The sequence below is a fragment of the Thermobia domestica genome, chromosome 4 (genome assembly GCF_964235325.1).
Source record: "Thermobia domestica chromosome 4, izTheDome1.hap1.1, whole genome shotgun sequence".
Lineage (NCBI taxonomy): Eukaryota > Metazoa > Arthropoda > Insecta > Zygentoma > Lepismatidae > Thermobia > Thermobia domestica.
Genome location: NC_137457.1, coordinates 226,032,463 through 226,176,641, shown reverse-complemented (window position 1 = coordinate 226,176,641; position 144,179 = coordinate 226,032,463). Strand labels below are relative to the sequence as shown.

General features: G+C 36.2%; 2 protein-coding genes across 2 annotated transcripts; one reads left to right on the top strand and one right to left on the bottom strand.

Moving 5' to 3' along the window:
* The first annotated feature begins 36,271 nt into the window (after positions 1–36,271).
* On the top strand, positions 36,272–103,760 carry LOC145683882 (17-beta-hydroxysteroid dehydrogenase 13-like). The gene is made up of 7 exons (XM_081755520.1): positions 36,272–36,774; positions 58,831–58,986; positions 71,318–71,647; positions 80,562–80,691; positions 83,873–83,990; positions 89,912–90,037; positions 103,435–103,760. The coding sequence occupies exons 2-7, from the start codon at positions 58,843–58,845 to the stop codon at positions 103,499–103,501; spliced, it is 915 nt and encodes a 304-aa protein (XP_081611646.1). The 5' UTR covers positions 36,272–36,774; positions 58,831–58,842; the 3' UTR covers positions 103,502–103,760.
* A 26,752-nt stretch (positions 103,761–130,512) lies between these two features.
* On the bottom strand, positions 130,513–130,953 carry LOC145683044 (uncharacterized). The gene has a single exon (XM_081754402.1). It carries the CDS (start codon positions 130,951–130,953, stop codon positions 130,513–130,515), a length of 441 nt encoding a protein of 146 aa, XP_081610528.1.
* Positions 130,954–144,179: the final 13,226 nt, after the last annotated feature.

Sequence of the window (144,179 nt, the reverse complement as noted above, 5' to 3'; positions counted from 1 at the left end):
TCTTTGCTACAAAACTCTCTGACATTTTCTATAGTTTGACCTAAATTTTGGTTAGTCTCGTTCAGTTCAGTTCTTAACTGTGACACCTCACGTTTCAAATCACGTTTAACAGCTGATAAATCCTCCTGTACCGAGGAAAGGGATTCTTTAATCGTAACAATATCTGCTTTTAAGTCATTCGTATTAGCGTCCATTTTATCATTTAACCTATTTATGTCAGATTTTAAATCATGGTTACCAGCGTCCATTTTACCGCTCATAACTGACATCTCAGTTCTCAAGTCCTTAATGATCCCAATTAAAGTTTTAAGTAATGGTCCCCCACCAATTTCGATTTCGGGTACACCTTTCCTTTTCGGATTTCGCACCACAGGTGGTTCAGTTTCTGTATCTAACGCACTATCGAGCTTGCAGTCGAAACAGACCCATTTGTTGTTAGTGGTGCGTAACACTTCCTGTTCCTCATCAGGAATGTTCAAACAACGGATGTGGAACCATTGATCACAAGTTTCACAGCGTATAGACACACTGTCACTAGAATCGTACTTATTGTCACAACATTTAAAATGTTCGGTAGAACCATCTACACTAAGACTTTCGTCACTCATTTTGCATTAATCGAGTCACGCGTCTAATAGCTCATTGTCATCAATCCACTCATTACTTCACATACTTATCTCAGTTTGGCACACAAAACAATAATTATAAAAATATTAATACATATCCTAACACAAATTATCAACTAAACAAATATCCTTAAAGCTGAGGTCGCCAATTTATAACGGTCCGATTTTACGGTATCAAAAAAAATCAAGGTTATATTAGATTTAATGTTCAGGTTGCATTAACTTTAGCAAAAGAAAAGAAAGACACAACGATAAAGCTATTATTTATCATCAGAAGTTTCCAGATTCTTGTTTTGTGGCCAACCAAGAATAAGAGTCAACATTGTCCAGATTAATTAGTATATATATATAAAGAACATAAACAATTAGAACCGTCTAAGTTCAAGTTTATGAATTGCATTTGAAATCATAAAGTCAAGTTCTCAAGACTAATTTATTTGTGCCATTAGTTAACAATTACATAATAACAGATTTAAAAGAAATTTGTGTCATTAAACATTTGCCTCTATCATGATATCTCAAAGACACTCTATCAACATCTTATATGGAAATATGTTATCATAGTGGTTTAACATATTCATATTATCAACATGTTTCTCAACATTGATACATATAGGAAACTCTTAATACTAAAACAAAATCGGCGATCCATCCTCTCTACTTCTATATTTCTAAATAAACATCTTAATCAAGCGTTCATTCTTTATAGTATCCCTGTCGTATATCAAATGAAATACAAACATAGGCCATATCATTACTACTACAACGTCATTCTTTTAACTTAAAGTGAATAAGTAGCATTTTCATACTTCACATTAGCCTATTCATCATTTTTATAATACATATAACGTGGAAAAACACTGCTATTAATGAAGAATGAAATATTTACAAATGTGTAGTGAGTGAAAGAAAAAAAAAATTAATCTACTCGACAGGTTCAAATATTGAAACGCCTTTCCAACTATTATCATTTTAACTTATTATTGTTTCTGTTCATAATCAGTTAAGCTTGAAGAGGGATGGATACGCGTAAGGAATCATATTCTAGTTGGGTGAAGCAAGTTGAGACATATTCCAAAGTTATTGGTTTCGATGAGGCAAAATATATATGTTTAATGAACAGGCACATAACTATAATCATGGCACGTTCAAAGTAAACATCAACGTTACACGAAGTGATAGTTTTAGAAATAATGATATTAAATCCGAAAATATGTCCAAATAAAATTTCACCGGATCAGCACAGGCCGATATCAACATCAAAGAAGCTAATTTAAAATATATGTTGCGAAACAACGAGTATATTACTAGATACTATGAAAAGGGCACATCACTAAATAATAAAACACGTTCAAAGCACAATTTTCCCGATTTCACACGTATTGCGCATGTAGAAATGTATTACTAATCAGTATAAAAAAAAAAAAACACACGATGAAATATGGAAAGCGCACATACAAAATATATTACGAAATGATATCAAAAGAACACACGATATGGAAGAACACGTTCAAAGTACAATTATCACCGGCAATACACTCACGATATACTTTTCCCTAACCTACACAAATGTATTTTTTTTAAAAAACAAAACAGTAGTATATAAATGAAGGCACTCCAAAGAAATTTCATCATCATTAACATTTATCAATGGCATACGTTACAGAGCATTTAATATTCTAACATAAACCGTCAAGTTATCACGAGTGCGTTCAAAGTGAAGTTCACCCCGAAAAAAAAAAAATAAAATATATCACATGGCAAAACGAAAGGCACATATTAGATTTGAAATCACAGGCAAAATTACATTCTCTAACCTAACCAAAATATTATGGGACACATCTTTCAGATTTAACCTACCTACAGACACATATTAAATTCGAAAGCACGGACAAAATTTAATTTCCTAACCTAGCCGACATAAATAACCTACAGCAAATATTTCACGAAACAAAACACTATTATGGGACATAATGTATCAATGTATTTAGACTAAGCCTACCTAACCTAAACATTCAAAAAAAGAAAATCTCAAAGCACATTACTATGGAGGAGTGCGTGCAAAGTAAAGTTTATCATGTCAACACACAAAATTTTCAGGTTCACGTATCAAGTACATAAGATTTAATACTTCGATCATACATGCTTATGGCATGCAATTATAAGTACATGAGTGGACTATGACAATGAGCTTGAAAGACGCGTAACGTTTTCTATTTAACTACGCATGGTGATCTTGAAGCACTTCATAACTGAACAAGAAAACAAAGAAAAGATGTTACCAGTTAGGAAAGTTCCACAGATTATGTGAGTCCAATCCTTCCCACTTCTTACACTCCAAAATTGATTCCACTGGATCACCAGTTCGGTACCCTACAAACGCAGGAGACCGTCCGTGTGGCCCATTGTCTTCAACTTCGAAAAATTACATCCCCCTTGCCATTACTATACTTCACCAGTAATGGCGGAGATGGTATTTGGCGGCCTTGGGCCTAACGGTGTTCAAATTAATTTTGAAGTCAGGCTCCTCGGTTAATTTCTTCACTTTCTAATTGTCTCGGTTCACCAAAAGATTAAAATTTAGATAAGGTTAACTTCCCGAATATATACTTTAGCTATCAAATTTCCAAATTTAAAGGAGCCTAACTCAGACCGCCTTCTATGTTCTTTACTTCATGGTGGTCAACTACGTCATCTTAGTCGCGTCACCAGACCTTAATAATCGCGGTTTTAATATTACATGATCAATTACGAACTAAAACAAATTTATATATCTCCTGTTACTATACAAAACTCTATTCAAATAAGCAGCCGTTCTATCTATTAAATGACATTTCATAGTTATCAGAAATAACCACATAACATAAATTTTCAAACTCACCTAGCCACGTCTTGAAAACATTTCCCGTTGCTGTGACGACCGCTGCTCTCACTGTTCAAGCAGGTCGCCATTTGCAAAGTAAATGCCCGCATAGCGATTCAAACGCCCTCTTGTAGTGATAGCCAGAATGAGTAACAAATAAACATCAGAATGAGTAACAAATGAACATCAGGGCGCATAACAAATGAAACACGGGTAGTATCACGTGAATAATTGACAGACATACGTATATGAGGTAAGGTAAAATATAAAATAAATTTGTACTATATTAAACTATGAATGGACAGTAACGCGAAACAGTTGTGGAAAGAAACAGTTCGAAGTTTTAGTGGTAAATTATTGTTGTGTTAGCGTATCTCATATAAAACTGATCACTTTTCGTGTCATTTATTTCATCTGCAACAAACCAATTAACGTCAAAACGAATCTTTGGAAACACTAGGGTGCAGTATTACAATACACGAACCAACTTTAACGCTGCCTCAAACAACCGGTAAACATTGCAATACGGGTAAACATTACAATCCGGGAGCCAATTCAAATAGAATGTAAACAACCGTTAATCGGTCTGTTACACCTTAGCTAGGTTCTCTGCTGGATCGCTCTTTTTCATTGGTATTGACTGTTTTGGTTCTTGTTAGTCATAACTTACGTTAAGGTGCCTGGAAGTCTTGATTCTTTTCTTGTGTTTATGAATCAATTATCACGTGTTATTAGTTGGTTTATTTAGTTGTGTTGGCCATGGAAAGCAGGTAAACATTCTCTACGTCAGCGCGTCATACTTTATAGTTAAATATTCTTTGAGATTCTTTTGAATATCATTTCTGGTTTGATGTAGTAATGTGGTTCCTAAAAAAAAAAGCAAGGCTGCTAAATCGCTGTTGAGACGGAACAGGAGTGCAAGGGTTACGGGTTCCCCATCTTCATGAATTGGTGTTCATATATATATATATATATATATATATAACAGTATTGTGTAGTGCTAATATAGTGAACTTTATTTCTTTCTTTTATTGTGTTGAACTATTAGTGTCACAATGAACAAGAATAAAAAGAAAACGCGACAATGTGGCCATGCCTGCACATTGTTAGAGTGTACCTCCTGTAACACTTGGTACTGTAGACATTGCACCGAGTTAACAGAAAAGGAATTTAGTGAGAGAAGTAAACCTGAAGTCCTCTGGGATTGTAATAAATGTGTAGCACAACCCAGTAGGTCAATAAATGATTCCACTGAGAATGGAGATTCAAATGTTATAGTCGTAGTTACTAGGAATCAGGATGATACCATTAGTGAAAAAGGTAGTGATACCTCCAACTTTGCTGAATTGATGTCTCAGCTTTCCAGTCAAATAGACTCAATAAAGGTGGCCGTAACTGAAGAAGTCTCAGTGATGAAAGCCACCGTGACTGAAGAAGTCTCGCAGGTAAAAACAGTGGTCATTGGTGAAATGTCTGAGGTGGTAAATAAAGAGGTTTCCCAAGTAAAGGCAGCTATAAATAAAGAAGTGTCTAGTTTAAAAGAAACTGTTGATCGTCATCTCAAGGAACAGGATGACAGAATTACTTCTCTAAGTAATCGTTTGGAGAATAATACTGTAGAACTTACCCATCAAATTGAAGTTGTTAATGAAAATCTAGCCTCTCAAGAAGAAGCATTACTAAATGTCTTGAAGGACAACAGTGTTAGTAAGCTTCAATTAGATAGTTTGGCTAATCAGATGCAGGAAATTCAGCGTAATACTAATTCATGTCTTAATATGAGGGAAGACCTTGAGGTGTTGAAACAGAAATTGGATAGTTTATTTGAACAAGGTGAAGATGAAGAAGAAGAAAGTGGTGAACAGACTGGTTCAGTTATAAATGTGGAACCTAGGCATTTTGAAGATGTGGACCGTTTTTTGGGAATTTCTCATACTAGAAGTAACTCCTATGACACCATTCCGAAGGTCCCGGTGGTTGTTTCCACTCCATTAATGGGAACCACTTCATTTGTTACTACATCTTGTTTTCCATCCTCTTGTTTAGATGTCGTTACTGATACGTACAGGATTAATAGTGGTAATAATACTCACACTTCATTCTCTCATGCTCCAAGCCACGCTTGTTGTACTCATTCATGCTTTTCGGAGAATAGAGGTCAGTTAGACAGTGGGGATAGGAACTTCTCTGAAGTTAGCAGTCGCATTTCTATAAATCCTGTAGTCTCCTCGTGCACAGTAGGTGTGAATAAGGTTCCTGGTGTGTCATTTGCTAATGCGAATAATGTTAATCCTGGTTGTTGTGGAATGCTGAGAGAGAACATGCCCAGTTCCTCTCTAGGGGCTGATAATTGTCCCATACTGGCTGTTTCCGATTCGTCCAATAAATGTCAAAAGTCATTAAAATTATCCGATCTTAGTCACTTTCCCGAATTTACAGGAAATGTGTTAGAAATTTCGCCTTTAGATTTCCTTCAGCAATTAGAGCAAAACTTTAAGTTAGCCAATTTGTCCCCTGAGTACCAGATTTTGGTTGCAGTTAGGTCTATGAAAGAGTCAGCTGCTTGCTGGATTTCTCAGGTTAAAGATCAAATCTTTTCATACGATGATTTTAAACGTTTGTTTCTTGCACAGTACCTTAATCCTAAGGTGTGTAGGGCCCAGTTGCGATATCTGCTGTCTACAAAGTACAATCCTAATGTTCACGGTAAGGCTTCAGAGTTTGTGTGGAAGCTGTCCAAAGGTATTAGAAAGCTTAAAGGGAATATTCCTCAAGAAGAGTTGGTAGACTACCTTATTGATACCTTACCTCAGGAATATCAGTTTACTCTGAGTCAAGTGGATATTCCCTCTGTGTCAGAACTAGCTGCACGGTTAATGAGACTTGAAATTCCCGACAAGTCCAAGTTATTGAATTGTCCATTGATTTCACTAGAATCTGTAGGTACCAAGCGTAAGGTTGGATTAGACTCAGATAATTATCCTAGCAAAAATAAGAAACGTAATGTTCATTTTGACGTAAACTTGGCTACAGTTGTAGACAAGGAACCGGTTGATGATCAGGTTAGTTCAGTTCAAGTTAATGATAAGCGAGGCAAGGCGCAAACCAAGGGCAAATGGGTTCAAACTAGTTACCCTAGTGTTAAAGATTATATTGATAATAAGCAACCTAATGCCAATTACAATACTAATAAGAAAAAGTTTTGGTTTAACAAACGAAGCAATAATAGTAATTTTAGGCCAAATACCAATAATTTTGCTAATAATAATAACAATCGCCCTAGGGGTAGGCCAAATAATGGTAATGTAAGACGAGCAAATGTAAGAAATCAGAATCAGAACAATGTTCACTCTGACCATACTGATAGCTCTGTGGCTCAATGTTTAGTTAATTCATGTGATCAATTTGAATCCAGAGTAGCACCTTGTGCTTGCGCTCATTGTCCTAACCTTAGAAGCAGCTATACTGAGGTTGGTGCAACCACTTCCACCTCTTCCGAGCCTTATGCTCAATGCAGCACTGCGTTAAACCAGTGAGGCAGACTCCCGAATGGTCGCCTGGAGTCCGCCAAACTGAAACTCAGCGGCCAGAAGGTAATTTTTCCAATAGATGTAATGGCACTTGGTATACCCAAAAGCCCATGAATGTGTTTTTCATATTGAAAGAGAGTGAATCTTTAGATAATGATGATGTTGGTTCTTTTATCAAATCCCCATTCTTATCAGGTAAAATAGCCGGTATCTTTCTTTCATGTATAATAGATAGTGGTTGTGAAGCTAATTTATTAAACTTTGGTGTTTGGAAAAGAATTGTAGAAACGTTGCCTAATGCTAAGTTATCTCCGGCTAGAAATGTAACATTGCAATCTTTTGTAGGTGATGAAAAGTATAATGTCAAAGGACAGAAAATACTGTATTTAGAATTCTCAGATCATGTTTTAGAAATTCCTTTCTTTATTGTAGAAGGAATGAAGTCCGACGTCTTGTTAGGTACTCCTTTCCTAACCAAATATAATTGTGTAGTTGATTTTTCAAAGCAAATCTTAACGTTGGATGATTTGGATGGTAAACCTGTTAAATTAAATTTAAATTCTCTCTGGGTTAGTTCGGTAGAATCTGAACCTCTGATACAGGAAGTTAGTAAAGAGGAAGACTACTTAGTGTCTGAAAGTGAAATTCGAAATACAATTTTCCAAAGAACAGATTTAACATCTGAAGTTAAGAGTAAATTAGTGGAACTACTTCTTCGCTATAGATCATTGTTTTCTGAACGCCCTAGGCCTGCTAAGGTTAAGCCTTTAAAGATAGAATTAACAGACAACGAACCTGTTGTATGTAAACCGTACCCCATACCATATGCTATGCGGGAACCTTTCACAAAGCTCATTCAAAAATGGCTTGAGTGGGGAGTGATCGAAGAAAGGTTATCTCCTTATCTCAATCCAATTCATTGTGTTTATAAAGCTGACAAACAATCAGTAAGACCCACCTTAGATTTAAGACATCTAAATACTAAACTGGTGTCTTTTAATGTTAAGGTAGAGCCAATTCAAGACATATTAGCACGTCTCAAAGGTTCAGTAGTTTTCTCTTCTTTTGATTGCCGAGACGGTTATTACTGTTTGCCTTTAGAGGAAGATTCATATGAAAAAACAGCATTTTTATTCGAAGGTAGGCAATATTGTTTCAAATATTTAGTCATGGGACTTAAATCTGCCACTAGTCTATTTCAATTTGTAATGAATAGCATTTTCGATTTAAGCACTAAGCATTTTGTTTCTTGTTATCTAGATGACTTACTTTGTTTTTCCGATTCTATCAGTAAGCATTTCGAGCATTTGGAATTCGTGTTGTATACCTTGAATAACTTAAACTTTTCCTTAAATTTTCAGAAATGTAAGTTCATGTTTTCCGAATTGTTGTTCTTAGGTCACATTATATCAGGTAAAGAAGTTAAAGTTAATCCTAAACTTAATGAAACCATACAGAGATTTCCAATTCCCAAGAATCGTAAGCAATTGAGACAATTTTTAGGTCTAGCAAATTGGAGAAGGAAATTTATTCACAATTACGCAGACCTCACCGAAAGTTTGGTAACTTTATTGCGTAAGGGCGTAAAGTTTCACTTTGGTCCTGAACAGATGCATTCATTTGAACTGTTAAAGAAAGCGTTGGTTTCTCCGCCAGCTTTAGTGCTCCCAGACATGAATAAGGCATTTCATTTGTTCTCAGATTCCTCCATAATTGCCATTGGAGGCTATATAGGGCAGTATGAAGGAGATGATTTTCAGGTTATCTCGTATGCCAGCAGGCGCATTAAACCTACGGAAAGATCTCTGTCCATCTTTCAAACTGAACTATTAGCAGTAGTGTTTTTATGCGAGTGTTTTGCTGATTACATTCTAGGAAAAGAGGTAATTGTTCACACAGATAACAAAGCTATTACTCATCTGAAAACTATTAGAAGTTTGGATGTTAGAACCACCAGACTATTATTAAAGTTGCAAGATTTTAACCTTAAGTTTGAACATCTCTCCTCAGCAGAGAACCGTATTGCAGACATTATTTCACGCAATTCTCCTGACGAGGAGAATACGATTAATTCTACTTTCATGGAAAACGCTGTATTTCGAAATTTAAGTCAATCTTCTTTTGTTAAGCTGTTACTGGAAGAACAAACCTCTGATGAGTTTGTAGCTAGATGTTCTGCTAAACTGGAAAAGGGTAATCCTAACTTTTGTAAACATTTAGATTTAGTGTATATTAAGCAAGATGATACTTGGAAATTAATAATTCCTAAGAGTCTAGTAAATATTGTTATAGATGAAATTCACAAGGAAGCTCATTTCGGCTCACGCAAATGTTATCTACATTGTAAAAAGTTATTTCACTGGCCGAACATGAAACGAGATATAGCTAGGTTCATTAATGATTGTGAAACTTGTGCTAGAACTAAAAGTAAATCTCAAATCTTTGTACATCAAATTTGTCATGTGGATGCTGACAGCCCACATGCCAAGCTGAGTGTGGACCTCGTTGGCAGGTTACCAAAAAGTAATGGTTATTATTATATATTATCTATCCTTGATGTTTACAGTAAATTTCTTGTATTATACCCTGTTAGGAATGCTAGCACCAAGGAAATCACTTCTATAATCTCTAGGAGATACCTTTATCATTTTCCAATCCCTCAGGAAATTATAACTGACAGAGGCGCCCAGTTCCTCTCGTCCCTCTGGCGACGTTTTTGTCGCAGGAATGGTATACATCACTTACTTTTGAGTCCGTACAACCCCAAAGCTAATCCGGTGGAACGTTATCATTCAGAGATATCTAGGTTACTAAGGGTATTTATAAGTCATGATCACACTCAATGGAGTCAACACTTATCTGAGGTGCAAACGCTGTTGAACAACTCTGTGTCACTTACCACAGGGTACGCACCTTCAAAACTTTTTCTAAATCATTCAGCTTTGGAAAATTTTAAAAAGGAGCTAAATTGGCCTCCTGAATTTGGTAATGTAGACCATGCCTTTCGGCATCAACATGTGTTATTGAATACTAAGAAAAGTCATAAGAAGAATGAAACCAAGGTAAAACGAACAGGCACTGAGAGTAAAATCGGTGACCTCGTATTTGTTAAAAATCGTAAACATAGCTCATTGTTAGATAAAACCATCAGTAAGTTTTTTGTTAAATATCTTGGGCCTTTTTTGGTAATTGGTGTGGAAAGCAATACCGTAGATTTAGTAAATTTAAATAATGAATGGGTTGGTACTCAAAACTTAGATAATATAAAATTATTTAACTGTTCTTTACAGAAAAGACAGGAATTGCTGGTAAACACTTACCTGTAAAAAAAACTTTGACAGCAAAGTTTCTTTTTTTTATTCAACTAGGGCGAGGATGTAGTGCCCTTAGTAATTGTGTTATTTTATAATGGTAATATTTTTAAGTAGTATTGTTAATTCTCTTTTGTAAGATCTGGCAACATTGATACTTCCGCTTCTGTGGAGGGAAGACGAGCGGGGGACTTCCGCGGTACTACGGAGAAAGAGATTGTGTACCGCATGACTTCTCGATATCTGTAAAAATGAAGCCTAAAATTATAGTTAATCTAGGTCTCTCGTAGCCATCCTCCTTTTATTAGTAATCAACAGTTTTGACAGAGCAACATTGAGTGTAAGTGAAGCTTTACGCTTACTTTTTTCATCATAATTTTGGTGTGCAATTTCCAAGAGGAATTTATAAAGAAGAGCAAGTGGTCTCTCACGTGTTTAGTTACAGCTACAAGTTTTTGTCTGTTAGTGTGTGCCTCTCCATTAATTATATTTCAAGTTTCTGTGTTCGTCCTAGTGACATTCTCCATTTAATACGATAATGGCAATTTTCGTGAAGTTTTTCTTAGCTGTGATAATGTATGAAATCATAATGAAGCAATAAAAACTTCTGTGGGAACCCGCCCCATGCACGCTCTGTCCGGTATCATATCAGTGAAGGAAGCAATGTATTCAACCTCTAGCACAGAATCATCAAGAGTCCAGATCTTTAGAAGTATTGTAACGAATCAGCAATGTACCTTCCCAGGAAGTAACTTGGTTTTCACGTACAAACGACTTAAATGCTGATTCCCATTCATATATTTGTTACAGCACTACTTCCTTGAACTTAAACATGTACTTCAACAAAATGTGGCTTCTTTACATTCTAGTGTACTTGTTACTGTACCAAGTATTGGATTCTATAGCTACTTATGGCATTTTAGTAGCAAGTAGCATGTTTATTCCAAACTAATATCCTTTCATATGTGTTGTTGTGAACCAGTGCAGTTTCTTAAGTGAGCAGTATTAGTCTATTAACAAGCAGCTTGTAGAGTGGTGCAGGATTTATGCCAAACACATATTCAGTTGGAATAATTTAGAGGCATGTTAGTGGCCCTTAGCCCAGGTGAATGAGCAGCATGAAGAATCCACCCGTTATTTTCGCCGCCGCTCGCTCAGTGTTTAGTAGAGCGACAATGCAGCTCTGGGACACGTTATTTTATACCACAATACATTTCTCTGGAGTTTTTCATACTTTTTTTCCATTATTAAGGAGTCACCTTGGAGCCCCCTTTGGTTTAGCTCCGCCCAGCCTTGGCTCAGAATCAACTGGTAGTGAGATGAGATGCTGTTGTGTTAGTGTTTCTTATATGAAGATGGGCAGTTTAAAGGTGTTTTCCTGATAAAGGTTGCCTTCGTAGCAACAACATTCGTCATTTTTGATGAGTATGTTGTTTTTAGTTATGTTCAATTATTTTTGAGCATGTTTGTGCGTATTAAAGCTCATCTTTGATATAGCCTGTTAATTTATCAGGCCCAGTTAAGCTCTTCGAAAGCTTACTTTTTCTAAGCCCTCTTTAGTGTTTATAATGTTCAGTGCTCTCTGAGTTGAGTGAAAGTGGCATATTAGCCAGTGTTTTCTCATGATAATAGTGAACCCTCCAGCTATCTCTCCAAGCTCATTTCAATGGTGTTCTTTGAAGAACTGTGTTTACAAGTGTGGTGCACTACTTAATTATCTTGTTTTTATTTTGCTTCATAGCTGCAGTAAGCTGTACCCTCTACTATTTGTCAGTGCTACTTCACGAATAGCTGTTTTGTGTTCTCACTGGTGCTAGGTGTCCCTTATAATCTCCATATAATGTTGGCCACTCGCATTTTAGTGCAGTTGTGTTGTTTACACAAAAGTGTCTTTATCTTATCTTATCTTATTGAGCATCAATCCTGAATACATGCATCATTCATTAGTAAGTATGCTTTGAGCATATTCTCAGGTAAGAATCACAATGTTGAATAAACAAGCTTAACGATACATGTGTTGATGGCAGCTCCTCTCACCGGGGTGGAGCATAATGTTGCCAGTTCAATCAAGAAAAGGACACAGAATGCCCATATGTGGAATGTAAAACTCATAGTAACAGGTAATCAGTCTCAATGGGTTATTAGATGAATGTGTATAATTTTATTGCATACCTTTTCTTAGTGGTAACAATTTTAATACTGAGTTTTGCACTTATGTATGGATAGTGCACATGTAGGCGCGCACCCGATGGTGGGTATACGCTGGCTAGTACATTATAGCTATATTATTATCCTTTAAGTCTAGTTGCATTGTACAACAATTAACAATTATGATACGATATTATCTTTTGCATAATAAATTTAAACTATTTCTTTCATCATCCTCAGAAGTGACAATTCTTCTGGAATTTGGTAAGAATCTACCTTGCATATTATTATGAAGTGTGTTAATGTTTCAATCATTATACAAGGGAGGTGAAGATGGTTGTCCCTCCTCAATTGTTTATAGCTGCAAGAATTTTGATGTAATTATGAATCAGTAACTGAATATTTTCACGCATGATTTTTTTATTGTTTTTATAAATATACGAATATATGTTCTTGTGCATTATAGTATATGTACCTGTTATAAAGTACTTGTTTTATATCAAGCTTCCATGGCCCTAATACCAACTTTTGATCAAATAATAAATAATCTTTTCCATTTTAAGTGTTGTTGTTCAAGTGCAAGTCCCCAGTAGCTAGATAAGTCTAATTTAAGGTTAGCTATTTCTAAATTATGGTATACGAAGGAGCAAGAAGAGGAAGGGGGGTTTGTTCATGCCTTCTCGTAGAGCTGGTGTGGGCAAGCCTCGTGTTGTCGGACGTTGTCTGTGCGCCCTATACTTCATTGCCATTTCATCTTTCACAGACTGGCGACCCCTTGATACTCAGTTTTCTGGATTTTCTTTAGTCTGCGTTCTAAGTACGTTAGACGCCTTCCGCTCTGTAGCACTCAGAAGTTCCGGGCCATCCTCTGGGGCGCTACAAAGTATAAACCAAATAAAGGTTGGCTATGGAAAGAGTAGTATCGGCATTCATTGATTAACTCTAGTTGATTTGAAGTAATACTTTGCTCCTTTTAGATACAAAAAGTAATATTACTATTCTAACACGGATCCATAATATAATCACTAGTAAAAGTATAGGTAGCAGTAGGAGCAGGACCGTGCTGGCCCACCGGGACGTGTCCCGGTGCGCTCTCCGAAATATCACTCTATAAATAATGCCACAAGTTTTTAGTAATAAATTCTTACAGTTTTATTGGTAAAGAATCCGTGAAAGGTGCAGTGTGCCCTTTACATTAGGCGTCCTTCCGAGGCCACATCAAAGATGAACGATTTTATTTACTCTTCTGTATAGCACAGTTCTGTACAATATATACACACAGTTACTATTGGCGAAGAACCCGTGAAAGGTGCAGTGCGCCCTTCACATAAGGCGCCCTATGAAACATCACATTATAGAAAAGTAGTTTTAGTTATCCTGTATAACAGCTTTGTTTAATAAATCCAAATACTAACTGGTAGTACAGAACCTGTGAAGAATACAAGGCGCCCATTACATAGGATCCCCTGCGAAATATCACATTATTTTTTTATTTTATTCTTCTGTATTTCAGTTTTGTATTATAAATTCATACAGTTGCTATTGGCAGAGAACAGGTAAAGAGTATAATCACTTACAAAATGTGAGCGTGTGTCCTCCCACACTCCCATTCCATTTTAAATTCCCTAGGCAGTCTCATCTGAAGTGGAATAAGGCTCCATGTACTATACGTTGACGTAGACCTTATTATTATGGTTGTTTTTTTAATGTGTTGGCAAAGCTGTGCAGTGGTAACTTGCATTGCCTGTTCAAGGCACCAAGGAAGGTAAAGCGGCAGTAACTCTATAAAGAAATAGTTTAACTAACTCCAGCATCATCGATGCTTATCCTTATTACTTTTAGCACTTTGATTATGTAACTTTGATAGCGAATAAAATTGAAATTCGACAATGTGTATATTGTTTATGAAAAGAGTGCCTTTAACAATAAACGTAGTTATTAATATACGTAAGGATACAGACACTATATGATGAACGCGCGAAGATGAGCATTGTGTGCCGCCATGGTTGATTGAATGGACCAAGGAGTGCATTGCGTGTTACAAAAATCGTTTATTTAACGAATCATCGTTTGAAATGTTATTGAATTAATTATGCACAAGTGGAGAAAGGTAAATGCATTTATTTCAACGTGAAATTTTAATGGAGTTATCGAACATATTTTAGAGGAACGTTAATTACTCAAAGTCGCTTGAAACCACGTCGTAAAATTTAGGAATGTAGAGGTTTTCATCAAGAAAAAAATTTAAGTTTCGTAATCCAGCTTCTCATCAATTATGGTAAGACTGAATGAGTTACTTGCAAGTGCAATTCCATCTGCAGTACCATTAATTTATTTAATATTAAGTGGATTGTCACAAATTTCATCATGAGCCGAGGTGAGTCACGATAACCAGGACGAAGCCAGAAAACTATCAGACATGAAAGAAGGCGAGACCACAAGGAATTAATTTCAATCTCCCCCTTTCCTTCATTTTAATCCCCTGTTAGTGTTGTGTAGTGAAGTGATAATAAGTAAATCAACGTGTGCCAAGTGGTCATGTGTTAGCAAGCCTGAGTAGGCAAAATTCTATTATTTCTATCTAAATTTACTCCTCGTTATTTTTTATTTTTTATTGAAATCTCAAATGGGCTAAAAGATATTAAAAACGTACAAAGAGATTTATTAACAAAAATTATTGAAAAAGGGTGTACGTAAGTAATTTCATTTGTGAATTATTTTTAATCAAATAAATTTTATTTCATGTTTTTGCTTTGTTTTCTGTTGTTGTTTCAGCATGAATCGCTACCGCATGAACAACTACCGAAATTGTCCGTATTGTATTCAGGTACTTGTATTCACTCTAAAAATGTTAACGGGCTTACCGAAGACGGTGGGTACGCGCAAGTGCAACCTCAGTCTGAGTTCGTGTTGGTTCGTGATCCCATTGGAGGTTTGCATGTCTTTTACTCTAGCCATTGCTAATAGCGGAGTGAAATGCTTGTTCCCTCTAACCACTAAGTCTACCATAAATAAAAACTTTTACTGCCCGAACAAGAGAATCGAACCCAGGCGGGTTACAAAAAATATTATAAAGTTATATAGCTATAAAACGAAACAATGTCGTACATCAAGAATAGTTCGGATAGTCAAACGTACGGTGCATTTATGTAATACTATACTGACACTAGTCTCTCACGATTTTTAGGCATCGAAGCTTTCAAGTCTTAATATGCATCCATATATGCGAGCTCAATTTGCATCTGAGCAAGTTATAGCAGGTAAGTTATCGGTGTTGCAATCTCAAGCGTTCAATCCAAAAAGTGACGGTACTGTTACCGATTTTGTTTACAAAAGATTCATCAAGATACGTGGTTTGTCATCTGGTATACAGGATACTTTTATTGTGAATACGATTAAAAAGCTGATACCCATTTCTTACCGACGACAGTTAGCATTGTTCCCAAATTTAGATTTTAATTCAAGTTTAACTGCCATACAAAATCTTGAAGCATTGTATTATGACAGTAGAAATATCAATGATAGGAACAATTTCCATGGTAGAACTGTACGTGTTAATCAGGTAGAGGAAGTGCAGGGCAATTATGAGAAGTCCAACAAAAGGGAAAATGATGGTAATGAAAATCGTGAAAATTCATCTAAAGGGAAATTCAAAGGAACGAAAAGGAAGGGAAATCCGACCAAGAAAAGGTTTCATTTGAACAAAGGTAAGAATAGTCATGCTGGAAATAATGATCGTAATGAGAACTAAGGTAATAATCGTAATAACTATGAAGACGATCGTGATTATGGAACTTCGAATCAAAACGAAAGAGTTAATTTTGTAAACGGTAATTATGATGAAGGTATGAACCGAGCACAGTCAATGCCTACATATAGTCAACCTGCACCACAATTTCCATATTATAGCCCAAGAGTTATGTTTCCACAAAATAAAGACCAGAATTTAAACTAATGTTACTCTCCAGCGCGAGTGCGGTTGGCAGAGTTGGTAATGTAAATGGTAATTTAGGTACTGAAAGTCAAAATGCACTCAAAAATGATTCGCAATGCGAGCTTGTTGTGATTGGAAAGAATGTAGTGAATGTTGTAAGCTGGGACATTGATCCATCTGAGAGTAGCGATGAAGAACAAAAGTTTAATAGTCAATGTAGGTCAGCTTAGATAAAGGTACAGATTTTAAATATACCGGTAGTAGCCTTGTGTGACTCTGGAGCATCAGTTAGCCTTTTGTCTTTAGAGACATGGAAACGGGTAGCGTCAATCATATCCCACCCTCACTTCCACCAGCTCCACATATTTTGTTGGTGGATTTTTCAGGTAAGAAAAAGAAACATGTGCAAGGTGAAACAATATTGTGTATCGATATAGGGAAAGTTTGTTTTGACGTACGTGTGCTAGTTGTCTCTGACTTGAATACTGAATGCTTATTGGGTAGAAATTTCCTTACTCAATCCAAGACAAAGATAGATTTTGGTGATAATTCTATTACGGTTGAAAAAGAAGGGGAAATCGTTAGCGTACCTATGCTAGGTGGTCAAGTTGACAGTGCCAAAGTTACAAAAATTTTAACTAAAGGTGACGTACAGCAAAAAGTAAACTTTGTGTCTCAAGCTAGAAATGAAACTAATATGAATGTTATTTGCGATAGTAATGATGGATCGTAAATTTTATTTGAGATTGGAAAAGTGAACGTAGAATGTCCCATAGTAAACAATCTGGTAAGTGAAAGATGTAAATTAGAAAAAAATGGTTAATCATGTTATTCTTTCTGACCAAGCTTAAGATAAAATTCGAAATTCTTGCAGTAATAAAAAAGAAATGAAAGTGCTAAATTTAGAAATCGCCAATGAGGATATATTTTTGTTTGATTACTATTCACAACAAATTTCAGATTGATTGTGAAATCGAAAAATCGCATTGTAAATCGTTAGATAGAGTTGCAGTCTGTAATACACTTGATAGTAAAACAGAAAGTGAATTTGTTTCAATTTCAGAAATGCGGGAAAAGGTTAATGAAGCACAATTGTCTGATTTTGAAAAAGAAAAATTGTTTAAATTGTTGTTGAACCCTAGGAAAATTTTAAAAAATATTTGTTGTAATAAATTTGAGTATGCTATTGAAGTAGATACTGATCAACCGTTAGTTAAAGGGCAATATACATTACCATATAAATTCAAAGAACATATCGATTCACCACTTGATGAGTGGATACAATGCGGTGTAATAGAACCTTGTGTATCACTCTATTCACACCCAATTTTTTTGTGCCAAAGAAAAATACTAGTAAGATGCGTGTAGTAGTAGATTTGACGGTTCTAAATGCCCATGTAAAAATAAAACAAATAAAGGTGAACAAGATAGATGACTTGTTAAAATTTCAGGGTGCAAAGTATGTATCAAATATTGATTTAGTAGGAAGTTACACGCAGGTTCCAATTTCTGAAAATTGTAGAGATTACACAGCATTTTCATGGAACGGAAAAATATATAGATTTACATCCATCCCTTTTGGATACGCAAATGGAGGCGTAGGATTAATGGCTTGTCTTTTGGTTGTGTTAGGTCATGCATTGTTTGATAAATTAGTCACGTATATTGATGATATTTCAGTACCAACTTTTTCTTTTGATGACCAGTTAGAAATTTTGAATTTGTTGTTTACGAAATTAGAAGAAGCGAATATGACTGTAAATTTAAAGGAATCTTCATTTTGTAATACGAGTTTTCAATTTCTTGATTTCGTAGTCACACCTGAATGCGTGAAAAAGGATCCATCATACGTAGAAAAAATTCGAACATTGCCTCTTCCCAAAAATGTAAAGGAACTTAAGCGAGTGTTAGGTTTGTTTGAGTGGTGTTCTAAATTTGTATATAATTTCGCTCATCTAGCCAATCCGTTGTTTGAACTTTTGAAAAAGAATAAAAGGTGGATTTGGAATGACGAGTGTGAAGAAAGTTTCGTTAAGTTGAAAGAATCTTTAACTGAAGAGGTGTTGTTAAATCATCCGTTGTTAGATCACGGTTTTTGTTTAGTGGCAGATAGTTCGCTGGTAGCAGTTGGAAGCATATTATTTCAAGAAGTCAATGGTGAAAAACATATACTTGGTTTGTTTGGTCAGTAAAACTGAATAGTGCACAGCGAAATTTCACTATCACGGAATTAGAGGCGTATGCAGTTGTTACAGCAATACGTAAATGGGGACATTTATTCTATGACCACCGCGTGAAAGTTTACACAGCCCATAACTCATTAGTGTTTTTAAATAAAATTCGCCATTGGAATTCCCGCTTGGCTCGGTGGAGTCTTGAACTACAGGGATTTAGTTTAGAAACAAAGCACATTTCGGGGAGTGAGAATGTTGCCAGTGATGCATTGTCAAGAATAGTTTTGGCCCCTCCTAGTGAAATTTTGGACATAAACATTTTAGAAGTCCTCCCTTCATTCTTCAGAAATCTCACACCAGGAGAGTTAACCGAAAAACAAAACGAGCATCATGAGTACAGTAAGATTATTAAATTTTTGGAGAAACCGAACGATCCTTACAGCTATATGCAAAATAGAAATGTAGAGAAATTCTACAAATTGGAAAACAGAATTTTGTTGTATAAGAACTTTCATTTCCATAATAGTTGGAGAATTTGCATTCCACCATCTTTAGTAAATCTGGTAATTGAAGAAATGCATAACAATCGTTTACATTTCGGATGTGAAAAAACAGTAAGCTTTATCAGTGAAATTTGTTATTGGAAATCTATGCGGCGAGACGTGATGAACTATATTACTGACTGCCTCGAGTGTAAACGAACTAAAGTTGATTCTACCTCCAGCTAGATCTTTAGAAACCATACAGGTGAAAGGCCCTAGGAGACTGATTTCAATTGATATCATTGGACCTCTCGTGCCATCTCCTTCAAAATGTAAGTTTATACTGTCAGTCTTGGACGTTTTTACTCGCTACCTTGTTCTTTATCCAATTCGGAACGCTACTACGAAGTGTCTAGTTAAATGTTTGGAATAATTGTACTTTGTGCATTTAGGGATACCTTCGGGTATATTGGCGGACAATGGCAGTTGTTTATTTCTAAGAGCTTCAAGCAAAAAATGGAAGAAGAATATGGTGTTAAAATATTTTATTCAACACCGTACCACCCAGCTTTGAACGCCGTCGAGAGAATCCATCGGGAGACGAACAGGTTATTCAGATTATTTTGTAAAGATAATCATGGTTCCTGGGAGAAATTCATACCGCAAGTTGTTGTGCTATTGAATTATTCTATATCAAGTAGTCTTGGGGCGAGTCCAGCTAGTTTACATTTAAACATTCAGGCTGAAAAACCTATCTTCGAACATTTTGGTATTTTTACGAATGATACAAGTGAAAACGATAATGAAAGTTGGGACAATAAATTGGTAATGGCAGATAAGAAAAGAAAAGAAGTGATTCGAAAGCGAAATGAGAGGTACAACTCACAGCAGGAGAGTAAACACAAAATGCAGGTGAATGATTTGGTTTTCCTGAAACAGATAAACTTAAGTTTCGCAACAGATAAGAAAATCTCAAAATTCTTTAATGTGTTTAAGGGATCCTATCTTTGCGTCAATAAACCATCAAATTCAGAAAAGGTGTTCGAATTGTTAGATCCTTTAACTGGTAAATCAATTGGCTCGCATTCTGTAGATCGATGTAAGGCGTGGAAACCTATGAAATAAACTCGAAAAATTTGGTTAAATTTAGTTGTAAAACACAGTTCTGAAAAGTATCACAATGTAGTCTCAAGTGAATTTAAAAATTCAGAATTGGAAAGTAGTGTTAAAACTGTTTTTTGCAATGCACTAACAACAGTACCGGTATGTTTGTCTCAAAGTGTTCAGTCAAGAAGTAATAACGAACGGATACACAAAATTTTAGAGAAATTGTTGAATGTTGAAAATATTTAAATTTTCTATACTGTAAAAACCTATGCTCATCTGATGTATTGGAATTTGCGTTGGTAAATTTACAAAATCCTTATGTGTTATTAAATGAGCGAGTCCAAGGAATCTAAAAAAAGTTATTTGTTATGATGTAAGCAGGCATCTGTGATCAGCGATGCAACTTCCAGATGGCCGTTAATATTTTCTTTTCCAAGGTAATGGAAAACCCAGCAAAGATGTATGCCAAGTGATGGAGACGAGGTTCCCCCCTATATATTTTGGGTAATATAATATTTCTTTAAAGCTCAGAGTAAGCAATTTTGGTAAGTCCCATTCTGTATTATTTTAGATTTTAACCTTGTATTCTATCTTACGGCCTCGTCTCGGGACGGGAAACAAATGATTTATTGTGGGTAGGTATCTTGGAAATTTAGCAAGGCAGACCCTGTCGAGTGGTCAGAGAGAATCACAACTAATTTATTACATTGAAAAAATTTATCTGTGAATCTTGAATGCGCCGATAAATCTTTATTAAATCTCGATAAACGTGTTATTCAATGCTATGCTGAAAATAAAGTTTCTAATATATAATGTGTTTTGAAAAATTATTTACTAACAAGAAAATTTATTTCATATTCTCATGTTGCCGTGCTATTGCATTATATTTGATGTTAACTAATAAGTTGATATAATGTCGTTTAAGTGCTGTATTTTAAATGTTTGAATAACGAAAGTAATACATTATTAAAAGTTATTTTGAAAATTAGTTATAAGTAAGTATATATACATATAAAAATAGTTATTTTTGCATTTTATATTTCATTCTCTTTAAAGTATTGAAAATTCAATATATTCTGTGTAATATAATAAGAATGTTTAGTGTAAGATGTAACAAATACGACTCAGACACTTACAAAAAAAAGGTTGAAATTTTATGATTCATATGTAATGGTGTACGAACTATATAGGTCATTTGATATGAATAATCATAATATGAAAATTATATATATATATATATATGTTATATAAAATGAAAACATAATATATAATCAATATGTTATACAATTTGTATAAAAACAGTGTGTTACGAACAAAGATATAATCTTGTCTTTAAAAAAAGCAAAGCCCATTTAAAATGAATAGCTCATAAAAATAAATAGCCCATCTACGTTTGTGTAAAGTGTTAGTGAACCATAATATATCAAATATTAATAGTGTAAGAAAGAAGAGGAGTAATAACCGGAAAAATAAATTTTAAGAAGAGGAAAAGTTCAAGATACCAGGATTCTGATAATTTTCAAAGATCATCGTCCCTCCCGCGCACCATATGTGAGCGTGTGTCCTCCCACTCTCCCATTCCATTTAAAATTCCCTAGGCAGTCTCATCTGAAGTGAAATAAGGCTCCATGTACTATACGTTGACGTAGACCTTATTATTATGGTTGTTTTTAATGTGTTGGCAACGCTGTGCAGTGGTGACTTGCATTGCCTGTTCAAGGCACCAAGGAAGGTAAAGCGGCAGTAACTCTATAAAGAAATAGTTCAACTAACTCCAGCATCATCGATGCTTATCCTTATTACTTTTAGCACTTTGATTATGTAACTTTGATAGCGAATAAAATTGAAATTCCAAACACCGTGTGCGTGGGTTTTCTCGGGGTTCTCCCGTTTCCTCCCACTTTCTTCATTCCACCATTTCATTCATTACTCATCATCACCGTCTCCTTTAGCCTAACCGGCATAACCGTGGGACGTAAAACTCAAAGATTTCATTTCATTTCATTTCAAAATTGAAATTCGACAATGTGTATATTGTCTATGAAAAGAGTGCCTTTAACAATAAACGTAGTTATTAATATACGTAAGGATACAGACGCTATATGATGAACGCGCGAAGATGAGCATTGTGTGCCGCCATGGTTGATTGAATGGACCAAGGAGTGCATTGCGTGTTACAAAAATCGTTTATTTAACGAATCATCGTTTGAAATGTTATTGAATTAATTATGCACAAGTGAAGAAAGGTAAATGTACTTATTTCAACGTGGAGTTATCGAACATCGATGCCATGGTTGATTGAATGGACCAAGGAGTGCATTGCGTGTTACAAAAATCGTTTATTTAACGAATCATCGTTTGAAATGTTATTGAATTAATTATGCACAAGTGGAGAAAGGTAAATGCATTTATTTCAACGTGAAATTTTAATGGAGTTATCGAACATATTTTAGAGGAACGTTAATTACTCAAAGTCGCTTGAAACCACGTCGTAAAATTTAGGAATGTAGAGGTTTTCATCAAGAAAAAAAATTAAGTTTCGTAATCCAGCTTCTCATCAATTATGGTAAAACTGTATGAGTTACTTGCAAGAACAATTCCATCTGCAGTACCATTAATTTATTTAATATTAAGTGGATTGTCACAAATTTCATCATGAGCCGAGGTGAGTCACTATAACCAGGACGAAGCCAGAAAACTATCAGACATGAAAAAAGGCGAGACCACTAGGACTTAATTTCAATCTCCCCCTTTCCTTCATTTTAATTCCCTGTTGGTGTTGTGTAGTAAAGTGATAATAAGTAAATCAACGTGTGCCAAGTGGTCATGTGTTAGCAAGCCTGAGTAGGCAAAATTCTATTATTTCTATCTAAATTTACTCCTCGTTATTTTTTTATTTTTTATTGAAATCTCAAATGGGCTAAAAGATATTAAAAACGTACAAAGAGATTTATTAACAAAAAGTTATTGAAAAAGGGTGTACGTAAGTAATTTCATATGTGAATTATTTTTAATCAAATAAATTCTATTTCATGTATTTGTTTTGTTTTCTGTTGTTGTTTCAGCATGAATCGCTACCACATGAACAACTACCGAGATTGTGGGTATTGTATTCAGCTACTTGTATTCACTCTGTAAATGTTAACGAGCTTACCGAAGACGGTGAGTACGCGCAAGTGCAACCTCAGTCTGAGTTCGTGTGTGTTCGTGATCCAATTGGAGGTTTGCATCTCTTTTATTCTAGCCATTGCTAATAGCGTAGTGAAATGCTTGTTCCCTCTAACCACTAAGTCTACCATAAATAAAAATTTTACTGCCCGAACAAGAGAATCGAACCCAGGCGGGTTACAAAAAATATTATAAAGTTATATAGCTATAAAACGAAACAATGTGATACATCAAGAATAGTTCGGATAGTCAAACGTACGATGCATTTATGTAATACTATACTGACACTAGTCTCTAATTTACGGTTTTTAATGCATCAAAGCTTTCAAGACTTAATATGCATCCGTATATGCGATCATATTGATTGTTCCTGTGTGTTTTAAAGCAGTGTTCGGATAATCAGTACCTGTTGTATTTCTGAAATATATCTGTATTAATTTCCGTAAAATGTGGTCTTCCTGTCACCACGGCACGGCGCGTCCTCAGGTTGTGGATCGAGGAGAAGGCCTCTGGGATATAGAGGTTGGCTATGAATATACTGAGTAAGAAGTCGCGGACAGACAAGGGGTGATAATCCAGCTTGAGAATTTGGTGTGAGGCTAACAACCTCATCCTGTAAAAAAAAAAAAAAAAAAAAAAAAAGGGGGGGGGGGATTGTTCAAATAAGTTCGCAGAATCCTCGGATCAGAACTGATAATTTGCCACGAATTCCGCAAAGTAAAATCGACATAAGATTTGGAACATGAAATGTAAGAAGTATCTATAGGTCAGGCGCGTTAAAATTTGTAAAACAATGAGTTTAGAAATAGAGGTTGGACCTAGTGGGATATCAGGAAGTTATATGAGAAGGAAATGGAGGAGTCAAGTCGGGAAATTTTACGTTCTCTTACGGGGAACAAATTAAAAATTACCAACTAGAAACAGGGCTTTCCGTTCACAAACGAATACGTAATATCAGCAATTACATAGGTTGAATTGGTTAATGATATATTTTCTTTTACTTCTCTTAAGGGTCGGTGGTGTAATATTATTTTAAATGCACATACCCCAACAGAAAATAAGGATGGCGATTTAAAAAATACAGTTTTTACGAAAGAATAGAACGGGTATTTGATCATCTCCTGCAATACCATATGAAAATTCTGTTAGGCTGTTTCAATGCGAAGGTAGGACCAGAGGGTATTTTCAAACCGATTATAGGGAATAAATGTTTGCATAAGGAAGGTTGTGACAATGGCGTTAGACTCGTGAACTGTGCAATATCCAGAAACCTTATCGTGAATATTACAAAATTCCAACATCGCGACATTCATAAATATACTTGTAGACTTCATCAGATGGAAAAACACATATTCAAACTGATCATGTTTTAGTAGACAGAAAAGAACAGTCTAGCACAACTGATGTTCGGTCGTTCAGAGAAGTTGATTGTGATAGTAAGAGAGAGACTATCGTTGAATAAGGGAAATATTCAATATCTGAAAACGAAGCGGCTTAATTTTTTTTTAAATGGAGGAAAGTCAGGTGAGAGGGAAGCCAGATTGCAGTGTCGAATAGATTCTCTGTTTTAGAAGGTTCGGAGTGCACTAGTGTTCACGATACTTGGTTTAAATTAGAGAAAACATTAAAATTTCAGCAAAAGAAATATTGGAGCACGCAGAAATACGTAGCACGCATTCATGGTTCAACCAGGAATGTACTAAAGTAGCAGAGAAGAGGAAACAGAAGAAACTGCGTCTGGCAGTGACTTCTAAAACTTCTAAAGCTTTTAGAACAAAGAAACGCGACTTTTAAAAGTTAAAATTAATTAACTTGAAGATAATAGTGAAAACAAAAACTTTCGGGACATGTATAAATGCATCAACGAACTTAAGAAAGGCTATCAACTTCGTGCTTGTATATTAAAGAAACCTAAAGGAACAGTTCTCACTGATACAAATAGCATCTTAAATAGATGGAAAGATTTCTTTGACGATTTACTTAACACACAGTCAATAACTAATGTTCATGGAGAAAGTAAAATGCACACAGCATAACCGTATATTCCAGGCTCTAACCAGACAGACAAAGAAATCGCTATTTAAAAAATTAGAGACACACATCTCCTGGTGTGCACGAAATTTTGGCTGAGTTAATTTTAGCTGGAGGGAAAAAATATAGAGCAAGATACGCTAACTTATTCTCCTTATCTGGAAGAAGGAGGAATTATCACAAGAGTGAAGAATCATTGTCCCAGTTCAGAAGAAAAGCAACAAAACTGATTGCAATAATTATTGAGACATTTCTATTCTGTCAACATCCAATAAATCCTCTTAAACATTCTATGAGCAAGATTGCCTCCATACACAGATGAAATTATTGGAGATTATCAGAGCGGATTTAGGTAAAATCGATCAACTGTGGTACAGATATTTACCATTTGACTAATACTTGAAAAGATATAGGAATGCAATATCCTGGCATATCAAATATTGACTTTACATTCGGATAGGAGGGAAATATTGTACATGCTTACAGAATTTGGAATACCGAAAAAGGTAAATTAATTAGTATATGTTTAAATGAATCCCAAAGTAAGGTTCGAGTAGAGAAATTCTTGTTCACAAGCTTTCATGTTGAGAATGACCTGAAACAAGGAGATGCGTTGTTGTCATTATTATTTAACTTTGTTCTGGAGAACACGATAAGGAAAATCAAAGACAGCAATCAGGTCCTTGAGCTGAATTGCATTTGCCAGGTTATGGCGTAATGATAGAATAATAGAAAGGAATGCAGAAATCTTAATTAACGTTTGCATGGATATAGGCTTAAAAGTAAATACAGAGAAAACTGAATAAATGGAAGTTTGTCGGGATTGTAATACTGCATTTTATTTATGAGTTAAAATACCAAATAATATTTTCTTTCGACAAAGTGGATACTTTCAAATATCTAGGATCACTATTAACAGACCAAAACCATAATCACTAAAAAATTTGATGTCAACTGAAAGCAGGGATTTCGTGCTATTATTCAGTTAAAAATCTTTTGTTGTCGCTAATTCTGTTGAGGAATTTGTAGCTCAAAATATAAAACGATAATCATGCCTGTTGTGCTGTATGGTTGCGAAACATGATAACTGACTGAGGGAAAATCGCAGACTGAAAGTATTTGAAAACAAAATTCTTAAACCAATATTCGAACTCCAAAATGAACGGGAATGGTGAAAGGCGGAAACTTCATAAGGAGGAACTGCATAATTTTATACCGTTTACCAAACATTGTTAGGGTCATCAAGTCTAGGAGGCTCAAATGGTCATTTTATGTGGCCAGAATAGAATAAATTAGAAACTCTTTCGAAGTTGTAACTAGAAATCCAAATAGGAAAATGACCGTTAGGAAGACCGAGGCGCAGATGGGAGGACAATATTAAAATGGTTGTCGTAGAGATTGAAATATAAAATAGAAACTGGGTTCAGTTTTCTAAGGACAGAAATCAATGGACAGCTTTTATAAACGCGGGTATGAGCCTCCAGCGTCTATAGGCGTGCTATATTAAGTTGTTGATACATTTAGCTTCTTTTTATTTGACAGAAATGTTATTACAGGAACTAAAAAGTTTTTCTGTAGTAAAGAGGATTTCGATTCGAGGTTAGCTATTTACGTTAATACTAGAACAACTTTGGTGGTGATTTTGATATAAAATGGCATCCATACTTTCTTTCAAAGTCAGTCTCTCTCTCTCTCTCTCTCTCTCTATATATATATATATATATATATATATATATATATATATATATATATATATATATATATATATATATATATATATATATATATATATTCCCGTTTGTATAGGCGCCCTTTTAGTAGACTTGTGCACCGCCCTCATTAGTATCCCAGCACGGTCCTGAGTGGGAGTAGAAACGGGTTAGAAGCCCCGCAGGGGTTCGTTGGGTTCTGTTCTCGATAAAAAATAGGCAAACTAAAGACTTCCCTAAATTTCTTCGGCCCTTGTACAATCTATGGAGTGGTATAGTAAAACTGCAGCCATTATTTAATATTAATCTCGAAGGGATCAGTGACTGCGCTAGGCTAGTAATATTAGGGGCAATAGGGGAGAGAAGAAAAATTTTGGGGGGCCAGGCAACCACACTTGTTTTGCTTTGAATATTATTATAGTCGGCTGCATATACTATTAATAATATTATTCACCTGTTGTAATAGAAAAATAGGGGGCGAAGGGTAGGCGGTAAAAAAAGATTGGAATGGCGGTTACCCCTCCTCGCCCTCTTGTAGCGCCGCCACTGGAAGAGATAGCGGAAAACAACCTACATGGTCAAGACGCATTTCGGTAGAATGAAGAATGATTAGATGTATACAATTTGCAGACGATACGATACTTGTTGCAGAATCAGAAACAAAATTAGGAAAATTGAGGAAGGGCTGTGAAGAATATTTGATAAACATAAATATTAGAAAGATGAAGGCTATGGTGATGGGAACGAAGTAGTCGGTGTCAAACATAGCAGTAAGAAAGGAGAAAATAGAACAGAGAGTAGTTTTCGATACTTTTGTAGAATTATTAGTGATGATATGAAGTGCGAACATGAAATGAAACCAAGAATAGGATTGGCGAAAGAAGCGTTTCGGGGGAAGAAAATTCTATTTTGTGGGACCTTGAATAAAGAGTTGCGGCAAAGAGTCATAAAATGTGGACTATTGTACTGTATGGGGCAGAAACATGGACATTACGCTAAAGTGGTGAAAAACAATTTTAAGCTTTAGAAAAGTAGGTGTGGAGATAAATGGATAAGAGTTAGGTGGGTCGAGCGGAAAACGAATGAGAGGATGTTAGAAATGGTAGGGGAGAAGAGAACAGTTTTAGATACTATTAAACAGAGAAATAAAAACTGTTTGGGACATTTGCTAAGAAGCAACTGTATCATGATTGACGTAATAGATAGTATGTGGCAGGAAAGAGAAGGAGTGAAAAAAGGAAGATATAATTGATGGAAGATATCAAAACAGAAAAATCGAACAAGAGCAAGACGTTAGCTGAAGGCTGTGGAACAAGGATGCTTCCCAGTTGCTGCTATTCTCTATAATTTTTGGTTTGCAATATTTTTAACTTCAGTACCATAAACTCATGCTTGCATAAGCTTCAAGTGGAGCCCAATGCCCTTTCGACCTAATTCGCATCTTCACATCATTATGCTTACCAACTATGCCAAGTATTAGTAACAACCTTATTTCAATTTTTCTTACTACAAACATTCCAGCAGTAATAATATTTTTCAAATGTTATAAGAAGTAATGGTTTGTTCGTCGTCTACTTGTGCTAGATGGACCATAAGATGCCACCTCGTTTCCCTCTATCGATATGGATTTGCACCGGCTTGTGACATGGTTATTTACCAGGCGTGTCTGTATTTGCCTCCTTGGATGTTAATTGATATTTCTCTATCGATATGGACTTGTACCGGCTTGTGATATGATTATTTAGCAGGCGTGTCTGCATTTTGCTTCTTTGGATGCTAAGTGATATTTTTACATCAATATGGACTCGTACCGGATTGCGATATGGTTATTTACCAGGCGTGTCTGCATTTACTTCCTTGTAAGTTAAGTGTATTGCAGGGGTGTAGCCAAGGGGGAGGCCCATCGGGGCCACTCCCCCCAAATGGTTTCCAGGCCCCCCAAATGATCAGCTTTTAAAACATCATAGTAAAATTATCTCGCTTCATTCATTTAAAAGTAACAAAGTTTAGTGACAATTAATAATTTATGGTAAAATAGTATGGAAAAATATTGTTTTTCCATACCGATCGAAAAATAGTATAGTATCTCTTCCTTATGCCGATCGAAAAATAGGATACTTTTTTGTGACAACAGATTACACAATTTACTGCGATTTATATTTGACAGTTTGAAGACAAACGTTTTAACAAGGTACTACAAATACAGCCATAAAACAAAGGTACTAAACTGATTTGTAAATACAGTATATTTTATATGCTTTAACAAGTGTTTTAAAAGACATAGAGGATGGAAAATTTGGTGAGAAACAATGCTTTTATTCAATTTGGATTTCATTCGCTCTCTTTTATTTCTACTCAGAGTAATAAAATAATTATGTTTTGTTTTAGTCACGAATAATAAATAAATATTTTTGTGAGGAAACCATAAAGAAATTAAGTGAACTTTCAAAGAAAATCAATCTTGTGTAGATAGGTTCTGTATACAAGGTCTTAAATTAAAATACAAAGGTAACCAAGAAAAGTTTTTTTGCTTTTTCACCCACCACCTTCAAACATCGATATGTCACCTAACCTGGAAGATCGAAAATAGTCCCCATAAACATCGACGACCTTCTGAAAACGTTCTGGAAGGCCATGCAATCCATCGCGGTAGAACTTGGTGGGCCGTGAAACGAAGAAAGTATGAGGTGCATTTTGGACTTTTACTAGGGATTTGAACTGGCGTCCTCTAAGGTGATTGTCCAAAGAATGAAACAGGTGATAATCGGACGGTGCAATACCCGGGGAATATAATGGTTGCAATATTGTTTCCCATCCAAGGCGGAAAATGGTGTCCTGAGTCATCCTACCCACGTGGGACTTAGCGTTGTCCCGTAAACGAGGACCCATTTGCAATTCAGAAGTGATGGCTCCAGAGTTTTGAGTTTTTGTTGAGCACAGCTCAACTGCTGACAGAACACAGTTGCATTGATACTCTGGTAGCAGTTCCCGATGCACGATGCACCAAACACACAGAAGGACCTTCTTCTGGTACAGTTCTGGTTTCTGCTGTTTTGAAATCGGTTCATGGGATGCTAACCAATGATGACGGCGCCGTGGAGCTTCGTATAGGACACACTTTTTATCACATGTCAACGCCCTGTCCAGAAATGGATCCGAAACAGTAAATAAACACAGGCGACTGCCGAGCTGCCTTCTGGCCCGGAGTCAAAATATGAGAGACCCATCGACCTAACTTGTAGTGCTTCAAAAGTTGATGGATGTGCTGCCGAATGATTTCACCACATACTGAATTGTAGTCCCAGTTCCTCTTTGTACATGTGTTGGTCTTCTGGCACGTGGTGCTTTCGGGTGTTCGTCATCGTTATTGAACTTGTTAAACCGTTGCTGCAATGTCCGCGTCTTCACGACACCCTCACCAAAGGCCTGGCATATCTTCTGTCCCGCTACAGCAGCGCTTGACCTCCATTTGAACTCATTCAGCATACATGCTCTTATGACGCTCTGTGTATGTCTCATGTTCCCTCTGCCTTTACACAAGTTCACGATGTATCTGAATTGCCACAACCAGGTAGTATGTTGGATATACCCACACCAACAACTGACGTTCGCCTTATCTCCACTAGCATTCAAATCACAGTGTGAGGTCCAATTGAACACAGACCTCCACGAAAAGGGACAGAACTCTCTTGGTTACCTTTATAGTTATGCACAAAATATAGCATTTGGTCCCGGGCAGTAGTTCTTGATTAAACATAATAAAAACTATCTTGAATATAATTTATGTATAATAATAATAATAATAATAATAATAATAATAATAATAATAATAATAATAATAATAATAATAATAAGCTAAAATAGTGTTTTTAGTCTTCCAGAAGTAAACCAAAATTTTCCTTTCTTTCAGGCCTCAAAAACACTAGCAGCAACACATTTTTTTTTTTGGCTTTGTACATTGTAGCTGCCCCCCCCCTGAAAAACGACGGGCCCCCTACACAAACCTGCTGGCTACACCCCTGGTGTATTGGCTTACCTTTGGACTAAGCCTATCATGATATGTGAATTTTCTTCTTTTTGGGAGCAGTTAATAATTACCGGTAACCGAGTAAGGAACTATACGTTTGGTTGTTCAGCCTTCGTACTGAGCTATTTTTGTTAGTTATGGAACTCATGATTGCTTAACTTTCATAATAAGCTATTTATCGCTTATGAAGTATCCTTCCTGCCAATTCAAAGCCATTTGTTATTTATGGGACTTTCCTTATGTGTTGCTTAGCCGTCGCACTAAGCTGTTTATTCAAGAAACTATTTTAATGGTTGGCTTAACCTTTGTATTAAGCCACTTCCTGAGGTTTTTACCCCAATTAAAGCTGTTTAATCAGGGAAGTAAGTACATTTTAGTTGTTAATGTACTGATTTTTGTCGCCATGCATCTCTTTCTGACGACATTCAGTCATTTGAGATATCTACGATTTATGTCTAGAATGCTTTACTTTCATATCAAGCTATTTCTATGTCTATAGGCTGTTGCCTCTGTCACAAGCAATTCAGCTTCCTTTGAGTTACGTCACTGAAAGCTACGTCAAGTATTATTCGTCTCCGTCCTCTTTTGCTGTAGAAGATTACCATGAAGTGTCCACGATTTACGTTGATAGAGCCTGAAATTGGTATTAAGCTTTTATACATCTACATGTTGATACCTTCGTCCCAAGTTGTTCGACTACGTTGGAGTTATGTTATGGATTGCTACGTTGTGTATTATGGGTTCATGTCTTCTTTCATGAAAGAATGTTCTACAGTGTCCACAATTTACTTCAAGTGTGCCTGACTGTCATATCAAGCCTTTTATATCCACAGGCCTGCGCCTGCATCCTAAGTAATTCTACATTATCTGTGTCTCGTCCTGGTCTGCAATATTGAGTGTCATATACAACTTCAAGTTAAGTATCCTTTCCTCCGGAACGTTAGTGAAAGTATAGTTTGTTATTACTTGAAGAGGGAATATTTCTCCTTCCACTAAGTACACTACAATGGTGAATATTGTAACGAAACTGTCAAGGGAAATTATATATATTAATTGATAGTCTTAGAAAAAATCCTGTGCACAGGTAAGAGCGCTCTTATCCCATTATTGTTTTATCATCTTTCTTAGTAGCGTATACATTTTTAATTGTTTATGCTGACAGTGCTTATTTGCATTTATTTCGTTAGTTTTTATGTTTTTACTTATTCATATGTAAGTGTGCCATGTTAATGCCAGTTGTTTCAATCGTAAAGAAGTATATAATTAGAGTAACTTATAAGTGTAGCAAGATATGATACTACTATTACTACTTTTGATATAACCTCTTGTCTTGTCTCAGTGAGTAATCATGCTGTACTAAGGAATTTTGTGTAGCACTCATTTTGGATAATCCGGCTATATTTGTGTTATTTATTTCTGTAAAAGTGGAAAAAGGTTAGAAGCAAAATTATCACTGCATTTAAAAACTTCAACTTTTTTATTTACACTTGCTTTATCTTACTTTGCTCAGTTATATTTCCGTTTGTGTTAAGTATTTGAGTTATCTAAAGAATACTACATTTCCTCATTAAGTAATAAAAAGTCAAACAAATATCCTATATTCAATTTTTATTGATATTTCTTTGTCTTAGGTTACCTTAGGTGAAGTTAATAGATAAACCTGTGTGGTACTTAAAGTTATTTCGGGAAAAGGGTTCCCTCTTACTTATTCGTATGATTAAGTGAGAGGTAACTTCGCTTAAGTCTAGTGTTATCCGTTCGCTTCCGTAAAGGTCGTGTTTAAAATTTTTATCTTTACAGTTTAATTTCTCATCCGAGTCCTCCTGTGCTCGTCAAAAATAGCTGGATGGTGACCCTAGTTTATTTCAGTGTTTCCACACTGAAGGATGCTAGTGTCTTAGATCCTTTGGGCAGTTCGGGACGCTACAACCTGCCAATAATGGCAGCTTTCCTATGATTACGATTATGTTTGAATCAGGGTCGTCGTTTAGAGGGGGGGCAGGGAGGAACATTTTCCCCCTGAGTTTGAGATGTATATAGATATTATCAATAGAATAGTAGTAAATCAGTGAAAAACGCGAAATTTACTTATATCAAGGCAGGGGCGGATCCAGGACCGACTTCTGGGGGGGGGGGGCGGTGGGTTGTCATACTGATAATTTCAAGGGCTTCAAACTTTGGGATGGGTTTTATTTATATATATAAAATTAGAAAGTTTCCTTTTTTCGGGGGGGGCGATCGCCCCCCCCCCTGGATCCGCCCCTGTATCAAGGGGTCTTGCCCGCAAGCAAAATCCGAAATGACGCTCCTGGTTTGAATATAATGCAAATCTTGCGATTTAGATAGAAATATTTGAAATACTGAGTTTGCCATATAACGTCAATAACGCAAAGTAGGAGCTTGCAATTATCTTGCCCATTGCCACTATCGCAAATAAAAATCTCTGTTGTAGTTAACGATAAGAAGCATAGCAGTTGCAAGATTTATCGCCACCTTACAGAAGGTGATTGTTGCGAAATCAGGCATATTCCTTAGCGGTTTATTGTGGCACAAAGTAAAATTAGCGAGTTAGTTTGTGACAGTTGGAATAGCAAAATAATGTGTTTTTTTTTTTTTTTTTTTTTTTTTTTGCTTTGTGGCGCTGGGATAGGTTCAGCATAGTCCATCAATTTAAAATAAGACATTTTCTTTCACTTCTGTTTCTTCAAATGATTTCCTAAGACCATCTGTAATGTTATTACCCTTGTATATGTCCAAATAATTGTTTACAGATTAATGATATGCGTGCAAACTGATGTACTTCCCTTTACGTGTATAAATACGCGTCCTGACGTAAGTCATAAATACGAGAGTGTATCCGGGAAATAGGGACGAATATTAAAGTGCTATAAAACAAATACAAAATAAACACATTGAGTAACTTCTCCCATTTTTTGATACATAAACATTAGGTAATTTTCTTACATTTATGTATGAAAAATTGTATCTGGCATATAACCACCCAAGGCTGCACGGCAATGAGCAATTTGTTCATTGACGTGTTCATAAACATCTGGTGTGTTGCCGTTAATAACACTCTTAATTTTACCCTTTAGCTGTTGTATTGTCTGTGGTTTGTTCACGTACACTTAACATGTCACGAATCCCCACAGGCCATTCCTGATTTCCTCACAGAGATATTTTTTTTAGGAAACGTTTCATTCAGCAGACCAATTGTTTCACGGAATGTGTGACAGGTCACACCATCTTGCTGAAACCAAAATTCGTCATTTTCAATTTTCATTTCATGCAAAACTGGGAAAAACCAATCTGAAAGCGTGTGTCTGTAACGGTCGCCGTTCATAGTGACGCCAGCTCCCTCATCGTCTTCAAAAAAGTACGGGTTAATTACTCCTCCTGCCCATCCAGTTTGCTTAACAATTAACACTGACCCCGTGTTCTCAAATTTCAGGACCAACTTCCAAACTGACGATTCAATAGGAGTAACATTGCGTCCAAGTGTCACATACAAATCTCGAACGGTTGCCGTGGGACTTTCCTTATTTTTGTAATAACTTTTTGTCACTTGGATGGGTTGCTTTGTTGTCAAACGCTCCATGCCGAAAAAACACCAATCAGCAATGCTCATCACACAGGCTACTAATCGGAAGGATAGAGGATAACAAATACGGTAAAGCCATGGCTGCCAACCGTCATATAACAAAATGGTGCGAAATTCAAAATTCGTCCTTATTTCCCAGGCACCATCTACTATGGAAAAAACACAAGGGAAGTTGTGCTCGCAAGCCACTTACAGTGAAAATACTCTCGAACCAAGTCAGGGCAGAAGTGTAACAGTGGGACCGGGTGGCTAGTGATGAGGTGCGTCCACATAGGAAGCTAGTCAGCGACTGGAAGTATGTGGACAAACGAATATAGTCCAGAAAAACACTTGATGTCGCACAGGTTAGAGTCGTTATAATGGTTTCACACAGTTTGAAACTAGTAACTATAGGCGTGTAAAAATAAAATACAGGTTTCCTACATCATACACAAATACTACGCCAAAGGAGATTAATATGTTTCACATGGTGGGCACGGTAGCTTAGTGCTAAAATGTCAACCTCTTGTGCGTGGAGTCCCTAGTTCGATTCCCGGCCAAGTAAGTTTGTAGTGGACAATATCATGTCCGTGGGCTTTCTCGGGGTACTCCAATTTCCTTCCACATTATCATCCCACCAATTCTTCAATCATCATTCATTTGCCTTAACCATAGATCTACTTATGGGCATAATAGTGGAACGTTAAACTTAAAGTTTTCATTCTATTTCATTTGAGTATGTTACACAGTCGTCTTTGATATGTGCTCAGTCAATTTAGCCTTTGGAATGATTCGACACAATTAACATTATGCCTGTGGAAACATGAAGTACTGGATTTCTATATGGTTTCCAGAATTGTTCCGGCAATGAAAAATAATAGCCTAGACAATCTTTTTCCATATACATTCACTCATTTCAAGCGTAGAATTAGCATTTTTATGATAGATTATCCTGCCTCTGTATCGTGTAGTACGGAGAAATTTCTTAAGACTGGTACGGTATAATACCCAAGCCCCTTACACTTCTGTATTTTACAATATTCTCGGTACTGATAAATCTTTCTGTAAGCATTTGGTTAATCTTTGTCTTACAGCAATGTCTATAGCCATGAATGAACAAGAGGGGGTTCGACAGTTGCCACTACAGTGATTGCCTCGTGTGTTTTGGTGCTCTCTGAGGAAGAGAGTGGAGTGGGCTTTCATATACACCTGCACTACATTTCCACTTTCTTTTATATTTAGACGTACATACATCCCTTTTTTTCTTCTACTTTCATTTTATATTTTACATCTTTTTTCATTTTACATTTCCCACTTTTCTCTAACTTTTTGCCCTGTCCAACTTGGGTTTCAGCCCTCTTTCACTGTTTGAAATTCTTTCCCGGTTTTGACATTTTCCTGGTTTTGACCTTTTTCCTGGTTGTGTCCTTTCTTCCCATTTGTGTCTTGTATTTAATTCAATTTTGTTACTGAATCACTAATCCTCCTTGTAAGACAAATTGCATTTGTAGCACACATGACTCTGTAGCATGTGCATCTACCTATTTATCCTTATGACAAGAAGAAGAGGAAGAAGAATTTTCACGAGTTAGGGTTTGAAAACCAGATGTGGTGAGGAATATCAGAAATATATCATGATTGTGTTCGCAGAAAATGAATTTATTGTAATGTTTAGAATACATCATTTTGTGAAAAAATTCTCATAGTTAAGATCAATGGTTTGGAGTATTCAAGGCAGTCCCATATGAAGAGATAAGTTCGTAATGAAGTACACTTTTTGAAAAAGTTATGTATCTTGTAAACAATGATTACAGAACATTGCTGCTGATTATTTGAATTGGCTAAGAGAAGCCTGACTGTGGCTACTGAGCATTATATATTTATAAAAGATCGTTTTAAGAAGTTCTAGCAAAAAGGCCAGTGACGACCACTACTTGAATTATTCATTCTAAAAAACTTTTCGTTGGTGTATGAACCGATGTTTACATAGGCGTTACGTAATATAGAGTCGGGGCAGCATGACCAAAAAAACTCTAACGTTGACTCTTTGAGGTTCACGTTTGAATGTAATTTACTTGTCTCAGGTACGAAACCTTATTAGTACCAATTTCTAGTTAATTATGTTGGATTAAAGTAACTGTATTGTAGAATTACCCGCTGTTGATGGGGATTCATGCATTTGTGTATGGTTGAGTGAAAGGACTATGATATAAGCCTTTAGTAAGGATCAAATCTACTCTATGTAATTGTGATCAGGAAGCTAGTATCGTCAGTCATTTCATCATCTCGTGTCTTCTTTACAGGCAGTGAATTCTATGATATCTTTTTCAGGTTATATTAAGCAGAAGAGATCCAGAAGCGTGTATATATATATATATATAAAGTTTACAGGAGAAATGGATAATGCTAATACTGGATTAAGTTCCAAAGTTGGTTGTCCGTTTCTAGCAACATTTTGAAAATTTACCCGAAAAAATGAATAATTTGCTTGTTTGTGTGCTTAATAATGTATAAGGAGAGCGAAAGTTGTGTTCATTTTCTTATATAAACGGTTCTAAATATGGAACTATTTGGCAAGCGGAGGAAACTACTTGGCGCAATATTACTTCATGGTAGGATTGTGGGAATGTAATGATCATTTGTTTGTAAACATGGCTGGTGATAATGATCTATTAAAAGTAAGTAAAAGTCATGGCTTAATAAATCTAAAAATAAATTTGTAGGAAATACGGTAAGCAAATAACTGAAAGAAACTTGGAGAATTTTATACTTTTCAATGTAACGGTAACATAATCATCATAGCGGCAGGGTTCTACAACACAGTTCCCCCTTTCCATTTAGCTCTAATAAAGACAGGAAACAACGTGCCCTGCGGGGCTCTATCCTGCCTTCACTTGCTACCGCTCGCTGGGCAATACTATGTGAATTAAGTTTTAAACTTTGGTACAGAAAGTAACCAGTAATTATACCTTTTGCCATAAATTTGGCTGACGACCAACTTTGGAATAAATGCCCAAACACTTAGATCTAATATAGCGTAACCAAATCTAACCTAAGCTAATCTGAACTAATCTAAAGTAACCCAATATTAGTTGAAATAAGCGAAATTCTATCATTTTTGGGAAGTTATGCCGAATCTCTACACTAACAGAAACTAACCTAATCTGAAGAGAAATTATCGAAATTGTAACGTTTTTAACCCTGCAATACGCGCGCGGATTTTTGTGACGTGGATAGTCGCGCGGGCTACCACTGTAGCCCATTTGTTTTTATTTTATTATGTTGCCTAGCTTTGTTAATATTTCTGTCTTTCTTGTAGAGAATTATTTTTATAACCTCTTTTTAGGATTTTATACACAACTTGAGAAATATGTTCATTTTGAAAGCTATGTATATACAAAGAAGACGAACACCATTTATTGTTTCAAAAGTGATACAGGAATAGGACTCTAAAAGTTATTTGTATTTATCAATAAATGGACCAATCTGGTGCATTTTAAACTTCCCTTCACCTTAAATATATGTGTAAGAATTCTTTAAAAATTAAGTATAATTTTTCAAAAATTTTACAAATATTACAAATAAACGTATTATCCATAAAACATATACATTTTCAGCATAACGAGTTTCTGGTATCAAAGTTTGATTACGATTTTGGATAATTTTACATATGCTATTTACACTCATATATTTTTTCTTATGTTTCCGTATTCATGTCCTTCTAAGCATGGTCTGCACACAAGTGGTGAGTGGTCAATGCGCACTTTCCTTCAAGCATTGACCATTCATCAAAAGCATCAAAATGTCAATAAGGGCAAGTACAATCTCGTTTGTAAATTTTGCATCACGGTTAAGTACAAATCTCAATCTAACACTGTCAATGTAAATATTGGTAAAATCAACCTTAAGTCTCAAAATGTTTGCATCTAAAAGGACTTCTAGATATCAAGCTCCGATAACGCAGACCTACCCCCACCTTTAGGTCCTGGAAATCGAAACACAATATTATGAGCACGAGCGCAAATATTACGAGTAGGAGTGACTTTTTAACACTTGAGATTGTCTTTTACTATATAATAATTTACTTCAGAACTGTCTTTACTACTATTATCAACAGTTATCAGTGACTCCTGCCGCCCAGATTTCTCAGTCACATCTACTGAATTTTAACTATTTCTGTGTCCGAAAAATGCATTTTTGCGGTCTCAAAATGTTAACTATCGCCATCTAGAAAACATTCCTCATCAGAATTGGCATTTTGCCAACTCATTGACCATCTGATCAACCCTCAAACTATAATGGAAAAACTTTGACGCTTTGGAACACCCGTGAAATCAATAGTCGCGCGGGTTACAGTTGTAGCCCATGAAGCTTTCAAGCAGAATAACAATGAGATCTTTTCTATTTTACGCTTGACCACACACTAAACACGTAGAATGATAGTTGATAGAAAGGTACACAGACACCCTTTGAGTTATCATCTCGAATTACTTTGCTGCAAGGAAAATAAAAACACTGGGCTACAATAGTAGCCCGCGCGCGTATTGGAGGGTTAATGAAAAAGTTGGGGACCTCTTCTGCTAAACATTGGTCTTTTTATCTCTTACGTTTCTCCCATCTTACTACCTATATTTACAGTGTTTGCTATACTTTGCATCTTATAACAGCGCTAAATATTTATTGAGGCACAAATAGATGGTTTCCTTAAAAATTATGGAATCCTATTCCTAATGACCGATTCCATTTCAAATCGTCCAGGCAAACCACAATTGGTCCCCATCATAGTCTCAGATTTCATTTATTTTTTATATATGGGATCTACATGCAATATTATTGTGCTTCATGCGATGTTTACAATCATTAATAAATACCAAATATCAAATAAAAACCACGTAGTGTCATTTGGAAACAAATAAAAGTTCTACCAAGTTGGCAACACTGCCAACCGAATTGCAACGCACGTAAAAATCATATTGATACAAATCAACTTTCTGAACTTTATCAAAGCTTTAACACAGTTTCTGATTTAACGCGAAATATATATTTTATTTTCTATTTGGTCTAGGAATTAATTCGTGCGGGTGGACAAGAGATGGCGCAACGAACGGAGCGTCCCACAGTTCCGTGTATCCACACATGTGTTGCAAACCCCTGTCATCGCGTATCGTTCGTAGTATAGGGCAGTGGATTAAAGCGTCAACAACACCAGTTTGTAGTTAAGTGAACATGGCGCAATTTGTGCCTGATAAAGTGTTTTTGCGGGGTGTCCTGCTGCATTACTTTAACATGCAGAAAAGTGCGACAGAAAGTCATCGTATTTTGGTGGAAGTGTATGGTGACCATGCTCTAGCTGAGCGAACGTGTCAGAAGTGGTTTGCACGGTTTAGAAGTGGTGATTTCGGCTTGGCAGACCAAGAGCGAGCTGGACAGCCAAAAAAATTTCAAGACGAAGAATTGACAGCATTGCTCGAGCAGGATTCGTGTCAAACGCAGGAACAACTTGCAGCAGCATTAGGCGTTGATCAAACAACAGTCTCCAAACGCTTGAAAGCCATGGGAATGATTCAAAAGATGTTACATTGGGTTCCACATGAATTGAAAGACGAAAAACCATTTGCGAATTGCTGCTTCAACGACAGAGCAGAAAGGGGTTTCTGCATCGAATTATTACGGTGCAAAGGTTATGCTGTGCATATGGTGGGATATGAAAGGTGTGGTGAACTATGAGCTGCTGCAACCGGGTGAAACTATGAATGGAGAACGTTATCGACGACAATTAATGCGTTTGAAGCAAGCTCTGGCCAGAACACGACCAGAATGGGAGAACAGACATGATAAACTTATTGTTCAACATGATAACGTTCGCCCACATGTCGCAAAACCGGTCAAAACCTATTTAGAAAATGTCGGATGGGAAGTTTTACCCCACCCGCCGTATTCACCAGACGTTGCTCCTTCGGACTACTACTTGTTCGATTGCATGAACAACGATTTGATTGGACAGCGGTTTACTTCAGAAGATATCGAAACATGGGTCTCTCTGGATCGCTTCCAAGGATGAGGACTTCTTTCGCCACGGAATCCGTACATTGCCTGACAGATGGGCGAAAGTGGTGGCTAGCGATGGACAATATTTTTCTTAAGGTATTTATGTATTTTGTGTTTGTACTACAGCTTCAATGTGTGCGTACCAACCGCACGAATTAATTCCTAGACCAAATATTATCCCGGTCCGATTTTGGGTCCGAGTTGGAAACCCTGTAACTCGAAAACGAAGCGGAATTCGACTCATGTTTATAGGAACTTTTCTACTGGATTTGATGTCAGGGTTCATCTCTCAAAATTTTCATACTCCCTTTCAATTTGCCTTGTGTATAGGATGTAAATGCCCAAAGGAAATATTTACATTTCAAGTACAAAAATCCAAGTTTCAATAATTAATTGCGAATGTTAGAACTGCAGCCGCATGAACGGTTAACAGATATTAAATACTTAGGTACTTCTCCAATACATGAAAAAAATTCAGATTTTTAAAAGGTGGGGTTTTTGAGAAAATGGCGTCCAAACATGGCATCTTAATGAAATTTTCAGCTTTTCATCATGCTATAACGTGGGATGTAATAATCAGAAACGTAAGTCCTTTACATTTTCAAGAGACCTTATGGAGTAGATTTCGATGCTAGAAGCAGATGGTTGATATTGCTCGTGAGGACAGAAAAAAAAAAGGATGGAATTAGCAAAAATTTCACCAAAGTTGGCAACATTGCGAGTGAATTGCGCGATTCCTATTGGACCAATAGGCGAATTTTGGCCCTCCACCGAAACATACAACTTTATACTCTTCCTGCTATTGCGATTATGTTACTAAGTACACTCGTTTCTCTACAACAAAACTTTTAATTTGACATGTTTTTCAGTTTCCCGAGCAATCCGAGAGGAGGGCAGCCATTTTGGAAGTCTGTATATCGAAGAAAAATTTTTTTCAGCAAAAATAAAAAATATGGGTCTAATAATTTTGTATGTACTTTCTTATTTTAAAAAATAAACTATATCTGAGACAGTCGTGTGGACCACCTTGGACGATCTGAAATGGAATCACTCTAATGCCATCGCCTTTAAAATTTTCTGACTGCCTGTACACATTGTCCCTAGGTCGGCTTACGCGCATTTTGACTATGCAGAATACCAGTAGCAGAAAGAGAGAATAGGTTCTAATCTTAGATTATATTCGATCATCACATTTAGAGCCTTATCGGTTCACGCTTCTCAGGTGGAGAGCGAATTCAGGTAACGTAGCTACTTACCTAAAAGCGGGAACGCTTGTGCATAGTGAAAAAAAAAAAAAAAATCACAAATTGCAGATATTTCATAATTTGTTGTAAGATGTTTTCTCTAGTAATGTCCAGGGTGGAAAAAAAATCGTTTTTGTTGATTTTTTTTATTTAAATCGATTTTTTTCATGTAAATCAAATCTTTCTTCTTGCGTAATACAAGTCACGAATTGAAGATAAAACGTTAGGAATTGAAATTAAATGTTAATTATGCCATTTAAGTTAAAGTATTGGGCTTGAATTTTGAATTGATTGCCAGTCGTTAACTTATTTCAATCCTAAATAGAGATGCAAGGGTTCGAGAGACTCGGTTTTTTCTGCTTCGCTTTTTTGCTTGGGAAATTTTGGCCTTTTTCGGAATTTGTTTTAAATTGATAAAGCAGGTTTTGTTTCGCTTCTCTACAATACAAGAACTCATTTAAGTAGTAGCGGATGCAGATAATACAGAACCTCGAAAATAAACATGAATTTCAAACAGTTTTAATTCTTAACACATTTTTATTACGAATCCCATAAAATTAATCCATGTATATATAATAAGTTAAGGTTTAACTTTCATATGCATTATAAGCAATATTTTTTATTGCGAATTAAAAATACAAAAACAAGGAAAAACTGTTACATTACATACAGAATTTATTGTACTCTGTGTGTGAGTTCAAACAAATAACACATCGGGAACATAATAATATATTTACTGAACAAACGCACAAAACAACTTTAAGTTTCGACGCCGTAGCCTTCTCAAAAATAACATGTTCTTCTCTTTGTTCATTACGTATATCAAGTGGCTCAAGTGGTACAATTTTGGCTTCGCATTCGGGAGGTAATGGATTCGATTCCCGCTGCCGACCATCCTGACGGGTTTTCCAATGTTTCCCTCAGTCCTACCAGGTAAATGCCGGGATGGTACCTAATAAAACAGGCCCTGGCCGATACCTTCCCAAATCCTTGCCATATTGTTGTTAGATATCCAGTATAAAATGGCCTCTGAGCTGCATCATGTTATTGTTAAATAAATAAATATCATTCCCTCGCCAATCTGTTATAGTCGATAAGTTTATTATGTCCGACTTCCGAGACTTCCACAAACATCGTCCTAGAGGAGGGACGTACGCAGGAATTTCGGGAGGGGTCTAAAGCGTTTCAGGGGGGGGGGTCCAAATACAATATGAGGCTAAATTATAAAAAATTCTAAATTTGCCCCTAAAAGTAGACTACATTTACAAAAAAGTCTGGATTTCGGGGGGTCCGGACCCTCAGGACCTACCCCCTGCGTACGCCTCCTATACTAGAGTAACAATGAAAAATAATCATTATTTTATTACAATTCAACGTATTACTTTAAAAGACTGAAAAAAATACAATATTTGTATGGGACGCTCAAAAATCACCTAATTTGTTAATGCACCTCTTGCTTCCGCCTTTGCTACCCCTACAGGAACTTCTTTGAAATGGAACAGAAATGTTGAAAATGTATTTTCTATTCGTTTATTACATACATAATAATCTGTTGCGACCTATCAGATGCTTCGGTCCTGCAAAATCGGAAAAGTCCCAAATTCTGTAATGCACTGACTGTTCCTTAAGCTGGTTTAGAGTCAGGAAAGTACTGAAATTTCTGTTCATGGATCATATGCGTAATACTATTCACCTGAGCGTTTGGTTTCCAAGGCTCTAGAATATATAACCACCATCACGGTTTACCCAGTCTTGAAGGTTTCTGAATTTTTAACAAGAATTCAACATGTCATTACGGAACTTTCCCGTTAAAATTTTTTTTAAAAAAAAGAAAGAAATAAAAGAAAAGAAAAAAAAACGAAATACGTTTGGGAAATCCGAGATTCAGTCCCGCATTCGACCATTCCGACAAATGTTCTTAATTCCATCTGTGAATGTAGAGATAATGTGATTCCTGGCTGATTTAATTTCTTATGTTTTAAATTGTTATTACTAATTACCAGCAATGACGGATTTGCGAAAGGGGTTAATTAGGGTGGGGGTTTCTTTCGGACTGAAATCTGTTCTCCGAAATTACGGAATTTCTAAAACAAACGAAATTTTAGTTATGTCTTTACTCATAAACTTCAAGCTCCCTCAAATGAAAATCAGGCATTTTTAGAAAAAAACTAACCATTAATAAGGAAAAAAACTCTTTTCTAAATCCTTACTGATTATTTGTATAAAATGGTACTCAAGGTTGCATCCAGAAGATTATTGCTACATCTTACATAGCTACAGTATAACAGAAGTGTGGAAGTATGCTCTGACGGATATATTGAAAAACATAAGTTTAACTATGTGCTAGAACAGCGTTTCCCAACCGGTGTGCCGCGGCACACTGGTGTGCCGTGAATGGGCTGCTGGTGTGCCGCGAGGAATCGAAACAAAATTATTAATTTTATAGCAATAAAATTGCAAAACGTAGGGAAGAAAGTATATTTGTATTTCACATTACTATGAACCTCTCTACTATGAATCTACAATTTTGTTTCATACCGGGTTACTGTTCTGTACATTTCTAATGTTGAAAAAAGTATTTGTTATAATTGTTATGACCATTATTGCTTCTTTATTGTTGCAGACTATTTCGTAACTTGGAAATTTAAAATATCATTCAATCCTTTTGACAAATTACCTACATTTGTGTTTTAAAAGTAAAAGAGATTTGTTTGTTTGTTCGTTATTTAGTGATCTTCCTTCTTAGTAAAAGGTTGGATACAGTTTTTAAAAAGAAAGCGTATTTTTAGAAACCAGAGGCCAATATTTCATTGCAGTTATTTTCTATTTTTAAATTAGAATAAAAAAAAAAGCATAATGATTTACCAAGGGGGAAAAACAGTAAAAGAGATTTCTTCTCTGTGAGGAGATCAATAATCACAAAAAAATACGAATGTGTTTTATATTTACAAATAATAATATCTATAAGTGTGCCGCGAGAATCCAAGTAACACCCGTAGTGTGCCGCAAGTTGAAAAAGGTTGGGAAACGCTGTGCTAGAAACTAGAGTACTAAGCTCTAAGAAATGTAACACGAACAACTAAAAATGAAATAATGTAAAGAAGAAAAATGTCGATAACTCAGAAGTTAAAATAGTTATATAGCCTCTAAAATTGCTCTCAAATACTACGTACTTAATGTTTAATTCATAAAACATGTGCTCCATCCATCATGATGGTGAATTCTAGAGGAAAATATGGCTTTTAGGTCATGAAATCTTGTTTAACTGTAGAGTATACTATAAGAAAACAAACTATTTAGATAAAAGAATCATGAAAACGAAAAAAGCCAAAATTTCCGTTTTTTCCCTAAAAAGCAGGATTTTTATGTAACAAGAAAAAAAAATTCAAAAAAGCCGGCTATTTTGCATCTCTAATCCCAAACAATGTTTCTTAAGCACTAAGGAAAAAGTACGGCAACGTTTATCAACATGATACTTTTTTCCACAAACGTTACTCATATTTGGCAGAGGCATACCTAAAAATAAATAAATTAATTAATTTAAAAAATGGAACTAGCTTGCGGCACGAAATACATATAAAATAAGCAAGTTTCGCCTAAGGTTATAAAATCTAAAAAAGATTTAAGTTTCGGAGAGGGAATCGGACCCCTTTATAAATACGCCCCTATTATCTGGGAACAATCAAGCAGACGCGCACACAAAAGAATTTTCGTCTTAAATGTCCATGGTGATTTCCTCATTGGAATAGTTAACGATTTAAAAACCCTATGTTACGAAGGTAAGAAAGCAGAATTCCTCCGTTACCCGTTCAAAACGGGATTTTCCTTAATCATCCTCTGCATGAAACACTCTTTTTCATACTGTCTTATTGTATTATGATTACCTTCCATAATTGAAATCACACAACAGAGGCTGGATTTTACTCATTTTCACTTTAAATTAATTTATTTCGGAATTTGATTTAAATCAACGATTTTTATTTAAAAAATCAAGTGATTTAAATCAGTCCACCCTGCTAATATCTAAAGAAATACGTAAAGAATTGAATCTTCCAAAGAGCTGACCCTTTTTGTTTAATTTATACGGCCAGTATTACACTATATTGCACAAAGTGTTCAAGGCATTTGCTTGTGTTATAGCGCAATGAGCACGCGCTCGAAGGCTAATTACTTTCGTATGTACACATTGTTCTATGCGTAGAGTCTATCCATAATGAGTTGAAAACTTAGTTAAAAGGGAGTTAAGCTCCTTATTTTTCAAATTTTTTGGGTTTGAAATGTAGATTTCGATGAGCTGTGTCCATTGGTATCACTTTTGATTTCTGGAATGGACCACTTCAAGGTCAAATTAGGTCTCAAAGTTTGGACAATGCTGACTAGTGCCCGACTGAGGCGAAATGGGTGTCATTCGATTCTTCGTATTCACACGTACATGAATAATTGATATGTCTGTTTCCCAAAAATTAACGAAAATCCGTAATTTTAAACAATTCGGATCAGTGACCGACTGGAACGAAATCGGTGTCATTCGATTCGTATTCACACACACATGAATAATTGATATGACATTTTCCCGAAAATTCAATTCGGGAAAATGTCATATCAATTATTCATGTGTGTGTGAATACGAATCGAATGACACCTATTTTGTCTCAGTCAGTCACTGGTCCGCATTGCCCAAATGGTTCCACTTTCTATTTTTCTTTTTTATCCCTAATTTGACCTTGAAACGATCGGTTCCAGAAATCGAAAGTGATGCCATTGGACACAACTCATCGAAATCTACATTAAAAAAAAAAAAAATTGAAAAATACGGGGGCCACGGTAACTCCGTTTTAACCGAAAACTTTCACCGATAAAATATACGGGTCTAGCACACTTCAAACTGGACTATGAAGTTGATCCCCTTGTGTGAACATGATTTTATAAAGTGGAAAGTCATTTGGGGAGATTAAGTATGTTGGATCAGGGTGTCTACTGATCTGGAAAACCTTGAAAGCCTGGAATTTACTTTCGGACCTGAAAAACCTGGAAATAGCCTGGAATTGGACGAGGAACCTGGAAGTTTTAAGATTATTTTTAAAATATTGTTTTTGGGATTGGTATGGAATAAGTATATTTTTGTACGTAAAATGCAAGAAAGTTATACAGCATAAGTTAAAAGCCAATAATTACTTATTCAGTGGAGACGTAGTTGAGAAAGACAGACAGACGTGAGCAGAGTGCAGGCGGTGAATGTTTTTGGAAAGTATGTTAAGGGTACAAGAAGACACTGAATAAGATTTTATTTGTTTGGCATGGTCGTTGTGAATAACAGTGACTACAAAAAGAGCTAAATTAGTCCCCGATGATGAGAGTAAGGTAATTGAAAAAATTAAATTTCGTGATCTATTATTAAGTTTGTGACTTACACTGTGGGGATACTGGCATACAAGCCAGAAGCTTTCTCTATAGTTGCTGCTTATTTGCATAATATGAATCAAGCTTATTTGCTGCTTTATGAAGACATTGATTTACATGTTTCAGTAGTAAGAGTAGTAGACAGGTCTGGAACAACATTCCGCTTATACTCCTGTGCCGAAGCTTTTTAACAGGAGTCCAAGCCCGCGGATGTCGCAGTGAATACCATTCCCGGTGGCCGAAAAGTGTATCACCGGAAAAAAGTAAAATTGCCCACATCTTAACGGAACTACTTTTTGTATTTAGGTTAACATTTTACTAGTCTTGCAATAAATCCTGTTATACACTAACAATTAACATTTTATTTTTCAGCCATTAAAATAGGGAAAAGTAAAACTAAATTTCAGGACTTGTGGAAAGGCCAGTAGAAATGGGTTATTAGGTCCAACGATCCATTTAAAGCAGGTTGTAAACTCTGCAGAACTGATTTTGACATTTCAAATATGGGAGCTGGATCATTGAAATCTCATGAAAAAGCAAAGAAACATCAAATAGCTGTTAAAGCTCTTAATACACAATGTACGATCGTAAAGTTCTCAAGCAATGCTAACAAGGAGCCTTCCTGTACAAAAAATTCTACAGCGTCTTCCAGGTCAGTGACGGGCACATCATCTACTCCAGTTGTTCAGGAGAAAAATGAAAGCCCAGCAAAAACTAGTGGTGTAATAAAGAGTTATCTTATCAAAGATCAAGTGAAGAAAGCAGAAATAATCTGGACATTGCACAAAGTTACAAGTCATGCATCGGCCAGAAGCCAAGCGAGTGCAACGGATTTGTTTCCTTTAATGTTTCCTGAGTGTGAAGTCGCTAAAAATATGCAGTTACACAAAGACAAAATAGGTTATGTCATCACTTTTGGATTGGGTCCATATTTCCAACAGACGTTACTTCGTGAACTACAAAATTGTGAATTTTTTGCAGTATCGTTCGACGAAAGCCTAAACACTATCTCACAGAAAAATCAAATGGACTTAGTATTTGGTCTAGGAATTAATTCGTGCGGTTTTTAATAAAAATTGAAGCTTTATTTCAAAAACAAAGTAAATGAATACGTTAACAAAAATATTGTCCATCGCTAGCCACTACTTTCTCCCATCTTTCAGGCAATTTACGGATTCCGTGTCGAAAGAATTCCTCATCTTTTGACGCAATCTAATCAAAGATCCATTTTTCGATATTTTCTGAAGAAGTGAACCGCTGTCCAATCAAATCGTTATTCATGCAATCGATCAAGTAGTAGTCAGACGGAGCAGTGTCTGGTGAATATCGCGGGTGGAGTAACAATTTCCATCCGACATTTTCCAAATAGGTTTTGACCGGTTTTGCGACATGTGGTCGAGCGTTATCATCTTGATAAGTTTATTATGCCTGTTATTCCATTCTGGTCGTTTTCAGGCCAGAGCTTGCTTCAAACGCATTAATTGTTGTCGATAGCGGTGTCCATTAATAGTTTCACCAAGTTTCAGAAGTTCATAGTACACCACACGTTTCAAATCCCACCATATATACAGCATAACCTTTGCACAATGAATATCTCGTTTCGGTTGTGAAGGACCTGGTTCACCTTGCTTCACCCAGGCCTTTTTTCGTTTAGGATTCTCGTAATGAATCCACTTCTCATCACCAGTTACAATTCGATGCAAAAATCCCTTCCTTTTCTGTCTTTGAAGCAGCAATTCGCAAACGGTTTTTCTTCTTTCAACGTCTCTGTCTTTCAATTCATGTGAAACCCAATAAGACATCTTTTGAATCATTCCTATGGCTTTGAGACGTTTGGAAACTGTTGTTAGCTCAACTCCAAATGCTTCTGCAAGTTCGTCCTGCGTTTGACACGAATCCTGATCAAGCAATGCTCTCAATTCTTCATCTTCAAATTCTTTTGGCTGTCCAAATTGCTTTTGGTCTTCCAAGCTGAAATCACCACCTTTAAACCGTGCAAACCACTTCTGACACGTTCGCTCAGCTAGAGCATGGTCACCAAACACTTCCACTAAAATATGATGACTTGCGGTAGCACTTTTCTTCATGTTAAAGCAATGAAGAATAACTCCCCGCAAAAACACTTTATCAGGCACAAAATGCGCCATTTTCAGTTGAAGAAAAAATGATGTTGTTTCCGCTTCAAGCAACTGACATATACTAAACAAGATGCTCAATGACAGTAGTTTTCAACGCATGTTTGGATCAACGAAACTATGGGACAATAAGCTAGTTACGCCATCTTTTGTAAAACCGCACGAATTAATTCCTAGACCAAATAGTTCGTTTCTGGCACAGTTTTAACACCTTATTTAACATCAGTATTCCTCGGGCATGCTACTGCCCAGGATTTGTTAAGTGCATTTATAAATACTTTCAAGGACAAGGGTCTCGATTTTTGTAAGTTACTTCAGGTTTCTCTTGATGGCTCCAACGTTAATTTGAAATTTCTGAGTGATTTGAAGGCTTATCTGAGTGAAGAAAGTGGTGAAGGTCCACAGCTTTTGGAGACGAACGTGCTCTTTACATATTGTTAATGGGGCTTTTAAGACTGTGCATACCAAAGCTGGTTGGAATGTGACAGAGTTTTTGAGAGCGGTGTACTATTCAAGGACTTCCCTTCAAGAAGAGCAGATTGCATCGCAGCATCTGGAACAGCAGTTTTCCCTCTTAAATTTTGTTCTATTAGGTGGGTGGAGAATTCTAAAGTTATCAACCGTGCCATAACTATGATTCCTGCCTTAAAAGTTTATGTTGATGCAGTGAAAACAAAACCTCCTGAAACATCAAATTTCTCTAAAGTAATAGCCCACATCTCTGATGTACTGTTGCCTGCTAGATTAGGTTTCCTTCAGTCCGTATCTGTAGAACTAGAAGAATTCATCACTAAGTACCAGACAGACAGTCCATTACTACCGTTTCTATGGAATGGCCAAAACACGTTGATTCGCAGTTTGTTAAGCCGCTTCGTGAAAGATGATGTCTTAAAAGTAGCTAAAACTTCAAAAAAAACTGACCTCAATAGATGTTTTTGATAAGACATCTTAAAACCACTTAATCTATAAATAGTTGGTGTTTGATTTTCTGCGGTTACATCGCTTAAAGGGGTGAAGGATGTTGATATTTTGAACTTTAAGAGAATGCAGAAGATTCTTGCAAGAACTGTGTAAAAAACTTATGCTAAAATGTCCTTTAAAATACAGTGTAACAAGAGCCACAAGTTGCTTGTCTCCAGAAACTATGACCAACGAAACCCTTCGTGAATCACGTATCACACTCGCCCTGGAGACATTTGTCGAGAAAAAGCAAATAACACCTGCAAATGCTGATACGGTGAAACGGGAATATTTAAAATTTTGTTCAGACCAAGACACAGCACGAAACCTGTCAAATTTCAGTTACAAAAATGACAGATTAGACGTTTTTCTCCATGATCTGTTAAATAAAGAAGGTGTCTCCAATGCGTTTAAAATATTCATGCATAAGATATGTGTACTTTTCCATAGCAACGCAGCAGTGGAAAGAAGTTTCTCCATTAACAAAGAGTGAATTGATGAAAATCTCCAAGAGGAGTGCTTGATTGTCCTGATAAGTGTATTAGATGCTGTGCGTGTTGCTGGTGACATACGTAATATGAATATCACAAAGAGTATGATCCAGTACGAGGGCCACTACGAAAGTTTTGAGATGTGAAATAACTTACATACTTACATGCATACAATTTAACACTTATATTTTCTCAAAGTATCCACCATTACACTGTACACACTTTTGCATCCTCGAAAACCATTTTTGGAAGCAGTGTTGCCAGTCTTTTTCTTCAAGTGTTGAAAGTTCACTCTCGTGAGCCACTACAGCTTCTTCAGGGCTGCAAAATCTCTTCCCACGCATGCGATCTTTGATCCTGGGGAACAAAAAAAGTCACACGGGGCCAGGTCAGGGCTATACGGCGGATGAGTCATAAGTTTGACCTCCGTAGATTCTATAAACTGAATTGTGATGTTGGCCGTGTGTGTGGACGCATTGTCATGATGAAGCAGGATCCCACGCAATCCAGTTCGTGGACGCCGTTCCCGAAGCTTCTGGAACACTTTTCTTAGGCAAACAGTGGTGCACCACTGAGCAGTAACAGTCCTTTGTTCTTCAAGTGGAACAGTTGCAACCATCTTCTTCCCCACACTTCGCGGTCGCTTCACTTTCGTGGGTGGATTTTCGTCTGGAAAGATCCAAACTGTAGACTGGCGTTTATTTTCAGGGTCAAATTGATAGATCCAAGTCTCATCACCAGTAACAATGTCAGAGACGCGTCGAGAATTGCCTCCATCAAATCTTGCAAGCATTTCTTCACACCATTCCGCACGCATGCGCTTCTGTTGTTCAGTCAAAGTGTGAGGCACCCAGCGAGATGAAACCTTTCTAAGCCGAAGATGATCATGAAGAATTTTTTGTTAATCCTGGCGATCCCATGTTCACTGTAGATTCAATGTCCTTGAAAGTTGTTCGAGGATTTTCTCGAATCATTTGTTTCACAGCGGCAATGTTTTCATCTGACACAGCTATTGCCGTACGTCCAGCTCTCTCTTCACATTTAAGCGATGTCCGGCCTCATCTGAATTCACCAAACCATCGAAAAATTGTAGCACGCTAAGGAGCAAGGTCCCCAAATGCCCTCTGCAAACGGTCAAGGCTTTGTGTCTCGTTCAAACCACTTTTGAAATCGTAAAGGATCATTGGCCGAAAATGTTCCCTTTCGAGCTCCATTCTAGACAGCCGAATACTGCTCACATCAACAAACAAGTAAAGGCGATACGGGCACGCCGATAAGCGAGGCGAGTTGAAACTTCTTCGCTCTGGATACCACTACCGAACGCAATTGTTGGAATTCAAATACTGTCCACAACAATGCGTATCTCAAAACTTTCGTAGTGACCCTCGTATGTGAGGAATGCATCAAACAGAATAAATGAATATCTGAAAGGCCGCGGTGAAAAAGAAGACAGAGCAGCTTGAGAAAATAAAGATATTAAGAAGAAAATAAAAGAGTTGGAATTAAAGAAGAAAATAATACAAACTGACTCCGAAGCAGAAGTAGATGCGTTGGAAGAACACGCGAAAAAGTTAAAAGGGATGTTGAACTCTAGAAGTTAAAAGTCAGAAACTGTTCACTGTGAAAGTTGTTTTCTATATTTGTTCATATAATGTGCGTGGTTCCATAACATTTTCAATTTTTTAAAATTTCATGTTACAATACATTTTTAAATAAAATATAACTGATGGCCAGTCCCCATCCAAGAAGAATGTGCAGTAACGTGTAACAATATGAACTACTTTGCGTTAAGAATGTGTATTATATATGATCATTTTCTTTTTACTTCTAAACTAATACTAATTTGACAAAAATGGTGGGAAAATAGCTTACTCACCGCTAAGTCCTACTAGTACTTAGCATAAAATACCACGAGAGTACTTTAAAGGGGAGTGCTTGTAGTAAAATACTCTTGTGGTATTTTATCCCATAACTTAGCGGTGAGTAAGCTATTTTCCCGCCATTTTTGTCATTGTTCATCAACACTCACGTGCTACTACTATAATATTAGTTTATTTGAAGTAATGTTTTTGACGGAAATTTACTATTATACAGAGTGAATCTTAACTAAACCGATATACTTCGGGAGGTGATTCCCGAGCCCGAAACAAGAAAAAATTCCTCCACGAAACTTTTCTCCACGGTACATAGTTTTGGACCTACAAGGTGCCGAAAGTGTGGAAAAATGAACCTCCGAGGTCTATATTTCAAAACCTATCCAACGTAGAGACTGCAGCTTAATATCTCTTTAAGGAAGTCTTATCTGTTCTGAACATATGATTTCCTTTGTGAGATTTTAAGGAGCATTCTCTACTTTGGGTAATTTTGAAAATATAGGCGTCGGAAGTTCATTTTTCCACACTTTGGGCACCTTTTAGCTCGGAAACTATGCGCCCTGGAAAAGAGTTAAAGAGATTTTTTTTTTTCTTATTTGGGTGCCGAGAATCATTTCCCGAAGTTTGTCGGTTTAATTAAGGTTCACCCCTGTATAGTATTCCTACATTAGGATATTTAAAGCTACTGCACATTTTTCTAAGCCGGCCTTCTGGTAGGGGATATTGTAATAAGACATTTTCTTGTGTAAAATGTTTTGAGAACCTAGATTTCAGTCAGTTTTTTTTCTTTTCGTCTTGTCACTTAAAGAGACTATCACCTGCCGTATGCATTCTCTAATTATTACCAGTTTTTGTTAAGAACTACATAAAATTGCATTAACTTATACGTGTTACAATAAATGTCACTCTACTGAATAGACCTGTTAAAAAAGGAAAAATGAACCTTGGAAACCTTAAAACCTGGAATTTGAAAATAAACATTTAGTAGACACCCTGTTGATGCGATAAGATAATGGCAATAAATATTGTGTTTTCTAGGTAAAATATTCCAGTACACTAAAAACTCGTTGATATTTGCACAGAAACGTTCAGTTATGTAATCTTATATTTGTTATTTTGAGACAGATCAAGGCACGCAGTATTAAAACGCAATCTAAACGAAGTTCTAGACCACTACTAATATGGAAAAGACAGTGACTGACTTATTGTGTAAAATATTAGCATGATAGGTAGAAATATCCCATTTAGTATGCCTATAATTACAGTAGTACGGTAGAAATAGCACAATTACGATGTCATTGTTGTCTAATCCACGTACTGTTATATACAATATGAACTGTCTTATATCTGATACATTATGTATTTCCCAAAGAAGTTTTGTGACATATTTACTGTAAATAGCGCTCTCTTCAGTACTTCCCATCCCCTACGTTCTTGCTGCCTTCGCCTGCCTTCTCAGTTGCCTGCCTTCGCTTGCAATGAATTCCCTAGCTTTTAAGGACTAAGAAGTAAAGTCACGTTGCTTGTAAATAGGGCCCGCAGTATAGTCATCGATGTCCTAGCCCCCAGTGCTACTTCCCTTCGGGTGGGTTAAGAAATATCCCTTCGCGATATGGGCGATCGGTCGGTCAAAAATCAGTTCAGATTCTGGTTTGTAGGAAGATTCTAGCCTTAACTTAGGTGATACACATACCTCTTTCTATTTAAAAATATTGCGTGGTTTACGATATGAGGAATTCAAGATGGCTGCCTTGATGAACACACAATCATTTAACTTAGTTTGTACATCAATAGCGACTTGTAACTAGAGATGCAAGGGCTCGGAAAAAAACCGGCTTTTTTTAAAAAAAAAAAAACTCGGTTTTTTCTGCTTCGCTTTTTTGCTTGGGAAATTTTGGGCTTTTTTCAAAATACTGCTTTAAATTGATAAAACAGACTTTGTATCGCTTCTCTATAACACAAAAAATCATTTAATTAGTGGTTGATGCTGATAATAATATAAAACATCGAAAATAAACTATGAATTTTGAAAAGATATTTCAAACAATTTTTCTTCAACATATTTACATTATGAATTCCACAGGATTAACCAATGTATATAATAAGAATTTTTTAACCTCCTATATACAAAAGTAAGCAGAGTTGGCAAGAACCGTGGTTGTTTTTGAAAATGCCAAAAATCCGTTTTTTGGGGGATGTTTAAACCAGGCTATTTTGGTTTAAACCAGGCTTTTTTGATTTAGATTTTTTGCTTTATGTATTTATATTACATATTCACAGAAATAAGTTTGTTTCGCCTTGGTGTTATTATGCAACAGCGGGGTTATGCCGGAAGAACTCCCATAAGCTTAAAGAAGTCCGGTCAGTAAATTTCTTAAATTGAGAATCTCCCGCCCTAGCCATTCGGAAAATCCCGTTATTACTTGAAATGTAAGACAATAACGGGAAAATCCTGTTATTGCTTTGCATGTAAAATTTAAAGGTCAACGTACCATAATCAGTACGCAGAAACTGAGGTATTAAATTACAAATTTAGTACGTAGATATCATTGAAAGTCCAATCCAAGCTAATGTTGGAAGCTACGTAGGCAATCGATAAATTTTGCCAATTTCTATCAATATATTTAAGCAATCTTGGCTTCTTTATAAAACAACACGCATTTAGGCATGCAGAAATATACAATTTGGTTTGTTTCGTATATTTAGGCTTAACATCCTTACGAAATACCGAGGTTATCAAGGAGAAGACTTTCGCTTAAACTGACATCCGAACCGCTACTTGGGTTACGCATGAAAGAAGGTTTGTGGTTCGACCGAGAATTGAACATGGGCCACATTGATTAAAAAGTGAAAGGGAAATAAAACTATTGCAGGTGGTTTGATATCTGGAAACGTCACCATGAAGTTCACATGATTCGCATTTTTCATTCTTTTTATTTTTGTGGTTTAAACCAGTTATTAAAAAAAAAGTTGATGTAAACCAGCCAACCCTAAAAGTAAACACTTATTTTAAAAGAATACACAAATAACTAGCAAACTAGTATGTAGTATTTTTACTTCAAAATATTCCATACCCTCTTTTTGAAACAAAATAAAATTAAAATAAAACATAAGAGAAATACTTAGATTGATATGATACACTTAAAGGCTGCACATCTAGAGCTTTTGGTTCTGTATATTCTTGAAATTCTGCAGTTAAGTTTTATAGAACCACCATTACAGTTTACCCAATCCTCAAGTTTTCTGAATTTCTAACAAGAGGGATTCAACATATCATTACGGACCCCCCCCCCCCAAAAAAAAGGACTACGGAATATATTTAAGTTAAGCTAAATACAACTGCATAACAAACATGACTGAGTGATTAGCTTTTGCGCTTCTGTCGGGAAGTCCGGGATTCAACCAGCATTCGACCATTCTGACAAAGCTTTTCTTCATTCCATCTGTGAATGTAGAAATAGTGCGTATACTGTGAGTTGGCCGACATCCTTTCTTATTGTTTTTAAATCGTTATTATTACTAGTTACCAGCAGTGACGGTTTTGCGAAGGTTAGAGGGGCGGTCTTTCGGACTGAAGCCCGTTCCCCAAAGTTACGGAATGTCTGCAACAAACGAAATATCTATTATTTATGCCTTTACTCATAAACTTTAAGCTCCCGTCAAATAAAAATTACGAATGTTTAAAAAAACTAAACATTATTAAGAAAAACCCTTCCCAAAATACTTTTCTAAATCCGCCACTGATTCTCAGTATAAAATGATTTTTAAAGTTGTATCCGGAAGATGATTGCTAAACATATAAACGAAACGAAATATTAGATATGCCTGTACTCATAAACTTCAAGCACCTCCCAAATAAAATTAGGACTTTTTAGGAAACGAAACAATCAGAAAAACCCCTCCTAAAGTACTTTTCTAAATCCGCTACTGATTATTTGTATAAAGTGGTATTCAAGGTTGTGTCCGGAAAATTATTGCTAAATCACTTCACAGCTACAGTATAACAGAAATGTGGAAGTACGGTTTGACGGATATATTGAAAAACTTACGCTTTGACCGATAAATAGAAAAATGAGCAAGTTTAACTTTTGCGCTAGAAGCTAGAGTACTAAAAGCTCTTAGAAATGAAACACGGATGACAAACTAGAGAAGAAAAAAGATGTCGATAACTCAAAAGTTAAAATAAAGTTAAATAGCCTCTAAACTTACCATCAAATACTACATTCTTCATGTTAGCTTTAATTCGAGAAACATGTGCTCCATCCATCTTGATGGTGAATTTCAGAGCGAAATATCACATTCAGGTCATGGAATTCTTATCTAACTATAGAATATACTATAAGAAGGCTATTTAGATAGAAAAATCATGAAGTTGAAAAAAGCCAAAATTTCCAAAATTCTCGTTTTTTTCCCAAAAAAGCCGGCTTTTTATGTGAAAAAAACCATCGATTCAAAAAATCCGGTTTTTTTGCATCTCTACTTGTAACATTTACTTTTCCTCCGTCCACGCGTCTCTTTGGTATTATCCTGTCATGATACTTTCTTCTATTAAATACATATATATCAGACATAACATACTCTATCTCATAAATGGATGGCTATGGGTAAAAAATGAGTTCACGTTTTCATTTGTGAGAATATTCAATCCTAAATTAAAAGTGTAAAATCATACCCCTTTCCGTATTAAAGTGTGGTTTGCAATATAACGGAATTCGAGATGTCTTCAAGGTGACCACACTCCCAATCAATGCAGATTTTGCAATAATATCAATTGCAACATATGTATCTTCTCCATCTACGCGTGTTGTTATTACTGGCCTGTCCTAATACTTTTGACTAACCCTATATATACAACAAACCCTATATATGCTCTTACAACAAAATTAAATAGGCGCTTTCCACAGAGTATTTTTGTACTTTGATCCAGGGGTAGAAATGAAATGTCAGAACTAGGGGGACGGGTGTAGATATAGTCTGATCGGGCTATGACACTAAAGTACAAGCCTAGAGAGACGGGAGCGGAAGCAAATTTTCATGGAAAACCGACTTAAGTGATAGCAGTTGTTGTAGAACAAACAACAAGCAAACAAAATCAGGATCACCATTCGTTTCCTATTTGTTAGTAATAACCACCGATATTCTTCCTTCTTTTAAACAAACACTTCAACTTATTAAGGAGTCTCCATCCTCTCGTGCTCCCTTGATTTCCACTCCTGCTTTGATTTCAGGGTTTTTGGACGTGTGGCCATTTCTGCCTGGGCCCTTTTGACGCGGGGCTATTCTGGCTTGGGCCTTTTTGTCAGGGCCCTTCTGACATAGAATCATCCCCAAAACAATAACTCATACTCCCCTGCTCTCACCTACTCTAAGTTTTTATTCTTAAGCAAAAAGCATAGCACAACTAATATATAACAATATATAATAATTAGGACTGTACATTAAATCGTCAGAAAATTGCAGACCTGTCATAGCCTCGCTCTTGAAAAGAGATGCTGAAACTTTAACATGCAAACAGATTCAGGTGATAGGGTAATCGTAAGTTAAATACATACTCATATATCAGGGTGTCTATGGGTCACGAAATCAGAAGACGGTCATGAAAGTCACGAAATTTAGCGTTTGGGTCACGATTAAAAAAAAAAAAAAATTTTAAACTGCAAATGTAAGTACAGATTGGAAAATTTTGTTCTATAAAACGTCGAAATTCACCACCCAAAATGTCTATGGTCGGCTTTAGACGCTACCAAATCACAAGCAAACTACGTTTCTATCGCATGGATGAAAATTCGGCCTAATTCGCACCCGAATTCGCCATTGAAAATGTTAGGAAATTTTATGATTTGGTAAAGAAAAGGTCACGAAAAAGTTACAAAATTTCATTTTGGAATTTTAGTAGACACCCTTTATATTGTTACCCAAAGTATTTTAACATGAACTCATTTGCTTTCATAGGTGCTTAGAAATTAGTATATCCATTCTTATTTGCAGGTAAAGATCAAGATGCTCATGAAGTTATATTCATTAACCGTACTGTGGTGGGATCTAACAGTTCTAGTTTTTAGCTGCATTGTAGCTGTTCTGGAATCCATATACAGGTTTATAGTTCCTCCAAAGGAAAAGTCTGTTTCAGGAGAAGTAGTATTGGTAAGCAAATACATATTTTAGAAACCTTTAAATAAATTTCTAATTATCTCATTTATTTTAAGTCAACCCTCTGCAAATCAAAAACTAAAATAGGGGAAGAAATAGTTTAATGAAGCCCCTACAGTGCACAAGGAATAACATTTCTTCGTAGATGCTAATAAAGTCTGATAAATTAATATGCTTTTTATGTAAAGAAATTTATTTTTCATGCTGTGAATACGAGAGAGAATCGAAAAGTCTCCTGATTTATTGCCAGATTACAAACCATAAACGAAAAATAAGACACACATAATATCCTACGCACTTTCATCTATTTTTCCACATAATCACAACATTTGTTGAGGCATTTGTTCCACCATACCACAAGTTTCCCGATGTCAGCTGCGTAGAAGGCAGCCGGGTGATCACGCAACCAACGACGAAGAAAGTTCTGCGCTTCAGTGTCATTCGTGAACCTCTGTCCTGCAAAGAACTTCTTCAGTGGCCCAAAAAGGTGGTAATCACTGGGGTCAAGGTCTGAACTGTAAGAGATATTCCACAATCTTCCATCCAAGAGTGAAACTTGGCGATTGTTTTATTTGCTACGTGCGGTTTTGCGTTGTCATGGATGAAAACTACATCAACATCCCGAATACCCTGTTCGTAGATGAAGAGAGTGCGACAGGAGTGTTCTACGTTGATGGTTTCACCTCTTGGCAGGAAATCCAGGAGGAGTGTTCCTCAACTGTCCCAAAACATTGTGAGCATCAGTTTACCAGTCGATTGTGTTCGGAATTTCTTCGTTACTGGCAAGTCGGGATGTTGTCATCCTATGCTTTGCTGATTTGATTCGGGAGTGTAATGCAGTATCCACGTTCTGTCGCCAGTAACAATGAGGTCCAGGAGACTGTCGTCCTCTTCGACCGAACGCTGCAAATGGTTCAGAGACCATTTGCTTGCTCTTGTTGACATCATTAAAAAGCTTTGGAACCCACCGACATGGCACCTTGCGATATGCTTACGAATTAGGGACAGTGTCATAAACACTACCATACGAAATGTCAAGTCCCTGCCAATATCCAGATGAACACGTCGATCCACTTTCAACATGTCAATACGCGTAATGTTCGGTGTCTGCCAGGAACGAAGTCGGCCCGATCGCTCATTGTCCTGGCCATTTTCTCATCCATTTTCAAACTCCTTGCACCATCATTACATACTTCACACTGCTAAACACTTGTCCCCATATACCGGCTCCATTTCCTTTGGATGTCAATGGGTGTGTGTCCCTTGCACCAGAGAAAACGAATAACATTTCGCTCCACATATGGTGTCGACATTGAGCACTCCGGTCATTTTTGGCAACTGATGACAGCACCATGCGGTGGAATAAATCTGAAGTTATACTCGTGCCGTTGGAAGAAAAACTTATTGCATCACTAGTATATCTCGATCTTGTATTAAAATGTATTACATGCCCGAAAAAAAAAAAAAAAAAAAAAAAAAAAAAAGAATAGGCGCAAAGAGTGTTCGATTTTCCCTCGTATTTCAAATATCTGCTATATCCAAACATGAGCAATACAATTTACATTTTTTGTTGATAAAATTGAAATCCAGTACAGTCAGGAGAAAGTCGACTGGGTTTATACGATGGCAAACTTAACTTGTGGCGGCTTCTGTCAATATTTTTGAGAACGCATTGCGTCGATAATGGGTGTGGTTTACTTTACTTAACAACACCACCATATTGCAAAATAATATATAATTTTGTACTTGTCATTCAACTTATTAAGTTACATTGATAGAAGTATTTCTAAATATTTATCATATATAAACATGCTGAGTGAGCAAATAAAAAACGTTATTATATATATTAGAAAATCATGTAGGCATTATATATATTTATATATTAAGTGTACAAGATAAGAATGATAAAGCAAGTTACTTTTAGGTGTCATATAGGGGTAGTAATAAAATTGGTTATATCCTTAATCCTTTTCATTCCTATTAATTCTACTGTATGCTCCTGTAATTTTTCTGTCAGAAATAGTAACTGAATACATTATGTTTTGGATTCCGTTTTATACAAAAATGAACACAGTGTAACACATTGATAAGATAATTTATCTTGCAGATGAATGTTCAGAGTCTTATTTCTTCAGGGAGTGGTATTTGTCGAAATACTTTCTTGGATGCAGTTCTGACTTCCTGGACCATGTCTTGCAATAAAACACAGTTTCCTTTCTTTCTTCGTTCACTTTTCTTATTATACAGACAGCACAGTCTTTGTTATTACTCATCTTCGTTTTTCAGAGGTTCATAGTTACTACTATCACCACTGAAAATACTTTCGTTTTCGTCTAAAAATGTAGTTTAGCAGGTGGATTGTCTCTGATTTTAAAAATTTTTGTTGCTATGGTGATGTACAGAACTCCGATAATTGGAAGAAAAATGTGAGAAACTGCGTGGACGAAGATCAAATGCAGTTAGTTTCTCGAATTTTCGATAGATTGCAGAAGCTTACAATATAAGAAATATTGCACTGGTATCTCCCGACACACCGGCTACGTAAACGGAAACGTTTGAAAGGGTCTCACCTGACATGCGAGCGCAATTCAGTATTTAGGCTGCTTGGCTGCCGTGACAATGGAGTGCAGAGGTTAAATGAAATCGGATATTTTAGGATTTACAAGAATAAATATAAATCGTAAATGAATAATTCTACTGAAATTCAACATCTTTGTTCAGTAGGGGAGCGCGGTGGCTCAGTGGTAGAACGTTCATCTCCGGTGCTTGGGGTCCTTGGTTCGATCCCAGCTCGCGCCGTGTGGACTTTGTGGTGGACAAACACCGTGCTCGTGGGTTTTCTCGGGATTCTCCTGTTTCCTCCCACTTTCTTCATTCCACCATTTCACTCATCTCTCATCATCACTCATCTCTCATCGTCACTTATCTCTCCTTTAGCCTAACCAGCATAACCGTGGGACGTAAAACTTAGATTTCATTTCATTTTTTCTTTGTTAAGTAATATTCTTCAGGCTGTTTCGTACGTTGTGTTGTAAAGGCCTGGAAAAAAAACCGGAAATTTTGGATAAAAATCCAGTTTTTTACCTTTTTTTCCCGAGCTTGAAAAAGAAACGGAAAAATTGAAATTCTCGAATATTTTACTACTTTCTGCTTTTAAAATGAAAACTATTGTATTTTATATTTACTAGTTTACAGTTAAGATCAGTGAGTAGTTATATTTCTTGTATTAGAATAGGGAACTTGCACCACTCCTTTAAAGTAAGCACCGTAATAGAATGGAGCTATGGCTACAAAAGGTACTAAAATATAATCCTAGTTAGATTAATTAATATAGACGTATTTAAATTATCTTAAGTAATATTATAAAGTTACCGTTTTACGGCAAGGAAGTGTTAAAATAACAGGGCCAGAATCATTTTAGTTATAACCAGTATGTTAAATATATATTTTATGGAGATACCTATCTTCCTTGTGTTGTGTGAAATTTCCGGAAATTTTGAACCCATTACAAAAAATCTTTTGTTCGGAAATATTGGCAAAACCTGGAAAATATAATTTAGAAACTATTTCTTCGCCTGATGCTAATCTTATTTGCTGTCATAATGTATACAATGTATTTCGCTGAAAGGAAAAATATTTAAAGCAGCAGCTTTTAATTTTACTTTTTAGTTTTCTGATTTCTGATAAAAATCCCTCTTTATTATTTGTATATTTTTCGAACAACTCAAAAAGAGAGAGGATCTTATTTAGATATATACACACACACGCCGTACAGGTGCGTAAATTTGAGCAGCGACAAATATATTAATAAATTTAACATGTGTAACTTCCGTTCGTTATTATTAGACTAGCGGAGTACCCGTTCTTCACACGCGGAGAATACGTTTCATTTTGGGTATAAAGGGCACCAAAACTGTCACCAATGAACTTAGGGACCCCAAAAACTATGAATTCGACACTAGTATCAATCATTTTCAATCACTTTTACAAGTTACCCTCCCCCTTTACTAGTACTAATGGGGCTGAATTCGGATTTAAACAGCTTTGGAAGTGTTAATGTTCATCTCAGAACCCCCAAAACCATAGATTCGACACTAATATCGGGCACCTCTCCCCGCCCCCAAGTTACGAGGATGAATTTTGATTTAAACGGCATCGGAAGTGTTACTGTTTATTTCAGCGACCCTAAAAGCTATGGATTCGACACTAATATAGGTCATTTTCGATCGTATTTATATGTATCTCGTCTCCCCCTAGTTGCGGGGATGAATTGTATTTAAATGGTATCGGAAATGTCACTGCTCATCTCAGCGACCCCGAAAACTATAGATTTGACACTAATATTGGCCACACTCAGTTATTTTTATATATATCTTCCTACCCAAGTTGCGGGCCTGAATTTGGATTTAAATGGCATCGGAAGTGTTACTGTTCATCAAAGCAATCCCAAAAACTATGGATTCGACAGTAATATCGGTCATTTTCGATCATTTGTATATATAACTGCTCGCTTTCCCACCCCCAGCTCACGGCGCTGAATTTGGATTTAAACGGCATTAAAAGTTTTACTGTTCATCTCAGCGACCCTGGAAACTATGGATTCGACACTAGTATCAGTCGTTTTCGATCATTTTTTTATGTATATCATCCCCTACCCCCTCTCTAAACTTTTGGCGTTGAATTTGGATTTAAAAGGCATCGAAAGTGTCACTGTTCACCTCAGCGTCCCCGAAAACCATGGATTCGATACTAATATCGGCTATTTTCCATCTTTTTTATATTCCTCCCCTTCCCTTTCCTCCCAAGTTGCAGAGCTGAATTTGAATTTAAGGTTCATCGGAAATGTCACTGTTCATCTCAGCAAACCCGAAAACTATGTGTTCGACACCAAGATCGGTAATTTTCAATATATGTCCGCACTTCCTTCCTCCAGGTTGCACCTTCAAAGTGAAATGCTAAAATCCATCCCAGGTCTTAAATTCATCTATGTTGAAAATTTTTATTGAGATCAGTCTGGCAGTTCAAGAGTTTTAAAATTACAAATATATTCACTTTCATTTTTATATGTATAGATAATTTTCACAAAAAACAGCAAGAAAATTGAACAAGAAACATACAAAACGTTGTCTAGGAGTGGGCTTCAATCCCAGGTAGGTCGTGCTTTTGATCACCAATCCAAGAGGATATCTCCTACACTCCGGAGCGAGTTGCCGAATTGCTGTTCCATAAGAGATAATCCTTTATAGTTTATGTAGTCTCCAAACGAGCGCTCGTACCGCGAGTTGCAACTGTGGTTTTCAGTGTCCCAAACGGAATCCCAATATCCTCGAAAGGCATAATCTGTCAAGGCGGATGCACTTCCATGCATAGACACTGTTGCAGTTACTTGTCGCGTACCATTGTCGTGGGGGTATTCTATTATTCTGTCCTTCGAATACACGTTTGTTTTGCCCGAGTCTTCCACACTTCGTCCCGTCCACACCATTATACATATGTTTTTCGCGGTTACATCATTGGTTTTCCTTTCGCATTTTACCTTATATATCACACATCCCGCTTCTCATTTCAATACCTTACGCTAATATCCAAGATCGCGGTTTTCATGTTGGCTGCCAAATCAGTGTTATAGCATATCAAATATCTTGATATCATTTTTGTGCTGCCCATCCTTTCCGTTTTCGACATAAATGTGTATTTTACGACGTTTACCTTATATCATTGTCGCGTGGTGCGTTATGTGTCGGAACATATCTCTGGTGTTCCTGCATGGTGACAGCTAAAATTTGGGATTTTTTCGTCATTTCTATTATGTATTCTCTGGGCGAAATTTGTGTCGAATCTGATCTGCCTTGTTCTGTACGTTGCTTGTAAGTCATATTTGAAAAATTACCTTTGTATATTACTGAATGACTTAAATACGAGGGCAGATGGGAAAGTAACGCACTTTTTGTTCAAAAAAGTTTAATATGTACCAAAACCAAACAAAACATATATGAACTTACATCTTTGACCTACTTTTCTACATAGTCACCAAGTTTCTCAACACATTTCTTCCAGCGTGGTACCAGTTTCAAGATGCCCTGTTCGTAGAAGTCCGTTTGATTGGAGTATAGCCATCTCCGGACTGCTGATTTTACTTCCGCATCTCTCGCAAAGTGTTGACCGTCCGGGAATTTCTTCATGGGACCAAAGAGATGAAAGTCCGACGGTGCCAGGTCTGGACTGTACGGAGGATGCGAACACCTCCCACCCAAATTTGTTGAAGCTGTTATTGGCCGCCCGGAGCATAGCGCATCAGTAAGGTCTCAGGGTCCTCTTCAAACAATGCACACCACCTAGAGACTGCTATGGTCCGTACAATCGTCCCCATACACACCACGCATGTCCCTATGAATTTCACTCGGTATATGCCCTTTGGCTCACAAAAATTTAACCACACGTCGCTGTTCTTCACACATGGACGACAGCAACATGCGCGCCATGTTTGTTTCGTAGTTCAGGTTTCTCTCGCCAGAGCTGCACAGGAGAACAAAATACCCTCTGTAGCGCAAACTTCAAACTCTCTTTCCGTGCAGTTTTACCATTCCAGCTTCAGTACCTAAGAAAAAAATATATATTGTGCGTTCTTTTCCGATCTGCCCTCGTGTTTATATGCTATTCTTGATTTGCTGTAGGTAAGTACTCTAGCTTCATATTTTAAATTTGATTGTGTTTTAAGAACAATATTAGCTTCAAAATAATTACGTATTCATTAACCTTGTATCAAGATAATTTTGTGGCGACCGTTTTTACTGTTTCTTCTTCTTATTGTCGATTTTGACCAACTGAGGACCACGTGGAATAACATGTGAAATACTTCCTTTCCTTCCTTGCAATATAGTTTCATTTTTTTCCCATTGTTCTCTGTTCTTCCTTCTCTCCATGCCGCACTTGTTTTTTTCTTAGCCTTTCCCTTGAAACCTATAAATGTCTTACCGTTCTTCCTAAAACCTTTTCTCCTATTTCTTTCTTCCGCATTTATCCCTATTTCCCTTACGTCTGCTTTGACCTCTTCAAACTAGTTTACTTGTGATTTATGGTTTCATTTTTTACTAGCTGAAATACCTATATTCTTCGCATGGAGCTGAATTTGAAAGTCAACGCCTGTGGGAGTATCACTATCGGTAATCTCGTCCTCCTCCCCCCCCCCCCCCCTCCGAAGGTGAACTCCAGCCCGCATTCAATGGTAGCTGAATTCGAAAGTCATCACTAATGAATTTGAATGTCACCATTGATCTCAGCGACCGCGAAAACTATGGATTTAACACTAGTATCGGCCATTTTGGGTTACTTTTACATGTATCGGTATCCCCTCCCAATCACCCCCTCGCCCCGCAGCCGAATGGGGTGAATTTTGAAGTTAATGCGATCGGAGTTTCACCATTGATCTCAGCGACCGCGAGAACTATGAATTCGACACTAATATCGGTCATTTTCTACTACTTTTACATGTCCCGGTAAACACCCCCTCCCCCTTGAGACCCCTCTGGTTCGAAATTTGAAAAAAAAAAAAAAAGAAAACGCTTCGTCTTAGTCTAGACCAAGGTACCTGTAACCCAAATTTGGTAACTCGGTGCACTCGTCTGGTCCCCAGGCCGCACACAAACAAACAAACTCTTTATTTTATTTATATTATGTTCTTTATCTTACTAATATATTCAGTAAATAATTTTTATTTTTATTTTCATTCTATCGTAGAAAATTTTATTTATTTTGTTACACTTGTTGATGTGATAAGTGTACGCTTAGATATAATTGCATATTCTGCCCATTTTTATTTTCATTTTGAAGTTCATCTACTACAGCAGTTTTTCTCTTCATAAAATATACACTCATCTCTCGTTCTAAGGATGTGAAACGGGGGAAATCTCGGTCAATATTGCCGATTGTCCGTAACTTCCGACTTTAAGTCTCAAGTAGTTAATATTCACAATTACATTACGAAGGAAAGAGGATTAACACAGTTCTGTATTTTAATTTAATTCAAGCACACTATCCAATCTGACTGTAAAATACCTGGCGTACTGAAAATATGCACTATAATTCAGAAAGCGCAACATTCTTGCGATTATCTTACTTGGAATTCCTAAAAATAATCTGTACTTTCTAGCTATCGGCTCTGTGCTAGAGTCTTATACACGAAGAATAAAACAGGGGAAAAGAATGAAATCTTCGAGAACTGACTCATCAGGGTAGAGCAGTGCGAAGAACATCCTGTCTTAGCTCTTAGTCACCGTCGAATAGGATGAAGCACACTGTGGAATGACTGGCTTAATTTGTGGACTTTTTGTACACGTGAAAAGATTGCCAGCACATGTTGTTTTTGTTTTAATGACGATGTTATCAATAGTGTATGTACATTTTAATTACTATCTCCCATTCTTTGCTTAACCAACCCTTATCTATGTTAAGCTTTGCATTTTTATTTTATTTTATTTTATTTATTTTTTTTTAAGAAAATAAATTTTTAAAAGCAAGTCTTGCTGTTTTTATTTTTGGCTCCGAATAAAATATTTGATTCATCAATATTGTGTTGTGTTTCTTTCATATGTCTCGACAGCCCCGAAACGTAATATTCTGCTTTAGCATCTCTGAGACCCGTATTGTATGTTTCTTTTTGTCATACCTGTATAACCCTCAAGACAACTGTACTTTATTATGTAGACTTCTTATTTTTCATTGGGATCGATGTAGTAACTCATAAATTGAGTGATATTCTTTTCCAAAGTTTTGGGGGTTTCAGTGCCGTGCGGAAAGCATACTGAATAAAGATCTTAACTAATGCAGTTGTCAATCTAGCGAATATAGTTATAATGTCCAATACACTTTTTTTCGGTGGTCTCACTTTAAGGTCTATCAGAACGTGTGTTCCGTTTAACCTGATTACATTAATTCAATAAAGTGGAAACAAGACATTCATTCATTGTACCAAGTTTCAACAAGTAATTGGTTTCTTCATTTAAATGTGACTCCAGTGATGTAAATCTTATAGCATGCAGAAGAAAGTTTTTCCATATATTCGTGTTGGTCATTGATAACTGTACGCATCTATAGTATATATATATTACGTACTTGTACTTGCAATGGGCTTGTGGTGAACGCTAATAATACTTATATCTTTTGATGTTCTTGTCCAAGTAGATGAGCTTATCTTCAGTTTCGTATTCCACGGTAAGCTTCAAGTTAGTGTGTATCTGATTTAGTTGTCATATTTAAAAAATAAGTTTGGGATTTCACCTGCATCTATAGTGTATATATATATATTACGTACTTGTACTTGCAGTGGGCTTGTGGTGAACGCTAATAATACTTATATCTTTTGATGTTCTTGTCCAAGTAGGTGAGCTTATCTTCCGTTTCGTATTCCACGGTAAGCTTCAAGTTAGTGTGTATCTGATTTAGTTGCCATATTTAAAAAATAAGTTTGGAATTTCACCTGCACACATACTTATGCTCCCTCCAATCTTCCACATTCCTCTACTCGCGCAGGTCTCGTAGCTGCTCGTAAGGAGACCGACAAAAGGAATAAATATATTAATCTCCTTGATAAATATTGGTTTGTTCCAATTGTTATCGAGTCAAGTGCTACTTGGAGTCAAGAAGGAGCTAATTTTATTAGTGAAGTAGGGTATCGTATATCATTTATACAGAGGTTGTTCGGTCTACATTTGGCCAATTTCGACTTAAAAATTATGGCGCCAGGTCCGTAAGTGCTCGATGTGTTTCCCCTTTTTCCAAACAATAGCCCGACAGCGTAATTTCCACTGTAATAGGCTTCTCTGAAGAACTGGGAGGGGAATCTTGTCCCATTCCCTTTGCACAGCTTTCCAAAGTCCTTCCACAGTTGTCACACGTCGTTTTCCCAAAGCCCGCTTCAGCAATCCAAATCCACAATAGTCCATAGGACTTGCATCTGAAGATTTAACAGGTACTTTATTGAAAGGTATCACCAGTATACCACTTGCCTCCTCCATCTCCCTGTAGAATGCGAGGGACGATCGTGAGGTATGTGATGAGGCTTTGTCCATGTGAATGCGCATCAGATTGGCGTCATTTCCGTACATTGTTGGAATCTCATGCTCGTAGATCGGCCGCATGATCTGCTCCTGAAAATACTACAAATTTATTTTGCAGTTTTTCACCACCCTACGAATCTTCAGTTCACCTCGGTAACAGTAGCCAGTAACGACCATGAACCCTTTTGGGAAGGATTCTTTACAGATACGGACCCACCTTCTGAAGTTCTTGGCGCCTTTTTCTCGGTACATGATGGCTCTCGGTTTGCGTAATCAGAAAGGTAAATCCATGCTTCATCGAGCATTACGACGTACATCCACTTTTGTTTTGCCAGATGCCGGGGGTTACACTTTCGTTCCTTTTGGTGGGCATCCGTGAGAAGATGGCCGTGAGCTTTCATGACTTTTTCCAGCTTGAGTTGATGGTGTAACATCCGGCTCACAGTCCCCAAAGACAAAGACAGTCGTCAAAGACATTAGACGAGACGATTAGCCATACAACTTTGTGTTGGCGGATTTTCTTGCATTGTCATTTTGCGAAGTTTCCTCTGCATTGTGGAGGTGGCCTTGGTGCATTCCCGCTTCCTAGGCAACTTCGTTGGTGATCCAAATGATGGAGCTTCGTTGCCCTTATACTTTTTAATAACATTTTTTATTCCACTTAAACTGATGTTGCAACTATTCTTCTTGCACTGTTTTCTAATGACAGAAACACTAAAGTGGGCATCATAAAGAGCCGCAACATAGCCTTCCCAAAACCGGCTTAGTTTGGGCGGCATTTTGGACACAGAGTGGAAGCCCACACACTTGAAAACAAATTTAACACAACATTCACAATAATGGTCCTGTTTTGTGCGTTATTGTCGTCCGCGCGGAAAAATAACTCCGTTCCCAGGAAGCCACTGCACAACACTGCAGGACGCCACGAGCCAGGTCGGGTGAGTCCATTCTGCCCGGGAGGGGGAAGGAATGAAATCGGCCAAACGTAGGCTGAACAACCTACGATCTAGATCATTCCTTACTCAACAGATCAGTATCACCGTTCAACGGGGATCGTTTCGGCCATTTTGGATACGTTATCCACCGGTAGAGAATTAAAGAAAATCTTTCTCATATAAAGAAAAATGTGAACGACTTGGTTTCTGAGTAGCAACGACGTTAAGATATTGTTATAAAAATTAAAGAATAACGAAGAAGAAACCATTAGAAATGTGTAACAATCAAAATTTTCTTAGATTGGTGAACCTATTAGGAAGTGAAATTATTTCTAATTGTTAAAATGTATGCGAATTTTTTCAGCATACTTTCTGTTTTCCCTGTTGTACAATTCACAGTATTCTCAAAACTATTGAAATTTAACTTCACGATATTGCAATTATATTTCTTGTTAATTTTGCGGGTACTTAATAAATGCCAAAGAGATGTAAGCTGACATAAAATTCCAATTGAAGGTAAGATGACATTTATTAAACCTGGCAACATACACAAAGGAAAAAAATATGGAAATATATTCTTAAATTTGTAAAAATAATAAATAAATAAAAATAAAAAAATGGGTATCTGATTTCGTTTGCTTATTTTTTTAAATGTAATTGCACCTTTTCTTTGTACAGAAAAATTACATTATTGACATCTATAGTATTGCATAACACCTTGTTCTTTTTCTTTAAGGACTTTCAAAAGTACGAAGAATTAGTTGGCCTAGAGGTGATAAATGGTTGCTCATGGGTAAACCTTCTACTTGGTGGTATACATTTTCTTCGAAAGAGTGCATAGTTAAATAATTAAAAAGTACGTACAACATTGACACCAAAACAGACACATAACATGAGATGGCAATCTTTCCTACGGGAACAAAAAATGCATAAATTGAACTCGCCATTTCACTTTGTGCTTCATCACCATTCGACATGTGACTATCAGGCAAGACAAGTATTCTTCGCACTTCTTTACCCTGATTACTCTGTTGCTTTGTACTTTTCTGATGTTTTTACTCTTTTTCCTCCTGTTTTTATCCTCTGTGAACAAGGATCTAGGGAAGAGTTGAAAATTAGGAAGTACAAATTATTTTCAGGAATCACAATTATAAATAAGATGATTGTCAAAACTCCTGGGTGTTGTAGTATATTGTCTGCAACATTTTCAGTTTAAAATCAGATTTTTGAACTGAATCGATTGTTTCAAAAATCCATTAAATGGAGGGATGAGTGTATAGTTTATTTATATTAGTACTTTCATTAAAATAAACTAACTTCTTTTTATTCTGACAGATAACTGCTGCAGCTCGTGGTGTTGGGAGAGAACTTGCATTTGAATTTGCCAATCTGAAAGCCGTTGTTATTTGTTTAGACACAAATGAAGAGGAAATATACGCTATAGCATCAAAGATTAGAAGGCTCGGAGGATCAGCTTTTGCATATAAATGTGATATTGCAAACAGAACAGAAGTCTTAAGCGTTGCTGACCAAATTAAAAAAGACGTTGGGGATGTGACTATTGTGGTGAATTGTGCCGGAGTTTTGACTCCAAATTATCTACTCCAACAGCAATATAAAGAAATACAAGAAACTTTAGAAGTCAACGTTATGTCCCATTTTTGGGTAAGTTCGTAATACATTATTGCTTTAAATACACAAGGTGGAGCGCTAAGGTATGTCCCAACTTCAGGACTGATTCCTCTTAGAACAGGAAACAGTCTATATCAAATGTGCATGATATCTTTCCGTTACGGAAATGTATAGATATTTGAAAATATGTTTACTAGTATGACTGTACGGTCCGTGGTTTGATTCTTGCCCTGGTACTGCAAAGTAAGTAAGTGGTATTTATACATAGGTGACTTTTGCCTCACAATGGCTAAAGCCAGTATCCACAGTGGGTAAGTGGCATTCATACATCATAGGCTAAAGCCATTCATGTAATTATATGGGTGCCTTAATAAATAAATACCCTTTTTGCAACTGTAAAACCTCTCTTTATGATAGCAGGTTTTTGACTCGAACCTTGTCAGAGATGCGAGTTTAGCTGATCTGTAAAGAACCATAGTTCGATTCCTTTGTCTTATACAGCCTATTTCAATAATAATAATGATAATAATAAATTAGCTCAAGTTACGTTGTTTCTTGAATTAAAAGTATCTATTCATACCATTAGTCCAAACGCATACAGTACATATGTACGTATCTGTTTTTTGTTGTACATATGCTGTTTTTGCTTTTCATTTTCTTTATATTCATTCAATCATCATGCAAGTAGCATTCAAAACAATATACATTCATATCATGTAAGTAACTTATCCTAACGATTCACATGTCATTAGATTACTTACAAAAATTTTACGCTCCCAAAACAAGCGATATTAAATTTTTACGTTTTGCTTTTATTGATTATTTATTTATTTTTACACTACATGATAATTATTCACTCTTCACTTATAAAATCTCCTGTACGTATGAATTACATTTTTTTTTTTTTTCTTCAACGAAGTCCTTTTATTGTCGCGGCAAGAATAAATGCGGTAGCGTGTATCGGATCTTTACAGACTCTCATGTAATAATCCTTAGTAATGTATGGCTCCTTTGTGATAATGTATTTAATTTGTATTCTCATTAAGTGTAATTAATTTCACGAGTGTCTAAGAATTAATTAAAATTCACACCATTTACAACGTATGTCTTGTCATCGTTAAGTCCAGCAGAGTTGAGCTGCCCTACGAGTATTTCCTTGCTACATCATTGTAAAGCAACTGTCCAAGTCCATTTCTTTAGTTGCCAAGGAGTGTGAGGAGCAGAAGAATATATGGATATTGATCTACTTGTTCCTCTGTGCTGAAACAAATTGTCACTCGTCATCACTTGGGAATTTGGGTAGCTGCTGGTTAGTGTCTTTATGCACAAGCAAATAAATCACCGTTAGCCTCTCCTCGTGAGAAACTTCTCAGAAAATATACAGTGTATTTGCGTTGTATTTCTGACCACCTTTGTAACTTTTCGTTGCGTGGTGGCCATATTTACGACCGATATGCAGTACAACCACCCATGTTATATTCGTGCTTACGAGAGTCTCACCGCTGACGAATTTGAATGGCCGTCTCTTTGTTTGCTGCTGGGTGCCGGCTGCCGACACATGTCCGCGTTCGGGGAGACGAGCGTGCTGACACCGCAGCCAAGAACGCGCCTTTTACCTGCAATAATCTTAGTAGCTATTTACTCCAACGAATGTCCTTTTACTAGTAAGCGGAATTGAATCAGGGCAAAAATAAACGCTGCTCGATTAAACCTGTTTTGGGTAATTGGCAGATATCGTCGCAAACTAGTCGCCGAGGTGAAGTGATCCTAACACACTTGCATATTAGAGACTCACATCTCACACATTCCTATTTAGATATCCAGACTACTCAGACTTCGGAGATTGTTCAGGACTACCTAATTATCCTAATCAGGTTTTGGAAAATAATGCGGTCTTTAGTAACCATATTCTCGCCTTTATTCGTACGATTGAAGTGGTTAACGTGCTCTGAGGAATTTTCTTTTAACCTTTTTACTCCCGCCAAGGATTTGAACGAAATCGTACACTCTCACGTTGGGGGTTCTGGTGACCCTCTTAATTATCACAGAGTCAGATTGATTCATCGTTGGAAATTTTACTTAACACAGATTCCAACGAGGTAACATTTATGCAGTTCCCTCCTTATTTGTAGAAAAAGAAACAAAAAGTCCGAAAAATGTGAAAAAATAGAATTTGGAGGGAGCCGGGGCTAGCAACGCTTGCAATCACTCTACGCTGACTAAATGACGTTAATGAGTATGCAACACACTTGTGACAGTAATATAAAAAATAGTAGCCACTGCTGCAATACAAACCGAGATAAAACATTCAGAATGAAATTCCTATAAAACCGCCTTGTGTGTCATTTTCGAAGGGCTGTTACAAACCTTCGCTCCGCACACCACCGACACTATAGTATCACATTATAGGCACATCACATGCAGCATTTTTACCTCAAAAAAATGAGACTCGAAAAATTGGCCAACTTTGCCCCTCTCCTCCCCCCATATAAGCAACAAGTACACATACAAGGTATTATCATGTAGTGGACTACTTCATTGCCTCACATATCAATTTTTATGAGTCGTCCCCCAAGTGGGAAAATGGCCCCGAAAAAAACCTGATGAAAAAAAAAAAATATACCCTCCTCCATCCGCCGCGGTAGCCTCCCTCACCCACATTCTATAAAATACATATTGGCGGAAAGCTTCATTTTTCAGCGACACATTGATACCAACATTATCTTCCTAGTTTAATTATGGGCTGAGCTAGAGCCTTAGCGCAACTGTTGCGTCTATGGGCCTTTTTTCTTCTTTCTCCATTTCTATTATCTTGTAATACGTTTTATACTATTTAATTCCTTATTCTTTCGTGACCTCTGTTTTTTTTATATTTTTTCTTTTTGGGTTATTATCCTAATTTGTAGATCTTATATTTGATTTCAATTTTTTACAGGAGTTTTGGTGTGAATTTTAATGTGCAGCTTGTATTGACTATTGGCCTTATATTGACGGCAGCAAATAACCTCGGAGCCGACATCCGCATTAAATGTTAATCAGTCAAATTTCCTTCATACTAATATTGTTTTGCATTATAATAATTTAAACTTATTAAAAATACAAAGTACAGTTGATTTTTATTTAAGTAGATAGAATACTAACACGGGATGTACTTGAAGCTGAACCCACAAAGGGGGGGGGGGTGATGTATATATTTCCTGAAAGCTTGGTTCAAGGTAAGATCAAAACCAGTTACCAAAATTGGGGAGATCTCAAGCATTCCGCTTGAGGGCAGCACATTACTCATTTTTGTTAACACTTTTACAGTGTGTCCACCCACCGGGAAATAGCCGGGAATTTCATGAACCGGGAATAAGGCGTGAATTTCTCCAAAGGACCGGGAAACACGACGATAATAGCCGAAGAAGACCGAAAGTTAAAAACGTAATGCGTAGCTCAATTGTTTTCTACCGATAAGTCACTGGGCGCTACAGAATTCATCATTCGTTGGGTCGGTTCCAGCGTCATCCTGTCGATATCCACCGTTTGGGGCGTCCGAATTCAGCATCAATGGTGAATCGCAAGTGAACGTGATAACGGTGAAACAGGCGCTCGCTTAAATCCTACGTTGTGGTTCGCTTATCGACCATGTTTTGTATTTTAAAAAAAGAATAGAGTAGTGGTGCGTCAAAGGGGATTGTTTGAAACCTGAAAGAGCGCTGTGTTGTAGTCAGCAATCATGTGTGCAGTCTTTTGTTTTGGCCTTGGTCTTTTAAGAAAAAAAATATGGATAATTATTTAACTATAATTAAACATTAAGTAGTGCGAATTGTTTCTTTGATATATTCTTTATTATTATTTTTGTTTAAAATGAATAGCAATGTAAAACTTCCAGCAAGATGTTGCGGCAGTAGTTCTCATTTTACATAATATATTGTGATCACTTATCATCCCGTTCTTATCTGACATTTAAGCAGCATCAGGAGGTTGTAGGACTGGTCCTCGTAAAACATTTATTAATGGTGTACAAGTTTATTGAGTATCTTTAAAGCTGGTTTTAAAAATACTTCAAATGTACGGATGTGAGCAAATATGTAAAATGAAAGCAGTTTTCAGGCGCGGAATGCCAAAATAAAGGAGGGCATTAATTTTCTGAATTAGGCAAACGTTACTTCTGCATCACGAAGTGACTAAAAAAAGACAAAATAGTCAGTAAGAAAGTCATTAGTCCATATTTTTTTTTTTTTTTTAATCACGCGTGGTAACATCAGCACAATAAGTACAAGGGAGCATATTACGTCTTGATGGTCATTATTCTCTTAACAGTATGGAATAACAGTAGAAAGACTTTTGTTACAGTGGTTCCACACCACAGAAAATAAATAAATCGTTCATGAACATGTATGAAACAGCGAGTGTGGGATTGCGTCTGATGAGAAATCGCCACTCCGGTCCCGGCAATAATTCACTTTAATGTAAGCAAAATATTGAAGTTTCTTGCACAAATTCTTGCGGGCCAATCTATACAAACTGTGATAGTAAGTACAAACACAAATAACGAAACAAATCTAATCTAACCAGACCTGACCTAACCCAACCTAACCAAAATTAGGCATTAAAAAAAAAGCAACATTTTTTGGTAAGAAATTCTGGCCCCTATCAGGCCGACATATGCCGAGATATTATTATGCTTTCTTATTATTTTTTATTGCCTAATACAGTGAAAAAATCAGCTGGAGGACTTTCATTTGCGTTGTGAATGGATTAACTCATGTTGCGTTTAAGAAGTCGTCCAAAACTAATACTCATCAAAGTTCATCCACCGACCATTGTCATAAAAACTCGTCCGACACTAATAGTAAGCGAAGTTCATCCACTGATCATTGTCAAGCGTCAACTTCTGCTTCTTCGACTGAGAATGACACATCTTTTTCTTGTTAGTCAGGCAGTATTTATTCTACTTCTTAATCGACTATTAAACATTACCTATTAGCAGATTCAGTTACTAAAGCTGAGGTGCTTTGGTGTTTACAAATTGTGATGAACCATATGACTCTCCGAGAAGCTGAGCGTTGTGCATCAACATTTAAATTGATGTTTTCTGACAGTGATATTGCAGAAAAAATGCAATAGCATCGAACTAAAGTGGGGTACACAGTAGTGTTTGGATTAGCACCCTATTTCGAGCGAGAACTTCAGAGGTTATTAAAAGACTGTACCTACGTTGTGATCTGTTTCGACGAATCATTGAATAAAGTTTCTCGGAGGCAACAAATGGATTTACATGTACGATTTTTGGATTCAAATAAATCTCTTGTTACAACAAGATACTTTACATCTGTTTTTCTCGGATACTCAACAGCGTCAGATGTGTTAAAAGGTATCAGTGAAAAGGTATCTTCGGACGTTTTAAAGAAACTCATTCAGAATGGGCCAAGTGTCAATTTTAAACTATTGTCAGATTTGCAACTTGAACTGCAACATACGCCGGAAAGTCCAGTGTTGTTAAGCATTGGTAGTTGCGGTCTTCATGTAGTTAATGGGACGTTCAAAACCGACATGCAGAAGACAGATTGGGACTTGGTGGGGTTTTTACGTGCTTTGTTATTTATTCAAAGACTCGCCAGCACGAAGGTCGGACTACACTTATTACACTGAATCTGATATTTTCCCAAAGAAGTTTTGTGCTGTTAGATGGGTTGAAAACAGTGACGTTGCATCTCGAGCCTTATTAATGTTGCCTCATTTATATATATATATATATATATTGCGTGTGTCAAGAAGGACAAGAAAAGACCTAACTCGATAACGTTCTCATTTGTAGAGAAAAAATTTGCACGACAAAATGCTAGCACCAAAATTATTATTTTTCTCAACTATTGCTTCAATGGTGGAACTATTTCTGACCGAATTTCAAACAGACCAACCCATGGGACCCTTTTTGCATGAAGAGCACACTTCTTTCGTACAAAGATTAATGAAAAAAAAAAAAAAAATAGTGAAGGGTGATGTTCTTAATAAAGCAGGTGGATCTGTTCGAAAAATAGATATATCAGATCCAAACAATCTTCTTCCTGCTAAAGATGTGGACATAAGCTTTGCAACTAGGAATGCCATGTGTGGAATCAAGGAAAAAACGAATCTAGACAAGCTAACACTGCGATTAACGTGCAGAGAAGCTATCGCAGCGATGATTAGTAAAATAATGGATAGGTCACCATTGAAATACAAACTTACTCAAGCTATTTCGTGTCTCGACCCTGTGCTTATTGGTCACAGCCTGACACTAGCGGAGAAGCGTTTGACATTATCTTTGGAGGAGATGGTAGCTAAACAATGGTTTACGGAAGCAAAGCAGATAAAATTATGGGACAATATTGGAAGGTATTTTCGTCACCTGAATCTATTCATCAGTGCAAAACGTTTAAAAGAAAGGAGAAGCGTTTGGATGCATTTTATGTTGAACTTCTTAGCATATTCAGTGAGGACAGTGTGCAAGAACTCAATGATTTTATACAATGTATTTTGATACTGTCACACGGAAATGCATCGGTAGAGAGATCTTCTGTAAATTCTGAATGCACTTTTGAGAATCAAACAGGAGAGCCTTATTGCCATGAGACAAGTCTATGATGGTGTGAGTGCATTAGGTGGATTGAGTCAATTAAAATCAACAAAGATATGATACATGCGGCCAGAAATGCACATGCTCGGTATACTGAACATTTGAAGAAAAAGGCGAAGGATTTGAGTGAAAATGAAAAGATGGAAAGAGAGAGAAAATGTGTGACGCGAGAAAGACTGGAATTGGAAGCTAAAAAGGCAAAGGTAATTGCTGAGTCAAAAAAAGAAGCTGCTCTTCTGGAAGAAAAAATCAATGCACTTATCGGGAAGTAATGAAAACAGGTAAGAAAATATAATTTCTTTCAATAGTATAATTTTATGTTGTTCGGGTGGGAACTAAATAATAATACTTCCGCCTCTTTCGCAAAATATTCGTCTTTTAGTGCCCATTATAACCGGAAATTTATCTAGTAGAACCGTGAAAACCGGGAATTTCAAAACGCTTTGAGAGTGGACACCCTGTTTTAAGCGTGTTTTAAAATTCGCTGCAACCCCGAAAAATCTGAAACGGTGAGACAGATATGACAACAGAAAAACATGTCGTTCATCATTTCAAAAGTACAACGTATCAAAGTAAAATAAATTGTCCCAGGGTCCCAGACGGGGTCCGACTGAAAATTTTTAAATGGAAAGGGGGGTCAACTTGCATATCGTAGGAAAGTTGGTGTTAAATGAAAGAAGATAAATCAAGTCGCGACTCTACGATAAGCCTGTGCAAAATAGCGATGGGTCAAAATATCTTCATTGCAAAGTCTATGGCCACTCGTATGTATCTGAGACGGTGGAATAGGTGTAGAAACAAAAAACACGGATATGTCATTATTTCAAAAGTATAATGATTCAAAGAAAAAAAAATGTTCCAGGGTCCCAGATGGGGTCAAACTCAAAATGTTGAAATAGGAAGGGGTTCAAATTTAGTATCGTACGAAATCTTATGTTAAGTGAAAGAAGAGGAAACAAGTCTCGACTCTTGATGAAAAAGTCTATTGCCACTCCTATTAATCTCAGATGGTGAGACAGGTGTAAAGACAAAACAAAAACTAGAATGTATCAAAGGAAAAAAGAAATATCCCAGTTTCAACTGCAGGATCCCAGACGGGGTCAAACGCAAAAGTTTCAAGTGCCAAGGGGGTAAATAAACACATCATGTGAAAGCTCGTGTTGAATGATACAGAATTGGACATTGATAAGTCTCGACTGTCGATAAGCATTGCAAAATGGCACGAGTCATTTCCTTTGAAACATTCTATTTTTTGTCATGTTTTGTTTTGTTTTTGCACCTGTCTCACCGCTTCAGATTAATAGGAGTGGCAATAGACTTTTTTCATCAAGAGTCGAGACTTGTTTTCTTTTCTTTCACCTAACATAAGCTTTCGTACGATACTCAATTTGAACCCCACCCGGGTTCGATTCCCGGCGGGAGCTCATGTGGTTCGGATTCCACGTTAATCAGTAGGTCCACGTCTCATATAGCCTCGCTGCTGAACGGGACGCTAAACTAAAATCACCTCACCTCAATTTGAACCCCTTTCCATTTCAACATTTTGAGTTGGACCCCGTTTGCGACTCTAGAATTTTTTACTTTGAAGCATTATATTTTTGAAATAATGACATACCCGCGCTTTTTTGTTTCTACACCTATTCCACCGTTTCAGATTCATACGAGTGGCCATAGACATTTGCAATAAAGATATTTTGACCCACCGCTATTTTGCACAGGCTTATCGTAGAGAGTCGCAATTTGATTTACCTTCTTTTATTTTTATTTAACACCAACTTTCATACGATATGCAAGTTGACCCACCTTTCCATTTAAAAATTTTGAGTTGAACCCCGTCTGGAAGGAACAATTTATTTTACTTTGATACGTTATACTTTTGAAATGATGAACGACATGTTTTTCTGTTTTCATATTTGTCCCACGTTTCAGATTTTTCGAGGTTGCAAGGACTTCAAAACACGCTTAAAGGTGTTAATAAAAATGAGTAACGTGCTGCCCTCAAGCGGAATGCTTGAGACCTCCCCAATTTTGGTAACTGGTTTTGGTCTTACCTTGACCCAAGTTTTCAGGAAATATATACATCACCCCCACTTTGTGGATTCAGGTTCAAATACATCCCGTGTAAGATGAAGAACAGCAAAATGCAATCGCGAAAGTAAAAGAAGTGTAAAAATCTCTTATATTGGTAATGTCCAATAAGAAACGGAGGCTGATCTGTACATGTCGATGAGTAATAATTCCCAACACAGGTCAAATGAAGTGAAAACAAGAGTAGTGTATACTGCTAGATATAATTCAAATGGTTAACACGTTCTGGTATAACTAGATTAATTTTATTTTCAGTTACTAGAAGCTTTCCTACATCGAATGATTCAGCTTAATCATGGCCACGTAGTTGCTTTGTCATCCGTCGCCGGTCTCACAGGGGTCAAAAATTTGGTACCATATTGTGCATCCAAGTTTGCTGTGAGAGGTAAAAGAAGCATATTTTCTTTCTTTCATTGTAATTCTTACTATATGTACTTAATATTTAGAGATAGTGGACAAAATACATAGCTGATCATTAAAATTGAAACATCAAGGAGTCATCCAATCTACCTGACATTTGTAGAATGTGTTGTAAATGGGAGGACAGTAACACAATTAACGGTGCTGTTCTGTGGATGACTTGTACCGGCCACACCCTCTGATAATAGGAAGAAAGGCTACATTTACATAGTGGAAGTGAGTTTAGTCATGTTCTTCGATTGAAATATGGCTTGTCTGTAATTAAGTTTACCATACTAGATTTCCACCTTTGATCGCGAAAGAATTATATCAAATTTGCGGATTATCCCTTGTTGTTGAAGAAAATACAGACACAAATTATTATAGTGTGGAATCATCAGTTCGAGAAAGGAGGAACATAGGGACAACAATGATGTGAATTAAGAAACTTTGAACAGCCACCGTTAACATCGCTAACGTATTAGACCCTGTTGTGGTTCTGCTTCTGATGAGTCAATTTTCAAACAGGACACTGTACAACTTCATATGATATACGGCGTTCGATAATTTCTGCATGAACACGATGTTTCAGTGCTTCCGTAGCCCACATATCAACTTAGTGTCTCAATGTTGAATGTCTAATTCATAATCGGACAACGACTAGTTACCTCCGCGGCTACAGCATATGAAATTACGTGGATAGCGATGTCTCATCCATCCTATGCTTTACCATGTCGCAGCAATGTCTATGGTGGTTTTACGCAATGACTTCTAGATTGTAATATGTTCCGAGGTGTTTCCACACATCTGGCAGAAGGTAACGTATTTATTTGACCTTTGTACCAGAAGCTATCTATCTTCAGAATTTGAATTTGTTTGCTCTTCTCATTCCGTGTGATGCAGTAGTAATGGCCAACAGTGTAATATAAACACATGTGACACGAATAAATTTATTGGTAATAGTAACTGGTTCACTTGTGGCATTAGTTGATAGTTTGTATTTGACACGGCATGGATAAACATAGGTCATTTACAGTCTTCAAGTGAATATACTTTTTTTTTTTTTTTTTTTTTTTTTTTTTTTTTTTTGAGAGGGGGGGATCAGAACATATGTGGCTAGCACGGGCTTTTACCTCCTAAATGCCCCATAAAAGTTCAAGTAAGTTAAAATAAGAGGATAAGATGTTCTACTTCATCCACCTGCTCACAAGCATGCTAAATAATGTGAATGAAGATGATGTCACCTTGAGACATAATCTGAAAGAAGTTATCCAAAATTTGAAATATTACTTGGCTGTGATCTTTCCTTGCAGACTCAGGATACCAAGCTTTAATGCTGCACCTCAGAGAAGAGATAATGAATAAAAAGCACTTTGCCTTGTTCTCCTGATTTAATCATGTCTGATGACTGGAATAATGTATTCAATTTCGTCAGAGTCCATAATATGTTCCCACTGCTCTTTCGCACCCAGCGTTGAAAATATCACTAATTCATCCATCCAGACACATTTAAGTTATGGATCCTCAGGTAGATCCATCCCGGTATCAATAAACTCCCTTCTGAGCATTTTATTTTCTTTCTTGTTTGTTTTGCTTCATATTTAATATCCTTTCTTACTACAGAAGCTATATGAGATGGAGACCTATAGTTTAAGGTGCGATCCGAACTAGATGGATTTCCACCGAGAATTGAATTACGGTCATCAAATGCATATTAAGAAATTCTTTCAGTGTTTTGAAGTACCTTGAACTATAAGATTCGTAAAATTACGGAGGGTATATAAAGTTATGGATCTTCTTTACTCTACTCTTGGATCAAAAAGCAAGAAGGAAAGTCGCGTATGTCCTAATATGTAAAAACTAATTATTTATCGCGTGAAAAATATTTAATGGTATATACTGTATGAAAATATATGGTAGCACACACTATTAATGTTACAGGTTTACTATTGAAGTTGAGTGCTTATATTGACATTTAAAGATAGTACTACTAAAATGAAGTTAACTTTTATTTTAATAAACGTAGTAAATAATTTTAAGCGGTATCGCATATTTTTGTCTTGTCATGGCTAAAAGTGTATACGTACATGGTAGTAGGCATTATAGTGATACAAAAATTAGTCCCGTGGTGTTCACGTATTACTGCAAGGTTTTTTCAGTGTTAGCCCAACATAGTAAGATAATTCGGGAGATGTCTGAATTAAGAAGGAGCGAACTTCAGTCTAGAAATTGAGAAATATTCGGGAATCAGCGTTGAACTTGTGTCATCTGACCAACCTCGCATTGGTTTAACGTTACAATTCAGTCATATGTGTTCAGTTTCAGTTACTTAATTTCAGTTTTCTGAACTTATTTTTCAATGAAACGATGGCGAGAGGGGGACCAATCATATGAGATCCTGACATAGATTTCGAGTGGAGGATATTCATGGAGGGGGAGACTGAAGTTCAAAAGCCGCCATTGTATCAATACAAAGTAGTTGACCGAATTTCACTGTACCAATAGAAGTGAAAGGAGATGTTGTAATGATTCAGAAATATAATACCCAAGAAAGTAACAAATCACTAGATTTCAGAACACCGGTTCTAACATCAATCTAGAAAATCCGAACACAGATATTAATATCAAGATGGAATTTAACATAGCATGAATTGCAATACGCAGGAATATTTGCCTTGAAGTTCGTGGCGTGCAGCAGAGTCGTTATCCACAGAACGGCGCATGGTTCTGCTGTTTTTAATGCATGCCTGCTAATTTGGTGTGTTTTAGTCCTTATTAAATATGGTTGTTATTGAATAAGTTGCAACCTTTAACGTTATAGCATCTTTCTTTTATTCCTGTTAGTGTTAGGGATCACGATTATTATTATATGTGATTATATGTAGTACCATTGTAGGTAATAAAATGTTGCCTACATTTTCGTGATTACACTCATTAATTCAGCGTTCTTATGCTACTCAAATAACATTTTCTGAAGAATCTGTCAATTCATATTTCGTACTTTTTTCCAGCCGAACTTCTATTGTGATACTTGTTGATAGAAAAAAAAAATGTGACGATGTGTCTGGCATTTAGAGAAACTAAATACTTTTCAGTCACCTGGTATAGAATATATAGAAGTGCATATTTATTTGTTACAGCGAAAGTTATAATTTGCCTGTTTGCAGGTTTGATGGAAGCCCTTTCTGAAGAGTTTAGAGATGATTCTAGAAATATCAACATTACATTTACATGTGTGTATCCTTTCATCGTTGATAGGGATTTAGCAGAAGACCTGAGAATAAGGTAAATATCAAAGATTATTTGCCGAAAGTAAGGTCTGTAAGGAAAGTATTTAAGTTAACTTGGTTTTCTAAGTAGTCGTTAAAGTTGAAATGAATGAACTTCCAGCCATGAAAACACAGCTGTCAGCTGGACAATACAGAATGGGTGACACTTTCGAGATAGTTATTGACAGGCTTGTAATTAACCCGTTAAAAAAATTAGCAATTAAATTTTTGTTAATTTGTAATTGATAATCGATAAAAATATATCTAAAAAATGAATCATTAATTTTTCTCAAAAATGTACGAAATATATATTCTCCAAGATTTTTTTTTTTTTTTTTTTTGTTTATATCTAAAACTGAAAAAAACAGTAATTGTATATGTATGTCCCTTGTAGAAATTTAGAAGTAGCTGGTACACAGAAAGTTAAATTAAAAGACTTAATTTTCATTGATATATATTTCTGAGTTTTATGACATTTCAGTTCGAGTTTATATTAATTATTAGTTTTGTTTGAAAACACTGACTTTTCATCATACATTAATTTTCCCATATTCTTAACTTTATTCATTAAATTTTACATTAACTTTTACAACTCATGATAATCCTTATTATATTGTATAAGTTGCTATTTTAAATTTTAATTCGCTATAATTTATATTAATTTTTCCAACTTTTATTGGAGAATAGATAGAGCAGATTCGAATTCCGCGAATAATCAGGACATATGGTAGGAGACATTAAGTGAGAGTTGGAACTTTTGAAGTAGAGGTATTGCATTCTGTTGATACGTTTAATGTATCCACCAATCTTGAGATGTTCGTTGATGTCCACATCAAGAAATGTTAGAGAAGAACCAAATAAATTTAACAGAGAACTTTTTAGAGACTCTAGGAATACTCCCAGTGCTGGTTAATTCTGTGTCCATATGAAGAAATTGTCAGCTATGAATTCTAGACTGTGCGGGAGAAACAGTATGTCAAAAAACACAAGTTTTCAGGAGACGATTTTTTATTTTACCAAGCATAAGTATGAATCACTTATACTAAGAGTACCAAAACGCGATTATTCAACTCACGTTTAGAATTGACTTACACCAAGTTAACCCAAAGGTGGAGCATGACACATAGATCTCTAATTTTGACTTATCTTAATTTGTCCAATTTCTGACTTAAACTGTTTCTCACGTGCAGTCTAGAATTGATCCCAGATGAAAAAAGATTGTAGTGGTGATAACCGGAGAGTTTGTTGTTCAAGACATCCCTTGAATACGCAGTGCTACCCAAAAGTCGTGAGACAACTATAATAAAACACAGATTAATTCTGATATGGCCATAATTTGGTTTTATTCTTCAAAATGCATTCTTCCTTGATTGATTCTCTAGTTTGCACATTCCTCCAACTTTTTCATGGCCTATAGAAAAGCAGCTTTTGGGATGTTGAGACGACTTGTTGTAAAATATTATTACGCTTGATATCTAGCGGCTGACATCGAAACTACGTAGCCCAAAACTTCGTGTAACGCTTGACTAAGTTTCTACCGTTTTTTTTTTTTTTTTTCATTTTTTTCATTCGCAACATCTCAAAAACTTATTTTCTGCAGCCCATGAGAAATTTAAAGCAGGATTCAGAGCGAGTCACTTTTTTAACTAAAGGTTACTTTTTTAAGTTGGTCACTAAAAGTTACTTTTGGGGGGAGGGTAAAGTAATTTTTTCGTGTGATTTATGTTTTGAAATGGCAGTTTTCTAAGAAAAACATTATAAAAATAAACGGGAGAAGGCAGAAACTTTTTACTTATTACTCTTCTGAAAACTTCAGTACTTGCTGCCACATATGAACCAAGTCAGCTTTGTTCTCACTTCAGCCTTTATTCTTTCTGAAGCACAGTGGGTGTGTGGTGGATGGTTAAACTTTTAAGGTGGGTTTGAAAACCCTTCTGTGTCTATTCATTCTTCTGTCGTAATAGTCTTTTAGTTTTCTCTCGTAATAGTTAATGCTCCATTCCACGTTGTGTGTGTGTTTGTGCGGTTCATCATGTTCGTTTCATATTATTCTTCTTGTATGATCTTCTTACAGTAGGTGATGAATTTGAATATTCAAATTTTGTCATCTTCAGTGCAAAGCCTTTCAAGGATATCACAAAACTGCTTTGGAAAGAGGAGCCCCTTGTACATGTTCTGTACTCTAAACTTCAAACTGTTACCAAGGTTCTGTTGTTGCGATTTGTGAAGAAAGAAGTTGTTACATCTTTGACTGAACTGAATGAAAGTGCTGTAAATGAGGAAGAGCTGTTACCTGTTGCACAGTATGGACAAAAAGCAAGGTTAGCATTTAGCAACTGGAAGGAGAAGGATGTGCTTAGTTTCAAGAAAAATGTAAAGCTTCATTCACTACGTGGCAAAATATATAAACATACAGTGAAAACCATTAAAATTTCCCTAGAACTTAAATACTTGTCTTCATCCGGAAAATTTGAAGTCATATGAGAGTGTCACGTATATTACAAATCTGGCAAAAGTTCTTCCCCTCAACATTGATTTGGATTTACAGAGTGATGCATGGCGGTTACTTCAGCTTAAGAATTTCTCTGAAAGTCTTTGCAGTTGCCGAATAGATGATTTCTGGAGTAATGTTTTCATCAAGTTTCCTACAGTGGCAATGGTAATAAAAGTTTGTCTCTTAAGTCATGGCAGTGCTGACGTGGAACGCAGGTTTTCACTTCACGTCGTCTGCTCTCTGAAAATCCAGCCGGCTATATTGTAGTTGGAAAAAATATGTAAAATTCAGTTTATGCCCACGCGTGGCATTAGGGTTTAAACTTACTTTTTGATGAGATTTTGATCACTTTTTCATTAGAAATGTATTTTGAAGAATAAAATTATATAATGTCCATATCAGAATTTTTCTGTGCTTTATTGCAGTTGTCTCTAGACTTCTAGGTTGGCGTACACCCATCCCCATTCTACTGTCTTCAGTTATTTCCAGTGACTAGTACAATTTGAGCTAACTAAATTAAGAAATATATGCTAGACTTCTGAAATTCATAGCATGTGTTTCAAGAGTTCTTCACGAGCAGTCAGGTCGTAAATTATATGAAATGGTAATAAATTTAAAAGAATAAAAATAAAAGGATTAACTTCCGATTTTGACCCAATACCGTAAAGCAGTTAGGAAGCTGTCTTAATTAAAAGATAGCAAACTCCAGTTCAGAATGGGAGCCAATGTGCTAAACTTACAAAATGTATTTTAAAAAGGACAACTATTTAAATAGTGGGTTAACAGCCGCAAATGGCGTGCTCCGGCCACCGTGCGTACCTAGTAGCATATCGTGGTAAAAGATCCCATTGTACTGGATTCCGGTCTGTGTTTTAGTTGTTGCTCGTTGGATTAGTGAAAAAGTTCGATGAAGAAAGCGTCTATGTGAAATTTTGCGTAAAACTGGAGAAAACTTTCACGGAAATACTTCTCATACTTAACCAAACATACAACGATGACTGCATGAGCCGAACGCAGTGCTAAGCGTTCTAAGGAATGCAGATGTTCGATCGTTGAAGATTCAAAGACTGGAATTCCGTTGTGCTCCACGCACCATATTTTCCGGATTTCGCTCTATCATACTTACTTATTTTCCAAACTCAAAACCACTTTAAATGCGACAAGAATACTGCACACCATCGAGAAAAGCAATTTCTAGCAGATGGAAAATTGGAAGAAACTATTCTAACAGTGTATTAGAAGTAGAAGAGAGAGTGTTTTGAAAGGGCTAGTGCTTGAAAAGTTTGTACGAGGTGTCATTTATAAATAAGTATCGTTTTGAAATAATAGGAAAAAAAAAACAAGTATACTTCTCATAATAGTTTATGGTTACATAAAAGCCTGTACCTTAATCTACTTTTGTACATAGTTTCCACCAATATTAAGGTACTTATCGTTGACAACCACTGCAACACGGCCGTTTTGACATCATCATCATCATTGTCGTGGCGCTGAACAGCCAGATGCTTCTTCAAATGTAGGAACATGTGGAGTCACTGGACGCTAGATCGGGACTGTACGGAGGGTGATCAAGTTGTTCCCATCCAAATGATGCGGTGAGATTTTGAATTTGAATTGCCGCGTGTGGACAGGCATTGTCATGAAGCAAAACGATCCCCTTACCCAATATGCCACGCCTTTTGTTTTGGATTGTACGGCGCAAATTCTGTAAAGTCTCACAATACGTCATAGAATTTGTATCACCACGAGACAAAAAAATTCACAAGCAGCACCCCCTTCCTGTCCCAAAATCAGTACACATGATTTTCCTGGCTGAAATTATTTGCTTGAACTTGACTTTCTTGGATGCTTAAATGCCACCATTCCATGATTTGTTGCTTCGATTCCGGTGTAACGTAAACCATTCATGTTTTGTCGCCTGTAACAATTTTGATTTAAAAATCATTATCTTTTTCATTATACCGCTCAAAGAAAGTCAACGAACTGGCTAAACGCTTAGTTTTGTGCACCTCAATCAACATTTTCGGGTACCCAGCGTGAGCAAAACTTTCGATAATTTAAACGTTAGAGAACACTTCTTGAAACTTGAGAAAACTTACCAGATAAGGACGAAATCGTAAAGCGCTTGTTCTCTTCCACATTTTCGTCAGTTTTCTGCCAGTTTAGCCAGTTCGTTGACTTTCTTTGAGCGGTATAATGAAAAAGATAATGATTTTTAAATCAAAATTGTTACAGGCGACAAAACATGAATGGTTTACGTTACACCGAGTCTTCACTGATGAAAAAATGTCGCCACTTCATTTCTCATCATGAACATTCGCGCGGCCATCTTTAGACTCTAACCCTTTTCCTTACCATTTCATCACGCATAATGTTTTGTCCATACACTTCATTAATCTGACGATGAATTTCAGCCGCTTTCACGCCTTTGGCACTAAGAAAACGAATCACGACATGCATTTCACAATCGACGGGATTCTTAATGGGGTAAGCATTTGAACTACTCACAAACATAAACACGGTTGAATGTTTTCGTAATGGTGCCTGTGACTTGCTGACAGATGTAGGTACACATGCGCGGGATACCGACCGCAGCGCTGCAGCAGATGGATTTCAAAACGGTACTTAAATAAAAAACGTTTCGTATAATGAGAAATAAAATAAGAACAGCAAAAGTTTATTTATTTATTTTATTTTAACAAACATCGTATATAAGATGGTACGGATAGCTGATTTCAGTTTTATTGTCATGGATAGGCTAGTTAGTACATGGTTATTCGTTTGTGATAGTTTATTATTAATGTTCGTTATTGGCATATCAAATATCAGCTACTTCTAGTACACTGGAGACAGCTTGTAAAAATACTGAAATCTTAGTTTTCTCTAATACTATCTTTAAAAATTTCCGCTCCCTCTTCTTAAACTGAAAATTAACCACCAGAACTTGGCGTAGGCGTTAAAAGCTTTGTTTTTTAAATGTGTCTTGAGTATTTTTGTTCATGTTTAGTAAGGAATGAATGGATTGATATAAATTTACTTTTTTTTCATGTGAATAATCAAACGTGATAAACTTAGAAACGTTGTATTATTAATGTTTTGACGATTACTTTCTAAAATATATAGAGAAATTTGTTTTTGTAGGTGCCGGAATATTAGAGAAATCCATGTACTTAGTGACTGAAGAGTATTGCTATCTATAGCTTTTTTTTTCTTTCTTGCTTTCTTCATTGGATCTTCCAGATGTCAGATTCTAGAAATTATCTCAAGTGTTTAAGGATGGCAATGTTAATTTTAAGGTGGATTTGCGTAAATCATTTAAATAACAAGTCTCAATTAAATATTGTAGATAACTTGCAATCACAATCACTTTCAATTCTAATTTTAGAAGTTAGTTCTTGAAAAGTTGTCTTTATTCTTTTATGTTTTTCATTGATTCATTTCAGGATTCCCAGCTACTTCGGAACAATTGATCCGAAAGTCGTAGCCAAGAAGATTATTATTGGAGTTCGAAGGAACTACGCCGAAATTAGCATTCCAAGTTACTTGCTTTACCTGAATAATATACTCAGGTTTGTAGCTATTATAGTTCAATCACGTTGAGTATATAATAATAATGATGATAAAAAGTTCTTAGATACTATATCCTCTGTATATGACATTGAATTTATATGAGGTCTCGTTAAACGTTTGAGAAGAACAAACGATAACAGTGGACAAGTTAAAATTCTACATTTTTTAAAAAAAATAACATGGATATAGGGGTCATTTCAGAAAAAAAAAAACGTAACTTTCCGTGTCCGCTTATAGTGTTCCGTATTATTGAAAAAAAAATGCTTTCTTGACATTCTATACAGTAATTGTATTTTTACTTCATAGCCCAATTAACATTATTTTTGAAATTATCACTTTAAGCGTTTTGTTGTTTTTAGAAGTTGCATTTGTATACCTCCGTTACCTGTCCCAAGGTCATTTTTGACAACTTCAAGCTGTCTGCTCTCAAATATAAAATAATACATTAATCTAATTTTGTGTTTGAAGTGGGGGCAGAATATTCTTGCTGTCTTTGGAATACTTTTCGTCACAGAAATATGAACACCGTATGAAGTAATAATATATTTAGAGATGTCCACGATTTGTCTGTATCCTCCGTTACTGGGAATATCGTGATCAAATACGTCAACAGCTGGTAGCCCTGCGCCACCAAATAAAGGTGAATTACGCGCAGTAAACACCTGGTCAGAATGAAGTAAGAGTTCGAGTGAGCTTGTGCTGTGCAGAGGAAATATTCTGATATAGTGTGTCAAGTTTTCGAGGACGTCGTGATAAATGTGTATCTGCCGTTCCACGTAAAAGAGGTGAACAATCAAAATGTAAATATAATATCAGTGTAGCATTTTTAACGTAGTTGAATTTCATCACTCTTTCATTATGTTTTAATAATAAGAAACGCGGTTTATTTTGAAAAAGTTAACAATTTGTATCTTCCGTTACCAATACTGGGGTAACGAAAGATACACTGGCGAACGGAGCATATAGGATTGATGTGTGAGTGTGTGTTCACGTTTATTTTTAGTTTAATGTATTTTTGCTACTAAAGTCCGATAAGCTTGTTTCGTTTTTGAGAAAATTCAACCAAAACTCATGATTATTTTACATACAACACAAAATATTAGTCAGTCGAAGAAAACGGAAATATAAACGATGAGGAATTTCCTTCACGTCAGAGGTCAGAATTGCAATCGAAACAAGTTACTTCAGAAACATGGAAAATATTCAAGTGCATGTTGGAAAAATTGCAAATCGACCGGGGATCAAACCCGAATCTTCTGATTTCCGTGTCACGAAAAGCAAAAGATCACCAGTCAAGTCGCATGTTTTCAACTTTTATTTGGGCAATAAGGGCAAGAAACATTATTAAATTAATTGGTTCGGGATTGTGAGTTAGACCCCTATATATATATATATATATATATATATATATAGAGAGAGAGAGAGAGAGAGAGAGAGAGAGAGATTAGAGGATTGAACTATTTGAGGTGTAATCTGTTCAGAAATGATGCATATGATGGAATTTCTTTTGGGTGAGGAGGGTTTGATTACTGATTGCCTGATTCTCAAACATGAATGGACATTTCCACTGATTTTTTTTTATTGCTCTAATAAAAACTTCAGAGCTAGCTGATTAAGGAGAACACTTCATTTCGCTCATACGACGATTCTAATTAGTCGAAATTTGCGATTGAATTCCGGTCTGCTACTCGTGCGCTTAAAACAACGACCACCATGTTTGTACGTCACAGGTCGGTACAGGGGAAAAGGTTGCGCCACTCACTAGGGAAACGGCTTAGCGAAAGATATGATGTATGTTTTTAAAATGTGTACGACGTTGCTAATAATACAAAGAATAAGAAAAGTAACAGAATTTAAGGTTTATTTAAAAAGCAAGTTATTCATTTATTTATTACCAATTATTTGAATATACTTAAATATCTTAGGACAAAGTTGAAGTGTACTAATTTGCTATATTATTGACATTGTTTGCAGCCTGAAGTAAGAAACTAATTAATATTCTCATGTTTCGGTCACCGATCGACCTTACGAAGCGAATTTTACTCATTCTTAAGAAAAAATCAAGAATATAAAAGCATAGTTATTTGATAGTAGAGCGCTACTTTCTCATATGCAAGTTCATCCTGGATTCGGTAGTTATGCGCTCAGGGGGGAGCCCAAGGAAATTAATACATAAAAAAAAAAAAAAAAAAAAAAAACTTCTCTAAGTAAAAGTAATTTAAATTCTGTATTGAGTTCAACACAAGGACGCACAAACTTACGATGATAATTATATTCATGAGCATTCTGATAATTTACCAGTGCTATTATCGAACTACTTTACACATTTTCAATATTATTTTATCATAATATTTTCGCGCTTATTGTCGTTTTCTTTAGAAATGGAACATACTCGTAAATTGTTTATATTAGTCCATGTAAACATTTACAAATTGGCTGAAATGTTTTGAGCGCGTGAGTTTACATTTAAACCAACAAATAAACAGGTAATGGTCTCACAGTAATGATAAACTAGTTATAGTGGCTTATTACTGAATAAAAGAAATTTCTAGTTTTATGTTCCACGAATATGTCCTGTGGGCAAAGGGAGAGGGATGATTAATAAGAGTGAATGATTATAAAAGAATCGGTTGAATTGTCATGTGGGAGGAAACGTCTGAACCGCGAGAAAACTTACGGACACGATGTTGTCCATCTTAAATTCATATGGTTTGAATTCGAACCAGGTACCACGCACACCAGAGGTGAGCACTCCACTATTGATCCACTGCGTCCTTTAATAATGAATGTTTGTGCAATGTCATGACGAGTAATGAACACAATATTCTGTTCCAGTGAGTGAAACAGTATAAGAGAAATCAATCTACTGTACGAAACTTAACAAAGGCTGAACTCTTAAAACTTTTTTTTTTTTTTTTTTTTTTTTTTTTTTTTTTTTTTTTTTTTTTTTTTTAGCTTGTAGACTCAGAACACAAAACACAATACTTTCACGATATAATCTTTTGCAAATGTACTACCATATACCAAACATTAATCATCTCAGACTGAGGGCAGGTTTGTAGCCACCCCCATAAATGTAGTGGGGACCCTGTAGAAGTTAGGGGGTCTAATCCAACCATATTATAGTTCATCACCATATTATGATTTATTTGCAAGCCTACCTTGAAAAGTTTAGGGGGCAGTAAAAATTTAGGGGGGCAGCCTCCCGGGGATTCTGGCCTATCTGAAGGGGAGAAGAATATAAATAAACTTAGGTTTGTATACTTAGAACACTATTTCGTGTGAGGTTATTGGAAAGAAAAAGCTAAAGTTTTAAAGTAACAACATAAGTAACACATAATGAATTTCTGTCAATATTCCTCTTGTTCAGACTCGAAAAATCCTGGATGCCAGGTATTCAAGGCGATTGGAAATAGGAGTCTGGCTCATAAATAAGTTAAATCAAAAATAAAATTATGAAGGCCCATGTATGAAATTGTATTATTATGGTGCCTAGGTTTGAAAACCGGCGCCTAGGTCACAAGAAAAATTCTCAAGCAATTAATCTTGTTTATGATGGTCTTTCGGCAGCCTAACCATTTGTCTGCCTCTATTCGCTACAGCTTCCTTCAGCTTCAAACCACCGCGGTGACCACAAAAGCATTTCTCTTGTAGAAATATATGAAAGTAAAGCGCTATATAATACGATTCTTGTAGCATTAAGATAAGAATAGTTGTAGCAATGGTGTGGGGTGACCGATTGCTAATATGCAGAGTAAATAGAAAAAATGAAAGGATGTAAGAGGATATGAATATTTTTAAAGGGATTAAGAGCTTTTTGGTGCAGAAAGTGCTTATTTGTACCCCTTGTATAATAGCATGGAGATTCACGACAAATCTTCAAAATAAAGGAAAGTTATATGATGACCTAGATATTCTCAATCTGCGCATGAAGTGATATAGTGCTTAGGCTCTAATGTTTTTGGGGTAATACCAGGGTTGGCGAAAACCATGTTTTTTATTGAAAAAACAAAAGAAACGTGTTTTTTTGTTTAAACCAGGTTTTTTGGTTTAAACAATTTGCTCTATGTATTTATATCATATATGGACAGAAATAAGTTTGTTTCGCCTTGGTGTTACTATGCAACAGAGTTATGCTGGAAGGGGTCACATAAGCTTAAAGCGGAATCCGAACCTCTTCTCGGCTTACATTCAAGAGAAATTGTCCTCCATTTGGACTCGAAACTGGGACTATTTGGCCACAAATGCGATACGTCTGCCGACTCACTCACGAAGGACTCCTGATAAAAGGAAGACCTAGACGCAGATGGGAGGAGATGGATCTTGCAGAGATAGGAATACAAAGTAGAAACTGGATCCAGTTGGCTAAGGATAGAAGTCAGTGGAGAGCTTTTGTAAACGCGGCATTGAACCTCCGAATTTTATAGGCCATAGTTAGAGTCATTTCAGAAGGACAAAAAGATAAACAGTTAGTTGTTTTGAAACACCCTGTATAACTGTTTAATTGTCAAGAGTCATTTGAGGACAAAAAGATAAACAGTTAACTAAAACTATTATACATAATTACATATGAACAATTTCAAAATACTGCAAAGTACAGAAGAACTAATTTAGTCAAGGTTAATTCACTACGACTTTTATTAGTCCAAGTTAAAGGAATACGACTTAATTTGCATATCAGCAAGAATAATGAATAAAGATATGAATTATTTGAGTCCACTTTGGCTCTGACCCATTTATACATAAATAGATACCAAAGATACTTCTGATTTCAATAAATGCCTCTCGTGGTTTGTATGACCCCCTCTCCAAAAAGTACGGCATTTCGATATGTTTTGTCAAGAGTAAACATTATTAAAACGAAACAATATTTAGAATTTTTCTTCGACTGCAATTGCATAGCAATAATAAACTATTAAAAATATCACAAAAGAAACATTCATAAACTTATAAAAACAAAAACAAAAGTTGCTTTTGTAGTATAATCTCTCTGAGTAATGAATGGGGAGTTTACGTCTGAATATAATACGAATAATGTACGGGAGTGAAACGTGATAGCTAACAAATGTGTGTTCATCACGATTTTACGAACACTTACACTTTTACAAGCATTTTTCGTTTTTTGGTTTAAAACAGTTGGTTTAAAAAAACAGCTGGTTTAAACCAAGGTTTAAACCACCTTGGTTTAAACCAGCCAACCCTGGGTAATACAGTAGTAAAGTAATCCTCCTGAAGTGTATAAGTATCTAAAATATTTGTAATGATAGAACATTACAAATGACCATTAATGTATTTCAAGCTAGGAAAATAGGTCTTATTAACACTTTACGCTTATATACAGTAAATGTATTACTTATTTTGCCATTTTTCCTTTCACTATTCTACTAAATTTATTTGTAGTTTGCAGTGAGAAACTGCAATATGAAAAAATTCCTGAAGCTTCCAATGCCACTTACGAGCGCTACAGACCTGTGACGTCATGCCAAAACCTTTGTCTGTGTTGCCGTGACGTAAGCGGCTCAGTTTTCCATTGTTTGAAGCGTTATATCTCCGTAACGAATAAATAGTTTTCTGAGATTTTTGGTATGTGGTATATTGAAGACTAGTTCTACACGATAGTGTCTTTAAATTACAACCTTTGGTCAAAAAGGAAATGTCCATTGATAAGAGGTATTCAGTTGTTTGCATTTCCTGTAAAATTTCATTTGTTGACACATTCCGTCCCGTTCAGGGCAAAAGGTCATAATGTAAAATACACAAATTTTACAGAAGCAAACAAAAATTGTTTTCAAAGAGCCCATTTAATCCCTTAAAAACGCCCATGATTTGTGGTTCTCAAAGCTAGATGAATTCAATACAGCTATCATGATTTGCCACGAGGTATAGGCCATCAAGACCGACAAGAAAATATAAAAAATATATTTCTGGAAAAACAGCAACATACTCCCTCATGCTTTAAAAGCTACGATTCACTTTTCTGTATATTAGTTTACGACTATTTTCATTATGTGCTTATTGGGACAACTCTTTGCATGTGTGTTTCTTTCCAGAGAGATGGGTAAAGTTAAGAAGCAAAGTGGCAAAGAAAAAATATGAAAATATCGAGGAGAAATAAAGAAAGAAAGATGAAGAGAGGTATGAGGAAGTGAAAAGAAAGGAGAGGGAAAGATATAAAAGGAGAGTGGAACAAAAGAAAATCAAAAGAGCAAACACGAAGATGAGAAGAGCTTTAAGAAAGCACTGGAGAAAATGAAATGAAATCTTTAAGTTTTACGTCCCACGGTTATGCCGGTTAGGCTAAAGGAGACGGTGATGATGAGAGATGAGTGAAATGGTGGAATGATGAAAGTGGGAGGAAACGGGAGTACCTCGAGAAAACCCACGAGCACGGTGTTTGAAAGCACTGGAGAGAAAGAACAAGAAGATAGAGGCAAAACTTGAAAGAAAAGAAAACATTGCTGGACAATTTGGCTTCAACTAGGCCTAATCCTCCTCCAAGTCCAAATTTGCAGGATGAACCGGGGTGTTCTCAAGATAGCCATGACAATATTGCGGTACGTAATAAAAGCAATGCGAGAAGAGAATTAGGTCGTAAAAAAAGAAAACGACATAGGAACACACTAAAAAAAATCAAACATTTAGAACGAAGATTGCTGAAAAGTATTGAAAGCGCTGTTATAGGCTTGAAAGGAAAGGCACAAATAATAAAGACAGCCCAAACACAAATGTAAAATGTTTGCTGACGTCACAAAAAGTATCCGACGATTAGGAAGAAATTGTTTTGAAGGAATTTTCATGGAGAAGCAGATAAGAGAGAGTTTTGCAGAAGAGCTGTCCCGACTAAAATCACTTATGTCGAACAGAGCTACACGAATGTCTACTCAAAAAATTAAACATATGGTAGAAGGTTTACCTCTGAGGAAGAAAAAAAGTTATCCAGGAATTCTTGGAGAATTATGGGAACAACAGAATGGCTCCTGAGAAAAAGGATGCATTTACGCAAGTTAAAAGACAAAGATATTGTTGAACAATACCATGAAACCTTTATATGCAAAGCTTAAGAAGCAATACCCCAACTTAAAAATTTCATATACATTATTTTGCATGTCAAGACCATTTTGGAAAATGAAATCTTTATGTTTTACGCCGGCTAGGCTAAACGAGACGGTGATGATGAGAGATGAATGAAATGGTGGAATGAAGAAAGCGGGAAAAAAACGGGAGAACCCCGAGAAAACCCACGCACAGGGTATTTGTCCACCACAAAGTTCACTTGGCTTGAGCGGGAACCGAACCAGGGACCCCACGCACCAGAGGTGAACGCTGCACCACTGACCCACCGCGGCCCCAAGACCATTTTGGATCGTAGCTCCAGTGGTGAACGATAGAGACACTTGTTTGCGTGTGCAACATGATTCATATTAAAGTCTGCCGTTATGCTAAATAGTTATTTAAGACCCGAAGTATTGATAAATCTTAAAGCTAATCTTGAAACTCTTTGAGAGGAATGTGATGTTTATGTAATAATTCTTGTTTGTCGTTCCTAACAACAGAATTAATACTGATTTTTCACGTTTAGAAGAAGGTAACCTTTGAATTTACCTTATTGTGAACTGGATTTCATTTAGAAAAGAAGTCCTTGAATAATTATATCAAACACTTTTTATTTTGCGACTAATTTACAGCTACATCGTTAAAAATGAAGTACCTCTACTCTCAGACTATTCCTAAAACTAGAGTTGAGAAATGTAAATTTATATATTGAATAAACAAACCACAATATACATCTGGTAATCATTATGTAATCAATTTGTATACCTCCGATACCATTTCGTATCCTCCGTTCCTGTTGCAAATTTAAAACTTCTAAAATTAAGAAATAACACAAAGTACTTGAGTGACCACATAGTGTGTGGTAAATGTTAGGCCAAACGGAATATAAAAATAACATTTTGGGTTCCCTCTGCAACAAAATATTTCCATAGTTTTCTCTGTCTCGAAAAGAACGTTATTTCTAAAATGGCCCATAGTAATTTTCGAATCAATTGTCATTAAAACGAATTCAAAATTAAACTTTGAAAAAGGAAATTTACATAAAATATTGGTGCCGTTATTGACATAACTACAATTTACACAGTAAAAAAATTTTTAAAAAATGAATAAAAATAAGTATAGCAATAATGAAAAATTCTGGCGCATTATTATAATTTATTATAAAACTGTCTTATGCCTCTTTATTTATCCCTGTGGGATATTTCAAGAATTCTTTCTATTATTTTCCTCGATCACGATATACGTTAAAAACTAACGCTTAAAACTGATACCCTTTTGTCCATATTAAACCGTAGAAAATAATTATATCACAGGAAAAGAGTAATAATTATTTTCAAGAATAATTTCCTAATATTTTTTATTCATGATTGCACTAGTGTTGAGTGCATTTGTCATTAGTAAGGCCATAATACCTGTGGTTTGTAAACTACAAAGTTAAGAAAGGCTTTTCTGTAGCACATAGTCCTCCAAAGAGTAAACCGTTCCTATTTTTTGTACTTGAGCATACATTATTCCGCAAATCAGAGGAAAGTTCACAATGTAATTAATCAATCAGTGAAGATGGTTTATATCGTAGTGATAATGATGAAAGGGATTCATTGGGGAAAAAAAATCAGCAATATTGATTTGTGTCAAGAACTCGTAAGATAAGGTTATTTAATAGGGTGGAGCGTTTTGCACTTTTGTTGGAAATTCGATGACCGCTAGTGCGGAAAAGATGCCATTAGTGCTTCCTTTTTTTATTTTTTTCACAACCCCTTACTCTGCCCCAACGGACTTAAAAGTTTTTTTAAGTGTTTGGTTAGGCAACACGCACAACACCAATGACAGAAAATCTACTTGTGGTCGTTTTTAGACTTACCTGATGGCTATAATACAATTATTTTATTAAAAGAAACTTGTAGCAATGCCAGTAAATAATTCTAAACTGTTTGAGTCGGAGTACAGCCATATTAGCTCAGTTGTTTGAATTAATGTCCAGGTTTTGTTTGGAATGCCATGTTAACGATGATTATAGGCGTAGCCCTTGATATAACACGATTTTCTTTGTGCAACTTCGCTTATTTTGCTCTGTACGCAAAATAACCCAGAACTCACCACGGGGAGGTGGTTGCACTTCGAGTTCCACCCACACACACACCCAGTAGGCATACGTTCACATTTGACCTTATGTCACGTAGTTCTTCGTGGTCTCGAAGCGGGGCATTCTTGTTCTAGACTTCAGTTTGGCTCTAACGTAGATATCTCTTGCGTTCTGGCAGCACTTTTTCGACGCTGCCTCGGACACCAGCTTCACTGTGCGTTCCACAGCTTGACTATGGCAAGGGAATGTTGTTACAGTAGCTGAAGTTCGGATGTTTTCTTCAAGCTGCTGATCCGTTATGTTTCGTGTGATTGGCGGCTCTGTTAGACATTTAGACCAATTAATCATGCCGTAGTAATTTTCAGCTGTAAAGTTTAATTTCGGAACAATGAAGTCACGTGGGCGGCTTGATCTCGGAGTCTTCTGGCTGCGGCGCTTTTTTATCCTTCTCCAGCCTAACGTTCGAATATGCGGATTTTCATCTGCTATCATCGCTATCAGCAGGTTTTCATGATGAGCGTAGTATCCGTTTGTTTGTAGAACAGAATGAACTATGTGTTGTGGATTTTGTGGCAGAAAAGTGATAGCTTAACTATGCTAAACAGATGCATGGCGCCCATTTCGAACGAAGGATTTCGCCGTATTGAAAACCAGACGGGAACGTATACTTTAACAATGTACTGGCAAAGTAGACACAAACTTGAACTAGGTTTATCAGTACTGATGTAGTGGCGAAGCATCGTACAGGCCAATGTAAGCCATCGTGAATGTGATAATGGTCCTGGTTTTCTGTTTGCTAGATCGGTAGTACACATTCCTGTAGCAACAGCCTTACAAATTTCAGAGAGATAACTCTGGTCGCTGCTTAAACCATCTGGTTTTTCCATTTCAGAAACCCATTCAACGGGAATGAGTGTAAAGGAGACGATCGGTGAACGTTCACAATCCTTTAATTTCTTTCCAATGGGGCTGGAAATAGCGTTGGGTCCGATCGCCCCACCATCCAATTCGGTAACCAGGTGTCGAAATGGCAACTCCTTGGTATGAAGAAGGCAAATGAGATGATGCAGTTCCTTTCCTAGAATCTTTGTATCTAACTTATCACGTCGTTATCCCATCCTGTGTTCGTGGCTTCACCATCGCTGCCGACTGCCTCAAGACTTGACACATCGTACTGGTTCTTCTCTAAAAGCTCCAATATAGAGTCGGCAATATCCTTGCCAGTGCCTGACTTAGGTGTAGCATGACCCAAGTATTCTGAACCGGGCTCCGATAGAACTGTGATATGCTTTTCTGTAACCTCTCGTCTTCGTAGTTTGCCGTTAATTTTTCTTGCACAAAAGTTGCATCATTTTTTCCGTTGAAATAGATACTTATAATCGCCCGGCGTAGGTGAGCCGTTTCTTTCTGGATCTTTTCATCCAGTATATCTTTTCCTCTTCGTACCTTAGATCTGTCAACAACAAGATTTTTTTCCTCTGGCGTTATGAGTCTCGCGTCCTGAAGTACGTCAGAAGCGATCAAAGCAACCTGTCTGTCTGAAGTTCCAGTTCTAAACACTGCCTCCCCTGTATTTTGAAGACAGATGCGCTTTAGGCTATGTTAGGCTATGTATCGCGCCTCGAAGTCAGATCCTGACGTGCTTCCAGATTCAACAGCTTAGCTGGATTCCCCTGACGACGCCAGTATCTTTGACCTGTGCCTAGCCTAATCCCACTAGTTGATGGACTTGCTTCAACACTTCTAGCGTCTTTCACTTTCAGCGTCACCACGAAGTAAGCAGCCACGAAGTTGTGTAGCCTGCCGCTAGATGGCATTTGCTGTCGGTGTACATAACAAGCGAAGAGTTGCCAAAAACAAATCGTGTTATATCAAGAGCTATGTCTATAATCATCGTTAACGAGACATTCCAAACAAAATCTGGACATTAATTCCAACAACTGAGCTAATATGGCTGTACTTTTGACTCATAAACATTTTAAAATTATTTACTGGCATTGCTACAAATTTCTTTTAATAAAATAATTGTATTATAGCCATCAGGTAACTAAAAACGACCACAAGTACCTTTTCTGTCATTGGTGTTGTGTGTGTTGCCTAACCAAACACTTAAAAAGCTTTAAGTCCGTTGGAGCAGGGTAAGGGGTTGTCCAAAAAAATAAAAAAATAAAATAAAATAAAAATCAGTAAGGTCGGTGCCACTAATGGCACCTTTTCCGCACTAGCCGTCATCGAATTTCCAACAAAAGTGCAAAACGCTCCACCCTATTATTTAATCCTCGCATGACTGATTTACTCAGATACCAGAAAATAGATTTGTAACTGAAAAGAACAAACAGTGATGAATTTCAACTGTTCATTAAGCACTTAGAACAGAACCAGAATCAATATTGTATTTCACATTTTCCCAGAGACCAGTTGTTCTTAGAAGCACGCTTTTGAGCATTTGCATTCTCGGTGATATACTATCTCAAAATAGTAACTTACAATTTTTGAGTAAAACTGTTTATTATGCTATCTCAATTCGTATCCAGATTCTCCTCGTCTAGATTTAGTTTGAACTTCTTGGTTTTAATAAAATAAGATTTATACACATTCCTTTGTATTAGAGATGTTTTGTGAATAATCTTGGCTTTTTAATATTGTGATTAGATAACCCTAAATGTTCTAACATGACAGATATAACAGAATCCTGATCTTAGTAATGTTTATAAATCATATTTCGATAGAATCAATTTACTGTTATTTTTTGGGTGCATGCTTTCCATACTTCCTCAAAACATGTTGCCTTGAGTAAGAATACAAAGTAATCTGGGTTGCCACAGATGTTGTTAAAATTTTTGATGAATTGAAAATTTATTTCAATTTCATTTATGACATCGTTTCATTCACAAAAGTAATGTGTAGAAACATGAAGTTCCCTGCGAAACCAAATCAGTATTCAGTTGAAACAAACTCGTATGAAATATTTTGCGGCATATTATTGGAATATTTTATAGCTTCAAATCTAGTAAGTGAAACGTGCCAAATATGGAAACAGAGGGCCTTCAGAAATATAATAATAGAAAATATTTTATATGTCTATAATGCATAAAAAAGATGCTAGATGATAGTGACTATCATTAACTAAGTGTAATTCCAGAGTATTAAAGGTATGTAGCAATGTGATCCTTTCCATTTTACTGATTTTGGCTATTTTAAAGAAATTTCTAACGAAAAATAGCAGATAATATTCTTTTTTTTTCCTAAATTCTCGGAAATTCTTATTTGGTTAACTAGCTAAAAACACACAATCTTCGCACGGAAAGATTGTGTGTTTATGCAATATACAGTATGACATGTAAAGGTAAAGAAATCAGTAAGATAGATAAATCGGCGTTGCTCCTGTCAATACGAGTGTAAGAAACAAATAAATAACTGTTAGTAACACTTTCGGCTTGCCTCTGTTAATAGGAGTGAAATAAATAAATAACGAGTACCAGTGCCCTCGGCGTTACACCAATCAGTTTCCGAACCGGTTGTCATGTTTTTTCTTGCCTAACCTAAGGTCGAAATCTCATAGGAAATGTCACCAATCAGGTTAGCTATCCCGAAAACTAACATCGGTCATTTTGAACATGTTATTTTTCACAACCCTAATGACGGCGGGAGCTAAAGTTGAACTTAAATGGCATCAAAGGTGTTACCATTCATCTCATTGACCCCAAAAACTATGAATTTCTCACTAATATCGTTCATTTTCAACATTATTTTTTACACCCCAAACTCCGCAGATGACGACTAATGTTGAACTTGAATGGCGTTGGAAGTGTCACTATCATTTCATCGATTCCAGAAATTATGAATTTGACACTAATATCTGAAGAAAATAAGGCCAAAAAAGAATTAAAGCTATAAACATAAATAGGGCAGCTACATACGAATGCATGGAGGTATGTTTCAAACTACAAAGAAAAATACAAAATTAAAACCTAGAAATGTAAATGAAAAGGCAACATCAGCTGTATGGTGACTTGTACGTCACCCTGTACAATGTAGTAATAATTTATAGGTTATAGTATAGTATGCTGACTGCTGATGTATAAAACATAATTATAACTGTCAAAAATGCTCTGTGCTCACTTCGTTAGGTTATGATATGTTCGGTAGCTAGTTTTTATTATGAAATAGATAAACATAGTACATCTTTCTTGGACAACGTACTCAAAGCATAACCGAGTAAATGTATTAAAAAATAAATGATTTTTTTCTTTCTTTCAGAATATTACCAAGAAAAGCTTCTCTTTTGCTGAGAGAATTTTTGGATACAGGAGTAGATTTTCACTGAGATGTCAGAGCGGAATGATAATGAAGACTTCTTCGTCTGGAGTTTTCTCTGAGGCGATGGCTCAAGTTCGAAAGTCATTTTTTTTTTTTTTTTTTTTTTTTTTGTAAGATAAGTACCTAATGTATACATGAAACATTGTATAGACTACAATCTACTGTTGTATACAATCTTTATTTTGCTATGTAATTTTCATAAAGGATACTTTGTAAATGTTAATATAGTAGTGAAACTCAGATTCAATAATATTTTATTTTCGTAATATGTTGTTTTCTTTCAAAGTCAATCCTAAGGAGTCCAAGATATACATATATATTTCCTCAATTCTGCTTCGAATATTTTTGAGTTATGTGCGTTATCCAATCTATTATAACGCTGACCAATAAGAACGTCAGAACTTTAAAATAACGAAAACTAAACGATAATATTTTTTGTTTTTATTTGCTGAAGACAGCAATTAATGGCATTATGTTTTGAAGAAATGTTTTTCAAATGTTCTCCACCGCTTCGGTAGGTGAAATGGATTCTCAGAGACCAATTTGAACCTCATTTGCACTCATATTGCGCTGTAAGTTCGCAATGGTGCGTTCAATGTTCTCTTCCAGTTCATGAATTGTTCGTGGTTTATTCTCATAGATCTAAGACTTGAGATAACTCCATAAAAAAAATAACGCACAGGGTAAAAATAACATGGTCTGGATGGCCAGTTCACATAACCATTTCTCGACAGAATGCGTCTGAGGAACTTTTCGTGCAGTAAGTCTAGAATAATCCATCTCATCTATCGAAGCAGAATACATTTAAAATTTATTTTCAAAACAGTGCGATGATTGCTTTTCACAATAAATAAACATGAAGTGAAATCTTCAAGTTTTACGTCCAACGGTTATGCTGGCTAAGCTAAAGGGGACGGTGACGATGAAAAATGAATGAAATGGTGGAATGAAGAAAGTGGGAGGGAACGGGAGAACCTCAAGAAAACCCACACACACACGGCATTTGTCAACCACAAAGTTCACTTGGCGCGAGCTGAGATCGAACCAGGGACCCCATGCACCAGAGGTGAATGCTCTACCACTGAGTCACCGTGGCCCTCTCAATAAATAAATGGAAAAATTAAACAATCATTATCATTTGTAGATTTAATTTCTAAGTTCTGACGCTCTTATTTGTAAACTTTACAGGAAGTAAAAGGAAAAGAAAGTGAGCGACCATTGCGTACGGATTGTGAAAGTGGTTCAATTGTTGGGGTGTTTACCTCGCCCAGTTCCATGTATTTAAACTAATGAATCGTAATAAGGTACAGATAATATTATTCAAAGTACTATTTCATGTGCTTGGCTTTATATAAGTGCCTTTCGTTTCGTATATTATTCAAAGTACTATTTCATATATTACTCGTAAGCGTAGTCATTGTCTTTCCGTAGAATCGTTAGTGTTATTTCTGTTCAACTACTGAGCAAGTGATTAGCTACCAGCGGCTAATAGTAGGATTGTTACAAACCAAACGTATGAGAGTCAAAATGAAAGAGGGAGGCAGAAACTAGCAATAGCAAGTATACCTAGGAGAATCTGGTACTCTTTATCCCCTTCAATGTACATAGAGCTCCCAGACGTCCCAGTTCAGCTAAACCAGTTTCGGATTTTGTCTGATATTTTAGAGGAAGTGCATAACTTATAATGGTATTTTATGAATGACGGGTTTTCCCCATGAATAGATGCCAATAAAAATGTGGATATGAAGAATAACAGAGAATTTTCTGGTAAAAAGCTCCATTTATAACAGTAAGGGCGCATCATAAAGATGTCCCACATCAAACACGATAGAAAAGCAACGTAAATATATATACCTTCGTAAGAATATATATATATATATATATATATATACACCTTCGTAAGAATCATATTTTGCCAAGATTATAATTAATATAAACTATTTAATATAATTGCTTTAGATATTATGCATACTTACAATAGCTGATGGGCAGACAAAATAATAATATTACTGTTACAAAATATACTTTACGGCAATATAAAGAAAAACGTGACTTCTGTGCAGAATCAATGAGCAATGTTAATGCATGTCATTCTTGGGTAACGTCGTGCTGCACAGTGACTTTGCAGGTCGGCTCACAGCATGCAGCGTTAAGTTTTGAACCCAACACTTTTTCATCAAGAGCTACAATCTCGAATACCTCAAAATTACAGTTTTTATTCATGCGTCTTCTGCAAGCGCTTTACCATTGGCCACTACTGTTCAAGCACCTAGCAGCTACCAACCTGAGATCACTTGAACCTGGACATTCTCACGGTCTTAGAGATAAGTAAGAACAACGCATTACTGTCTTAAATAAATAAGCTTTAAAAAGACCACGAAAAAATTATTCCAATGCACAGAAAATTTTCCTATATAAAACGTGGGTCTATAATTTAACACGCGATCCGAACTACATAAGCTCCCATCGGAAACTGAACCCGAAACATCCACGTCATAGGTAAGAATTGTGACTTTTCAGCCACGAGGACTAATAATACTGTAATAATTTTTGAGAAATTATTATTAATAATAGAAGAAATTAGTTTAAGAAGTTGAAGAACAACAAGATTATTTCCACTGATCATGTAGCACCACTGCATGTATTATTGGGCATCGACGTACTGATCAAGGACAGCAAGAGAACAACAAAAGCTCTGGTGAAACACATACGATTAGTAAGAAATTTCCCGATACGTTAGAGCAATCGCTATGACTAGTTTGAATTAGATTTTTAAATAAACGAGGCCTACATCAAGGTTCAACTCGAGTGAATTTTTGGTCAGTGTACAAGAAACATCCATGCTGCATCCTTTATGCAGGTGATATTGTACTGCATGGCGAGTGCAATAGCGTAGAAGAACTTGAAGAGAAGACTAGAAGTAAGTAGAAGTAAGATAGTAATGCATATTGTAATAGGTAGAAAACCATGTACTTGGTCTGATTTTAGATGGAAAGAACATTACAAGAGTGCTAAATCGGTTCAGGATCAATCATAGATGAGGAAGGCAATGTATATAGAGAAGTCAGTCACTGAATACAAATAGGATAGAAAAAATGGAACCAAAAGCTAAAGAGAAGCGCTTATAAGACTAGTCAGATCAAAATGGATGGATCAAGTATGACGTACTTCTGATGTAATTCGTTTCCGATTGCTTCCAAAGAAATGGAGCTTACAATGGTTATGTTTTGTGCTGAGCTACAAATATTAGAATGAAAGCATTGTAATTTTTCATATAAGTTCCTGAAACAAGAAACTATTAAAGGATAAGTAGATCCAAGGTAAAGGAACGTATAGCATGAAAATACCGGCATATACGGGGTATACGAAAAGTAACGTGCTGTTTACATGTAACTCCAGTCATGTCCAATATTCGGGTGAGACTTTTGTCAGTTTTCAGTGTAATCTCCGTCCACCTCAACGTACCGTCGCAGTTTGTGTATCCACCTTTAAAAGCATTGGCAAAATCATTTTCTTGTCAGCAGGCCACTAGTAATTGTCTTGCGGAAGTACCGCGCGAGAACCCTGTTAGGTTGCAATAGTGTCCACAGTCCTCCATTACCAGGCTCTCAACACGAGTTATATTTTCAGGGGTTGTCACACAACTTGGGCGTGCAATCTTGGCAAATCATTACTGATCCCCCCTCCTCCTCAACGAATTCGCGCACCTACTTCTGATCAGTATTATGTGTAAGTACTGCTCCTCCCCCCCCCCCCCGTTCATACACATGCAACCAGGAAGTACAGAATCAGTAGAGAATAAGGGATACACTAAAATTAATACACGTGAAGAAACGAGACGACTACAATGGCTGGATCAGGAGAAGTGACGAGAACTACATGGGAAGAGAAGTAATGATGGAAATTGAAAAGAAACCAAGAGGAGGAATGCCTAATATGAGATGAGGGAGATGATAGATTGTGATGTAAAGACCTTGGATGAGATTGAGTTAAAAATAGCGCGATCGGAAAGTCATCGTATAGGAGAAACAGGAACCTAATGGATGAAGTATAAAGTAATCCTTCATAAATCATTTTGAATAAATGTCTTTATGAACAATGTGGAAATCAGTTTACTTCTGTAGAATTGAAAGACACTGCCAACAGTGTACGAGTGTAATTCTTCTTGACCCCGATTTGAAGTGGATGAAAATGCCAACTGCCATAAAATTTATTTCTTCGCATATCTGTTCCTTTGCAGAAAATACTTCGAATTTGAAGTGATATCTAGATAGGGCGCCTCCAAGAAGCAAAAAGGAACATGCGTTCTTAGGTTAACATCCATCCTCCACATTTCGGAGAACTTTAAATCAGCTAACAGTTGCATTTGTCCTTTTTTTTTTCTTTTTTTGTTTGTTTTGTTCAGAAAATATACTCCTCTGTGAGTATTCAAAATGGCAGTGAATTTAATTACTCTGCAATTTTGATATAATTAAAAGGATATGAGTGGGACACGATGGATCAGTGGTACAGCGCTTACCTCTGGTGCACTGGATCCCTGGTTTTGTCGGATACTCTCATTTCCTTCCACTTTCTCATTCCACCAATTCTTCCATCATCATTCCCTTACTTGAATCATCGGCATCATTAGCCTAAAGGGCATAATCGTGGGACCTTAAAATATTTCATTTTTAAAAAGTGTATGAAACCACAGAATAAGTACATGAAAGGGAAAGAATAAATATATCATTATAAGCTCTGATATCTTCAAGGACGGTTGTCAACTGCTTGTACTGTGTATCGGAAAATGTGTCACGTTGCTAGAGAAGAAAGAAAGGGGAAAAGCACAGTTAGTATTGTTTTTTTTTTTTTTCGGATATGACTAGCAGACTAGGATTTAAACATTTTGCAGTTGATAACCTATTTCACAGTAGTTCCATATTTTGATACTACCCAGACAAGCCTTATTTGCGCTGTACGTATATAAAGCTTTCACTCAAAGCTTATTAGTGTTATTCCATTATTTATCATTACTTTTCACATGTAAACTTTTCTTACAGATCGTTGACGAAATATTTCTTTTCTCCCTGTCTTCCCTATCTTTAACCATTTGCACGACGAAAGTTACTATGTTCCACATCGCCATAGACACATTTCCAGTTTGATAGAAATACCCTCTACCATTGTTTCAGTCTGATTATGGCTATTATTTGTAAGTTTGACTTTCCGAAGTGCTGCTTAAGATAAATCGGAAAAAGAAAAAAAATCATAGAACACTTGTACTTTTGTTTTGCGGAGACGCATTAATAAGCGTACAGAACAGATGAACAGGTAAAAATTCTACTTTCTAAAATGGGGAAAAAGATTTAGAAGTAAAATTTACAATAGAACAGGACAAAGAATTCGATGGATTTTTTATATGTAACACTCCAAAGAAAAAATAAGTTTGTGTCTTATTTATAGAAGGCCCACAGGAAGTAATGTGTACGTACGCAATACGTATCTACTCATTCTAAGCTTCTAAAGACGAACATTTGGATGAATGTTTCTTAGGGCATAGCGACCAGTCTGTACATAGAAAGAATTATAGAAAAAAGTCGATTTTACTTTTTTACCTTTGTAAATTTAAAAGGAATAACAGAATCACCCTTGAAAGATGATTTGAGTTCAGTGCACAGTGGTCCAGGAACCCGACAAAACTGGCCAAAAATTATTGTTTCAGACACACAGATGGAATGTATGCTATATAGTCTTGAGAAGCCAAATGTCTGGGGAGTACGAAATACCTCTCATGGACATCTTGTAGCCTCCCAGTAGACATCCAGAGCCATCTAAACTGTATCAATGCAAGCTAATGATTTGTCGCATTTTGCATTCAGAAAAGGGTGGCATTGTTTTGGAATTTGTGTATTTGCACACACTGAATACGGACAAGATATTTTTATTTCTAATATGTATATAGACATTCATCTTTTGAATAACAAAGGTGTTTGTTGGATATATGCGTCTACCATGTGATAGATGGTAGATAATTGTATCACTGTGTCCGTTAGAAATTAATTATAAAAGCAAACTGATTTGATGTGCGAAATTTGTTACACCTCGTTATACGCTCATTTCTTGTTCCGAACCTAGAGTAATATTCCATTGAGGTGGGAAGAAAGAAAGAAATTGCCCGTTTTTGCCCCTTTCGCAGAAAAGTAAGGTTATATATGAATGGGTATACTATAAAGCGAAAAATAGTAAAATCCTCATTAGTAGAATGTTCGAAAACAAATCTCAATGGAACAAAATGTATCATGACGAACATTGTTATTCTGTAATCTCAGGTCCAAACTGGAGTGTCGACGCAAAAGGAGAGACCTATTCGTGTTGCTGCAATCTATGAGTAGAGGACGGGAAGAGCAACGGAACCAACTTGTAAACCACGTTCTGTAAGAAGTAAAGGCAAAGACGGATAAAGAAAGACAAACTATTCAACGCGACATTGCTGTATTTGTTACTTATGCATTTCGACGATTGGACAAGGTGCATCGTTGACGGACCGTTTCTTGTAGAAATATGCAACATGGTTAGACGAAAACCTTGTTATTCTTGTGGAGGAGGAGGAGCGTACATCACCAGCTAAGGGGACACCAAGTATTTCTTTTGAGGATGACAGTGAACGATCACGTAAAAGGAAGACAGAGAGCCTAAGAAAGTCTCACACTAGCTGTATCCTGGAAGAAACTACCACTATAAAATTAAGAAAAGAAGGAAAGATTGAACAAGCGAAGCTACTGAAAGAAAATCTGAGTTCTTCAGTAGCTTCGCTTGTTCAATCTTTCCTTCTTTTCTTGAAGGGTGACATTCATAAGTCCTAAACGGCATAAGTCCTAAAAATATAGGCATAAGACCTAAATTTTAGGACTTGTGCCGCGAAATGATTTTTAGGACTTGTGCCGTTTAGGACTTGTGCAGTTTAAGACTTGTGCCGCGAAATGTTTTTTAGGTCTTGTTCCTTTTTCATTCACTTGCTTTAGTTGTGAAATTCGCCACCACCACACGAAATTGCGACGATGCAGCAACTAGTAGGGATAATGTTACGAACGTAGCTAATTCCAACGGTAACAGCAATATTTGTACTACTAAGATTATTATTCTCATTGTCTGTTCTGCACTTATACACGAATTACATAATATTACCTATTTCATTCTAAGAATTAATTATGTAATTGGTTAAGAAATTCGTTTCTTTCAAATGGAGATACGATAAATCCCAAGACAAAATAAAAACAAAATAAATAAATAAATAAAAATGATTAAAAAGCATAATTTACCAGACTTTTGAAACCAAGCAAACATTCAAAGTTACAATATATACTGTGTGGAGTGTATTTTATTAAGAGTAGGAAAATCCACCAAAGCTTACTTAATTAGGACAAAAGCTCACTAGACATTTCACGAGTGAACATTAAATACCAACTGTATACATTAAGAACGCAGTAAATTTAAAATTGAACAAAGAACATTTATTATGCAATACAGTTACTATGTTTCACAGTGTATAAGCAAAAGAAAAAATCAACAAATAACGCTAAATTACTAATGTAATATGCAATAAAATACGTTTGCAGAAACCACTACATAGTCATTTAGGGGTGTAGCCTGCAAAATTTTCTAAGGGAGCAGGCTTTTGATATATTAAAAGCAAACAAAAAGTTTATTTCCAGATTACGAAAGCTTCAATAATTCCCTTTCTGCCTAATCTTTGGATGTGGGGAATTCTGTACAGGGAGGGATTCTTCTCGGAATTTTTTTCTTCTTAATTGTGAGAGATTCTGTAGGAAGAATAACTATTTCTTCAGTTTCCATGATAAGTTTTAAATGTTATTCTACTTCTTGTTCTCGGAAAAATGAGTAGATACAGTTTTGTTGTTAGCAGTATTGTTCTCATCTATTTTAGTAAAAATGAATGTGACTTTTTAAATACCTGCAGAGAAATGGAAAATTGATTGACACAGTTGCAAAAAAGTCGTTTGACATTGTAATTGAAACAAACATAAAACAATTCGGTCTAATATAAAGTAATTTCAAAACAAAATTTTTCTCAGTTTTCCAGTAATTCATGTCCAACATGCTAAGGTTAGCAGTAAATAAAAGGTATCATATTTCACATCCCCAAGACATGTTTGGCCATACATTAAACAAATAATCCAAGAAGGTGCATAAGACAGCCCTTATCCCCGATTATCTGACCTCTTGATTTGGTTGGAACACTATAAAAACATACAAGTATTTGAATGTGTGATATTGATATTTTGTACTGGTGCTATGTACAAGCTTGTACATTGACAATATAAATATGAGAATAGAAGTATGTTATCGCATATAGTATAGAATTATGTATAGAACAGAAATCAGCCGATAAGGTGATGCTGAAAAAGGAGTTGTGGTGTACAAGACTAAGACTCTTTCTTAAGGTCCTCCTTATGCGTTCTCTTGCATTGTTTACTTAGTATGTGCCCAAACATGTCTTGAGGATGTGAACTGTGACAAATTTTACGTGCATTGGAAATTAACTTCTGGAAAACTGAATAAAATTTTGATGTGAAATGACTTTATATTAGGCCGAATTAGGTGTGTTTTATGTTCGTTTCAATCACAATGTCAGACGGCTTTCCTGCAACTGAATCAATCAGTTTTCCATTTCCCTGCAGGTGTTAAAAAATTACATTCATTTTTAGTAAAATATATGTAAATAACACTGCTAATGACAGAACTGTATCCTAGTCATTTTTCCGAAAATAACAAGTAGAATAACATTTAAAATTTATGATGAAACTTCAAGATATGGTTATTCTTCTTACAGACTTTGTTAGAATTACTAAACAGATTATTACGAATGCAGGACAAAATCCAAGAGGACAAGACCTTAAAAATTCTGACAAAATGAACTAAAATCAAGGGACAGAATCATACGCGCAGTCTAACTAAAGGGTGATTATTCTTTTCTTCAACTGTCACACACCTTTGACAGAGGGAGGGGCGAAGAAGACTACAATTGATGGACGATATCAAAACAGAAAAATCGTAGGTGAAGAGAAAGAAGTTAGCGGAAGACCGTTGAGCATGAAAGCTTCTCAGCTGCAGCAAGTGACGTGCCAATAATGGCAGATGATGATGATGATGCCATGCACCTAAAATGTTATATGTAATTCTTCACTTTCTTGAAGTAATCTTTTTAAAATACTGAAAACTCAATAATACACGTAAGACTGTTGTACAGACGTGTTCAAATTATTAGACTCACCCTCGAAAAATGCGAAATTGATGTTGCAGTCCTAATTTCGGAGTTCTTTAACATGTAATTTAATGATTTAAACCACCAATACAGGATCCTTCATTTGTTTACTGTACACTTGAAGTGGTGATATCACCGTTGAACAACAGATGGCATTAGTAGAGGGGAAAGAGTTCTGAAAGTGGTATTTCAGTTGTAGACAGCTATTGTGGTTTCTAACAACAAGTTACAATCTGAAATATAGTACTTGCAATCGTAAGCAGTTACAACAATCAAAGCATTCAACAGTTCAAATGGGCCAGTTCAAAGTGATCTTGACGTATTTTGTGTATTAATGTTTTATTTTATAAAGTCCCGTAATCCCGGCATAATTTGAAAAGCCAGAGACCTTTCTTCCCGTAGTAAAAGTTGTCAAAACACTTTTGGCGGAAGGAAGATATACACAACGACAAATTACTATTAGAGTTGGGGTAGAGCGAAAATCTGTGAGTAAAATCTCCGTTGCGATGACCAAGAAGCAAATGTATCAGCAAAATAGGCTTTGGAAGTGTGAGCTAGATCCAAAGCTATCGATAAGAGGTATCATAAAACTAAAAAGATTGGCTCTGGGAAAGAGAAACGGAGCTTCTAGAGACTTAAGCATAAAAATGCCTGAGTATTGTGTAGACATTTAGCCTGAAAATGTTCGAAGGATTCTTTGTGTTGAGGGAATAAAAGCACTCAGGCCAATAAAAAAAGCAAAAACTACTCCATTCATTGCAAAGAATTGCCTCGAATGGGCACGAGGCCTAGAACATTGGACTGCTGATGATTTGAAAATAGGAGTTTCGGTGATGAATCATGTGTCTTCGTGTCTGATGAATGTTCAAAACACGTGCCACGCCAACCTATAGAGGAATTCAAGTTGAAATGCCTTCAACAAACAGTGAAGCATCCTACTTCAGTCATGGTCTGGGGTCTGATGTTTGTCTTTGGGCCTGAGAAACTGTATAGGGGAGCTTGCCCCAGTACCGGACTCTTCCCAGTGCCGGACAGTACTAGTTCCACAATTCCGACGTTAGAGAGCAGTAGCTGTTCTACATGCGTCTGTAGCATTTATGAGCAGGGATAAGTGTTTGGCTGTCGTGCGCGCCAGTTTTAACTAAATCGCTGAAAATTGATCCTCGCTGCTATTTTGCATTACACATATAACTTTTATAGAAGATTTGCACCCTCCTCGGGTAAGTGAACTAAATTTATCTTACTCTCATAATATTTCTTAATAATTAAAGAAGCGTACAGTATGGAAGCATTAACTAAAATTTCCATGGTCTTTAGTTGGTAATATTTTTTCTAATAGATCGTGTGGTCCCAATACCGGACACTCCAAGTGTTCCCAGTACCGGACAGAAGAAATTACCCAATTAGTCTTAGTTGAGAAGATATTTAGGGTGGACTTGATTTCTAGGAACTTGGTACAAGGATGGCTACATACAAGAAAAGGAAACGGAATGAAGAAAGTATTAAGAAAGCTATGGATAGTGTGTTAGCGGAAAACTGTAGTGTTCGGAGAGCTGCTGGACAAAGCAGGGGAAAATACTCTCACGGATGTCTTATTTGTGGAGGTTTCGATGAGGATTGAGTACAGTGCTGCAGTTGCCGAGGATGGTCACATGTTGGGTGTACCGACAGTGAAAAATTTTGATTACTTCATTTGTGAAAATTGTAGGCACTGAGCTTACTGAGATGAAGCACTTAATATGAAAAATCATTTGCTTGCATATTTGCAACAACTCGCTTTGATATTTATAGTAATCTGTCCGGCACTGGGAACATTTTTTTTGACCAACGCCATTTTGAGCATTTTAGAAAATCGAACATTTTAATGTTGAAATCTTATAATAAAAATGTTATGCTGTGATTATTGTCAGTGTGTTTTCTTGTATCGATTTGTTGATTGGTTTTTAAGCAAATAGAAAAAAAAAAGCTTAGGTGTCCGATACTGGGGCAAGCTCCCCTATATTAGAGGGAACAATGAAGCACGACCAATACCTACAAATTCTTCAAGAAGAACTGCTTCCCCAGACTGCAATCTGGTATGATGACGCACACTTCATATTTATGCATGATGGAGCCCCATGCCACAGGGGTAAAACTGTGACAAAATTCTTCGAGAACAACGAAATTAGTGTTCTTCCAAGGCCTGGCAATAGTCTTGATATGAACCCGATTGAAAACCCCTGAAGCTTCATGGAGGAAAAGCTAAGAAGAAGCATATTACAAACAAATATTAATTGATCGAGGAGATCAACAATTTGATGCTGAATTGAAGTCAAAATGTGCTAAACTCTTATATGGCATGCCACGAAGGATAAAAGACTTAATAAAAAATAACGGATTTCATATGAAGTAGTAATCTTTGTGTGAGAGATCATTTTCTTGTAAGTATTCCATTTCATTTTTTGTTTCCAATTTAGATACACACACTGTATTGTATTTATATTTAAATGCCACGTACGCATTTGTTTAATTGCTATTGAAAAGCATGTGCCATGACCAAAAGAAATTAGAACAGAGTTACAGAACAGTAATTTGGACTAACAAGGGAAGAGAGGGAGATTATATATCGAAATGGAAGATGGATTATACACCAATCGAAAGCACTAATGACACCTATTACGAAACTATAATAAAAATTTTCCGAATGCATATACTGTGCGATTTATATTAATATACAGGGTGTCTAGAAAATCCATTGCAAACCCCTAGAAATCGCAAACGGTACGACAGATGCCAAAACAGTAAAACACGTATTTGATCATTTTAAAAGTACAATGTATCAAAGCAAAAATTGTTGTCCCAGGGCCACTCGTAGGGTCCGAGGGGGGTCCAACTCAAAATTTGCAAATGGTGATGAGATCAAGTAGCATAGCAGGTCAAACTGTTAGCAAAGACGTCATTGTAAAGTCTATGGCCGCTCGAAAGTAGAATGATTGAAAGTAAAAATATTTGTCCCAGACGGGGACTCCCAACTGAAAACTTGCAAATTTTAAGAGGGTCAAGTAGCATATTGTTTGAAAACTGTTGTTAAATGAAAGTAGATGGAAGAAGTCTGAACGTTCTACGATAACTCTGTGCAAACATCTTGCGTTTTAGTTCTCTTTTCTGTAGTCGGGTGTTCGTTTGTTTTCACTTTAATTCGTGTACGCAACGTAAAGAAAGGAAATGTGTCTACTATGAGATTCTGCTCTTCGGGGACCATTAATGTGTAAAGAAAGAAAGAACGAAATAAAGAAAAAGAAAAGAAACGACAAGAACAAAAAACGAAAAGGGACGGAGATTATTATATTGAAGTGGAAGATGGCCTATACACTAATTGAAAGCACTAACTATGCTCATTAAGAAGCTGTAATATTATTATTGGTCCGAATGCATGTACGGTGCGAGTCATATGCATGTTTAATTGTAAGTTTTCCCATTTTCACCGAATATTATATCAGATAGCATCGGAAATGGTTGACAAAAGTGCTAAATCATAGTTCATTTTACATGCACAGTGAATAACTACTTCCATACACATGTAGTTGTTTCATTTAACAACATCTTTCAAACAATATTCTATTTGACCCCCTTGAAATTTGAAAATTTTGAGTAGGACCACGTCTGGGACCCTTGGAGAACCCTGGGACAAATATTTTTACTTTCAATCATACTATTTTCGAAATGGTGACTCACGTGTTTTCCTGTTTTGACATGTGTCTCACCATTTCAAATTTATGAGGGTGGCCATAGACTTTACAATGGTGGCTTTGCTGACATTTTGACCGGCCACCATTTTGCACATGGTAATTTTAGAGAGTAGAGTCTTGTTTCGTCTTCGTTCATTTCCCAACAGCTTCCAATGACACGTTACTTGATCTCGTCACCATTTGCAAATTTTGAGTTGGACCCCCGCCTGGGACCCTGCGGGTGGTCCTGGGACAACAATTTTTGCTTTGATACATTGTACTTTTAAAATGATCAAATACGTGTTTTCCTGTTTTGGCATCTGTCGTACCGTTTGCGATTTCTAGGAGTTTGCAACGGATTTTCTAGACACCCTATATATTAATATACCTCGCACAGTAGATGCACTAGGAAAATTTTTATTACAGTTTCGTAATAGGTGTCATTAGTGCTATCGATTGGTGTATAATCCATCTTCCACTTCGATATATAATCGATATTCTTGTAAGTTGAAAAGTGTTTTCTGATGTAATATTGAAAGAACTGTAAAATATTCAGAAACTGAATGTTGAGTCTAATAATTTGAACACGTCTGTAGTAAGGATAGACTATATTTCACATTTTGATCTTTGCTTTTAAAAAATCTTGATCAGTATTTCAGAATTAAAATAAATAAATAATTATGCAACGCTCAAAATAAGACTCCTATCTGCTACGTCATGAAGATGAATATTTAAAACTAATCAAATAACATCACAATTAGTTTTCACAATTAAAATCAATGGTCTAACAATAACATGCTGAACGTATTTCAAATGTATTAACTATATAATAAATAGGAGTACTCAGAACTTTTCATGTAGGTGTGTGTGAAAGTAATTAAAGCCAATCTACCCTTTTATTATAACATTTTTAGGAATAAGTTTCATTGGGTTTTCTAAGAAAGAAAATGTGACAATTGAAGGGAAAAAATAATCATATAGGGCGAGCACTGGTAAATCAAACATATACTCATATAATGCTGTCCATAGGATTTTGTCCGCCATGTGAGAGTTGTTCTTGGATTTTTTATCGCTTGGGTTTTGTCCTCGTTACTACAGCCATTATATGCGGATACATGACTTCCGATGTGCATAAAAACACACTAGGAGTCAAGCATTTCGGTGCTACATTTCCGTTAAAAATTCCTTCCAACATAAAATTCCCTGTCTCCAAAGGTTAGGCTGAACGGGAATTCCCGTTCTCCCTAAAGATAAGATCATTTAGAATATTTTCTACAAAGTGCTGGAGGGCCTTTAGGCAGAACGGGAATGAATCATGAACTCCAAACTAAAATTTCTAATATGGAGATGTATTTATATAAAACAGTCCCTTTTTTCTACATTAATAAATTCCAGACCACTTGAATTATTTTTAAAGATGTGCCAAATATATACGGAATTCGTAAATTTGAGGAAAAACTTGCATAATGAACTCTCGATGGGGATTGAACTTGAGACCCTGTGTGCAAGTCACACGCGCTAGCAACTACACAAGCAGGGAGTACTGTTTCAAGTAAAAGCTTCACCCTCCTACAGAAGAACTCCTTTGTAATTCACTTACATATAATACCAACATGTAGACCCTACACTTCCCAATGGTAACATTCCGATTTTGATAAAATTTGATAGGTAGATACTACACATAAAATAAACGAATCCGTCTTTTTTTTTTTTTATTTTCTGCGAAAAAAACTGTTTTAGGGAGCAAAAGTCCTTACCCAAAATTTTGAAAGTTGACACCCGAAAGGCAAGAAGAAGTAGATCGAAGTGAATGAAATTGTGTACAAATTTTGTAGACATAAAATGAAAGAATATGTGTTTTGTATTTTTCTGGAAGAAAACAGTTACGTGGGGCACGACGAACCCCTCCAAACATTTGATCACGAAATATCAAAAGTGCTAAATACAGTATATCAGAGTGCCTAAGGACACGACGAATTGCAACGAACTTTATGTAGTGACAATATGCAAAAAATAAACGAATATTTTTTTTTATTTTCCTGCAAAAAACGGTAGGGTGGGGCATGGGCCCCTCCAAACCTTTGATCATGAAATATCAAAAGTGCTAATAACAGTATGTCAGAAGTGCCTAGAGAACATGAAGAATTGCAACGAAACATTGTGTAGTGACAATACGGAAAAATAAACGAATATGAGATTTTTTATTTTATGCGAAAAACGGTTTTAGGGAGCAAAAGTCCCCACCGAAAATTTTGAAAGTTGACGCCCAAGAAACAAGAAGAAGTGGACCGAAGTGAATGAAACTGTGCACAGATATTGTAGACATAAAATGAGGGAATACGTGTTTCGTATTTTCCTTTTTAAAAAAATGGGTGGGGCACTGGCCTTCTAAACTATTGATTGCGAAATATGAAAGGTGCAAAATAAGTGTACGTTAGAAGTTCCTAAAGGATATGAAGAACTACAACGAAACTTTGTGCAAAAATAAGATGAACACGTGTTTTTAGTTTGTGGGGAAAAACAGTTTTGGGGATAAGGCCTCCTCCGAAAAAAAAAGTAAATATTACCGTAGTAGCGGAGGAAGGAGTGGACCGAAGCAACTGAAATTGTGTGTAGATGTAAAGTAAGGCCTGTCGGATTTCCTAAGTGTTCGCATCCGATTTGCTTCAAATTTGGCACATCAACAGTAAACAGAAAATAAATCGACACGTGTTTTTGCTTATGCGGAAAAACATTGTAAGATGAAAGGGGTCTCCCGAAATAATGTAAATCAATTAAAATCAGTTTGTAAAATAATGTAAATCAATTATATTGAAATGTTTTCTTATTATTTGACAAGTCCTATGTACTGGTCTCTGACCAATAATGTACGACATGGATGAATAAACAATGAATGAATGAATGAATGAATACTATAAAATACGCTATACCGGTACTGTTTCTGCTTACTGTTGATGTGCCAAATTTAAAGAAATCGGATGGGGACACTTGTTGAACACAAAATGCCTTATTTTATTTATAATATCTACACACAATTTCATTCGCTTCAGTCCACTCTTCCCGCCACCCCACGCTTCGGTCCACCCAACAATTTCTTTATTTTCTTTTTTCTTTTTTTTTTCTTTCTTTTTTTTTCAGGAAAATACGAATCACGTATTCTCTACTCTTACGTCTACAATATGTGTACAATTTCATTCACTTCGGTCTACTTCTTCTTGCCTTTCGGGCGTCAACTTTCAAAATTTTGAGTGGGTGCTTTTGCTCCTAAAACAGTTTTTCTGTAGAAAATAAAAAACCGTGTTAGTTTATTGTCCCTACACAAAGTTTCGTTGCAGTTCTTCAAGTCCTTTAGGCACTTCTGACATACTGTTATTAGCATTTTTGATATTTCGTAATCAAAGGTTTGGTAATCTGTGCCCCACCCAACCGTTTTTCTAGGAAAATACGAAACATGTATTCCCTCATTTTACGTCTACAATATCTGTGCACAATTTCATTCACTTCGGTCCACTTCTTCTTGTCATTGGTAATTGGCAATCTTACAAAGTCGAATCCCTCTTTCGTAATCACGACGCTGTATAAGGACGCCAAATTCAGAAACTAAAAAAAAAAAGAAAGAAAGAAAGAAAGAAAAAGAAAGAAAAAACAGCTATTACTTCTACACTATTAGAATGGTTCGTACTTTAATACATCCCTTCCCAACCATGAGTGTGGCATTGACTAAACGTAATGTTCTTGTATTAAATAAATTTATTTTAAATATATATCTAAGTTTCTCATTAATTTCAATTAAGTTGCTTTTCAACGATCCTCTAAAATTTCAGTGACGCACTATGGGCTATAAGCCATTAACTTCTGCGGCCACTCCTGCTACAAACTATAGAATTAAATATTCGATAAAGCATTTCAGTAGTAAGTAGGGCCACAATACTATTATGGAACGTATTTAAATCCAACGGTAACAGCTTTGTTAGTAATACTAAATTATTAATAATGATAACGAGTAAAAAGTAGCTAATTACAGTATGCCAACCATTTGCTACAGAAGGACTTGAATACAATAAATATATGTGCAAAATAATTTACTTCAAAACAACACAAAGAAAGCAAAATTTATGACGTATATAACTAAAACCCAACATTATGTTACTAATACGAGGTCAATGGTATGGGAATAGAAAAAAAACAGATATTATGAAAGATCTGCGAATCACATTTGATAAGTTTTTAATATTTTGTCACCACACAAATGTTATCATGCAAACAGCAAGAACGAACAATAGGCTTCATTTATTTATTTTTATTTCAGAACTATAGATAAAATATGTATTTATACAAATTACTTGTAAGAACTAAGGTTCTGTAGATTGACAGTATTCTTGGCATGGACGCGATAGCAGCGCCACAAGAAATTTTAGGTCCAGTGCCGTTTAGGACTTCTGCCCTTGTGCCGCGAAATGATTTTTAGAACTTGTGCCGTTTAGGACTTGTGACGCGAAATGATTTTTAGGACTTCTGCCGTTTAGGTCTTGTGCCTTTTAGGACTTCTGCCGCGTCCCCGAATATACACGTCTGATGCAGCACTTGTACTATTCCTGGAGGGTGACATGACTAAACATCAATATCAGCTTATTCGGTCTGGTGCAGTTTTGGAGTGCGTGATATCTACCCAGCCTATAACAAATTGTTACGAGTCAGAAAAGCAATGTTATCCACACGGACTACAAATGTCTGAACCAACTGCAGATGTCCCGCTTCAGGAACTCGGCTGACACGAATCAACGCTTACCTATCCTCCAGGAAGAAGTCCTCATTCCATGGTGGAACACCGGAAAGAAACAAGTTCAATGCCAATTAAAGGAATCACTCGGCCTCTTCGTGGATCAGCCACTGTCCGGAGGTTCGGAGACAACAAATGACGGAAACACGGCGAGAAGATTCTTTGACCATCCTGGTCAGGTTGGCAAACATAACCAGCCAGTATGTAGATCTCATCAAGACATGTATATATGCATCTTATAAGCCATGTTAAGCGGTTACACATCAACACACAAAAGTTTCAAACATACGCATTAGAGACAGTCCAGCTTACAACGAGATACTTTGTATAAATTGATAATTACTTGTATTTTTGGGCAGAAAGTGCTTCTACATAAGCACTATACCAGATATAATGTTAATTTAAAAATAACAAAAGAAGAATGTTTTTAATATATGTAAGAAACATACATTATTATATAATTTAGTTGCTATGTAGTTGTTTATAGATACCTAACAAACATGTACGATTGCAAGACAGTCTGTGTGCATATTCGTTCAAAGAGAATCAACGAATAAAATTGTTTAATACGTATCATCGTTTTGTAATTTCAGTATAAAAGGTGAGAATACTAGTAAATGTAATCACGGAAGATATTTTAAGGTGTGAATAATTATACTACCACTAAAAATCTACTTATATTATTATTAGCCGAACCAGGGTTAACGATTACCTTTGGTGAGTCGTTGTAAAAATTTGGTTTACCTCACCCGGGATTCTTGTAAATTCATATCCCGAAGTAAAGTAAGGGTGAATTTACTTCTATAATAAAGTTAATGACTACGAACTCAACTATACTGAGAAGTGGTAGAATAATCACAAGAAAAATGAACGGTGAGGCAATGGAGAAAGAAACCAGTGATAGTGATAACGGGGAACAAAGTGCAGCGCCAGGAATGACATTAGAAGACAGAATCCTGCTAGCCTTACAGCGGCAAGAACAATGCCGAAAAGACGATTCGGAAGCCATGAAGCGATTGGAACAAAATTTGGTTCAGATGTCCAACGAATCCAGCAGACAATATGAGGAATTAAAGCAGACGATGGAGCAGAAGTCCGAGGAATCCAACAAACAATATGAGGAATTAAATAGACGACTGGAGCAGAAGTCAGAAGAGACGAAACAATCCATTATCCAGGCAATGAATGACATCACCTCGCAGTTCGACGAAAAGTTAAAAAGAATATCTGAGGATTGCCAGGATAATCGCAACCATTTAATCCAAGAAGTCAGTGGTGTAAAAAGGGATTTGGAAGGAATAGAATCTTCTGTACGTCAACAAAAGATCCAGGTCACGGATAATTCCAACAAAATACGTGCCAATACTCAGTTGATAGCTACCTTACAAGAGGAAATTAGAATGTTACAGATTAAGGACAACGTATACCCCAACAACGTGGTTAATGATCGTGTGGAGTTTCCTTGTTCCCAAGAGATGACTTCGCCTCCACCCGTAGCCGATCAACGTGGACCTCACATTATCTCATCTACAAGCAATACATCCGATGAGGACATTATTTTGGAAGAAATTCATCCGAGGAGTACAGATGGGCGGAAAAGAGATGGTGCAACTACACATCACGCCATAGGTAGGAATTGTCACTCAACAAGAACACGGAATGATAAAAGGAAGGTAAAGTTAAGCGTAAATATGAGTGAAATACGTGTTATGAGTAAATGCATTGGTAAATGTAACGAAAATGCTACTTCTTTCCTAGAAAAATTTCAGGACGAGTGCAATATAATGTGTATAGATAGATCGCAATATATGAAACTAATCCCTCATTTATTACTTTCACCGAATCATCAAGCGGGAGTAGATAAAATTAAAAACAATTCAGATTATTTTGTACCTGTTCGAAATCTAAATATCCGTAATGTGAACGATACGGAACACAACCTAAATCGAGTAAATTCAAGCAATCAGAACGAGCAAAATAGGCAAAGCTATGTTGGGAATCAACCTAACCTAACCAGTCGTGGCAATCCTTATGTAAGACCATATACCCAAAATAGGTTCAATAATTATGTCAGATCACTCAACCGAAGTAGACACAAAAACAATCGAAATACATGGCGAAATTCTAGAAATGCTACAAATCCTATGTATAGACATAATCGTTGTTCAAGAGATGGCACTTCGTATCAAAATCAGAATCACGACGCAATACATGTACAAAATAGTACGGAACCTAATCATGATTGTGCAGTACAATGTACTTTATTAAAATCATATGCAAGTACAAATTTAAACTGACTCTAGTTAATGAAGTAAGGGTTAAACCCATACCAGCTATAGATTCTTATGAACATTTATTTTTAAGTTTATGTATTAATATCAATAATGAAAACAATTCTTATGACTTTGATATACAAGCACTATACTTGATAGGATTAGTTAATGGACTCATAAATATTTTATCACATTTGTTTCAACAAATGATAATTCTCAAACGATTTTAATTCTTTCTTGTTAATATGAAGAATTATAGTTCGATTCATTAAAAGCAAAGGTTATTTATAGTATATTTGATTTGTGTTGAAACTTAATTGTCAAAGATTATGTTAAGTATAAGGTTCATTATATTAAGCTAATTATCCGACAACTGTCTTCATGCGCCATCTTTTATGTTACTTGAATAAGATTCTTCTATATTCTGACGCCTAATTGATACAATGCATACTGTAAAATATCATTTAAAGTAATTACTATATAATGCGCCCTTGATCATGGTGACTCATGTCTTAAAATGTAATTGCTTCTTACTATTTTGAATTCGTACCCTTCGTTAATTATATAAATAAGCGACGACGTTTTAATAATAATAAAATATATATATTAACGTAATAAAGGATAAATGATAATGAAATGAAAGATTTATTATAAATGTATTTATATGAATGAAAATAAATAATGTTATATATACGCGAGGGTCGATCAAAATGTATAGGACATAATTAATGGAATATTGTTCTTATAAACGGACCAGTGGTTCTTAAATATAAAAGTCAAGCTCCCTTGTAACTTTTATATTCAGTCCCATCGTCGGGCGACATTTTGTACAACGAGATACTTTGTATAAATTGATAATTACTTGTATTTTTGGGCAGAAAGTGCTTCTACATAAGCACTATACCAGATATAATGTTAATTTAAAAATAACAAAAGAAGAATGTTTTTAATATATGTAAGAAACATACATTATTATATAATTTAGTTGCTATGTAGTTGTTTATAGATACCTAACAAACATGTACGATTGCAAGACAGTCTGTGTGCATATTCGTTCAAAGAGAATCAACGAATAAAATTGTTTAATACGTATCATCGTTTTGTAATTTCAGTATAAAAGGTGAGAATACTAGTAAATGTAATCACGGAAGATATTTTAAGGTGTGAATAATTATACTACCACTAAAAATCTACTTATATTATTATTAGCCGAACCAGGGTAAACGATTACCTTTGGTGAGTCGTTGTAAGCTCCACATACGACAATACCTCTGGTACTTCATGCCTGCCTCTGTGCACAAGGAGCTTGTTCATGGCGCGGCCATCATCTCCTCCGCTCATTTGCCTATTGGGCAATGTCAGAAGAAGCGCAGAAAACTCGCAACAAGAGTCTGAAGCAATTTCGAGAGCATCACGCCAGGAAGAGCTCAAAGGAGATTACCATGCGAGATGTGGTGCAACGCCTTGTCGTTACCTCTGATCCTATCATTTCGACATAAAATTATACCCAGACAAAAACGAAAGCCACTATCATGTGTAGTACTCTCCATTGAAGTACGCCTGCTGGACGCTCTACAGCCGTTCACGGTCCATGTCACAGATGTCAGTAAAGGGAACTCAGACTAAGGTTATACTGTATTTTACTTACATACATATTATACGTCACTTCTATCCATACGGTCATAATATTCTTTCAGACACTTCCTATCATCTTCTTTTTGGTATTTTTAATGATTTCAAATCACGCATATAGTCCATGTGGCTTGTCTGATTTTTGTCCAGGTTTTCGTGGTTTCTGGACCACTGTGCAGTATACAGATCTTTTAAGGTAAGAACAATGCTAGGAGTGACAGATACACCAGAAAAATGGATTTTCCCCCTCTTAATCCCATGCCCAGTGATGCCAAGTCGATAGAAATTTCCCAAGAGAATCGAGAGAAAACCAGATCACATTTTTGATTGTGTGAGGAAAAGGGAATAAACCTAAACACCATGGGAATTTTGAATGTTCTGGAAAAAATATACTTGTTTTAGAGCAATAATATTTTTGATTGTCTACTGTTAGAAACTATTTTGTCAGGAGTGGGCGACACTATCCGGATGTAATGTACCATTACAACTTGCGTAGTGAAATTATTGTTGGGAGGGGTCCACTATTTTTTGCACGTTCTGTACCATGCAATTTTTCCAAAATATATTTTTGGTTTATATAATATATTCATTCGATTATTATTCAACTCAAAATTAATGCGGAAACTTGGAATAATTTAGTAGAGATTATATTTTGGGGAAATAATATCTTTATTTGTACATTATTACATGCTTAAGATATCTTGTATATGGGTGTTTCAAATGGACAAATATTGAAACCATCATCTTAATGCTATACAAAAACATAGGCCTGGGGCAGAAATTCTCGGAATTAACCACCAATCTGATTTTTGGCAAAATAATTTAGACCCGTTTCGTCCCTCTGAGCATGGGCGGCGATTAGGGGGGGCAAAGGGGGCAGTTGCCCCCCACTTTTCTGAAATGGCCTATTAATGTATGTAGTTTCAACCAGGGAAATATGTATATTAACATTGATATACAAATATTCTGATCATGTCTTGCCCCCCCACTTCTAACGTCCAATCGCCGCCACTGCCTCTGAGATACCCATATCCTCCCAAGAACCGGTTTTATCAAGTTTTTACCATTTTCTATTAGTTATAATTTTCCACTGCCAAAACCATTTGTTCCGATTGAACTATTTTCTGACCCTATGGTATCAAGACGCTAGAATGATCATTCTAGAACTTAAGACTATCTGAGCTACAACCACGTCAGTTTGCTGCGGATATTTTGGCGATTTTATACCAAAACAAGCAGTTAATTCAGGTAAAATTACCTCTATTTAAGAAATTAAATGGTTGGAAGCAGACAGAACCTAAGATAGAAAAAACTCAACAGAAATTTCATAAAAACAGTGAAATATAGAAATCAGCTTGACAGACGCCATGATGTCATCTGCAGATAGTGATAGACAGGATTTATAAAAGTGTGCGTTTTCAAGTGCAGATTTTGTGATTAGTGTTTCTTAAAATCTCCTTTTTTATCCTCCAAAATTTTAGTTTAGGGTTGCAGCGACCTGTCTACATATATAGTTTCAGTTTGTGTATGTAGTAAGTATTTTTTTTTAATTAGTAGCATGGTGGTATCTTTCGATTTTCTTATAACTAAGGTAATTTTCATCATGGTAATGTAAACGAAGTAAGGGTCTTTCATTCACTCTTAAGTTGAGCAAGCTTCCAACGCAAATGGGTTAAACAATTTTTTTTTTAGGGTCCTTTTCCCTTCAGGAAAAGGACCCCCACAATTAGCAGTTTTGATACAGATGGTGATCAGAAAAATGGAAACACCTGAACGAAATTGCAACTTACCAGATTAATATGGTGTCGGGCCACCTTTCGCCTTCAGAACAGCCTTGATGCGACGTGGGATGGAGGCATAGAGGTCGTGAATGGTAGCAAGTGGAATTTTACACCATTCCTCGTGCAGGGCATCGGCCAGTTCTGTGAGAGAGGATGGAGGTGGAAATCGTCGCCGGAGTCATGTTTCCAAGACGGACCACAGATGTTCAATTATGTTGAGATCTGGGGATTGGGCGGGCCAGGGAAGGTGTTGAACTTCATCCCGATGTTCCTCAAACCACGCTACAACAACGCCAGCTGTGTGAATGGGTGCATTATCATCCTGGAAGATGGCGTCATTGTCCGGGAACAACATCCGGACCATAGGATGCAAGTGGTCTCCTAAAATTGCGACATAATCGTTGGCAGTGATTCGTCCGTTAAGTGTGACCACAGGACCCAATGAAAACCACGATATGGAGGCCCACAGCATCACCGAGCCGCCGCCATGTTTCACAGTTGGGCGGAGACACTACAGATCATAAGCTTCTTTGGGCGTTCTCCACACATAAACATGGCCCGTGGTTGGGAATAGGGTGAAGGATGACTCATCCGACCATATCACACGTTTCCAATCCTCAACGGTCCAAGTTGCATGGTCGCGGCACCATTTGCGGCGTGCGAAAGCGTTATGGTCCCTGATGAGCGATTTGGCCCGTGCAACACGACCCCGTAAGTTCATGTCATGTAATTCGCGGCGGACTGTGATTGTCGAAACAGGATGGGGGAGGTGATGATTGAGTTCCTCCGTCACTTGCTCCACAGTGGCACGACGGTTCTGCGTGACAATGCGCTTTAATACCCGGCGTGACCTGTCACTCATGATTTTCTCCGCCCACTTTTCCGCTTCCCCGATGTGGTTTTCCCGTGTTTTGTGTAGGCCGTCATCACCTTCGACACTGTCGCACGCGACACACCTAACACAGTAGCCACTGCCGTCACACTCACTCCACATAACCGCGCACCAACAATTTGCCCTCTTTGAAAATCTGAGAGGTCTCCCATTATACACTACCTCCGTCTGCTGCAGCCATTGGACACTGCTGTTCCACTGCGCCTGACGTAGTATGGAGACCGACCTAACACACCACTACCAGCGGTCCGGCGCCGCGGGCGCCACGACACCACTGCCAACCCATACATCTGACGTGTTTCCAACTACAGGTGTTTCCATTTTTCTGATCACCACCTGTATCTTGCAATAGCTTTAACACAGAAATTGGAAAACATGATTTATTTGGCTCTGATCATCTCTTTTCCCTCCTCTTCAGTTTATAGAGCCGATTAGGGGAATTTAAATAATATTATTTGGTTCATTTATATATATATATATATATATATATATATATATATATATATATATATATATATATATATATATATATATATATATATATGAGTGATGTGATAATTTACGTATTAGCATGTATAATTATATGTATCAGTATTTACTTTCTTAGTTTACGTGGAATGTAGCATATATGTGTGTGTAATGTAGTATTTTGACAGTACAAGTAGTAAGTGAGTGAAAAGTATGACGTATTTAATATGGAGAGTGTATTGTTTTTTCTTATTCTTCATCTCTAGTCCGTCTAGAGAATTATTTTGATTCATAATGGAAGTTCACAGTTATTCCGTATCGTGATGTGTAGTGTACAGCACTGTTGCCAGATCTACTGATTTTGCAGGAGATCTCCTGCTTTTTCTACGTTCTACTGATCTACTACGAAAGAAAATGAAAAGTGAACAATCTCCTGCTTTTTCTTACTTCGAGAAGTTAAAGAAATATATTATTATTAATATTGAATTGTCAATGTTTCCTCACATAAAAAGACAAAATTTCTCTGTTATAATACACAAAGCTCTGTAGAGCATATAATTATAGAGCTTTACTGTATATAACATGAATCCAAAGGATACAACTGTATGTCATCTTCTATATGCATTATGGTTAGCGTTTTTATGACTTTCTGTAAGATTTACAAGTAAGTGTTGTTTAAATTGGGACTTGGGCTGGAATAGTGGCTTAGGTCGTTTCTCCGCGATCGTCAGCAAGAAATTGTCTTACGCCACGGTCTCGTGTGACTGCACAATATAGCTACGTTATCGCTACGTGCATGAAAAGACATTTTCCACTCCACTTTGCTCTTTCACTACGTTTTACTTCACACATGTTTGTATCAAATAATACTAATATAAATCGGGACTTTTCACTTTCATTTGCTCAACGTAGTTAATCGGAAATGAGTTCTGGATTGCTTGTTTTGACTACTGCCCTCTTAATAATGGCAAATTTTATTGCCCCCCTCCCCCGATTTACATTCAAACGCCAGCACTGTATGTGTCTACTGCTTTCTCCTGTATTTTTATCTTCGAATCTCCTGCTTTTCCAACTGACTGGTCTGGCAACACTGGTGTACAGTTATATTCAGTCGTGCATAGGTTTAGATACTATTAGCACCACTGTGTCCAAATTCAGTATCATCCGCTGCTCGTATTTCTGTTACTCGAATGTCTTAGTGATTTAGTTTATACGAAATTGACCCTTTTTTTACGATTAACTAGGCATAAATATTATTTCTGGCCTATATAAATAAATAGTTGGACAAATTAATTCAAAATTGAACGTTCCTGAAAATTACAATGTTCTACATAAGCCAGTAATTAAAATATTAACAAAACTAAACTTTGCGTTCATTATTAAGCAGAAGTTTGAATATATGATGCTATTTTTCCGTTGCCAGATTACGATGCTAATTGCTTTCCTATTCGTGCTGTAGAATAAACCTCATTGTTGTCATCTGAATATAAACGTGTTTAATTAATATTATCGTTAATAATATTGCTTTTCTTTGACCATATATGAAATCTTTAAAATGTGAAGTGGAATATAGTATGGCTTTCGTAGTAAGAAGGTATGGGTTCGTGTGATGCCTCGTGTATTGGTTAGTGCGCGATTAATTTCTGCAGTGGCGTATAAGTTGTGATTATATGATATGACTGCTTTGAACAGTCCTTGATACTTAAAGTATAGGGTGTCCGCTAGTGACTCTACGTTATAGAGTGTTATGAAGATAAATAATATATATATATATATATATATATATATATATATATATATATATATATATATATATATATATATATATATATATATTAAAATGAATGTGAATAAATAATAGGACATCCCTGGATGTATGTGCTTAATGTATTTGTTGCTACAAATTAAAGTATTGAGTGTTTATATATAATAATGAATGTATCGAGTACTGACCCCTACACTAGAACTTTGCACGAGAACGAATGTGTTGTGTAGTCAACGGACTATATTTCGCACTTCGCAGTTTGGCGTTCAATAATAATAAAGGGTGGTCCAACTACAATGCACGATGTTAATTGTAAATAAAACGCAAAGTTTTCAGAGAATAATCTTAATATTTTTCATTATGATAGAAGAATCTATGACAATTATGTGTGAAACAAAATATCGGCCAAATGCTCGCCACGGCTTCGGTGGCAGACTTCTATCCGATGGTCCATATTTTCAATGACTCAGACATAATTGAGGTTCAATATCATTAATGTGCCGAATTATCGCATCCTTTAGCTCTTGAATCGTTCTTGGCTTATTGACGTACACTTTTTCTTTTAAATATCCCCACAGAAAAAATTCTAATGGTGTCAAATCACATGATCGTGGCGGCCAGTTAACATCGCCACCACGTGAGACTACACGGCCATTGAATTTTTCGCGCAAAAGAGCCAATGTTTCGTTGGCTGTGTGACACGTGGCACCATCCTGTTGGAACCACATATCGTCCAGGTCCATATCCTCAATTTCTGGCCACAAGAAGTCCGTTATCACCTCGCGATAGCGAACACCAGTCACGGTAACTGCTTGGCCGACCTCATTTTCAAAAAAGTACGGCCCGATGATGCCGCCAGCCCATAACCCGCACCAAAGAGTCACTCTTTGTGGATACATCGGCTTTTCAACAATCACTCGTGGATTCTCATTTGCCCAAATGCGGCAATTCTGCTTGTTAACGAATCCACTGAGGTGAAAGTGTGCCTCGTCGCTGAAGATGATTTTCTTTGTGAAGTCACCATTCACTTGTGTCTGTTCAACCTACCATTCGGCGTATTGACGACGCTGAAAATGGTCAGTAAGCTTCAGCTCTTGAGTCAATTGAACCTTGAAAGCGTGTAAATTCAAACCTTTCTTCAAAATTCGCATCAGTGATGTTCGTGAGATGTTCAATTGTTGGGCATGACGACGAGTCGACGTTGACGGCTCTTCTGCCACACTATCGCGAACAGCAGCAATGTTTTCCGCAGAACGAACTTAGCGAGCATGCACAGCTGTCTTCACATTTCCTACAGACCCTGTTTTCTGAAATTTGCGCACAATTCTCCCGATTGTTGACACATTTGGTCGATTATGCTGACCAAAAACATCACGAAGTGCACGAAATGCATTTATTTGAACGTCCATTTTCGTAAAAGGCTTCAATAATCTTCACGCGTTGCTCAATTGTGTACCCCTCCATGGTTGAATTTGCCAAACCCTGAAACAAAGAAATGTCGAATTAAGTTGGGCAAAAACCTTGACGTTACGGTGTGACACATAATTAACATCGTGCATTATAGTTGGACCATCCTTTAGTACCTATACATTGAGAATTTAATCTGATAGGGTGGATAGCATCATATAGCAAACAATTCGAGATATTTTCCAATCGATCACGGAATATAATAGCCGTTTGAAGAATTGGTGCCGTTGAAATACATGCGTTTGGTTTGCATTAATGACAATATCCGGCAACTTTAAAATTTTTTTCCACGTCACCCATTTCTGGCTAAGTTACTATTGTTCGTAGAGGTGCAGACTTGATAGGATCAAATAATCTACTAAATCAATTACAGTAAACTCTAGTAATACCGTGCCAGGACGTCAGAAAATCCCCAATGTCTATGAATTTTCATTTCTTCTACTTCTAATAGACTTGGTGTTTTGAAATTAGTTGACGCCTCAAGGTTCGCACCCTTGCGTAGTGGTAGCGGCTGGTGATGTTTTGGCTCTATTAACTCGCCAGTACAAAATTTATTTATTATTTTATTTTGGCAAATCCCCAATTAGAATTTCTTCTTTTCATTGACTTTATTCTAGTTTTCCATACCTTCCTCGAAATTCTTTATCAGTTTATGAGGGGTCAGATATTTTTTTTTTTTATTTTTAGAAATCCTAAATTAGGGAACCATGTTGATTCCCGGTAGTGCCGGAGTCTCCAAGGTCTCAGTCGGGTTACAGTGAGGAGGGGGATTTCCCTAAAGGTTCTGCCCTTGGGAAAATTCCCTTGAGGGCACAGACTTACTGTTGCGTTGGAGATACTTTATTTTAGGCTACGTATTTAGTAGGCCAACCAATTTTCGGCATATGAAAGTATATTTGGCTATGGATTGTTGTATGTTGAAATTCGACCACTTATCTTTGTAGTTTTAGTGTCCTAGCTTATTCCTTTAGCGTCGCTTTTTCTCTCTCTTCCTTATCTATTCCTCTACTCTCTTTTTAAAGATTTTTTAAATTAAATTTTAACCTTCCCTCTTCAACGAGTTTTGAACTTTACAAATATCAACTACTTAATATATAGCTTTTGAATCAAAATTATCAGCTGAGACGTCGCAAGACACGACTCGTAGAGGTATTCGTTGGTGTGTGAAGTAAAGTAAATGTTTTGGATGACAGGAGCCATATTGACGGATGGCAGGAGCGAGCGATGTCCGATCTATGATAAAATTTTTCTTGCGTTTCCTTCTATCGTTGTATAATTAGAATCTTCAAGTTGGTAGCTATTCCCACATTTGTTTCCACTGGTAACTGAATGTATATGTTGTTGTAGTTATCTGGGCCCAAAAGTGTTGTCAGTATCTTTAGTTACATTTATAACTATATTCTTTTTGTTTACGTACCTTCCTCGCACATTGAATGTCCACTGTTTTAAACCGAATATCTAGAAATATGGATTTTATCTTTATCCGCGGGAAATGAATTTATATATATATATCGGATGTAAAATGTTGCGACCGTAAAAATTCGATTTGTCGAAGTTAATAATTTGAAGAATTCAATAATTAATGAATATATGTGTGTCGAGATATGAATATGAATATATATATTGAATGTGAATATATTATTGAAGTAAAATGTATAATATTGAATTGAGTAAATGAATATGTGAAAAGGGTCTTGATACCTTACCCCGAACGGTTCTTGGTTGCCACGGTCGTGGAATATCCGATACATATGAAGTGTAGATGTTAAAAATACCACCGCATGTTATATATTCTTTTTAATTTGTGTAATATTTCTTAATAACCTCTGTAATAACTAACATTATTTATACTACACTAACCGCATGTACCATAGGTTTAAGGCAGGTCAACGTAACCCTAATTTATTACCAAATCTATCCTCAGACCAGTGAAGTGAAATCCTACTGTATAAATTACATTTTATTCCCTTCCTCCTGTACAACTCCTAAAACTCAACCAGTGCTTTCACCTTTAAAATCGTGTCCTCATCGACGAAGATCTTTCTGGACTTGAAAAATTCTCGTTCACTAGTTTTTCCTGGAGTTGTGCGAATTTAATAAGTGTGCTTAGTTCATGATATAAGGCGATAACGGTTCAAACCTGATCAAGAAACTAGTACCTCAAGTGAAATGACCAAAGAAGGAAAATAGTCGCCATAAGAGTAAAGGCAAACCTTTTCCCATTGCAATCCAAAAGTGAGAAAAATATAAATATATTAATAAGTATATCTACAAATAAACTATGTATCGGTTACGATCAGTAACCTAATGTCATGTGTGCATATGAAAAAAATGAGTAAAGTGAAATGTTTTGGACACCACAAAAGGGTGCATTGATATTTAGTGAGATATTAACGCTTGTCATTAACTACGAGACAGGACTCGTATATTCACTCGAAAATTTACTTAAAATTTTCATATATGAGAAAAGACTCATTTGAATCCTCATATAAAGTTTTTTTCTTTCTTCGTTCAGTAATACGAGTAATTTTGTAAAATATAAATAATTATTTTTCTTTTCAATTCATACCATATGCTTCAAAGATTTAAGCGAATATATATATATATATTTAAAGATACCTAAATATGAAATGTTCTTTTAATCTTTATGTTTATATATATATATATATATATATATATATATATATATATATATACAGTAAAACCTGTCTTCAACGGACCCTTTATTAAACGGAAAACTGTCTTGAACCGAAATATTTCACGGTCCCATGAATTTTGGAGAACAAAACGTGTAAAAGTCCCTTCACTAAGCGGAAACTGTGTTACGCGGACAACGGAAAGAAAAATAAACATTTAACGGAAAATTATGAGTTCTGGACTACAGCGTTTAGAAGATGTTTAGACATTTTGTGAGACATATACATTACACTGTCTGCGATAAAATGTTCGTTCTTTTGTTAAATATTTCTGGACAGTGTTTACCTTTCCCAACCACTACTCATATTCACCCCCACAAATTGTCTGTAATCCCCGCAACTTAATCAAGAATCATACGGAATGTCGGAAAGAAGAAAACGAGATAGAGGAAGAAGAGGAATATGATACCGAGTTTGAAGAAGAGTGTAGAATAAATACATATCAAAAGGCCCTCAGAAGTTTTACTGCAAAAATTTGCCTTACGGAAAAATGATTCTGATTCACTTAGTATAATTTCTCAGGCTAAAGTGTATGCGGAAAGTCAAGCAGCCAAGCAGCAATGTACACAGAAAACCCTGCTTGGCTATTAGAAAAATAAAGTAACGTGTGCATAGTATATTTTGTATTCTTTTTTTTTTTTTTTTTTTGTATATTATTTGTAGAAGAAAGAAGTACTGTAATCGAATAATGTACGTACAGCAATATATTTTCTCAGTATGCTCCTTTATAAGCATGTATCTTTTTTTTTTTTTTTAAAAAAAAAAAAAAGAAAGGTCTACCTCCACTAAGCGGAAACCTGACTTTAACGGAAATTTTTGCAAGTCCCGCTCGATTCCGCTAAAGACAGGTTCGATAAACCTTAGTTTTTAAGTGGTAGTGTTAATATTGATTTACGATGTGAGTGTCTGTGATATATATGTAATAATATACTAATGCATGACGGAGGTCATGAAGAAATAGCTAATTCAAAGGTACGAAAAATCGGCTCTATAAGAAAGGCCAAGGCAAAAGGATGAGCCAGAATAACGACAGTCTTTCCAGAGATCTTACAATTTCTATTTGTGAAAGATATATACATTACTTCGATTTTTTTTTCTGGGCGATTCAAATGTGATGGATTTTCAATATAGGAATTCAGATACTAAGTAATGGTTATGTAACGTTTGGAAATAACAGGCAAACAACTAAATTAAACTTTTTCGTCACCCGGGTTGGGTCGGAGCAACTCCCACTTGCGTAGTTGCCTGGATCCAGATCAGGGTTGTATGAGTGAACATGTCTCTCTTTCGGATCACTTCAACATCGATCCTCAAGTAATAGCATTTGGATATAAATTACCTTTTAATAACTATTCGAGTTTCTTTACCATATTCTCATATTTATCCACTAATTCCTTTTCCTCTAACTTTCTATATTCTTCTTTTCCCCCCTTTTCCTTCCTTCTTCCCTCCTATCTTCTTCCTTTTTCTCACTCTTTCTTTCGCTATTTCTACAAAATAAAACTGAAAAGAGTGAGAGTTGTCGCTATTGACACTGTCATAAAATTGTTTTAATGTTTCTTCGGAAGTCCGATATGAATTAGTCAATCATAATACAAGCATCTGAAGTTAGAATGAATACTAAAAGGTCATTTTATTTTAATCTTACACATTTTTGGCTAAATTATCAAAATTACAAAAGATTTCAATTTTAATTCAAAAGTATAGCGACATCCATCCACTTCCCGTTTTTTTCTTTTTCACGGAGGCTTGCTACTGCTGATGATTTCAAATATCCAAATTTAGGAAAGCTCGCTAAACTACTGTTAAGTCTTCTTCCTTCCAACATGGAAGCTGAAAGGATATTTTCTGCTTTAAATGACGTTAAAACATATAAAAGAAATAAAATTGGCAACAACTCGACAAATGCAGTTTGTGTGGTTACATCCTCATTTCAGGCAAAAAACTTTTGTTTAACAAGACAACACCTAAATCTTCAGAACAAACAATTTCTACAAATTGTAAATTGCGGTAGCAAGAAGCGTAAATATTATTCAAATTTTATTGGTAATTCAAAGTGTGGTTTCCGCACTATGTAGAAAAGCATAAATTAAAGCTGCAGTTTCATTTTTATTACGATTAATTAGATAGGTAATTAATATTTGTGCGTGCTTGTTGTTTATTTTTATGAGTATACATAAAAACTTGTGGAGGGCTATAAGCTTATTTTTATCGATTTGTATAAAACAATGTGACATTATCATTTTTGTAATGACTTAAAACTTATGTATTTGAACCTTAAGTGCTTGTGGGCCCCACTCTCCATTCATTTTTAAAGAGTTCAGAACTATAATAATAATATAATTACATTTTTTTAAAATTTCCTTGAGAACACAAAGTACTACTTACTAAACTGATCAATGTTTTTGAGACAGTCTTCGTACTTAGTTCGGTATCTAAGCCAATGAAATTATAATTGGATTGAAGACATGTTCTTTCAGAATTCCATTAAGTGATATTTCCTAGAACTAAATAAAAGTAATTACGAAGTATAAGATTCATTTTTAGTTTCGGGATATTTTGATGCGACTGATCAGCATCCAAACGCAAAAGCGCTCGAGGCAATAATAATAATAATAATAAAAACTTTAAAGTTGGGCAACTCAAAAAGGCAGAAAAATATTGGCTTGTCAATTGTCTGTTGTTCATCGTCCATCTTGTTCGATTGTACGTTGCTTGTCATACATGGCATTTACTGCATGTTGATCAGAATGTTGCAAATTTCGAAAACTTTAGTTTTTTATTGTGTATTGTAGCTCGTATTATTTTTGTTTTGTCTGGAGATTCACACTAATTTTCTCGCCTCATACCTACAAGTGCAATGATCTTGTTCATCATGGTTATTCATAATTGACTAGTTTTAAATTATGTCGCGCAGCACTGAACTTAATACTTTCTACGCTCAGGTGTCTAATTCGCTGCAGTATATAAAAAAGGCATGTTGAAGCACCTTTGAGAGAAAGACCATTGGTTTACCGAGAAATAGGCACAGAGTTAGTACAGATATATCATAAGACAGATTATAATCGTTTCTAGAAACGTTGCTTTTATGTAGAATAAAATTCACTCAAGACCTGTTGTTTCTGTGTCGATGATCCTTCGAGATCTTTAAATAATATGATTAATTACAAATAATTACTTATAACAGAAAAAAAGTAATAATAACTTCAGCATTACACATAAGATGATTATATTGATACGCAAATGCATTATTTATTAATTTGAAACTGCTATGGCTCGTACAAAATGCTTTCCAGTTCCAATCGAAGGCTTTTACAATTATTGCAATTGCACATCAATGAAGAAACGGAATTTTTCAGGAAACAAGAAGTGTATTCGAGGATCAGGGCTTCTTTACGTTTTCTTCCCTATATTTCAACTTCTGGCAGACTAACATCTGTTGAATAGAACAGAATAGAATAGAATATTTTTATGGTCGTTACTATGATTAGGCAATGGATAACGTCAAAGGATTATATACGCATACTTTAAAATATTACTCTAGCAACTTTCATACTTGACAATAGATACATATATATTACAATAAATTTCATATTCAAAGATATCACCAGTGAACAAATAATTTTTGCGCTTCAAAAAAATTCATTAATTATTAATATTGTAAAATTGTCTCTATTTATGTAGGGTAGAGCAATTATCGTACACGGGAGATTGGACTTTCCCATCACCTTTTTATTATAAAAGATCCTCCTGAATACAGAAATATATTGCAATAAGTAGTTTCCTCTACTATTTTAGGTAAGAAAGAGGAAGGAACCCAATGACCAAGTGTCTTAGGGCTTTTGTAGGTGAGGTTACTCTCTTTGACCAGGCGTCGTGAGAAGGAATGAGAGTTTGTGTGATTACGTCTCTGGTGACCGGGCGTCGTGAGAGAGAAAGGAAACCCAATGACCAAGCGTCGTAAGGCTTTTAGGAAAGGTATCTCTCAATTAATCAAGCGTCGTGAGAGGGTAAGGTGTTCCCAATGGCCAGGCGCCTTAGGGCTTTTGGTGGTTTGATCAACCTGGAAAAATTGATGATTCTTGAGGTGTGTTGCTGTCTTTTATCCTAAAACGTCGGCTACCTTCGTTGATCTTAGTCTTGCCGACTGTTGGCGATGGTGGGTGACTCCTCTTCGGTACTGTCGTCTGTGCTGTATTTATTTACTGCAAACACGTGTAATAAACACATGGCTACAGCCTGGTGTGAAGACATGCGGAATCGTACAATATTATAAAAAGGCAATGCCGCTAAACCTTTATATACCTTAACTTTAAATTTCTCAATAGGCAAATAATGCATATAAGTTGGTAACATATTCATAAATTTTATACCAGCAATAATAACTGTCTTTAACTTTACATAATCTACTATAAGGTGTATCAATTAGTTTGCTCTATCTTGTATTATATGTATGTATATCTTGTCTATATAACATAGTTAAAACTTGTGTAGATCAATACTAGATAAATGTAAAGATTAATTACAGTAATTATCTTTAGTTGAACAAATAGTGGCGTACAATGGTCATTGAAGGACATGTGGTACAAATCATACTTTTTACATGAAACAAGTTGTTCCTTGCTGTGTATGACAATATCACTATTTTAATGATGTTCTTTTCAGATGTCTGAAGCTTTTCTATCACCCATTATTTTTTTCTTATTTCATAATTTCACGTATAAAAAAGTATGTTTCTTACGGTGGATTCGAACCTCCGATCTTTGCTTTTATTAACTTCGTTTTTTTTTTTTTTTTTTTTTTTTTTACCTTACGGCTTTATTTTTCATGTTATGTGATGACTAATTTTGGTAAAACGTCATATACATGATACCTACTTTTTTGCACATAGTAGTACAAGGAAAATAAAAAGTCAAATCCTTGGAATTACTATTACCATAGAAAGTATGATTTTTGGGTTCACTGAATCAAAGTCATCACATTAGTAATGCGAATACATAGCACTTACAAAAAAACAGAAAACCACAGTTTAAAAACGTTATATAAGTGATAAAACTTACACTAGTAGAAAGAGTAGTTATTTAAGTCAGAAATATTGATTAGATACGAATAATGGATCATTCCGTCATTTTCTAAGTCAAAAGATGCTTCATAGTGTAACTAGTGAAGTAGCATAAGTTTTTTTTCTTTCTTTTACACCGAAGATGATGATAATGGATCATTGAAACTTCATGGAATTTATTTTCATTTAAATAAAGATTACGTAAAGATGAGTCTTATAACTAACAAGGGACATATTTCGGTTCGAACGCGAGGATCAACGTGGAACTTGGTAGACATACACATTACTAAGTACTGACCACTGTAAGGTGAGTCATTCTCGTGTCGTTTGCCGCCAACAGTGTCACCTATCCTACGAAACATTATCAGTTAGATTCCGCGTTGTAGACGCTAAGTGAAGATCAGTCAGGTGCGTCAGTGTGTGGTAGTAAGCTCCAATTAATGTTAGGTGTGGTAGTCAGTGTAGCAAAAATGAGGCAGGCTGTTAACATTACCCCGTTCATGTAGTTGAACTGTAAAAAGGCAAACTAACGCGCAGATTTAAGGATAAAACGTCAGTTGGAGCGGAAGATGAATCATTTGCGACATTTTTGTGTAATTTAATTATCAGTGAGTACGAAAATGAATTAGACATGATTCACACGTCGACACTCGATGGAGATGATGATGAAAATGGCACGGCACACGAAGACATCTATGATAGCAGTTCAGAGCGGGAACAAGGCAGTAGTCAAAACGAATTTGACATATCTTCAGCACGGGAACTGAAAAGAGCAAATATTTTTATCGCAGTTTACGGACAAGGAAATCCGCAGTATCTACAAAGATTATCATGAAAGCGGATACAACTCGTATAGGAAGCTTTTGGCACGACACAAGAAAATTATTATGTTAAGTAAATGCAAACCTATTTTGGATTATGGACACGCGCTGTCTACGAATTCCATTTCATTCAAAGGAATCGGGAGAATGAAATTCCAAACAGTGAAATGTGAAGTTATCAGATTATTTGATAAAGCGCGGAACCATGGAGCATCAGTGCATTGCTGCCACCTACAGTGCTGGGCTCTCCAAGCGCAAAAGAAGTTGGCTTATCGGATTTCAAGCTTATCGGATATCAACTTTCAATGAAAATCTTAAGAAACAAACAGGAATTATTTTACAAACGATTACGACCTTTTCAACAAAACAGGACATTGCAGAACATGCAGGTATTCATGTACGTGGTGATGCGTTTACTAGTAAAATAAACGATTACATAAATTTGCATCGTTTACCTGCAGCCAGTGTATGGAATTGTAAGCAGAGTCAGGTCAATTATGAACTGTCATCTCATGCTACTTTACCAAAACGAAGGGAGAAAGACATTGTTGGAATTATTCAGACAATGCCAGCATGATTTATAGCTATACTAGTGATTTGTTTTCAGGAGCCGTAAGGACATTTTGGTCCACAGATGTCAGTGAATGTGCAGCAACGATGTCCCCAAAATCTGTCTGTCAACGCTAGCAGTAGTGGTAAAATGACCAAAGAGCATCTGAAGCATTTTTTACAAAGTGATCTGGCAGAAAACATGGACGAAAATTCTCTATTACTTTGTGATTCGTAATCTGGCCATAAGGATGTCACTTTGCTCGCAGAAGCTATTCCCGAGAAGCACAATGATTTGAAAATAATTCCTCCCAAGACTACCAAATACGTTCAGCCACTCGATGTTTATTTTCTCGCTAATACAAACTTTACGCCAGAAGAAACACCAACTATGTTCGCTTACGCTTTGATAAGCCCCTAGTGAAGCTCCAGTGCGCAGATTTGCCTTTATCGAGGTGTTCTTACTGCAAAGTTACGTTGTTTCACTCATTTCATTGTAGACCCGTATGTGCACTTTTGTTAATTCCCATTTGTTTTTCTCAATAATATGAAAAACTTTTGTAACTACTCGTCCTGGGCAATTACTATACTTGTCATCGTGTGCACACATACTTCATGTTGTTTTCGTGCCTTGAAACTGAATAGATGTTATCTGTTTATAGGTGGCGCTGTTTGCGCAAAACAAGTTTTATACGGGAATGACTCACCCTATAGTGGTCAGTGCTTACCCCTGTATATATCTACTGTTTTACGTTGATCCTCGTGTTGGAACCGAAACATGTGAAACCCTTGTAAGTTTCAAGACGCCAATAAATACTTAAAGATATTTCACCAATTACATTGTACAACAAATTTGAGGCTATTCTTCCATTAAGTGAAAACAGTTGATTTTAACTAAATCAGGGGTGCTAAAGCGATATATGAAGTCCGTTGTCTCCTAACATGTACTATTTTTATTGTACAATCACATGACATTTTGTTACACAGACATAAGACAAACATTTTATGTATACAAACAAAAGACTATACAAAGATCTACAAGAAGTCTTTTTATTAAAAACATGTAACTTTAAATAAGTTAGAGGTGCTAAATCAATTGTGAAGTCCGTTTTCTGATAATGCGTACCATTTATATTGTGCAGTCAAATGACATTTTGTTACACAGACACAGGACAGGTATATTAAGTATAGAAACAAAAGTCTATACAAATTTCTACAGAAATGAAAATTGTGCTCTTTTTTCTTGTATCTATCTGAAGGTGTCCCTTTGATAATAGACCAGCAATATTCAGCAAGCATACTGCTGCTCTCTCGTCCACTGAGCCGCTTTTCAAATGTTGCAATGTCCTGGTGAAACCGTTCCCCATGTTCATCAATAACAGCCTCTAAATTTTGTGGAAAGAAGTTCAAATATGAATTTTAAAAAAAATGTAATTTCAGGGACATGTGGAATCCCATGGTTTGGAAGCAGTGCATCATTTCACTAACAATAGTTTCATAATTTGGCGCGTTAATATTACCAAGGAAATTAGAACACACTAATTTCAATGCTTGCTATGCTGCCTGATCTATGTCCGACAGTGTACATGCAGAATGACTATCCTGCAAGACAATTCTTATTTATGAGCCAATGAACACCTTCATTTATCTTTGTGTTACTTAGGCTTGGGAATTTCGTGTTCAGGTGCTTGAAAGCTGGCCCATAATGATTTTCATCAAACCTAGTCTGATGTATAAATGGAAGAATAAAAACATATCCAGGGTTCATGAGTTGTTGACGTGACTTGGTTCATGGATAAGGTTATTATATTTCAAAAATGAAAATCCAAGTATTATGTAGTCACACTTTTAGTCATTTTAGTAGACCTTCTCCTCCCTAGTTAAGCAAACGTAAGCAAATGATTTATCCTCTCCCTCTGATAGGCAATGTTTTATTTTTAATTTCTCAGGATCTTTTTTTTTTTCTTTCTTTCAGAGTCTGTTTTAGCTCATTCAAGTTATATTTCCTTTCACACTTTTTTTTTTTTTTTTTTTGAACGAATTACCAAAACTATTGGTCAGGGAATATTAAAATATTTCAGAAGCAAGATACTAATTGAAACAGAGTACTAAAGATAATATAAGATTGAGCAGTAAAACCTTTTGTCCCTGGCCAAATGAAACGAATGCTCGTTCAATGTCAAAGTAGTTAAATCGTGAACTCAGAAGTTGAAGAGAATAATTATATACCTAATTCTGTGAAAAAAGCAAACTATAATATTCCCTTTTCTTCTTCTTCTTCGCTGAAATCCGGGACATTTAAGAGTCCCGAGAAACCTTTTCGGGACGCAGATCTCGATTCCATGATGGTCCCGGATTTTCCGGGATGAATGGCAACCCTATTCATGGAATACATTCCTATCGTGATAGCCATGTTTTTACATGTAATGGTTAACTCTGTCCAGGCTGTCCCATTCACATAAAAAGCAACAAAATTTTGTATACTCTTGTTGCAAGCCTGTAAGGATTCCAATAACTTTAAGGACACAGATTCTTCACTTGAATGAATTATATTGAATGTACTGCAATATGTCACGCATTACCTTAAAATATTTCCTTTGTGACAACACCATACGCCACTGGGACGGATGCATAAGCATTAGCAATATGGAGCAGCACTCCCTTCAAACGTACCTTACAGGAATCAAAGAACAATCGCCATTCTGCTGGATTACGTTCATGGCCAAACTTCTTAAATAAACCGTTACAAAACACAATGCATCCAGTTTCCGAATAGTAAGATGAAAAGTTCCCGTACCAGATCATTTAACTCTCCTTGTGTGATGAGGTATGATGCACATAAGAGGGATGGTGGCTCGAAGTAGACGATCTCTTTGCCTTCACTTCCTTCTTCTACATCAAATATATAATATTCGGGAACTTTCGGCACAGGTAACTCTTAACTAAAGGCCATTGGGACCCTCGCTGATTCCAAATTAGGAATTGAGTGTGATGTCATGAACAGAAGCCATTTACATCTTCAAATAAAGGTAACAGTCACTTAATAATTTCAGGATACCCTCCAAAGCATTGGTACGGGAAATTTTAACCACGCTTTCCTTGCATCCAGTTTCGCAAGTTTTCTGAAACAAGAATTGCAACAGATATGTTGTGTCTATCTCTTATCTTGCACCTATACTTAGCATTTTTTTTTTTTTTTTTTTAAACAGGGGTAAGGCTATTTCTTTGACTCTTCAACGTCAGCCCACCGCATATGCAACAAAATGAATCAAGTGTTATTCTTACACTGACGGGACATTCTGATACACTGAACACAGTCTCTTTTTCATACACATTTCACTGGCAGAAACCCAATGCAAACGTTAAAACTTTACAAACATCTGCAACTGCAAAGCACAATCTTCATGTTGCATATGCGGTGCATAGCACAAATCAGATGGCTGCACTTGTTCGTGGTGCCAACATGGTGATTGTTATGTAACAAATTTATCAGTATATGATTCAGCATAACTTTATATAACAATGCTAAA

Coding starts and splice junctions, on each gene's coding strand:
- LOC145683882 (XM_081755520.1), top strand. CDS start 58,843: ATGCTCATGAAGTTATATTCATTAACCGTACTGTGGTGGGATCTAACA. Junction 58,987..71,317: donor TTTCAGGAGAAGTAGTATTG/GTAAGCAAATAC, acceptor TTATTCTGACAG/ATAACTGCTGCAGCTCGTGG. Junction 83,991..89,911: donor GCAGAAGACCTGAGAATAAG/GTAAATATCAAA, acceptor GATTCATTTCAG/GATTCCCAGCTACTTCGGAA.
- LOC145683044 (XM_081754402.1), bottom strand. CDS start 130,953: ATGTATCCACAAAGAGTGACTCTTTGGTGCGGGTTATGGGCTGGCGGC.